Here is a 113077-nt window from a genome sequence, read left to right as displayed (position 1 = left end):
CAAACACATTTTATTTCTTAATAGACATTGTAATCTAAAGTAGGACAAGTAGTTCGGCGTAGTCTTGTTCCTAAGAAGCTTATTTCAATAACTAGCTTTTCACGCAAATCTAAAGGCACACTTAGTTTGTTTTTTGCCAGAGAGACAAAACAGTTCAATAGCTAAAAAGCTGTAGGAAGCTTTTCTGTGAAATAAGGGGGTTAATGTTAGTAAGTAATTACCTACTAATGTCAAAACTTAAATTTGGAATATGAATACTTACCTATAATATTTACGCAGCCAACCATTTCGACAACAATATTTCGATTTACAGTGGCAAATAAAAAAAAAACCGGCCAAGTGCGAGTCGGGCTCGCGCACAAAGGGTTCCGTAGCAGCAAATATAATATTACAGTTAAATCAACCTATCTCAAAAACTATAAGAGATACTTTGATCAAACCAAAAATCGTTGAAAGAGTTAATTAGCATGCATCACCTCTATTTTTTTTAGAATTTTATACCCCGTAGTTATAAAAATAGAGGGGGGGGGACATACTTTTTACGACTTTGAGAGCTGATATCTCAAAAACCGAAAAATGTTTTTTAGAAAACTTTATATCATTTTAAAAGACCTTTCCATTGATACCCCACACGGGTATGTACATCGAAAAAAAAAATTTCATCCCTCAGTTACATGTATGGGGGGCCCCACCCCCAATTCTTTTTTTTACTATTTAGTGTCATATTTTTGTAGCGGTTCATACAACACATATTCCCATCAAATTTCATCACTGTAGTACTTATAGTTTCCGAGTAAATCGGCTGTGACAGACGGACAGACGGACAGACGGACATGACGAAACTATAAGGGTTCCGTTTTTGCCATTTTGGCTACGGAACCCTAAAAAACTGCTGAATCTGACGATTTTTATCCAATCAAATAAATACTTGACATGATATAATTATTATTAATGTAATTAAATGAGATTAACAAACACTAAAAAGCTGATTGTTGCTGGAAATGTCCTAATTATTAGAATGATGTCTAGTGTTATTTAATGTGAGTTTGTCACTTAGGGCAGATTTTTCAACAGCCAGATAAAAGTTATCTGGGGAATAATTCGGGTACTGTCGCGTCTGAATGTTTGTATTAGACAGTGACAGTAACAAAGTTTTAAACGTCAGACAACATTTATCTGACTATTGATAAATATACGCCCCCCAGACTATGGAGCATTTACTCTTCTGTCCTATGTGCCTGCCACCTGCACTCGGGAAGACTTACTCCAGGCCAACCAGAATGCTATCAAAGTTGCTTCTTTTTGGTCTGGACAAATTTAAAAATTCGCATGTTCACTGACACGTAAGAAGAAGAAGTACTTATTATGTTTTGAAGATGCAACTGGTAAAAATAAGAAACGTCGAGGACGCAACAGCATTTTAATACGATCATGTCATACGATATATTTAATCTGTGTGTCATAAGAAATCTTTAAGAAATGCAGTTTTTTAGAAACTTGGCAATGATACAGTCACTTCTACAGTCCAGTCAATGGCTATTTTTGAACAATGAATACATTTTTTGTCATTTGTTTTTCATTCATAGTCATAGGTATAATGTGTGTCAATTTATACTTTTCATTTAGGTACTGCAGAACTATAAAGTTAAAATTTTATTTAAGTACCATCCAAAGTAATATAATTATCTACTACTAGAAATTTTAATGTTTTATCGTATTACTGTATAGTTTTTTTTAATAAATCTCAAAAATCACGCACTTTTAAAAGTTATAAACACATACTAGAGTACTAATAGTCACAACTCACGAGTCTAAAAGTAAACTCATGGGCAATGGACAACATTTCATTTTCTTTACCCTATATTTTTATTAACTATTCGGAAAGGTTATAAAAAATTAGAGGACCCGTATTTTTTTATTTTGTATATACATGAATTTTTGCATGTTATTTTTAACTTTAAAGTTAATTATTTTAAAACCGGAAGTGACATCACATATTAGGCTCAATTTTTATTTTTGTCTATTGCCTTAGTCTCGAAAAAAAACATAAATGACACTGACAAGTGACATTTAAACTTTGTTTACATGCCAACCAACAAATGGGTCATTTTCAAATGACATTGATATTTCTGATGATACAAAGTAGGTACTTATCACGTAAATAAATAAGCAGATGCATTTTTTCAGCTATGTAGGCGGTGGCATGCTCTGGGACATATTAAATAGAGGCCATCTCTTAATAAGTACTAACCATTTTATATGATAAATTAAAAAAAATAGTCAGAAAGTGTCAGAACAGAATTTATGAAAATCACCCAAATAAACAACAACGACTCAATAAAACGTCAACGTCAATCAAAAATGAAAGTGACAGTTATTTTGTTTTTAAATCTATAGGCTTTGATCATCAAAATGGATCGCACCTCATGCATGACGTCATCAGCACTTTTTTACTATTTTATGATTTTCTCGAAAATGATACATCCAAAAAATACAAAAACATTTTTTTTGTGGCCTTGAGAGCTAAATCTCGAAATGGTTTTCGATTTATAGCAGCTTTAGTTTTTTGAAATGTTGTCCATTAAAAGTTTCCACTGAAAAAAGCACCAAATTACTCCTAAACGCAAAACGCTAGCTTAATGACGCTTTCTGTAACATTGAAGTACAGGGCATCAGGATATTAAAAACTAAAAACAATAATATTTTGTTAAAAAAAATATTTCTATATTTGTAAAAATTGGGGCGGTTTGTGAGTGGAACTGTTACTTTGCCCGTGAGTGTAGTAGTTGAGTGGAATCTTTTTTTGAAGATTACAAGTTAGGTCCCGTAGTGAAACTAGATCTGCAGTAAGTTCACTGATATAATTCCACACTATACAGGTGTTACTGGGCCATTGGGTATTTAATTTTGTAATTTTTAATTATACTTATGGATTAAAATAGACGGTCGAATGGCGTAGTGGTTAGTGGGCCTGACTGCTATGCCGAAGGTCCCGGGTTCGATTCCCGGCTGGGGCAGATATTTGTTTAAATACAGATATTTGTATTCAGGTCTTGGGTGTTGATATTTATATTTAATATTTATCTATCTATCTATGTATTTGTGTAGATATATTAGCTGTCCGATACCCATAACACAGGCTCCGCCTAGCTTGGGGTCGGATGGCCGTGTGTGAGATGTCCCCACATATTATTATATTATTATTATTATTATTAAAATGTAAATGAAACGATAAAAAACGATTTTTTTTTTATTTCATAATAGTAAGTACCTACTCACATATTTTTCACTCTTTTAAGGTAATTTCACCATTCGGCATATTATGCAAAGGACGCATCGCATTCAGTAGGTATTCTTTGAATAGAAATTCACACAAGTGCGTCCACTTCATCGACATTGCCGACACCGTTTCTCTAAGTATACATTTAAGAATATCCGTTTGGTCTGATATGTACGATTAGGTGGACGCTTACCTTTACAGGACTGTTTGTTAATGTCAGATTGCCAGTTAATCTTATGTCGTACGGATTTAGCCGGAGGGTTATTCTAGGTTGCGTGTAGCTGGACAAAACGAACGACCGAGAGCTTTACGTTCTATGCAACGAGAGTTGTGGTTAGCACAGCGCCGCTCCAAAAAAATGTTTTTCTTCACCGAGAGTGACCTCTACGCATACATGACGCATTCTTCATGACCGCACAACCTGAAACAACAACATTTACAGTTATTCATTAGGGATGTCGCTTTTACAATCTATCTTCATCCGTTTACGTGAAGTATTTTATTTTTCAAATCTCAACTAATATTATAAATGCGAAAGTAACTGCGTCTGTCTGTCTGTTACTCTTTCACGCCAAAACTACTGAACGGATTTGAATGAAATTTGGTATACATATGGTTTAGACCCTGAAAAAGAACAAAGGCTACTTTTTATCCCGGAATTCCCACGGGAACACTTTTTAAGGCGAAGCGAAGCTCGCGGGAACAGCTAGTAATAAATAATTACTTATTTTCGGCCTTTTAACGAAATGGTAATACACCAGTGTATTTAAAAATGCATACAGCTGGCAGTAGAGGCTGTAAGAAGTAGATATTACAAAATCATAGAAGGTACGGTGGCCTGCGCCTAAAAGTATACAGGCAGAGTTTTTAAAATTGCGATCTCAAGCTCACGTGCTGCTCAAGCACATCCACATAAACACCACTGCTACACACATCACACACAACACGTCCCAGGATTTATAACATGTGTAGGTGGTCCCTTCATCATCAGGGATCGCTATTTTAAAAACTCCGCCTGTATACTTTTAGGCGCAGGCCACCGTACCTATACCTAAGTAACTGCCACTCCAAATCAGAAGCCATTTGGCAACGGCGATCAAGCTCTTACAACTAGATTTATGCTAACAAAATACATTACGTTTGATCACACATACCCATTCAAGTGCCTGCATATTATAAATAGCTAAAGTTAAATTATGCCAAAGGTAGTGTATTTTATTTATACACAATGAGCTCTGGTTCGTAGGTACTTAATAAGTACCTACTCCTAAAAACATGCTGTGATAATAATATGGTAGAAAGATTTTTTTATTATAGGTACTTAATTAAAGTCTACGCAGTTATGGTGGTGCATCTACGAAAGAAAAAAATATTATCGAATTTTAGTTTTCAAAATTTACCGTCCTATTCAACTCTCTTAGCACTAGCACAAGCATGCTTATGTTAAACCGCTTCCTTCATTGGAAGGAGGCCCGAGCCCCAGCAGTGGAGACATGATGGGTTTTGATGATGATAGACCGAAAAAAGCAGGTGTAATCCGTCAAACAAATGAATGTCAAAGATGAAGACAAAAAAAAGTTTTATAAAAAATTTACAAGGTAGGTACCTATCTAGATTGTTTTTACATTATATTTTTATCACAAATTACATTGTGGGTATATTGACCTGGCTTCGGGTCGTTGTCGCCGTCAGCCAGTCGCAATCCACGGACGAACACGTTTCTCTTCAAAGGCTCTTCTTTGGATTATATGAGCAGCTTATGAGCAGTTACCACCACCTAATATTCTTCTTCTTCCTCAAGTGCCGTGTCGTAGCGTAGGTTGGTAATCATCCTGCTGATTTCCGTCTTGGAGGCCGTCCCACACCTAACATTACCAATCAGCAATCCTTAGCTACTTCTATTAATGCCCTTAACCCTTTGAACGTCTTACGATTACGGATATACCTTCAGTCAGTAGTTTTTATTTCAATTTATTTTCCTGAAAGAACAAAAAAAATTCTGTGCCGCTTTTGCGTGTATTTCTGAGCTACACATAAAAGCGAATGCATAATATAATAATGCTAATCAGCATCGTTTATTAATTTGTCGAAACTGTATTTTTTTATAGATCAGACTCATATTTTACTGATAACGTGATAACCGATGCCGCAAAAAGTTGGGAGATTACTATAATAATAAAGGCAGCTTACAATCTAGACCAGTGTCTACATACTACATAGTTGGCGAACGTCCCGTCGTCGGGGTTTTCAGAAAACTCTCGAAAGCGTTTAGCCAGCTTAAGATTTCGTTACACAGCTTAAAATTAAAAACCCGCAAATAATGGGACACAGTCGAGCAAAATGGTTTCGGTACTGTCAGGATCAAGGCCCCTAACGCGAAGTCAAAACGAAATAATATATTTTTAATCCGAAAATTTTAGCATAGCATTTACATCGCATCACCTGTCCCCTGTGCCCTTCCACCTGCACTCGGGAAGACTTACTCCAGGCCAACCAGAATGCTATCAAAGTTGCTTCTTTTTGGTCTGGACAAATATAGAAATTCGCATGTTCACTGACACGAAAGAAGAAGAAGATCCGAAAATCATTGTTAAAACCAGTTTTCGATAGGTACACTGGTGATGGAGGTGGCAATGGCAAGATGGCCATAGAAATTCAGTTATCAAACGTCAAGCAAAACCCCATCGAGTTGGATAGGTTAGATTCGTATTGGCGATTAGGTCTAAAAAAATAACTATAATGAGAATGCATGTTTTTCAGGCTAAGATTTGTTTAGTAAACCTATTATTAAGTTTTCAAGTGCTGACTAAATTCATTAAATACATGTTAAAGTTCAAAAAACGATGCAGCGAACTATTAAAACGATCTTCGGAAAGACGAGAAGAGATAATTTTGAAATATTATTCACTAGATCTATTATATAGATTATAGTGTATCCAGGATCTGGAGATAGCCAGATATATTTGTACAATGTAGGTACCTACACCACAGAATGGCAATATGAGATGGGAGATGGGAGTTTAATATCGCTTCTTTACCACGACTACGACCTACGAGTACAATTGAATCATTATAATTCTTATTAAAATTAAGCCAGACCGAAATTTCATCCAAATGAAATTAGATACATATTTTTTAATAATAATTTGTTTAATTTATGCGTCACACTTATAACTCCTGATTGTCAGTAAGCAAGTATATTTTTATGATCATCTTTATTTTGGTAAGTATACCTAAGTATACTTATAGTAGTTTTCTAAACACCTAAGTTTTATACTTAGCAGGGCAAGTCCCCACTTCAAAAATCGGCTGCTTGCGTTCCATGAGATGTTTACACAACAATATTAAATTTCAGATCCTTTATGTATCTCATATCTTGGTGCAATAAGTAGGTATTATTGTGAGAGTATGAGCGCATGTAAAATTGGCAACGGTATTGGCGGGAGGGAGTGAGCGGGACGGCGCGAGTGCGCTCGTCTCGAAATAACCCGCGTATTTCGGTCGCGGCTGTGCCCCCCCGGCCCCCGCGCCCCGCCAAGGCGCCGGCGCAGCGCACGCCGCGCGGGCTCACCACTATCCGCTAACTATTCGCAATCGACCGACGTCTTGGTTGCTGGACTTGGGTTATAATGACTTGACTTCTGCTAAATGAACCCGTGGACTAGTATAAGAATTTCGAAGTGGCGTTATTATTTAATTTTGGGAGCGCGCCGAAACGACCTCTGTTGAGATAGAGGACTTGCAGCGTCGAGTGAGAGTTTTTTTGTGTTCGTGCTGGAGGAGCAGCGGGCGGCGATGGAGAAGCAGTCGCGCTGGTCGGAGCAGCGCGTGGAGCAGCGCGTGGAGCAGCGCGAGCAGCGCACGCAGCAGCGCACGGAGCAGCACTTCACGCGCCAGCTGGTGACGCAGCAGCGGGGTGAGTACTCCGAGCGAGCTGCGAATGCATACAGGGCCCGGGCCGCCCGCCTCGGCGCGCGCCGCCGCCCGCGACTGTCTTTGGTTTCCTCCTGCGTAACTTTATTTGTGCATAGCGTTCCTTCTCGAGCGGCACAGTGAGGCTATTCCGAGCGATGCGTGGGCGCTCGCCGCCGCCGCCGCCCGCGCCCCCAGGAATGCTCCTCAGACATATTTATTTCACACTTGTTTTCCACATTTATCTTGAAAAACAACACCTCACTGTCTCGCTCCTGAATCTTTATCTTGTTGTTTCATTTTATATAACTGTATAAAACTTAGTGCATTCCCCTCAAAATAGCTTTGAAAGCACAAGGAATGCACTCTGGATTTTATGCAATCGTGAAATCATAAATTATGTCAAGTTGGTCGAGAGTCGCTCGACTCAACTTGGTTCTCCATAAGGCTGCTGCGCGAAATCACGTATCAAAACTTGTTTTCATATAAGGCTTAAATACTTGACCGTACTTGGATACTAAACAAATGTTGGTCCATATGTGGATTCTTCTTGTACTTACAAGAAAAAAAAGTAGGTCAAGATTTATAATTAAAATCGTACGGTGGTAGGAAAAACTTATTTATGTAATACAGTACACATGCTATATAAACATTCGATTTTCCCGTTAGGTTGTCGGACAACATTGATCAATATACTGAAAATTATTTCAGTAGGAAGGTATAAAACGAAGAACGTGCCAAGATGATCGTAGTGGCGGATCCAGCAGATCTATCGTCTCTTTACAACACCAACAATTCAGATTGCTTGTTTACCTGTCATCTGGCAAGAAAAATATGAAATCATGTGACGAAGTACTTAGTAATATTGTAAAAAAAAGTAGCGTGATGCGTGCGTCTCAGCGAGTGAACACGCGCTAAACGACATATCAACAGGAGCCGGGCGGAGAAACGCACACTTAATCAAGTGGAATGCAACGGAGACTCGAGCTTTGATGGACAAGTGGAGGTGCTCGGGAGGGGTTCACCACTGCAATCAGATTTTCTACATAATATGGCTCATAACTCCAATTGGATAACTAACCCTACCCACCTATTGGAAAACCGTGAAAATCTTTTGATTACTACGTAATGCAATGCCCGCTGCAGCTTTTTACATGAATCAAAAGAACATCTAAAATAAATTAAAAAAATAAAGTAAAATTTCCATAGATCTTGACATCGGTGTCCACAAGATAGAAGGTGCCTTGAAAACCTTATGGTCGGTAAACTGTTGAATATACGAATTGATCCAAAATAGAAATCCAATATAAGTATATGAGAATTAAAAGTAAATTACATTATTCGTATTACTGTAGTAGTATCTTAAAGAGAATTAGAAGAAATGCAGATAGCTACGTTTAGAAAATTAAATTTTAAAAAAATACTTTACAGATTATTGGAAAGTTGCAATCACAACATTAAGCAATCACAAAGTTGCAATCGCAGCATTTTCTCTTCGATGTTCAAATACTCTAAGCTTCCTTCCAAGAGTTAAAATTAAAGCAAATAATTACTAAATCATATAAGGCCTATCATAAAAACCTACCATAATAAAGTTTTGACAGTAATAATGTTAAAATTTCAGCAGTAACTTTTAATAAATAAGAAAATTGCAAAAAACTTAAGCAAGTAAAGATACAACATAACATCTAAATACATTCTACCTATATTATACACATACCTATGAATTATAATATAGGTAAATATTGACGTAACATTCACTAACAGTTGTTCAAACGAAACGAAAATGTATGTAGGTACCTATTAAAATAGAAATACAGGCTGAAAGTATAGGTATACAGAATATTTGACTGACGCACTTGTGTGAATCTTGATCGCAATATGTAAATGACATTTTAATAATAATGGATACAGATATGAAATGCCTTGTTTGTTTACCTTACACACATTCAAGATATGCGATAAGGAGTAAGGATAATGATACTGATCGAGTCGGTGGCGCGTCATTTTCTAAATGAGATAAATTGGAATGTAATGTTGCGCGCATCATGGCAGTAATCTGACGAGAGAGACTTGATGCAGCTGCAGATGCAGTCGTCGATGCACGCAAGTGCGGCAAGCGGGGGGGGACATGTTGCCTGTTTTTGCTCCAAGCAGTAATTGACAGTTTTCTATTTCAAACTACGACTGAGAATCATGGAATAATAGCACAATTATGCTCAGCTGCGAAAATTGCTCGATCGATGTTTTCACTTTCCTTGCGAGCGATGACACTCAATAGAAACGGCATTATACAGTCACGTCACGACGACGCTGCGTTTTTGTTGTAATCGAACAAATAACAGTAATCGGCAATCAATGAATAATTATGTAATGAAGAAGAATATCTCCGTATATAATTACTGAGATGTTTATTATGATAAAAATGAAATGATCAGAAATTCTTACCAGCAAATTGAGTTAGACAGTAAAAAATCTGAAGAAAGGCAGTAGCGCGGCGCCGACTTAATTTAAAATATTATCTTATTTAAATGCAGATTAATGGCTGACACGTAACCTGAAGTATACAATACAGTATTGAATACACGACCTATACTGGAATACCTCTACCGGCGCCGTGCTATTCATGCTGATGGTTCGTCTTATACTTGTAAATTGTTGCGTGAGGGCATTATTGGCCGGTATCGTGAGAGCCAGCACGAGTGTGGGCCCTAGCGAGGCGTGCCCGGAGCGCTCGCCTGCGCAGCGTGGCGTGTCGCTAGCTGTGTGTCGCACCGGTTCCGTCTACCGGTCAGCTAGTACATCAGATCTCCTCATTAGACCACCGTAACTGTTCTTCGTTGCGCTCCTTGCCCAACCATTATCTTTGCCAGCAAAAAAAAACATCTTAATCTCGCTATACATTAATAGATTAGCGGTTGTAGCGTGCGGACTTAATTACAGAAAAAAGTTGAGCCTCAAAATCGCATCAGCCTCTTCACTTGTCTGTCTTGATTACTGATGTCAAAGCGAAAGCACGCTGGCCACGTTCCCAAATATTATATCTGCATGAATGGGCAGAACTGATGAATGGGAGTTATTAGAAAGTATCCATGTTGATAATAGTTAGATACACAGTGCAGATAATGGTGGTCGACGGCGCGGCGGCCGAGCGGGCGGAGTCAGCTCTAACGATACATAATTGGAGTTAAACGAGCAGCAGAAACTGTTGCTTTACTTTTCCCTTTGCTATCTACCTCCGAATTTATATTCTGATAACAGTTATACCGTCTGGCAACACTTTCGCTGGGCTTGTTTCGTTTTTGTATGTAGTAGGTAGTTAGTAAAAGTTCGTCCTCTTAGGATAACCACTGTTTAAATAATTATACACTCGCGAGTAATGAAAAAGTTCCACTTGATATTGACGTTCCGTTTGTCAGTGGACCTTTTTACTACTTGGCTAGGTCGTTAGAGAGTACCTTTTTTACACCATTCGTGTATCGGTGGTATGAATGTAGAGTAAGGTTTTTAAGTAAATACGCAACCTTATTTAGTGCCAATTTCTCCATTGTCGGTTATCTAGCCGACCAGAGACCGTTCACCAATTATACGTCATCTCCATATAAAATTCTTGACAGATGTGTCAAAAGTCAACCACTAATACCTGTACCCGTATCACGAAAATTCGAGCTAACGAATAGAATCGAATGCGAGTGCGACTATTGTCAACTTGACAGCACTTTCGAACACTTTTTACCTTTCGAATGAGTTTCGAAAAGAATGACCACAGAGTACATAATATTATTCTGACAATGACCTATGGAATGATAGCTGTCAAACTTTCGCAAATCTATACACCGCCATTTTGTTGTTGACAGGTTGACAGCACTTTCGAATAGACTATCGAATAGAATGTGCTGCGTTTTTTCCGGATCGCTCTACTGGTTATGCTCTAACCGACTAGGGAGAAATCGGCATTAAAGGGCACATTTAACTAATAATACGCCTAAAGTAAAGATACACAGAGTCCGCGTGGGGTGGCGGGGTGGGGGGTGTTATTCGGCATACACATGCGCAAGCGCCGCCGCGGGGGTCGCGGTCGCCACTCGCCATGAGATCGTCCTTCGGTCCTATATTTAGGCTCATTTACCTCCACATCACTTTCAACATTGTACACTGGAATGCAATAAGTAGAACACTTTAAAACTGCAATTTTACAAAAACTTTCAATGTAAAAAATCTAAAAAAAAACACTTAGTAACATTGTTTGCTACTATAACAAATAAAATAATGTTTAACAGAATTATCCATGATGGTATAAAAGTAGTTCGAAAGCATTTGAATTTGGCACACATCGTTAGCAACAGTAACTTTCTTGAAACAACATCTCATGGTAATGCAATAAAGTTTAGTAGTAATTTCATCGTTTTTTTTTAAATGTAGTTTATAGTTTTGGGACACATTTGATTTTACGAATAGTTCTATCACAGTACGTCTAGTACAGGTTTGATAGTTCGTCGAAAATAATAAAAGTTTCAGTTTTCTCACATACAAAGTGGCGCTTCTAGCGAAAACTATCATGAATTTGTTGACAGATGACAGATGTATGCAGGTGGCAGAAGAAATCCAACACTTTTTCGTCGACATCAATTGCATAACTCGTACTAGATGCCCAGTTAGGTGGAATTTCACCAAACATTAAACGTATTTAGTCGCCTGTCAAACGTTTGTCAGTTAGTACAAAATGTATTTAAATACGTTAAGCGTTTGGTAAAAGTGACCCTTCATATATTATATTATGTAGATAAGTCAGTTTGCATAGTTGTGTGATGTCATGTCTTGTGTAGCTATTGCGGCACGTTCGAAAACTACTGGTCGCAGGGTGTGCATTACCAACCAACCGCATAATATTTATCCAAAGTATTAGATATTCATGCCTTACGCGTACTTATAATATAATATATATATTCTGGAAATTATAATAAATTTACAGACTGTATAAAAATGGAGTCCTATTTACAGCCAACGAGCTTTTGTAAATTAAACTGTGTTTTAATACTCTGTTTTCATTCCGAAAACCGTAATTAACTAATGAATGTAAACATTAAGACCCACCATTATAGAAAACTTAATTGAAAAAATAAATATGTCGCGCCTACGCGTGTTTTGAAACTATACAAGGCCAGAACGCACCCATAGTGTACTAGCACTGTATAGTTTCAAGTGAAAAAAAATAATATTTTACTTGAAAATATACACGATTTGTGCGTACTAATCGCGTATACTTTCAAGTTGGGATTTACTGAATCGCACTTGAAAATATACATTGCTATTACGCATATTGCTTGATTGCGTACTTGTCGCATATAATTTATACCTACATGCTGATTCTAATTTACTTAACTATTTCGGTAAATGTAAATGACTACAATTGACTTGTTCTGCCTGTCATACCTATAAAATGATAATAAATGAAGATGAACAAGCTCTAATTTGATTGATAAATTGATATTTATAGCAATCATACTTGCAAGTAAGCATACCTACTAATATCTTATCATTTAAATGAATTAAGAGTAATACCTACTACACTCCTGAACGGATAAGACTAGCTTAATGACGCCGTCGGCAATATTAAAGTGCATTTAACAGCGCATCAAAATATTATTATAACCAACTAAAATAGTAAATTTTGATCAAATTTTAAATTTAATGGTTTAAAAAAATTAGGGTCATTTGGTGTTACTATAGACCTATTATAGACATATTTTCATCAAGTTTTGAATTCACCGTAATTGTCTTTTATGAATTGTTCTACACCCTCTCATGAGATAATTTTTACTATTAACAACTGTTCTACAGTTTAATATCAATTTACTTTTAACTTACGGTGTAAACAAAAAACACGTTACGAAATTAATGCCAAGTGCGGAATGATGATGCAATGTTTTGAAAGCAATAGACTTATTACTATTTCGCATGAAAGAAAGAGAGAGCAACAATTCAAAAGGGCTACCTGGTAACTTATCACGTATAGTTTCAAGTGCTCGCATTGCCGCTTGGCGCTTGAAAATATACACGATTAGTACGCAGTGGTAACTGCTGCAGTATATTTTCAAGCCATAATTTTGGCCCAACTTACTTGAAAATATACGCGATTAGTGCGTAATGGCCTTGTATACTTTCAAGTAAATCATGGCACCATTTTAATTTGAAAATATACGCGAGCAGTCCCAACCTCTGCGTTCTGGCCTTGTATAGTTTCAAAACACGCCGCGCCTACTTATGCATACAGCAATGAATAGATCATAAACAATAGACGAGGAAGATAATTTTTTGCTTAAGCAGTCAATAATGACTTTCATTTATCTCTACAAAGTGATGTTTGTTTGTTTTTGCTTTGGGTATCATCGGTGGCAAATACCTAGGTATAGGTAAACGGTATTAGTAGCGGTGCGCTGCAGCGGTCGTCTTTATATGGCGAGAACCCTGCTCAACGCAATAAGAAATGCAGTGCATTTCGCTTCCAATTTGAACTTTTTATCAGCTACATAAGATTTTAAATGCAATATAAACTTGTATAATATATGTGAGTGTTGAGAGTAATCTTACGAGACTTACTTACCTATGTGGGATATGTAGGTATGTGGTTAATTGTGTCGGATATAAAACTTTTCCGTGATTAAACAAGCGAGCAATGTAAAAGTTCCGGTGGCATAGCACCAAAATACTCCTAAACGGAAAAATTAACTTAATGACAGTTGACACCTACAATATTTAAGTATATATTTAACAGCGTACTTATCAGAATATTACCATTTAACGTTTAACGCGATTTAACCATTGGAGAATAAGGCTAGGAAATAAGAGAATAATATTTTCTTACAGCTGTTGTTCAGAAAGTTAGTAAGTAGACCTTCCAATTTACAACTTAAAAGTTTAAAACATGACTTTATGTTCGTGTCACATACCCAAAATACTTCTACATATCCATACATTTCTGCAATCAGGCATCGGGAGTGTTACGCTAGCATGCCAAAAAACGAACAAACGAGAGCTTCAATGCAATCGGTATGTTGACTCAGTTCAGAGCGTAGTGATTAGCACAGCAGCTTTCCGAAACTTCATTTATCGTTAGCTAGAATGAGCTCCCAGGCATCAGGGTTGAACTTACCGGCGACAAGTCCTCCTTATTGCTGCCATATGGTGGTAGCTGTGAATCATATTAGCGGTTACTCTTGACCTTTTAGCATTGTACGGAGCCCGAGCCCAACTTGTTGCTTAATATTCATACAAACTCTACATTTATACACTTATTTGTACATTTTAATGACCACCTTAAGTCTCGATATGGTTAACTGCTTTCATAAATATGGGTACAAACAACGCGATTCGATAAGTGAGAGATAACCTCTGTACTGTGCGAAATTAAGTAAAAAATTACGGCGGAGAGCTTCACAGTTTGACTGTGGTTCGATCGTAAAAACTATTAACGAATGAAATTCTAAATGCAAGCGTATTTTCAGTATTTTTTTCAGTGCAGATCAAAATATGAAACCAAATACATATATACATAAATAAGACTCAGAGTGTGTACAATTTCAGCACGTTTCATTACTACAGAATGGCTCTACACCGACGCCGACGTGCTTGTACAATAATGTATTTAGAATATTTAGATATTATTTATTAGTGTAAAGCCAGAAATATAATATGAGTAATATAGGGACATGTCACACACTGCCATCTAATCCAAAACAAGGCATAGCATTTGGGTCTCAGATAAACTTACACAGATAGGTACATACTCGTAGATTACATAGAATATACCTACTTAAATAGATGAACAACATGGACAGTCTCATCGCCCAAATATTTGCCCTTAACGGGATTCGAAACAGGGGCCCCGTGCCCAAGGAGCAGACTCACTATCACCTGTGATACAGTATACTCAAAACATAATGGTTAACAAAACCAATGTAGGTTATAGTAAATTGTTATATATATACGGTAATCAATAAAAAAAACCCAAAGCCATAATCACTAACTAACACTTTTAACCTACATACGAAATAACATCCAATGCAGCACTCATGCGATAGAGATATATTCTATTTTTGCGTTTCAGGTCTTGAGTTTGTATTGCATATAACTGAGTATATAAGGGTTGATATACATACATAGCGTGGCCAGAATACATAGTTAATAAATAGTAAAGCAAAAGGGAATGTTTAACTGCTCATGCTCTTACTGAACAATAGTTCCAATTCCAAATTCGGGAGAGAAGCGTTTTATTTTTTCGTTTTACATACACACATTATTGCCCACATCATTTTTTATATACCTACATACTATTATGTAAAAGTACAGTTTTTTCGCTTAAAATATTATTGGATTTGAATTAAAAATGAAAGTCTACCTTGTGTCAAAAAAAATGCTTAACAGTTTGTCTTCATTTAAAGTAAGATTAACATTATTATTATAAAAAAATAATTAAAGTCAAATTTAAGTCTAAAATTCCCACCCTCATAAATATTATTCCGGACGTTCTATACACGTGTACAGCAACTCAGCCTATAGCTTGCGTGCTAGAATTTGTACCTACCTACATATAATATGAAAAGTAGGCATACAGGAATAGCGGCACAGCTCAAGAGTGTTGGGCCACGTTGTTTCATAATTCTTAAATAACATCGCTCGGCCTACTGTCGGGAATGTTGGCAGCGTCCCAACTGACAGCTGGCTGCTAGAGAGATTCCAAAATCGTGCTAACATATTGCCGTTCAGACATTTAAGAGGGCCATTGTCATCATCGTCAAATTCATTAGATATCGATATCTCTCAGGGTTCGGAAGAAAAATGGGCCTTGTATGGTTAAATTGTGTGCGCATGTCAGCACGTGACAAATATATTAATTTTTGTCATTAAATTTTATACATAGTATAGTAGTAAACAGAACGATAATTAAAATAAAATTCCACCTATGTAAACAGGATAACGGGATGTAGAAAAATTCAGTTCAGTCGTTAAAATTTGTTTTGAATGGCCATCAGAGGGTTCCCTTCGGCTTACTAGGTATACCATATTGGCGACTAGAGCCATAACCTGAAAAAAAAAATACGTTTACATCGAACTTTAATTAATGTCCCCTCCAAGTCGAGCAAAATCAGCGGCACAGCCGTACCATCCTTTTCTTGAAGTAGTGCACCTATCGCGAACTTGTTTTGACAATGATTCAAATTGTATTGAATTTGACAATAATTATTAGTTACAACGATTTTTTTATTTAGTTTTGATTTAGATGGCTTGATTATTAACATTGACAATGCAAATGTAAATAACATTATTTAATTTGCTTGTAGATTGTAGGTTTGTAGGTATATCATATCCATCCGTATTATATTTAGAAACGTTAATATATTATAACTACTATTTCTTGGCTATTTTATTTTAATTATACAGCTGTTTATTAGATAAGTATAAGTTTACTTACCTAACAAAGTAGAGCTAGGGAATAACCAAAGTAACAAACCAACTACAAATAGAGACGATATATATTACAAGCTTAAATTTAAAAATGTGCTCATATCAGGAATAAATAAAGTCATATCTGACAAATGTCAGGATATTTTTTGTATACCTACAACTTGACCTTGACCTGAAAACGTAACCTTGAATGACGCAAACAACAACAGTAACTGAACCTCAGAAAAAGGCCGCTATTATTAAGAGACAGTGTATAAATAATACAGTTTCAACTTAGTATTAAATATGCCTCTTTGATCCTTATATTCTCATGAGTACGTGTGAAATTATCTTGCCAATATCATAAGATTATACGGGACCGGAATCAGGCGAGGGCCAACGCTTTCTGGTTCGATGTTGGAACCGGTCCTGGGGCGGCGACCGCAGCCCGACGTGAAATAACGCACCAGACTTCATTACTGATCCACCGACTTGCAACTATCACATCAGTGCATTCTACGTCCACCAATATGTATAACAACATAGTAGATTTTTAATTTTTACTCAATATTGCATAGGTACAATTACAAAGCAAAGCTTGCGCCTGCGCCGCTGAGCGAGACTTTACCAAAATGGCGAGCGTAACCAGATCTGAGTGTTGCGTACGAAAATAGCACGCGCGAATATCGGTCGCGCGTTGCGCTGACTCACCAGCACCCAGCTCACTGGAAACGTTACGCTCCACGTCCAGCGTCAGACATCTTCTTAATAATAAACATACAACCCCAATCTACTTTTAGACGGATGACATACATAATTATCTTAGTCATTGGCAAAGTTTGATTCTGACCTACTCGTTGCAATGTTACAGGTTGCAGGGCTCTGGCCTATGTACGCTGATTGTAAACTGAATTTTAAAATATAATGGATGGTAGTGATGCTTTGTAACATTGCAATATACGTTTAAGTTAAAAGTTAAACTTTCAATGTATTCTAGATTGAATGAAGCGGAATTTAATGTATTTATTTCTCTTTGTTGCAGTTGAGAGATCAGGGGAGCACTTACCGATCACTTCAGGTAGGGCTGGCGACCCTTCACCGCCCATTTTCGAACAGATATTCAAGAATGCAAGATTCGCACAAGGAGGCAATGCTAAATTCGAAGGAAAACTTAGAGGGAACCCCACTCCTGTCGTATCGTGGACGAGGAAGAAGGCCCCCTTAGTAGAATGCAATAAGTATAGTATGAGTTACAATGAGCAGACAGGGGACGTGTCCCTGCTGATCAAGCAGATCGGGCCCGGCGACGAGGGCGAGTACACCTGCACGGCCCGCAACCAGTACGGAGAGGCGATCTGCTCCGTCTACATCCAGCCGGAGGGCGTGGCGCTGCCGGCGCAGCAGTCGCACGCGCAGAGCAGCTACAGCCACCACAGCGAGACTGTCCAACACAAAGCGTATGCCACGCAACAAGGATACTCTTCCGAGCAAAGTCGCCAGTCCCAACAGAAGACTTCCTACACTAATGGAGCAGACTCCATTGAAGATTTTAAGGTGGACACGTTTGAATACAGATTATTAAGGGAAGTATCTTACAGGGAAACAATAACACGAAGGTACATTGGAGAAACTGACGTCCAGATCTCAACAGAAATCGACCGAACATTGGGCCCAGTTGCGCCGCCGAAGGTAGCGCAGAAACCACGCAACTCCAAATTGCAGGAAGGTGCTGATGCCCAATTCCAGGTCCAACTGTCTGGTAATCCCAAGCCTCGTGTCACGTGGTTTAGAAATGGACAAAGAATAGTCAACTCGAACAAACACGAAATTGTAACTACTCATAATCAAACTACACTTAGAGTGAATAATACACAGAAAAGTGATGGTGGCCACTACACATTATTGGCTGAAAATCCTAATGGATGCATTGTTACATCGGCATATCTTGCTGTAGAATCTCCTCAAGAAACATATGTGCAGGATCACAAATCTCAGTATTTAATGGATACTCAACAATTACAGACTGAAGAAAGAGTAGAAGTAAATGAAAAAGCTCTCGCTCCGCAATTCGTAAAGGTCTGCCAAGACCGTGACATCACGGAAGGTAAGATGACGCGATTCGATTGCCGCGTCACAGGCAGACCTTACCCAGAAGTTACGTGGTTCATTAACGATAAACAAATTATAGACGATTATAATCATAAGATCTTAGTCAATGAGTCAGGAAATCACGCTCTTATGATTACAAACGTACAACGAAGTGATAGTGGTATGGTGACTTGTATAGCACGAAACAAGTCAGGCGAAGCATCGTTCCAGTGTCGGTTGAATGTTTTGGAAAAGGAACAAGTGGTTGCTCCAAAATTCATCGAACGCTTCAGCACATTAAGTGTACGCGAAGGAGAACCAGTTTCGCTTAATGCTCGTGCTATTGGCACTCCCATACCAAGGATTACATGGCAGAAGGACGGTGTCCAAGTTATACCCAATCCAGAATTACGAATCAACATCGAGGGTGGAGCCTCGTCGCTGGATATTCCGCGAGCCAAGGCGTCGGATGCGGCATGGTATCAGTGCACAGCCCAGAACGTCGCAGGTTCCACCGCTACTCGGGCGCGGCTCTACGTGGAAGTACCGAAAGAGCCGCCTCCAGAGCAGAAGCGTCTGCATCTACCGCGCCCAACCAGAATTATCGAACCAGAGTAAGTAAATCATTGAATTTAAATATATCTACTAGGATTATTTCACTATTTATAAAGTAACTAGCTGTTCCCGCGAGCTTCGCTTCGCCTTAAAAATTTTCCCGTGGGAATTCCGGGATAAGAAGTAGCCTATGTTCTTTCTCAAGGTATTCTAATTTCTATATGTATTCCAAATTTCATTCAAATCCGTTCAGTAGTTTTGGCGTGAAAGAGTAACAGACAGACAGACAGACACAGTTACTTTCGCATCCTAATCCTAATCCTAACTAATATTATAAATGCGAAAGTAACTGTGTCTGTCTGTCTGTCTGTTACTCTTTCACGCCAAAACTACTAAACGGATTTGAATGAAATTTGGTATACATACGGTCTAAACCCTGGGAAAGAACATAGGCTACTTTTTATGCCGGAATTCCCACGGGAAAACTTTTTAAGGCGAAGCGAAGCGCGCGGGAATAGCTAGTTTATAATATTAGTTAGGATGCCAATAAATAATAGGACTACAAACTGTAAACTCTCATTGAAATTATAAAATTATCATCATTATATTTCTGGCCATGCTCTTTGTACTTTGTCTTACAAAATTTTCTAGGATTAAAAGCCAGTCTACATCCAGGATGTCAGCTTCATACATATAAAATTTACTTAAAATTTGGAGGCCAGCTTAACATGAAAGAGTAACAAATATCCGTATTAACAAACTTTCGCGTTTATAATATTAGTAGGATATTTAACAGATTATGGTCACATTTTTTTTTTTCATTTTAGGCCAGCGCCTGGTCCAGAAGTGATTTACTTAAGGCACGTAGAAAGGGCACGACCTTACATTCCTCAGGGTGAGGAAGACCGGGTTTATCCTCCGCCACAGTTTATTGTGCCCCTTCAGAGCATAACGCAAATGGAAGGTGGTAAAGTACACTTTGAAACCAGGATAGAGCCTGTTGGCGACCCAACTATGAAGGTAGAATGGTTGAGGAACGGAAGAAGCATCGAAGCAAGTAAGTGGCGTTAAAAATACAAATATAACTAAATATTTATAAGGTTTTTTGTATTTATACCAGTGCTTATTTTTTTAATGTTTTCAGGTTCAAGGTTTACATCAATATTCCGATTTGGATACATTTCATTAGATATGCTCAGCATCAACTTGCAAGACAGTGGTGAATACACTTGCAGAGCAATTAGCGCTACCGGTGCCGCTGAGACTAAAGCTGTGCTACAAGTCACACCAAGAGCGGTTATTGAAAGAACTAGCCAACATCCTGAAAGTTTGCAGTACATCCAACAGTTAGAAGACTACTCGAGGTATCAACACCAAGAGTCAGTCGAGGAACTTAGTTTGCAGAGGCCTCAGTTTATAAGGCCACTACATGATCTTGGTGAATTCCAAGAAGGTAGGAATGCGCATTTAGAAGCACAAATCACTCCCGTCAGTGACCCTACAATGAGAGTAGAATGGTACAAGGACGGCAGGCCGATCACAGCGAGCTCGCGAATCACGTCAATCTTCAACTTCGGTTACGTCTCCCTTAACATCATGCACCTACGGGCTGAAGATGCAGGTTCGTACACAGTGAGAGCTGTGAACAAGGCCGGTGAAGCTGTTAGTACTGCCAACATCAAGGTAGCGGCTAGAAGCACAGTTACCGGAGATCTCGGAATACCTGAACAGCGACGATACATTGAAAAGACTGAACAGTTAGAAGCTTATCAGCAACAACAGCACCAAAAGTATTATCAGGAAATGCCTGAGAGCACACAAAGACCTGAATTCAAAACTCCCATCAAGGATCAAATTAACATTAAAGAAGGAGGTTTTGCACACTTTGAAGCCCGTCTTGAACCAGTAGGAGACTCTACTCTGAGGGTCGAATGGTTAAAAGACGGTCGCCCAGTTGAGGCAAGTTCCAGAATCACAACATTCTTCAACTTTGGATATGTAGCATTGACAATTAAGTCTGTAACCATACACGATGCTGGTCATTACACGTGTCGTGCATACAATTCCTTAGGCCAGGCAACAACTAGTGCTCATTTAACTATTGTTACCAAGAAAGACATAATTGCAGAATCACAACATCCAGGTGGTTATGAAAAGATACAACATCTTGAAGATGCTAGTAAGTACTCCAAGAGGACTGATGAAGAAGTAAGAGTAACACAAAAGCCACGATTTTTGGGCCCACTCAAGGGAACAAACAAAATTGTAGAAGGACAAAGCGCACATTTTGAAGCGCGAGTAGAACCACAAAGTGATCTCACAATGACAGTAGAGTGGTACTTCAATGGTAGACAGATTACTACTGCCAATAGAATACAGACATACCATGACTTTGGTTATGTCGCACTAGATATTTCAAGCGTACGCGCCGAAGACGCAGGGACATACACAGTAGTTGCTAGAAACGCAGCCGGAGAAGCACAGTTATCCGCTTCAATGATTGTTGAGAGTAAGTGACTACACTACACATAAAATAAAATAAAAATTATTTTTTACGTTTTTACCCTTAAATCTAAAAAAATAACTCGTGTGTTTATGCAGATTATTTACATAATTAGGTATAAAAAACTGTCAAAATTGTATACAATGATGATTTCAGTTGTTTTACATTCAATTTATTTTTGCAGCTCGTTCCAGCATTGACACTTCCAGTATTCATCGAGGACTTTATGAAAAGACCAGGCAAATGGAGGAGTCTAAATTCGTGGAACCCATGTATCAAATTGAAGAGATATCGAAATCAAAGCCAGTCTTTGTACAGCCTTTATCAGATCCTCAGCCCGTCTCAGAGGGTAAAAATATTCATCTTGAGTGCAGATTAGAGCCAATGGGTGACCCTACAATGAGGGTTGAATGGTTCCATAATGGAAGATCCGTTACCGTAGGATCACGTTTCAGAACATACTACGACTTTGGATTTGTTGCATTAGATATCATTCATGCAACATCCACTGATTCAGGAGAATACACTGTCCGTGCTGTTAACCATTTGGGTTCAGCACACACCTCTGCAATGGTACGAGTAATCGAAAGATCTGATATATTGACAGAAACACAAAACGAACAATCTGTTGAGCAAATACAAATGCTTGAAGATGCTGCAAGACGTAGCAGACAAGTACAGGAAGATATAACCGTCATGCAGGCGCCACAATTTTCAAGAGCCCTGCATAATATTGAAACTGTTGAAGGTACTAATGTACATTTGGAATGCCGTCTTCAGCCAGTTGGGGACCCAACCATGAGAGTCGACTGGTTCTGCAACGGTCGGCCAATTAAAACTGGGCACAGGTTTAGGCCAGCATACGAATTTGACTACGTGGCGCTCGACCTTTTGAGTGTGTATCCAGAAGACTCAGGTGTTTACACATGTCAAGCTACAAACCAGCTTGGTGAAGCAGTAACATCTTGTGCTTTACGAGTTATTGCTAAAAAGGATTTGATATTTGAATCACAGCACCCAACTGGATTAGAAAAGATTCAGTATCTGGAAGATGCATCCCGTTACAAGAAATCAGAAGTGATTGACGAATCAGTTAACATTAAGCCACACTTCGTGACAAAACCAAAGTCGATTGACAATGTAGTGGAAGGCAACCACGTACACTTTGAATGCAAGCTTGAACCAGTCACTGACCCGAACCTGAAGGTTGAATGGTTTAAAAATGGTCAGCCTGTCACTATTGGACATAGATTTAGGCCGATTCATGACTTTGGCTACGTGGCTCTTGACATAATCGACCTAATCGCGGAGGATTCCGGTATTTACACTTGCAGAGCCGTTAATATGATGGGTACAGATGAAGTAAGCTGCCGCCTGTCTTGCCGAGGCACTGCTGATATTGTAAGAGGTACACAAAATGAGGCTGGGTTAGAACAAATCCAGCACCTAGAGGACAGATCCCGGTACCACCGTACTGATGTCATTGATGAGATGACAACGCAAGCACCAATATTTACAACTTCACTAAAGAACATTGAAATTAAGGAAGGGCAACGCGCTCACTTTGAGTGCAGATTGATTCCAGTATCTGATCCCACCATGAAAGTAGAATGGTATCATAATAACAAACCTTTAAAGAGCGGATCGAGATTCACAGAAACAAATAACTTTGGATTTGTTGCTTTAGACATTATGTCATGTTTGCCAGAGGACTCAGGTACCTATACATGCAGAGCAATCAATGCTTTGGGAGAAGCAGTTACGTCCGGAATCGCTATCGTACATTCCAAAAAATCCATTTATATGGAGTCTCAACACGAAGGAGCGTTGCCAAGATTGAACCAACTGGAAGATACTTCAAGATATTCAAGACCTTTGTCTTCAGCTCAAGAACCTGAGTCTATTACACAAGCGCCAGTTTTCACGATGCCTATGAAGGACATCAGAGTAGCCGAGAACCAAGCTGCCCACTTTGAAGCTAGGCTTATTCCTGTAGGAGACCCAAGACTACGAGTCGAGTGGCTACGTAACGGAGTTCCAATTGAAGCTTGTAAGTAATATACCATAATTAATATACCATATCATAATGTTTTTGTTATTGAGCTCTAAACATGTATATAATTAAACTTTACCTTTCTCAGCAAATCGTCTGACAACTATGCACGATTTTGGATACGTAGCATTGAATATGAAGTATGTAAACCCAGAAGATTCTGGTACATACACATGCCGCGCAATTAACGAACTTGGAGAAGCTGTAACATCTTCTACATTATTCGTACAGTGTAAGTATATCTTTTACCTACCTCAAATCAAATCAAATCAAATCAAATCAAATCAAATCGTTTATTTGTGAACATAGGTATTATTACAATAGATGTTTAAAAATATATATTATGTTGCGCTATGTTCTACACGTAGGTATACAATATTTTTTTTTTATTATTAAATTAGTACATGCAAGGAAATATACAATTCAAATTTTAAAAAGGGCATGCATTGTTTACATGGTTTGCTTGATTACCATTAATTCATTAAGAATACAAAATACAGTTTGTCAGTTAGATAAATATACTTAGTTGAAATTAAATACAAATAGGTACGAGTATAATGTCAACAATATTTTTATTTTATTTAATTACAATGACATGTCAGACATAAATTCTAAAACGGAGTAATAACATTTATCGATTAGAAGTTTAAAAAGTTTCTTCCTGAACTGTACAATGTCAAGATCTTTAATTATATTTGGTATTTTATTGAAAATTATTGGGGCCATGCAAGGTACATTATTTCGCATTAAGGTAGTTTTATATTTTGGTATACTTAGCCTATGTCTATGCTGAAAACGTGTTCTGTTTGAATATGTTTGGTGGGCTTTGGAGAAGAGAGAAGGATTGGTTTTTACAAATATAGCTACTTCATATATATATATATATATATAGAAGGCATCGTTAGTAGATTTAATCTTTTAAAATGAGGAGCACAGCTGTCGGTTGTTTTTAGTCCGCACATTGCTCTAACGCATCTCTTTTGGGCCCTAAACACGACGTCCTTATCAGTGCAGTTGCCCCAGAAAATTATCCCGTATCGTATGTTCGAAGATACAAAACCATGGTACGCATTCAAAGCTGTGTCAAGACATACAATTTTACTTAGTTTATGTAGCAGGTATGCATACTTACTAAGTCTTTCGCACACTTCTTTTGCATGTCCTTTCCATGAAAGATTACTGTCCATTATGAGACCTAGAAACTTGGTTTCTTGTACTTCTTCAATCTTAATGCCGTTATATTCAATATTTAAGTCACAGTTGATTTTCCTTTGATGAAATTGTATTATTTTAGTCTTATTTAAATTCGCGATTAAGTTATTATTATTAAGCCATGTCATTATTTCTTCTAAAGTGTAGTTAATTTTGTTTTCATATAAATTTATATCGGTACATTTTATTATGGCAGTGCTGTCATCAGCAAATAGCACCATTGGATGTGATACGTTATTAGGTAAGTCATTGATGTATAAGAAATATTTTATTTCCTCTTTGTTTTCAGGATTGATTCTGGTTATTTGTGTGTACTGACATCTTTCACTTAAATATGATTTTATAAGATTGAGTACGTTGCCTCTGATTCCATAACACTCTAATTTGCGTAATAATATGTTATGGTCCACATAGTCAAACGCTTTAGTCATGTCCATATAGATTGCGCTAACTGGGTTCCTTACATCCACATTACAGAGAACCATAGTGACTAGATCATAGATTGCCATATTTATATTTTTATTCTTTCTAAACCCTTTTTGCTCGTTAATGAGAATGTTGTTTTTGTCAATAAAGTTAAGTTTATAAATGATCTATATATCACTTTTTCGAAAACTTTCGAGAGAATTGGAATAAGTGCTACAGGTCGGTAATATTTCATTTCTTCCTTATCCTCTTTTTTAAAAATGGGTATAATCACGACTGGTTTCAGCGCATCTGGAAATACACCTTTAGCAATACAGTTGTTAAAAATGTGTGCAAGATGTGGTGCAATAAGTTCTGCTGTAATTTTTAGAATTTTTGTATGTATGCCGTCGTAGCCAACACTGTTTTTATTTTTTAAAGATTTTATTACTTTGACAATCTCTTCAGTCCCAGTTGGTGACATAAATATTGACTGTGGGTAATTATTTACATTCTTCGCCGTATTTGTCATGTCAGAGTCAGTCTGTTTCGGAGGATTTATTTGGTCAATGAAAAAATTATTAAATGCATTGGCAATGTCTTCTGGTTTAGTCAGTATAACTTCGTCATTTTTTATTCTATTTATTGAGTCGTGTGGAAAGTTATTTTTATTTTGATTAATGATTGACCAACTGGCTTTTGATTTATTTTCTGACGAGTCTATGAAAAAGTTGTTCTGTGATCTCTTAGTAAGCCTTATAATTTTTTTGAATCTTTGTGAGTATGTTTTTAATCTTGTTTTGTTTTCTGGAGTTGGTTTCTTTCTATATTGCCAAAGAAGTTCTCTCTGTTTTTTGCTACATACTTTGATACCCTTTGAGATCCACTTTTGTTTTTTGTTGATTTGAATTTTGACATATTTGTATGGGAAGCATAAATTGTAGAGAAGTAGGAAAATTTCCAAAAATGCATTGAAAGCCTTATTACAGTCGTCGGTTTCGTATACATCTGAAAATGATATACTTCCTAAATGTCTATTGAATTTGTTTATGTTTTCTATACTGTAGTCCCGCCTTTTTACTTTCCAGAATTTTAATTTACAATGTTTTATTACTGGAATTTTTAACAGTTGTGCCGTATGGTCAGATAAACCAAAGTCTAATACTTGGCTCATTGCACCCCTTTTTATGTTGTGAGCAAAATTGTCCAAGCATGTTTTACTAATTAATCTCGTGGGTTCGTTTATTTGTAAGACAAGATGGTACCCCAATAGAAAGTTTTCAAATTGTTTTGCGGTGTTACTTTTCTTTAGTCTATCGATGTTAAAATCTCCGCACATAACAATTTTTTTATCACAATTTTTGCATAGATTGTTAAGTATTATTTCAAGTCTTTCATAAAATATACTGAGATTTATACTGCGTTGTTGACTTTTCGGAGCTCTATAGATACATAAGACAATTGTATTAAGATTTGTAAGCTCGACAGCGCAACATTCTACAAGACCCAGAACTGACAGTTTTGAAATGGATGATAGCTCTTTGAAAGGTTGGTCGTTCTTTACAAGGATACATGCGCCCCCTCGTTTTGTTTTTCGAGAGAATTGAGCTGCGAGTCTATAATTAGGAACTGCTATCAATCCTTCCTGCCCTGATACAATATTGTGTTCTGTAATGCAAATTACATCTACTGTCGAACCTTGAGACATTAATTCATTTAAATATATTGTGAGTAAATCTGACTTATTACTAAGACCTGCAATATTCTGATGAAGAATTATCATATGTTTACATGCGAAATAACTCAGTGGCCAGTCCAGGTGCGGGTTCGCTGTCCTTAGTTTCTTCAGTATTGCAGTCTAATATCTGAACTATTAAATCATGTAGATTCTTCATTATTACATTTATGCCTTTACTGTTAACTGTCCCTCTTCGGTGGTCAAACATTTTAGCGTTATATGTCAGTTCTAAGTTAGAGTCAAGGATATATGCGTATTCATAGGTTGCCACATCCAGCCATAGAAGGTTGTTGAAGGTTTCTATCCTATAATTAAACATTGTTTTATATTGGGCACATTGGTATGTTGGCAAGCAGATGATAAAGTTCGTGTGTTGAAATTTCTGTAACGTTGACTTTATTAAGTTCACGAGGTGAGCATAGTTGTTAGTCTCTATGAAATCTTGCTCACCGATCATTATCACACAAAAGTCTTCATTTGTGAGATTTTTTACACTGTGCTCTATGCCTGTTAGTAAGTTCTCTACACCACAGTTCGTTTTCAAGTAATGGTAAATCTTTTTATTACTTTGAAATGTTGCTTCAGCTGTTTCTAGTACATGACTGTTTCTATTTGTACTTAAGATACTTATTTTATGTGTAGTATTCGTTGTAGATAACTTGTTGTTTGAGGTTTTTTTTATGTAATTTTCAGAGTCAATTCTAGTCTTTCTATTTTCTTCCGTTTTTTTCGTGTCCTGGTTTGTTGTTTCTATATCAGTTAGATATACTAAAGTCTGAGTAGTTTTAGCTTTGCAGTCATCGACCTTAAGTGCATTTTTGCTAGGCGTCCTAGTATGTGTAGATGACTTTGGTTTTTGGGGTGTAGAATATTTCGACAATTTTTTTAATAGCTCATACTTTTTTCTGAGTGCCTCTAGTTCCGAAGTCAGACTTGCATTTTCTAATGATAGTTCTTTAACCTCGTTGTGGGCTATAGCTAGCTGTAGTTTAAGTTCTTCTACTTGTGTGTTGACTGTTGTGTATCACTTTCATCGTCAGATATATTAGGTAAGCTACATGAGCTGCCATCTATTATTTGGGAAGATGTATCATTGTCTGCTTCGTTTTCCGTTTCTGATTTAGTTCGTGCACCACGACGAAACGTGATATTACCGAAAAATGACATTTTTTCAATTTGATTTAGTGTCTCTTGCGTATATCAGTTTAATTATTTTTTTTTTCTTCAGTTATCGTCATATAACCTGCATATACAGCAATATTTTTCCCATCAATTAATTTTATTCCGTGTAATGGAACGTTTAAGTTGGAATTATTTATTTCATATGGCAACAATGTACTTGTCAGCTTGTCATATTCTGTGATGTCATTCGATCAAATGTCAAAATTGTTGTGCTTTGCGCTTGCGCACGATGTTGGAGTTTTATTGGTCCTTTATTTTGAAAAACGAATATGAATTTCAAAATTTACCCGTTTACATTGATTATCAGCGAAAACTTTATCATAATATAGTCGGCTTCAGTGTTATTAAGTGATATAAAATGTCGGGAACTCACTCGCACAGGTTAGTTGAAAGATTCTCGATAGGTTTCACAACTTGATGATAGAAAAAATTAAATATTTTCTATTTATTTGTGACTGAGGTACACAATAACAATGTTTACGTTTTGGCGTCACAGACCAACCCCTCAGCGTACCTCAGCGTACCGATGCTTACGACTATAATCCCTTTATCTTATTTTTTACTTTTTTTAATAGATTTTCACTATATCTTCATTAAATTGTACTCACGGTATAATAGTACTAGAATTTAAAATGGCTGGTTGTGAACCCACATCCCCATGAATAAGAGCCGAGACCTTATTCGTTATCCCAGCACGAGACAAATTTTTTAAATGATAAATAAGTAGAATAAAAAAAAAAGTAGATTAGAAATATTATTGTGATTAAAATTATCCAATGTTATTCCAGCTAAAGCATCTTTACAATTCGAGTCACAGCACGAGAGTGCATTGGAGAAGATTCAGCAACTGGAGGACACGTCGAGATACACTCGACGGGAGGAGGTAGACATGGACATCATCAACATGCCACCTCGATTCATCACACAACTAAACGGACCTTCCAAGCTGATCGAAGGCCAGAGCGCTCACTACGAGTGCCGCATTGAGCCATACCCAGACCCGAACATGAGGGTAGAGTGGTACTTCAACGGAAAGGTACTGCAAAGTGGGCACCGATACAGAACTGCCTACGACTTCGGATTTGCAGCTCTTGATATCCTCACTGTATACGGCGAGGACTCTGGCGAGTACACCTGCAAAGTAATCAACAACTTGGGGCAGGCCACATCGTCGATCAAGTTGAACGTTCAATGTGAGTATTCTCATTTTTAACCGACTTCGAAAAAAGAAGGAGGTTCTCAATCAGTCTATATTTTTTTTATATATATTTTGTATATGATTGACTCATACTCCTACTATCTTTCCTAGTATCATAAAAATAAGTTGATTACATACATTATATTAATCTGAACGTTGACAGCATTTACTTAAGTATACCACTCTTTTGTTCTTATAGCTAAGGAGTCTATCATACGGGACACGCAGCATGAAAGCGCACTGGAAAAAATTCAATACCTAGAAGATGACAGCAGGAACAGGCGTATTGTTCGCGATGAAAGCTTTATTGCGGAAAAACCACAGTTCGGAAAGCCTCTAAAGAACGCTCAGGTAGCTGAGGGACACTTAGTGCACCTGGAGGCCACGCTGACTCCGGTCAATGACCCTACGATGCGTGTGGAGTGGTACTGCAACGGTACACCTATTCAACAAGGTCATAGATTTAAGACCACATACGACTTTGGATACGTAGCCTTGGACATACTGTACGCGTATTCTGAAGACACCGGCACTTACATGTGCAAAGCCACTAATGCTGTCGGTGAAGCAGTAACTACAAGTTCTGTCAAAGTTGATGGTAAATATTTTTTTCATTTTGTGCTATCTATATTGGTTATTTAAAACTAGGTCGGTACTTATTTAACATTCCTTCAAATTTACAGCGAAATCTGGTCTCTACTTGGATACATTGGATGAACAAAGATTAAAGAAGATTCAAGAGTTGGAAAGCTATGAAAGACCGAAAACAGTAGAAGAAGAGAAGCCTGGTCAGCGACCGGTATTCTTAACTGCCCTGACAAGTCTTGAAAATCTCAAGGAAGGTGACAGGGCTCACTTTGAGTGCAGAGTAGAACCCATTAACGATCCAGACCTAAAGGTTGAATGGTTCCTGAACGGAAAGAAGATCAGGGCCGGTCATAGATATAGAACAACTCATGACTTTGGTTATGTTGCATTAGACATCCTGTACACATATTCTGAAGACTCCGGAACTTACATGTGTAAAGCAACAAACAAACTAGGCGAAGCGGTTAACACATGCACGTTGAAGGTTGCAGGTATGGTTTAACAAAGTTGTATTTTAGATACCTACATACTTACTAAATAGCTTATTACTTCAATTACATCATCATCATCATCATAAGCCCGTAATCGTCCATTGTTGGACATAAACTTATCCCAAGGAACGTAACTATATTCAGTCCTAACCTAACATTACTCCCATTGTCATATTTATAAAATGAATATAGGCTGTGGTTTCTAATATTTTTCTTTGTATTTCAGGGCACAGAAGCATTATTTTAGATACTCAGCATCCTAATGGCCTTGAAAAGATTAGGAAACTTGAAGCTCAAGGACACAGCACAAGGATGGAAATTGAAGAACCAACCATCACTCCACCACTATTTGTAACGGAGCTGAGGGGAACTACCCATGTGTGCGAGGGCCAGACGGCTCACTTCGAATGTCAAGTGGAACCGGTGCATGACCCGAACTTGCGCATTGAATTCTACCACAATGGTAAAGCCCTGCAATCTGCTTCGCGATTCCATATCACTTTTGATTTTGGTTATGTGTCTTTGGATATCCAGCACTGTGTGGCTGAGGATGCAGGCGAATACTCCGTCAAAGCTATTAACGCTCTTGGACAATGCACCTCTGCTATATCCATGACAGTAACCGCAAAAGGCAGTATTATAATGGAATCTCAACGTCCTGAAGGATTGGACAAAATTCGAGAGTTAGAGTCTCACGAACCATTCAAACGACCGGAAATCCCAGAACCGGTTACACGACAGAGGCCAGTCTTTACACAGCCTTTGCAAAATATTGATAACATTAAAGAAGGCCAGACTGCTCATTTCGACTGCCGCCTTATTCCTGTTGGTGATCCCACTCTTAAGGTAGAATGGTTCAGAAACGAAAAGTTGATTGAAGACAGCTCAAGAATAACAAAGACTCACGACTTCGGTTATGTTTCGATGACAATCACTCATGTTCGTGACGAGGACGAGGGTGTCTACATGTGCCGTGCCTCCAACTTGTTAGGAGAAGCAGTCACGACAGCAGCAATGAAAATAAAAAGTAAGCTAACTCATTCTTAAGAAAAACTATTTAAAAAAAAAAACTTAAACTATCTAAGTTATGTATTAATATGGACAGTATCTAACATATATGCTTAATATTTTGCAGCAAATGCGGCCATCCAATTAGATACCCAGCACCCTGAAGGAATGAAACAGATACAGCGGTTGGAGCAACCTCAGCGCGAACATGCTGAACAACCAGAACGTGAATTTGAGAAGCCAATCTTTACCCAAGTACTTACTGGACCCTCTGAACTTTGGGAAGGGCAACATGCTCACTACGAAGCCAGAGTGGTGCCTGTTGGAGACCCCAGCATGCGCTTTGAATGGTACATTAACGGCGTGGAGCTCAAAATGGGTAAGTTTCAGAATAATAGTACAATTACCTATCGATAAATATACATGATAGCAGGGAATCTAAAGTTAATATTTATTTATATTACATATTGACTTCGCAGGTTCAAGATTCCGCACAACGCACGATTTCGGATTTGTAACTTTGGACATAAACTCGGTAGTAGCCCAAGATGCAGGAGTTTACATATGCAAAGCTATAAACAGGGCTGGAAGTACAGTTTCAACTACTGCTCTGAAAGTTAAGACTAAATCTACAATTGTAGATGAAGCCATGAGGCCTGAGTCATGGGAACAAATTCAACTCAAAGAAGCTGCTATGAACAAAGTCCCCGAGATGTTTGTAGACACATCCGTGCAACAAGCACCTATCTTTACTACTCATTTGAAGAGCTTTGACAAGCTTGTTGAAGGACAACATGTCTATTTAGAAGCTCAGGTAGAACCCAGGACCGATCCAAACCTTAGGATTCAGTGGTTCAAGAACGGAATATCACTAACCTCTGGTTCTAGATTAAAGAGTGCCTTTGATTTTGGTTTGGTAACATTATCCATTAATGGTTTGAGGATTGATGACTCAGGTATTTACACATGCAAAGCAACTAATCTTATGGGAGAAGCAGTATCCACAGCTTCAGTCAAGATTGAAGACCGTCATTGGCTGCTTGGTGACTCAATACACCCAGAAGCTTTAGATAGAATCGGGGCTTTGGAACAACCTAAGGGTACAAAACCTGAAACTCCAGAACCCGTATATGAAGTACCAGTATTTATTTCACATCTCAATAACATCGTATGCAAGGAAGGTGACAATGTCCACTTTGAATGCAATGTGGAGCCATCCAGAGATCCAACACTGAAAGTTGAATGGTTCTACAACAACAAGCCTCTTCCTTCTGGTTCAAGATACAAGAGCGTGCACGATTTTAGCTATGTTTCTTTGGATATGGTTCACACTTATGAGAAGGACTCCGGAATATACACATGCAAGGCAACTAATAGTAAGGGATCTGCTACCACATCTGGTTCACTAAGATGCTCAGGTGACAAGAATATTTACTTAGACACACAGCACCCTCAAGGACAAGCTGGCTTAGATGCTGTCGAACAGGCCGAAGAAGCTAGGGCTGCCAAGGGTAGAAAATCATCCCTTCCTGATGCAGACTTCCCGAAACCAGAGTGGGTGGTCGAAATAACTTCAGAACAGCAAATTGTTGAAGGTCAAGCCCTGCACTTTGAAGGTCAAGTAGAACCTAAGAATGATCCTCACTTAACAATTGAATGGTACTTCAATGGAAAAGCTTTGGAACAAGGATCCAGATTCAAACTGACAAGCGATTTTGGTTTTGTAACGCTTGACCTTATTGATGTGTACGAACGGGACAGCGGAATTTACACATGCAAAGCATACAACAAGAAAGGAGAAGCATTCACTTCTTCTTCTGTGGTCTGTATAACAAAGGAAGATCTCATCGAAAGAACACAACATCCTAAGGGTACTGAAGGATTAGAGAAGATTCAGAACCTGGAAGAGTCTCTGAGGCGTGAGCCAGGACAAAAGCCTGATGATGATTCCGGTAGAGCACCCGAATTTGTTACAGTATTCCAAGACATTACAGATATAACTGAAGGTCAAATAGCACATTACGAAGCTTCCTTGATACCTACTGGTGATCAAAGCATGGTCATAGAATGGTTCTACAATGGCAAATGTATTGAAGCAAGCCATCGAATTCGAACAGTTTATGCGTTCGGTATGGTTGTTTTAGAAATACTGGGAACTAAGATTGCTGATTCAGGTATATATTCTTGTCGAGCTACTAACAAGTGGGGACAAGCTGAAATCAGTGTAAAATTAGAATGCGTAGACAAGAGCAAAGGACAGAAACCCAAGTTCACAACACAGATTCAAAATATAGCTGGACTAAAGGACGGGCAATCGGCTCACTTTGAATGCACAGTTGTGCCAGTCGATGACCCAGAATTAAAGATAGAATGGTACCATAATGGCCAACCTCTCCGTCACTCGAATAGAATAAAAACTGTGTCAGACTTCGGTTTCGTAGTTTTAGACATAGCTTACACTCAAAATCACGATGCTGGCGAATATGTCTGCCGTGCATACAACAAGTATGGAGAAGATTTCACAAAAGCTACCATAGCGTGTTACGGCAGAGGAGGTGTATTTTTAGACAGCCTTCAACCAGATTCTTTGGCCAAGATCAGGGAGTTAGAAAGCCTCCATGGAGCACAACAGCAGGCACCTTCGACGCCATCTGCTGAGCCTCCGAAGTTCATTACACAAATTGCTGATGTGACTAAACTGATTGAAGGACAGAGTGCGCATTTCGAAGCTCGTCTTACTCCAGTTGATGATCCTGACCTAACAGTTGAATGGTTCTACAACGGCAAAAAGTTACCTCATGGACACAGATACAGAACATTCCACGATTTTGGTATCGTTATCTTGGACATTCTCTACTGTTACGAAGAAAATTCAGGCGTTTATGAATGCGTGGCTACTAACAAGTTAGGAAGAGACTCTACCAAGGCTACGTTAAAATGTGCATCGAAAGAAAGTTTGATCCTGGACTCGCAACTACCGCGGGTAAGCATTTCATATTTAATTAAATTTTTATAAGTGTAATATAATGATGTCTTGAAATGATTGGTTGGGAGCCCACGTTAAATACACAAACACCGTTTTGCTTTTTTTAACATATCTTTTCTCGTTTTTGAATAAAAAATTGTTTTTGCCCAATATTTATATTTACTGTTATAATTATTACAGGGCATGGAAGGAGGTTTAGAAAAGCTTCAAACTTTAGAAGATTCCATGATTCGAAGGACGGATGTCACGAAAGAAGAAGAGCGTGGAAAAGCTCCGATGTTTACTGTTCCATTATCAAATATTGATAACTTGAGGGAAGGAGAGAATGCTCATTTCGAAGCGCGTCTGATACCAACGGATGACCCCAACTTAAAGGTAAAATTAATCAAATAACTATTTGGTATTTGATATTGTGTATTTTTTAGGTAAATGCAACATTTACAACAAATAGTAACATTTCGGTATAGTTCCTACTATTGTAATTTTTTCCCAAGGTCGTTATTATAATACACTCATTAACCAATTTATTTTAGGTGGAATGGTATTGGAATGGAAAGTCACTCAAAGCTGGATCAAGATTCAGGACCTTCTGCGACTTTGGATTTGTTATTCTTGAAATATCACCAACATACCCCGAGGATTCCGGTGAATACTCTTGCAGAGCTTACAACAACTACGGCGAGGCGGTTACCACCGCATCTATGAAAGTAACCGGTAAACGGAACATTATTTTGGAATCACAATTGCCGAAGGGTATGGAAGGAACGATTGACAAAATTGCTGCTTTGGAAGGATACAATGCGGTCGTGGATCGTACGGGCCCTGAGGAAGAAGGTGGTAGCCCTCCAGAATTCACAACAACGCCTTCTGATTTGATTCTGGCAGAAAACTCTTCAGCTCACTTCGAATGCCGTTTGATTCCAATTAATGACTCTAGTATGAGGGTGGAATGGTTCCATAACGGAAAGCCACTCTTGACTGGATCTAGGGTCAAGACTATTAACGATTTTGGTTTCGTCATTCTTGAGGTGGCTGGAGTCTACCAACGAGATGCTGGTCTTTACACTTGCAAGGCCACCAACCGCCACGGAGAAGCCACTGTTTCCTGTAAATTACAAGTTAAGGGTAGACAGGGCATTGTTCTAGAACCGCAGCTACCATCTCATTTCAAATCTGGAACCGAGAGCATCCAAAAACTCGAGGAAACTTTACATAAGCGAGAGGAGCTGACATTGGAAGATGAAAAACCAAATCCACCAAAATTCATAGTCGAGATAAAGGACAACATTGATATACCAGAAGGAGGACCAATACACTTCGACTGTCGCGTTGAGCCCGTTGGCGATCCATCTATGAGAATTGACTGGTTCCATAACGGCAGGCCGTTTGCGACTGGTTCTCGAGTTCACATGCTCAACGATTTTGGATTTATTGCTTTGGACATCGATTACATTTATGCCCGCGATTCTGGTGAATACACATGCCGAGCCACCAACAAGTGGGGCTCAGCTACTACAACTGCTAAAATAACTTGCAGCGCGAAACGCGATATCGTATTAGAATCTCAACTCCCACAGGGTATGAGTGGAGAGAAAATTAAAGAACTAGAAAGAGGAAAAATCAGTGACGCTCCTGTTGAAGACAAAGTGGTAAACACGCCACCCAAGTTTATTACACAAATTCAATCTCATACGGTAGAAGAATCAGAAGGTGTTCGGTTCGAATGCAGAGTAGAACCGAAAGAAGATGCAAAACTTCGCATTGAATGGTACCGCAATGGAAAATTGCTACCATCTGGTCACCGTTACCGCACAGTGTATGACATGGGTTTTGTTTCCCTTGACATTTTATACGTGTACGCTGAAGATTCTGGCGAGTACATCTGTCGCGCCGTCAATGACTTTGGAGAAGATATGACGCGTGGAACCATATCCTGCAAACGTAAGTTTCAATATACATTTTTATTTTATATAGGTACTTGTCGAAAAGGCAGACATCGCATTATAAATTATCATAATTATTTCTAAAGTACCTAATTAATTATATTTTGTTATTGCAGAACTGCCGGATATTATACTGCAGAACCAGGTACCTCGTGGTATGAAGAAGTCAGAAGCTTTAACACAGATGGAGGCGACGATAAAAAAATACACTTCTGAAATTCATCTCACTGAAGATGATCTTTACGATGTTGACAAAAAACAACCTCCACGCTTTGTTACTCAGATCGTGAGTCAGACTACGTTAGTAGAAATGGAAACCACTAAATTTGAATGTCAACTTTCACCTGTCGGTGATCCAAACATGAAGGTGGAATGGTTCTTTAACGGAAAACCGTTACTGCACAGTAAGTTTTTAATTTTGATAGAATAAGGGTTAGACATAATATATGGGTTTGGGTATAGTTACTCCCAAAACTCACAATGGATGTAAAATATGTACCTATAGGTAGTATTTTAGCACGCATCAATTAATAAATATATTCCTAAGATTATTTTATAGCATATTCCTCTTGGCCATAGTATACTAACTGAAGTTTATTTACAGAGAATCGCTTCACACCGATCTACGACTTTGGATATGTAGCCATGAACTTCGGCTGGGTATATCCCGAGGACAGTGGCGAATATGTTTGCAGAGCCACAAACTTATATGGTATGGATGAAACGAGAGCCATAATTAAGACTGCCGGCAAACCTGGTATCGTATACGACTCTCAACTGCCTAAACACATGAAGAGCATAGAAAAGATTAGAGAGATGGAAGCATCTTGGCAAGTGTAAGTACCGCTAGACCATTTCATATTATTAAATTTGTTGTATAACTAAATACCGAATACCAGGAAATTACTCTTTAAAAAAAAAGATCCCGACGAATTGAGAACCTCCTCTTTTTTTGAAGTCGGTTAAAAATGTTAGAATTCATCTGAAGACACATACGACTCACAAAAATATCCTTCTATTTCATTTCAATATATTTTTTACAGTGTTCCTGAACAACCACCGGATGATATCAAAGCTCGTTGCGCGCCTGTGTTTGTCAGCAGACCTGACCCATGCACTGTGGAAGAAGGCGAATGGGCACGTTTCCAGTGCCGCGTAACAGGACATCCTAAGCCAAGAGTTATGTGGGTCATCAACGGAAACACTATTGTCAATGTAAGACCAATTCCTTAATTCAAGCATTTATAACATAATCATAACTCTAAATATTAATCGAAATGAATTTAAATCTCAGGGATCAAGATACAAACTGACGTATGATGGCATGTACCACTTCGATATACCTAAGACGAGACAATACGATACTGGAAAGATTGAAGTCATCGCCAGGAGCTCTGCAGGTGAAGCCGTAGCAGCTACTGAGCTGAAGGTCATCCCAAGACACGATGATTACCGAGGTGTACTCAAGAATGCGCCACGACGTAAGTTTAATTCCACACACCACTCGACGATCTGTATAACTTTCACTACACAGCTTAATATCCAGTACTCTTTTGTTGCACACTTGCACTGTTATCTGCTTCTCCACACTTTAAGACCCAGATACTGAATGGTTCTGCTGTAGAACAGTATTTGCTGCCTTAACACTGACTATTACTTTCTATCACGCACACACCAAGCTTAAGCACAAACTACCCTGTCGCCAATCCCTTCCTTATTTCTCTGAGTTAGTGTGCAGCTATCTCCTGCTTCTTACGGCTTATCATCGGCACTTCCGGAGGTATGTCTTGGCGCTATTTAAACTAAATATATCACTCGTATAGTATGATATTAACTGTATTTTTTGATCCCGAACAGCTTGGTATGATGAATCTACTCAGTACCAGCGAACTGACACGGAATTAGAAAAGACCTTTGAAGAGAGGCAAACATTGCAACGTCAGGGAGTTATAGATCATAGGCCCGAGTTAAAGGCAAAGGTCATTAAAGAGCCAGAAACTGAATGGCAACAATCTGTAAAGAAGAAGAAGAGGGAAGAGTATTACAACAAGCTACAGGAATTAGAAAACGAACAGGTTATTAAGGAAAGTAGGCACAGGGAATCTACTCACCAATATGCCATACCCGGGGAAAAGGTTGTCAGCAGCTCAGTTGCGAAAGGAATGGCTCAGAAATATCAGAGTAGCTTGTGAGTATTTTTTTTTGTTAATTTAAGTTCCTTTTCGCTTCATGAATTAGTTCAACGTTTTAATTTTCTTAATATGTTTTCGCAGAGAGCAATCTGAAGAAGTCCAAGAAACACAACAAAAAGTGCAAAAGAAGGTTAAGAAGCCAAAGATACCTGATCCTTCAGAATCCACAGTTCATGGAAAAGAGGTTCATGTCGCTAAGCAAAAGCAAATACAAAAGGAAGTCGTTGGTGACACTGAGATAACTCGTAAAATTACGTCCACCGAAACTACGGAAGTGGAACACAAAGCTCAAACTCAGGAACGAGTGGTCGAAGGACCGGTAAAGCCGAGCAAGCCTCCAGTGTTCACAAAGAAGATGCAACCGTGCCGAGTATTTGAACAGGAACAGGCCAAATTTGAAGTTGAATTTGATGGAGATCCACTTCCCACTATTAAGTGGTACAGAGAAAACTTCCCGATCAAAAATTCACCTGACTTCCAAATTCACACATTCAGCACCAAATCTGTGTTGATCATACGTCAAGTTTTCCTGGAAGACTCAGCGGTATTCGCGGCTGTAGCAGAAAACCGAGGTGGTACTGCCAAATGTAGCGCCAACTTAGTAGTTGAAGAACGAAGGCGCCAGGGTAGAGGCGGCGTAATTCCACCAAGCTTCACATTGACAGCTCAAAGTGTTAACGTAACTGCTAGTCAACTAGTAAGATTTGATACTAAAGTGACTGGAACGAAGCCTATTGATGTATATTGGCTAAAGAATGGGAAGAAGATCCAACCTGATATCAGGAATAAAATTTTAGATGAAGATGGCACATACACTCTTTTGATACTCGAAGCATACCCGCAAGACTCAGGAAAATATGAATGTGTAGCCATCAACAGCGCTGGTGAGGCTCGGTGCGACGCTGAGTGCTACGTTAACGCTCCTGCCACAAAAGAGAAGCCAAAATCTCAATCGAAGGCTGCCAACTCACCCCCAGAAATTATTGAGCCACTAAAAGATAAAGTAGTAGCTGAGGGGCAAGGTATTGAGTTTAGCTGCAAAATTGTAGGCAAACCAACTCCTACTGTGCAATGGTATAAGGGTGAAAATCTGATTAAGCCCTCAAAATACTTCCAAATGTCAAGAGCAGCCGATGAATATACTTTACGTATATCGGAAGCGTTCCCAGAAGACGAAGGAGACTACAAGTGTGTCGCTTACAACTCCGCCGGCCGTGTGACTGGGGCAGCCAAGCTGAAGGTATCTCAACCGGACCAGGCCGATATCCTTCCCACCCTGACGCCATTACGCGACGTCGTCGTCAACGAGGGGCAGCCTGCTCAGTTCAAGACCAACATCACCAGCAAAATCAAGCCGACCATCCAGTGGCTTCGCGAAGGTGCACTAATCCCAGAGACACCAGATTTTCAGGTACATATTGTTTATTATCATTGAACTTGTTTCTGTAAGAACTACTAAGAACTTCGTTGCCCATATTTTGTCACTGTTTCCTGATATTCTTTCTACTTGCTTCTATCGAGTTGGTGCATTTTCAACTAAGTATGAATAATCAATAATCATAGATATACAAGACATCATTGGAAGTAACATTGGATACAGAACCCATAGGAAATGCCTTAGGTGAAGAGAATCTAGAGAACATAAAGCAGTATCGGTCAATGTTGTTGCATTTGTTTCCAGATGATCCATGAGGGCAACAACGCGGTGCTGTTGATCGGCAACACGTACGAGGAGGACTCGGGCACGTTCACCTGCCGCGCCACCACCGCCGCCGGCCAGGTCGAGTCCTCGGCTAAACTAGTCGTCAAAAGTAAGACATAGATTCAGGCAGCGAGCACGCGTCGCGCACTTTTAATTTATTAATGTAGTGTTTCTTTGTTTCAAACTATCAACCAAATGAGATCGGGTGAAAACTACTTTTCAAATTTGTATTGACCAGCGCGTAGTATCATGAATTAAGAACTAAAGTATGCACAATCGTAGCGGTTCGCGCAATAACTTGTCACCCGCCTCGTACAAGTCGCAGGGAGTGGGTATAGTGCGCGGACGCGTACTGTCAGAGACGCGTCGCCGGCCGCGCCCGCACCGGCACACTCTAACAATACATTACAAATGAACTCAATTGTTCAACTTAACTCAGTAGCCATATATTTTGAGCGAATTTCCGCATCTAACAATGCTGTACATTGAGCTTTTTGTGTAAATAGCGTAGTGATTGTTGGAGCAGACGAGAACGGAGGACAGCCCCGAGCAGCAGCCGGTCTCCGCGGCGACGTCACGTAACATGTCATTAACATCTACACGAAACATTATACGACTGTTTTGTTTTGCTTTTACCGCTACGATGTCTACTAAACGATGTATTATATCTGGATCGTCAGGTTCATTAGTTTTACTGTAAACAGCCTGCGCAGTACGCAGGACGCGTCTTTTGGCAAATCGTCAAATGTATTTTTCACCCAATACTCTCTTTAAAAATTATAACCTGTGTATAAGAAGTAACGAATAATTATTTTGCCTAATTAACAACTTTGTCAATGATAAAGGTACTTTCCGCTTCTTTTTTATTGAGATCTGACCAGCACATACTTATTGATCTCATCGTGATTTTTAGACATTAATATTTTCACACTAGACACCTATTGATATTGGGAATTTGTTTCGAGTCCTGTTCCTTTGTAAAATAGATGTAAGTAAGTATCAAAATTACTAATTTAACCAAAATATAAATTAATGTTTGTTGTAGCTATAGTTTCGATAAAAGGAAGCACTTGTTACAAGTACCTGTATCTGTATGTTCAGCATGAGTTCTGTTGTATTGTCCAGTTGTTGATTTTGGCTTTATCATAAGGACCTGTATCCTGTAACTCGGCTGCAGGGCGGCTGCGGTGCGGCCCTGCGGCCTCTAACCGCTACGACTAACTTTGATCGTGTCACTTGTCCGTGCGTGGCCGCGTCCGTCGCGGCAAAGTTACTCGTACCGCCCCGCGCCCCGCGCCCCGCGCCCGCGCTCCGCCCCTCTCTGACAAAGAAACAACCCTACTGAGTCGACAGTACCCCATCACTACGACTCGTTACTAAAAGTACGCACGCATTACTTGCCTTGCCAGTTTCTATGTTCTGATCAATGCCGATGTTCATGACCTAATGTTTTTTTCTGCAAGTACAAATCCGAATTGAATGAGATTTTATAGTTTAACGTTAAAATTATCTTTAGCCACATTAAGTGCACGATATTGTAAAAATTTAATTGTGTTGTATGTTTTATCTAATTGTAATTTTGTATTAGGCGCGTCAGTTTTTTATGAAATATTTTTTGTGCCTACACATATTTAATTTAAGGTTTATTTTTTTTGTATGTTACCTTTATGTGAAAAGTATTTAATAAACGCTATAAATTAATAAAGAATCGCATTATTGTACACATGAGACAAAGGTGTGAGTCCCGGACTGTAGGTGTGAGGCATAGACTAGGAGCGAGCGCAAGCGGACCACTGACACTCGCTGTCCACCTACACTTACACAGACAACTCTTCTGACTAACACTTTCAAACTCCAATCGATGGACACTCAGGTTTTACACTTTTTAACTCTGCATCTTCATAGCAAAGTCTTTACGGCGAACTACACTACATAGTTAAATGATAACTTGTACTAATTCAACACAGGAGTGAGCTATTTCGTCTACTGTGGGATCTGGGATCAACCACGAAGCGCCGCAGCACCACTGCAAAGAAAATCCATACATAGCTCACTCTACCTTGTTTGGTAATTGATATTAAATAGTACATACGACACTATTCATTCGGTATCAACTATTCAATAACGTACTTAAATATAGGAAAAAATACCGTATGCAAATTAAAGGGACAATCAATATTTAACAACGACCTGTGGAGGCTGAACATGCAGGAAGCTATCAACAAGAGAATGGAGGCGCATGTGTCTTATCCAAGAAGACCGGAACCACTGCCGTCAAACCTTCTGACCAGGCAGTCATCTTGAAGACATTACGCGGATCTGGAGAAGGCCTGTGGAGTCTGTGAGAATAATATCTGCCCAAGAACCAGCTAGATAGAGATAATTCTCAAAGTGACACCAAGATAGATGCGCGTAGGTATGATAAGTAAAAGTACCAACCTAGAATAATGAGTAATTACATATATATTTTATAATATGACTGTGAGGAGGTTCAATGATGCAAATTCTTATAAAGCGTCTGTCAAAGACATCATATCTTGCAAAGCAAAAAATGAATAAGAATTGGTAGTTATTAAAAATAAATCATAATCCTTTTAAATTATAGAGGACCTACTACGGCCCGACCACCATTAGCAATCTACAATGCCTAGCCTAGTAGCGTAACCCATATTTTAGTTAGTAACGATAACGTTACCCAATCAATGTAAGTTTTTATCTTGCATACTCTGGTGTAACTCTTTTTAGGGTCCGTACCTTTAAATGAAAAAAAACCGGCCAAGTGCGAGTTGGACTCGCGCACTGAGGGTTTCGTACCAAGAAAAATGGGAAAATTCACGGATGCAGTACATGTGACGAAATTAAAAGGAAAACTATCTCAGGTAAGTTGACTTGTACGGAACCCTCAGTGCGCGAGTCCGACTTGCACTTGGCCAATTTTTTTTAATAGTCTGATATGGTTATGATAAAAAAAGCCAAATTTCTACTAGAACCCGTTCACCGCCAAAATCCAGCACAATAATCTTTAAATTTTCACTTATTTATAATTTCCCAGAGGTGCATTTATTACAAAGTCGTCCACCATCATATTTTAGTTCATAAAATTTAAACAATAAAAAAGTTGAAAAAAAAAAACACTATATCACATATAGACGGAATTTTAACAAAAAAAAAAAACAACCAAACGCAATATTTTATAAGAATTAAGAGGTCATAGATTTAATTTTATTTAACTTTGTTGTGCAAGACGCCCTAAGGATGAGAAAACAATATTTACGGAATTTAAACAAAATAATATTCCAATCTTGTGTTCTTGGAGTAATTAAAAAAAATAGCGATTAAATTGTAAATTGAGGGAAATTATGTGAACTAAATCATTGTGGTGGATGACTTTTCAATAAAAAATACCTAAACGAAGTTACAAGTGAAAATGTGAAGAAAATTGTGGCTTTGTCACTGACCCAGAACGCAGATGGGGTGCGGAATTGTGCATTTATTTTTTATTTTAATGCCTACTAACCATCCCAGGTTAAACGAGGTAACACATTAAAAAAATAAAGTTACCCCAGCGTACACCAAACCCAGTCAACACACCTACATTTATTGGATCATCTGTCAAATCTATCATAATATCTTGTATGGATCTGATAGATAAGTGCGATGGTGGTATTGATGAGGTAGTGGCCGTATCTTGTTACGCAATATTTTAGAATCATTTTTAAGAAGATACAAATAAAACTCTTCAAGAAGAGATCTCTGAAGGAAAGGCAATATGCCTGTAAGCATCTGTCTTCATGTAATGGTATCAGCACACTATACCGAAAGAAGCCTGCAAGATTCAAGGACACGCTTTCAATTTTAAGCTTTGACGGCCGAAAGAAACAAAAGATTCATCTCGAAATGCTAAATAATGGTGTTTCTACAAGAACTGATCCCGATACTGTCAGTGATAATGTGCTGGAACATAATTATTGATGAGAACTTATCATTTCGGAAAGGATGGAAGACGTGACTGAAAAAATACATAGACGAATTGAGAACCTCTTCCTTTTTTCGAAGTCGGTTAAAAAAGTGAATTCTAAGAGGATTTATACCGACGCGACGCCCAGCAGTAACAAATAGAGGATTAGAATGCTGTCGTAGCAATGGTAATGATTACTACTGAAGAAAAATAATTGTTATTATACCTACGTTGGGAATGAGGCATCCTGGGTAAAACTTAATACAAAATTAAACAACACCGACGTTGATACGATCGACGACGCTCATAGATATTCTTATTAGAAAAAATATATTAAAAGCTGTGATTTTGGGGGACGTTTCACACACAACTAGCCCCATATGTAGGACATGTAAGGAAGTGGAGGAGACGATTGATCATATTCTGTTGGCTTGTCCATCTACAACAGAGACAAGATTATCTATGCTTGGACCAACAGAGCGCCTACCTCAGCTACTGCAACACCCAGGCTTGCTGCTCCAGTTTACTCGGGAGCTGGCTGAGCTGAATTTAAGAGGAGAGTATACCTTCACGATTCTAGCGAAATAGGTATTTAGGAAAACATTTGCTATCGCTTGTGCTCTAATGCCCCGGGCACGGGTGCGATAGAGATGCACTGCAGCACGCGACCGACAATAGGTATTGTTGAAATTCTGGTTTCGGGAGAAAACGTTTTACACTAACTAAATATCAACCAATCTCTTTGATTTTGATGTCAATCGCTTAATATATTCTAGGTTTATAGCATTCGCTTTTTTTTTAAATTCCATTGTGATTGTTCGACAAATGGCTTGATTTAACACACGAAAATTACGTTATTTGAGGTGCCTATAAGTTTGAATCTATAGAAAATTTAGAAAAAAGAAAAAGCTATAAACCTATTTATACCTTGTGTCAATAACATACAAAAAAATCATGGAGATTGGACAATATTAAGAGGTAGTAAAACGTTTTCTCTTTTTGTATGGAGGAGCAAGTGCTATACTCTCCTCTTAAGGGGATAATATTTGTACAAAGGTTCCACTCGAGAGAGCCACGTACAGGTGCTTTGCCCCCCTCTCTGAATAGAATAGAATAGGGGACGTTTGTTTTACTACATAAACATAAACCGTTCGCCGGAAAGACTTTAGCTGGTTAAGATCCTTAAGTAAAATAATTTTTTTTACACAAATTTGTAATTAACTAACATCTAAACGACTATGAACAATTATAATTTACTTATAGCTAGATCATATAAAAACATGTCGTATTTGGCTTCCCGGACCTTAATTTTTAACTACTTGTACCTAATCCTAATTTTATTTTATTTATGAAGTCCACTATTTATGCTTTGGTGTTATTCATTAACAGTAAGATGATCGTTAACATTTCAATAGCAAATGAAGCCATGTACTTTTATAAAATGGCATAAATATTAAATATATATGCCTTTCTTCAAAATTAAATCAATTTGATTTGAGACCCGAGACTCATGTGTTATATTTTTATTATAGGTATAATTGAATATTTTGAAGATATTTAACCGTTCACTTTGCTCAGAAAAAATCTAAACGACTTACCTATATTTTAAAATCTTTAAAATTTAAGCATAGTTATTACAAACATTATTAGGAAAATGAAGTACAGTAAATAAGAAATGAATTTCAGACACTTCTACACTAGGCACAGCCTACATTAAATGATCGTTGAAATGCAAGAATACCTTAGTGATTTAAAATATTCAAATTAGAATGTAGTAAGAGCTATTCCCTTTATGTGTAACTGAGTAAGTTATAGTACAGCTTAGTGGCACGATTTGTAGGCTCGTGTTACTTGTGTTACCATACAGTGGATCAAGTAGAAGATGAACACATACGTAAGTATACTCGTACAATAGGGTAAGTATTCAGTGAACAATAATATTTTCAAGAAGGCATGGTGATTTCAAGGTGTATTTTTTACAATAACACAAACAGTAGGTTGTAAATACATACATATGCTCACGACTGTAATCCCCATTAGGATTTCAAACGCAAGGCGATTTTCTGAGGGTCTGCTATAAAAGATTTAATAAAACTATTGCGTTCACTAGTTAATGTTCATAATCAACGAACCTTCCTTTAATGTATTAAAATAATTAAAAAAGTATATAGCTTTATGTGTTTATTTTAGCATAATATAAATAATATAACACGAGTCAACGTTTAATTTATTTAGAGCAGCACTGTGGGTTGACGTAACAATATAAAAGTGCAGTTGTAGCTTCATCGTCACAGCTTAGGTACATAAAGATTACCAAAGTATTTTATTTGAATACCCCGTACGGACGAACGAAGCAGACCACTGGGTGATAGCCACCTGGTAGACCAATGTGAACAAGCTTGTCAGGTTTTAGCCAGCATGGCGTCATGAAATCCACTTCAGAAATGACCCTTTTTCCCGCAGTTGTTATACTTTTGTGAATTAAGTAGGTTTTACACTACATTTGCATAAGAAATTCACTATCATTGCACATTCAGGCGCACCATAGCGACAGTTTACAAACAAGTTAATAAGATGTATTGCGATCATACCAACCATACCAAAATATACCAAGCATCATTGGAAAGTCGCGAGATATACCTATTATTTTACTATTTTCAGTTCTGCAGGTATCGCTTTTCCTGCTGCCCTAGCCATGTCATTTTTTTCTCAGTCGTCCTGCGACCTGCACCTGGCTCCCACGACTGGAACCGTTGCACAAATGCACATATCTCCTTATGGTATAAACAGCCTTCCTAAGCTAAAACCGTTTCTCACCACCATTCCGCTGGTCCTTTGCAGGTTAGTAGGATCACACATCTAGATATGCAGGTCTTCTCACGATATTTTCTTTCCCTGTAAGAACAAGCGGTATTAAAATTTAAATTCAGCACCCACTAGCCACTAGCATTAAATAATTGATATTTGTTCCGAAACTCGATAAACCCGATCACCTTGAAATCGAGTACAGTACTGAGTAAATACAGAAAAGAGATTTTCGTGTCGCAATCACAGGATTAATTCCGGTAGGTTCAGGTTTCAAGAACGTTTCAGGAAACACGAAGTTTACGCGATATTTTATAGCGGATTTTTTTGAGCCTCCTCTCAACACGGGTGAACACAGCTTGAAAATGCGTAGGTATAGTCGTAGATTATGTTAGTACTTGTGCTTAGAGGATGAATCTTGTGTGTTTTGCATGAAGTATGCTCGTAAATTAACATAGTACTTATTAACACTTTAGTCTCAATTTTTAATAAACAGTACTCAAAGGATCTCGGTCTGATTAAAGAGCTGAGTTAATAAAACAAGGGATATATGTACCTCGTTGGATATCGTAGGCTCAATGAATGTCCAGACTAGGGCATGCAATACCACAATACCGGTATTCGTAATACCGGTATTAAGGACAAAATTCACGCTTTTTTCAATACCGGTATTGAAAGTTAATACCGGTATTGAAGTAATACCGGAATTGGACTTTTTTAGGCTATAATAAAGCGATTAAGATATAGTATTCCTATGTACTGTGAAAGCGCACTTGTTTCCAACCGTTTGATGCAGTTTTCGGCCGTTTGATATCTACTATTGTCCATGCGTAAACGGACACTGGATATAAAAAAAATAATTTATTGTAAAATTTAAACTAATACTCAATTTTCGTAAAAATCTATTACAAAAAACTGAATTTCATTGCTTTTTCTCGTTTTATTTTAACCTATACGACCTTTAATCACAATATATGCCATTTATTACAAGGAAATCTAATACCGGTATTAATACCGGGATCCCGGTATTGAGTTGCAATACCGGAACTCAATACCGGTATTGAAAATAGTTCCGGTATTGCATGCCCTAGTCCAGACACTAATCTGAAGCACAAGAACTGTTCTGCGACGACAAACAATTTTATCACTTCTCGATAGTTAATTTGATAGGCTGCACAGCGGGATTTTGCATTTTATTAGTTGCTTACGTTACCAGGAACTTATCAATCGGCCTATCAAATAAGCTATCGAGAAAGGTTCCTTATGTTAGTTAGTTGTTAAATTATGCAGGAGCTATCCGGTAACAAAGAAAAACCCATTTATATTAAAAATAACTTGCAATGCTAGTAGTAAAAGTCAAATTGCAAGAGTCAAGATAAGGGCAAATTCCTTTTGACACATTTATAAAAGTTCAGAACATATTTTTGTTTACAACTATCATCTATTAAAAAATGATGATAATAATGGTAAAAATAAATAATAAAAACACTTTAATTTTTCAGAGTCACGAACTGTCATTTCAAAGAAAATTTATCAGAATGGAACCGCCGTTAAAGAGAACGGATCTCAAATGCAACAAACAAAAAGTACGTCATTATATCAAAGCACCGATGAGTCAAATATCTTGAACATACAAAATATTCAAGACGTAGAAACCAAAACCCTACAGAGACAAGTGCCATGGCGCCGTCAGAGTGAATCGCATACTTCTAAAGAAGAAATTCTAGAGGTGAAACACTGGCGTAGGCCTCGCGCTGAGAGCAAATCCTTAGAAAGGAAAACAGATACTGAGGAAAGCAATATTTTAGTAATAGGTCAAGAAGAACAAATCGATATTCATAAAATTAGCAAAAGTGAACATCCACAAGAAAAACCAATCTTAGAAACTAAGCATTGGAGAAAACAACGTCAAGATAAGTCCAAAGTTGTTGATAATAAAATAGATGTAGAAGACAAAAATATTTTAAGCGTCCATCAAGTAGAGGAAGTCTACGATAGTGTTCAAATCAAAGACACTTCTAAAAAAACGGAAGAAACTATTTCTTTGACCAAAAAGTATCCAAAAAGTGTAGTAGAAGATAAAAAAGAACCAGTACCGTGGACGCAAGACAGTGTAAAATTAAGACCAACTAAGATTGAAAAATCACAAATAACAAGGGAAAAGTTAGAGGACGTAACATTGAAACCAGTCCGAAAAGATTCTATAAAGAAAACCGATGCAATGCTTATCGAAGAATCATACACACAAGAAGAAGAAACAGTGATCTTAAAAGTAGAAGAGACAAGTCAAGCCGAAATAACCAAAGCGACCAAAACTGTTGAAGAGACAAAAATAGATTCGAAACAAATTTTAAAAGATGAAGAAGTGCCAAAGTCTTGGCGAACAAGCAAACGCCAACCTATAGAAGAGGCCCCAGTAGAAAAGGTTACCCTGAAGCCGATTCCTAGGCAGAAACCAACCGAAAATATCTCAACACTGGAAGAAGTGCAACTTAAATCTGTACCGTGGCGAAGTGGAAAGAAAGAAGTGAAAGGTCAACAAGAGATTGATGAACTGAAACATATTGAGGATGTTACATCCGTCATACCTTCGTCTGTAGTCGAAGAAAAACGTCTCAAACCTATTCTTAAACAAAAATCTATTGAAGATAGTATATCTGATTCAGAACGTAAGGAGGTTACATTTAAATCCAATAAAATGGAAGATGATGAAAATAAAGTCAAAGAAGTTCAATGGCGCACTGGGAAGCGCCGACCGAAAGAAGAGCAACCGAAAGAAGAGGTAGTTTTGAAACCAATACCTAAAACAATAGCGGCTCAAGAAGAAAAGCCGGAAGAGGCAAAGTTGAAGCCTATAAAGAAAGAAAAGCCAATAGAAAAGGAGCAGCCTCAAGATATCAAATGGCCAACTGGAAAGCGCCGACCGAAAGAAGAAGAACCGAAAGAAGAGGTCGTTTTGAAACCTATACCAAAACCAACAGCACCTGAAGAAGAAAAGCCAGAAGAGGCAAAACTAAAACCTATAAAGAAAGAGAAACCTATCGAAACGGAGCAGCCTCAAGATATCAAATGGCCAACTGGAAAGCGCCGACCAAAAGAAGAACAACCAAAAGAAGAGGTCGTTTTGAAACCTATACCAAAACCGACAGCACCTGAAGAAGAAAAGCCAGAAGAGGCAAAACTAAAACCTATAAAGAAAGAGAAGCCTATCGAAACGGAGCAGCCTGAAGATATCAAATGGCCAACTGGAAAGCGCCGACCGAAAGAAGAACAACCGAAAGAAGAGGTCGTTTTGAAACCTATACCAAAACCGACAGCACCTGAAGAAGAAAAGCCAGAAGAGGCAAAGCTGAAGCCTATGAAGAAAGAAAAGCCAATAGAAACGGAGCAGCCTGAAGATATCAAATGGCCGACTGGAAAGCGCAGACCGAAAGAAGAACAACCGAAAGAAGAGGTCGTTTTGAAACCTATACCAAAACCGATAGCACCTGAAGAAGAAAAGCCAGCAGAGGCAAAGCTGAAGCCTATGAAGAAAGAAAAGCCAATAGAATCGGAGCAGCCAGAAGATATCAAATGGCCGACTGGAAAGCGCCGACCGAAAGAAGAACAACCGAAAGAAGAGGTCGTTTTGAAACCTATACCAAAACCAAAAGCCCCCGAAGAAGAAAAGCCGGAAGAGGCAAAACTAAAACCTATAAAGAAAGAGAAACCTATCGAAACGGAGCAGCCTGAAGATATCAAATGGCCAACTGGAAAGCGCCGACCGAAAGAAGAACAACCGAAAGAAGAGGTCGTTTTGAAACCTATACCAAAACCGACAGCACCTGAAGAAGAAAAGCCAGAAGAGGCAAAGCTGAAGCCTATGAAAAAAGAAAAACCAATAGAAACGGAGCAGCCTGAAGATATCAAATGGCCGACTGGAAAGCGCAGACCGAAAGAAGAACAACCGAAAGAAGAGGTCGTTTTGAAACCTATACCAAAACCGATAGCACCTGAAGAAGAAAAGCCAGCAGAGGCAAAGCTGAAGCCTATGAAGAAAGAAAAGCCAATAGAAACGGAGCAGCCAGAAGATATCAAATGGCCGACTGGAAAGCGCAGACCGAAAGAAGAACAACCGAAAGAAGAGGTCGTTTTGAAACCTATACCAAAACCGACAGAACCTGAAGAAGAAAAGCCAGAAGAGGCAAAGCTGAAGCCTATGAAGAAAGAAAAGCCAATAGAATCGGAGCAGCCAGAAGATATCAAATGGCCGACTGGAAAGCGTCGACCGAAAGAAGAACAACCGAAAGAAGAGGTCGTTTTGAAACCTATACCAAAACCAAAAGCCCCCGAAGAAGAAAAGCCGGAAGAGGCAAAACTAAAACCTATAAAGAAAGAGAAACCTATCGAAACGGAGCAGCCTGAAGATATCAAATGGCCAACTGGAAAGCGCCGACCGAAAGAAGAACAACCGAAAGAAGAGGTCGTTTTGAAACCTATACCAAAACCGACAGCACCTGAAGAAGAAAAGCCAGAAGAGGCAAAGCTGAAGCCTATGAAGAAAGAAAAGCCAATAGAAACGGAGCAGCCTGAAGATATCAAATGGCCGACTGGAAAGCGCAGACCGAAAGAAGAACAACCGAAAGAAGAGGTCGTTTTGAAACCTATACCAAAACCGATAGCACCTGAAGAAGAAAAACCAGCAGAGGCAAAGCTGAAGCCTATGAAGAAAGAAAAGCCAATAGAAACGGAGCAGCCAGAAGATATCAAATGGCCAACTGGAAAGCGCAGACCGAAAGAAGAACAACCGAAAGAAGAGGTCGTTTTGAAACCTATACCAAAACCGACAGAACCTGAAGAAGAAAAGCCAGAAGAGGCAAAGCTGAAGCCTATGAAGAAAGAAAAGCCAATAGAATCGGAGCAGCCAGAAGATATCAAATGGCCGACTGGAAAGCGCCGACTGAAAGAAGAACAACCGAAAGAAGAGGTCGTTTTGAAACCTATACCAAAACCAAAAGCCCCCGAAGAAGAAAAGCCGGAAGAGGCAAAACTAAAACCTATAAAGAAAGAGAAACCCATCGAAACGGAGAAGCCTGAAGATATCAAATGGCCAACTGGAAAGCGCCGACCAAAAGAAGAACAACCGAAAGAAGAGGTTGTATTGAAACCTATACCAAAACAAAAAGCTAAAGTAGAAGAAAAACCGGAAGGGCTCAAGCTAAAACCCGTGGAAAAGGATGAATCTGTTATTGAACATAAATCTGAAGAAGATTTAGTCGTGGAAGAAGAAGAAATTCAAGTCACGCAGCGAAAGAAAATTATTAAGAAAAAGGAGGAAAACAAAAAAGGTAAGTTTCACAATTTATACAATATGGCTATTGAGTTGGTTTACTACTTTATAATTTTACTTACATAATTAAGTAAAAAGGAAAATTTGTGTGTAAGAAATATCCTCTACTGATAAAAAATATAACATTATACAAACTATTTAGGACTTACTAGTCACAAACAGATGCATGGCAATCATATTACATATTATTATGTTTCCCACTTGTAATAACTATCAATAAATACACTTTCATTGTAAATAACTCTATTTACTATACTCAGTCTTCACTCAAAAGCATACTTGAACAGTTACTATAGCAGTATCTTAAAATATTTCTGCAAAATTTACAAAGATACATCCAGGGTAATCAAATACCACCAGGCGACTCTCGGCGACGACCAGTATAAATAAGATTTATTTCCAGATTCAAAATTAACTGAGGCAGGCCCTGTTATAAAAGTTCCAATTAAAGCAGTTAATGTAGAGGAAACTAGTGATTTTGAACTATCCGTCTCATATGAGATGCATAATAACAGTAAAGTACAATGGTATCGTAACAACCAACTACTAGAAGAAAACGAAAACTGTGTCATAGAAACAGACAATGGAAAGTCCACTATCAGGATATCAGATGCAAACAGGAATAAAATAGGAAAATACGAAGTAGTTGTGGAAAGTGATAATAAAATTGTTAAGTCAGCGAGTTCTGTAAAACTCCAAAAATTAATAGAGGAAGAGGAAGTCAAAGCACCTGTCTTCATTAAATTAATCCATCCCATGGAAGTTTGCATTGGAGATATAGTGCTTATTCAAACAGAAGTAGTCTCAAGCCCACCAGCGTCATTCCAATGGTTCATTGGCAACAAAGAAGTAAAGCAGCTAACTAAAGAAAATAAGTTAAATACAATTTATGTTTCTACAAAGTCCAATGTTTCCTGTTTGTGCATTGAAAACATAACGGAAGATATTGTTGGAATGATAACATGTAGAGCAGAAAATTTTGCTGGATCAGTTTCTTGCTCAGCCTCATTGACGATACTGAAAGAACGCAAATCTAGTATAGGCACCAGCCCTTCAGTAGTATCTCCACTAAATTCATTGACTGTAATGGACGGAGAAACCATATCGTTACTATGCGAGATATCTGGACAACCGTGGCCTACCATAAGCTGGTTCCGTGATAACAATCCAATAGTCAGAGATAGAGATGTTGTGTTCTCCCGCCAAGAGTCAGGCCTTTGTGAACTATGTATCAAAGAAGCCTTTCCAGAAATGATGGGAACGTACCGTTGCACAGCAACGAACGAGTTCGGGAGCTGTGCCACTGAATGTTATGTAACTGTCGAAGGTAGAGCAGATAAACGTGTTAAGTGCATGACTCTTTTTCTTTTTTCACCTGGCATGCTTATACCTCTATTTGTGAATGCAAGATTTCATTTCTCACTCGCCATGCATCTGTACTACACTATGACAACTAATACCACTGAATGATTTCTCTTTATGAATTTCGTAGAAGAATATAACTATTCTGATTTCTGGAAACGACAGAGACACAAAATATTGATTAAGTAGTGAAAAGGGAGATATTTGCATCCTAAGGAAATTGAGCAGCGAGATAAATTAAATGCCTTACAATTAATTTGCACAGCATTAAGCCTACACTAGGATAATTATATAACTTTAATACACACAATTTCAGGTGCATTATTATCGATAGGTTTAACAGATTTCATAAGGAAGCACGTACATTTATCTGGTCATGCTGACTAAAGCGACCAAAGATAAACACAACGTAGCGCTCTACCTCAATTTTGATAAAGTAATAATTTTCTATTTAATTATTTATTTTAGAAATTAAAATTGATAAACGAAATGCATAAGAACATTGAATCTAGATTTATAGTCCAAATAATACATAATAATAGCCTCGTTAACAACACAATAACTAACAGGATACTTTTATTCACAGTCATGACATGATTCACCATCACGATGCACGTAATGAATCCAACACGTTTTACACAGACAAACAATAAACGGAAATATTATGGACACAATTATACGTATTAATATAATTTTGTGTGATTTCAGCTTATGAATATATCCCCAGCGCATCCGAAGAAGATGTTTTGAGCGACGAGGTATTTATAAATGGATTTTCACATTTACCAACATATCTACACCAAACGTACTCTGAGTACAGAAGGGTCAAATCAGGATATTTTGGAGCGTTGCTGCGTCTCGTAGCATGATATAATCTCGTATAATAACCAATTGCATGACTACGCTCCGAAACATCCCAATTCGTGAAGCAAGCAAGATTATCCTCCCGTCACAATACTGGAAGCAGAATATATATTGTCGAGCTTTCGTGCAATCGGCACGTTTAATACAAGGAGATAGAGTCATGGCTCGCGCTGCAGATCTCAGTTTTTTGTCATATAAAGTGACCCCCCAGGCCTGGGCTATTGCCAACTATCGGGAATAAGTACCCTACAATAAATACAACCAAAAGGGGTTCACTATAAACAGTGGTTTCATTTTTCCTAAGCTACGGAGCTTTTTCCTAATCACTACTCTATCTCGTTGTATTAAGCGTACCGATTGCAATGACAATTCTCGTTGGTTCGTTTGTTCGATTTCTATAGTGATCCTCGAGGACCTTCATGACAGTTCAGTTCACGTTACTATAGGTTCTTCACTATGACTAAACTAGTCGGTAATGAGATATTTGTTTTTCAGAAATTGAGTGAGGTCGAAGAATTTGCGCCGCGGATAGTAAAAGCTTTACCTACGGTAATAACTACGACTGAGGGAGAACTTACCAGGTAAAATATATGCGTTATTTTTATACACAAAAAATACAGCCTGTAAATAGTCCACTGGAGGGCATGGACGTCTAAAAAGACTGGAAGGTTATTGTCATAATCTCACAAGTTGAATTTATTATTGAAAACCCAAGAACAAATCTCTACCCTGGCCGGGGATCGAACTCGCCTACGCAGCAGTCAGAGTCACTTACTACTGCCTGTACGGTCGTCATTTATATGTTTTTATTTTTGTGCTAGGGTTGCTATAGATATAGACGTCTAATAACTTCTCATTATAGTATTATGTTTTCAACTATTAGCAAGTCTTTATTAATTGTATGCTTACGTTTTTTTTGTATGTAGACTGGAAGCTAAAGCCATTGGAGTCCCAAAACCACAGATAAGATGGGTAAAACAAGGCCAAGAGATAAAACAATCTCACGAATACCAAATAGAAGAAATGGATGATGGCACATCAATATTGATTATACCGGAGGTTTACCAAGATGACACTGGCGAAATAAAGTTCGAGGCTTATAATGCTCTGGGAGTAACGGCTACCATAGCCGCACTTTCTGTCGAGAGTAAGTCACACTTATCAGTCACTAGCATTTCATTTTTACAGATATACGGAACCATCAGTTGTTTATTTTATCGTAAAGTGTTAATTAACTTAGGGAAGCTTTTTTGTTTAACGAACTTGGCCTTTCATCAACATGTTTGCCGAATCTTCAAATCTAGGTTTATTTTGATGCAGTTTAACCGATTTCTATGAGGTTTACTCCAATTTCGCCATAGTCGGTTAGATCGTAACCAGGGATGGGTTCATCAATTATACGTCATCATCTCCATATTAAATTCTTGACAGATGTGTCAAAAGACAACCAATAATCCCTGGTTATGCTCTAACCCACTATAGCGAAATTGACACAAGACAACTGCCGATTTATTATTTAAATTAATAATTTCGTTTTAATTAGATGTAACATCTTTTGTTTTTAGTATATAATATTGTTTTAAGTTGGTAAAAAGGCAACTAGTCTGAACCTGAGATTATAGTTAAAAGAAAGATCAAGAATGTATTTTTTTACACATAAATAATATAATATTAATTATTACTAGTAGGTACTATCGGGGAATCGCTCGGTGGCCTGACCTAAAGCTTAGAAGTCTTAGAACAGCTTGTAGCCTGCGCGTGTGTTTAAAAAACACAGGGTTGAACGACGAGTAACGTACAAGATATTTAGTTTAGTTTTGAAATCGAGCCAACATGGTGTTCCCCGATGGTATCATTAAAATATTAATTAATGCTAATAAACCACTGTTTGTCATTTCAGAGCACTAGGTATATGGAAAGCAATCAACGGTGGATGGTCAATATCGTTATCTATCCTTATCGATCAAATCCCCCAAATCCCCCATCTTTTTCACACTCACTTACTACACACCGTGATTATATCGGCCTCAAAACAAACACAACAAAACCTTCACTAGCTCATGGCAGAGAATAAATAACAGCAGACATCTTTAAACATAAATTGACGGTTTCTAAGAACACGATGTATTTGTGATTATTTAATTTATGCAATACAAGTCTTGATCTGTTTGTCAACAAATAAAAACAAAAAGCAGCACTGCAATTGGTCGGACTTATCCCAATATTTTAATAACATTAAGCGCATTATATGCTAATTATATGATTAAAATTTCAGGTATTGTTGGCACGAAAGAATATCGCAAACCAGAGTGGGTCACGCATATGGAAGAGATGCAAGCTGCTTTAAAAGGTAAGAATTTACTTTAATATCCCTTATTGTACCTATTAGGCCCCCGGGCAGACACTTGTATTATTTATTCTATGGCGGAGAATTAAAATTAAAATTAAAAAATCGCTTCTTAATAAATACTAGTACTAATTTAGTAGTAATACCTCATTTGCCGATCTATGGATTACAGGATGACCCACATATAACTAATATAAAATCTCCTATTATCTTTTTGACAGCATCGCATTCTGTTCCGACCTTCGTGAAAGAAATACTGGGCGAAAGAGTCCACGAAGAGGAAACAGTAGTGTTTGAAGCTTTGTACAGTGGAAATCCTGTTCCAGGTATATTATTTTATTATAAATTAGTCTGAAACAAACAACAAAACCTGCAAAGCGTATTCAAGACTTTTTTGCTTTGCATTTAAATATTACATTAAGGATAGCAGACGCTAAAACACTTTCTAATCTCTTACCATTTTCTAACACGCTGGTCTATTGCGGGTTAGTAGGTTAAGAAATTTAGATGTGCCGGTTCAATCACGATGTTTTTTTCGCCTAAACAAAAAAAAACATAAATTCCAAAGAACTCATTTGTATATGTCACGGCTGGGATTTTAACTAAAAGCTCCGTCGTGAGTAGAGCGGCGCACGGTAACGCGTGGGTTATTAAGTGTTCGTGGTGAGTATCATATGTTAATACACTATTCTCAATGTTTCAGAAATCCTGTGGTATAAAGATGATAAAGTGATAAGGACTGACGAACACCAAACTATTGAGAATAAAGACAATCGCACTTCATGTACGATAGCAAAGGCTACAAAAGAATCTGAAGGAACATATATGTGCAAAGCCGTAAGTGACATAGGCATGGCTATAACTAAAGCAAAGCTGCAAGTTTTTAAAGCAGGTGAAAAAATTAAAAAGCTTAAAGCAAAGGAAGTAAAGGAAAAGGTTAAATCTGAAAAAGTAACTAAGCGTTCACAAGATGCTATAGAAAAGGACGTAGCTACGGAAGTTGTAAGTGAACCACTTAAAACTACATCTGTATCAGAAGTGCAGCCTGTCGACAATGTAACAGAAATAAGGAAAGTTACAAAGCAAAGAGCCAAAGTTATACTTAGTGAAGCTGAGCATGTTGAAACAACTGATGTAGCTTCCTACAAAAAATCTGACAAAAAAGCCGAAGGTATGCCACGATCTGAAAGAGTTCAGCCAATTGTTGCCCCTCATAATTATCTAATATCCTCGCAGCAACAAGATGAAGAGACAACTGAACCACTTGATGAGAATCATTACGAAAAGCAACGAGGTATCATAAAAATGGTCGAAAAAGATTCTAGAATGGTAGCCGAAGTAAATGAATTACTTGAAGTAATTAATGCCAAAGAATTTGGACCTGGTGAATCACCATTAAGAGAACTAGCTAAGATTGGATATATGTTAAGAAGTGGCGTTACAATTGAAAATATTGAAGCATTATATGATTCGGAATATTTTCCTGCACTAAGAGTTCCACAATCGCAGTCAGCTCTCGTTCACTTAGTGGAACGTCAAGGACATGGTGCATTAATAACAGAAGTACTAACAGAAGAAACTACTCAAGACGAAAATATCGTTGCAGCCAAAGTAGGATTCCGTGCCTTTTTAAAGATGGTCGAGATGAAGCATAGTTCTGTGGAGGAAGTTATTGCTCATTTCTATCCTGAAGATTTCAAACCACGATCCTGGGAACAAAAAGCAGCACATGAGGTATTAATAAAATAAATGACTAACATTTTATTAATAGACACCGATACACGAGCTTAAAATAGCATAAGCACTCGTATGATTAGGCGTGTACCAAATACGCGCTTATATGCGTTCAAAAAACGAACTTAGTGCCAATTTCTCCATAGTCTGTTATCTAACCGACAGGGATTGCCTTATAAATTAAACGTAATCTCCATATAAAATTCCCGACAGATGTGTCTAAAGAGAGAGTGAATCTTGTCACTTACAGAGACAAGACGTGGTGCTTCACCAAAGGGCTTATTCACAAACTCAGAGTTGCGTGCTATGGAAAGGGCTATGTTAGGAGTGTCCCTGCGAGATATGATTCGTAATGAAGAAATCCGCAGGAGAACTAAAGTTACCGACATAGCCAAAAGGATTAGCACGCTGAAGTGGCAATGGCCTGGCCACGTAGCCCGCAGAACCGACGACCGCTGGAGTAGAAAGGTTCTGGAGTGGAGACCCCGTGTCGGCAAACGGCGTGTCGGTCGCCCCCCAACCCGTTGGACTGATGATCTGCTGAAGGTAGCGGGAAGCCGCTGGATGCAGATGGCGGGTGACCGTTTGGTGTGGCGATCGTTAGGAGAGGCCTATGTCCAATAGTGGACTATAGAAGACGGTGAGAGATAGAGAGAGAGAGAGGTGTCAAAAGTCAACCACTACTCCCTGGTTATGCTTTATCCGACTATTAAGAAATTGGCACTTAGACTGCTGTGAAAACTAGTGTGAAACCGCTTTATAAGTATGCGTTTGTAACTGGCACGTAATATTTAGTGCAAATTTTCCGAGCTATTAAGTTATCTCTCTTGATACTTTCGTAACAGATTTTTTCGCACAAGCGTTATATAAATATAAAACAATGCGCCCCTGCATAGACAATACATAAAAAGAAAACCCTCTACACTGTATTAAACTATTTCTGAAAGGGATAATTAAAATCTCTATTTATTTTACTGTGATTTTCTGTACAGGTTTTAGTGGAATCATCAGCGGAACTTACAGCACAACAGAGATCAACAAAAGTAATGAAAGGTACTTATTTCATTCATACTTAGTATCATTTCATACGAGTCACGTACCGAGTAAGCGACCGACATGCATAATTGTGAAAATACTAAGCTAAGAGCTACTCAATCTTTGGCTTCTTCGATTTATTTGGTCAACCTAACATTTTATTGGCTTTTCTCTTCAAGTCTAACGTTTATCATACAATTGTTATTAAATGTTACAGATAGTAAAAAAGGTACTGCAAAGCAAAAGGAAGGTAAGAAAGATGATAGGATATTTAGTGATGATGTGAAACAATATTTGTTTGCTGCTTGAATTGCTGTTTATTTCAAATGATGTTAATGTTTAGGTGATACAAGTTTGGTTTTGTAATTTATTGTATTCTCAGTGTACTGATACAATAAATTTGTAAAGAATGTTCTTATGCAATATGGACAAAGGAATTAAACTAAAGCAGACCTAAAAAATATTAAAGCTATTGATTTTATTCTCTAGAATCAAATCAAGAAGAAAACTACTTCTTAATAATGCTATGCAAATTTGTAAAAAACGCTTGCTTAAATAAATGAATCAATTAATGATTTAAATCAGTGCTTTTTCCGTTATAATTTAATTTGGTGTTTGATTTAATAACAACGAAGGTAAGTAAATTAAACTGATATTACATAATCATTATTGTAAAATTTTTGTATTATTAACTCGATTATCTTTTATTTAAATCAATAATTCTCTTAAAATATTTCAGATCGTTTGGAAACACAAATTAAGAAACGTTCGAAGGTCGAAAAAGAAATTCTAAGTGAAATTATAACAACAGAAAATGTTGCAGAAATTTTGAGACCTACAGAAAGTTTGGAGGTACTACAGGAGGATATAGCAGATCAGTTGGAAAAGGAAAACTTTGATTACATTAGTGCAACGGCTACTGATGTATCTGACAATAAAATAGAAATTATTCCCGCAAGCGAAGTCTCACTTTTACAAAACGAACAAAAACATGATGATAAAGCTATTGTTAAAATTGATTCAAATTATGCCCTTATTAATACAGCATCGGTAGCAGGGGAAACCGAACAATCGTTTAAAAAAGTTTGCACGAAATCTATTAGACTAGAACCTTCCATTAAAGGGCATAAATCAATGGAAATATCTGAAGTTCACGCTTCAGATACAATTGATGCATATAATGTACAGTCATCAAATTCCAAAATTAAAGCAAATGAGTCGTTTATACCAAAAGAAAGTATAATAACATCAGAAACTATCATAAATTCGACCTCAACGGATCTAAAATCAGACGAATTAATGTTTCAAAAAGCGAAAACTTCTTTGCTACTAAATGATGCAATTAGAATTGTTCAAGAAATAACATCAGATAAAGAATCGACTCTTGTAGATGTACAAAAAGCAACTTCAAAGGCATCGATTTCTATTTCACCTTTGGAAGAATTAAGCATTTCTGAAATAAATGAAGAACAGAAAGAAGATATTTTCGAAGATAAGCCCGATATTAAAGGCACGAAACCAAAATTTAATTTTAATTTACACGAAAGTATTCAAGTAGGTGAAGTTGTCCCAGAAGATGAATCGGGCAAATACTATCCAGAAGTTATTGTTCCTACCGAGACAGCAAGGAAAGAAGTTTTGGTAGCGAACCAAGTAATTACCGAAATGCATGACGTTCAAGAAAAAGAAGGGCATCTGCAAGCCTTAAAATTACCACCTACACAGGAAGCTTCTGTAGATGTTACATCAAAGGAGAGTTTAATAATAACGTTAGAAAGCACAAATGATAAAGAAGAATATCTGCCTCTCAAAGAAAATACCACTTTTACAGCTTCTTCGGATATGCTTTTATTTTCAGGCTTAAACAATTCAATTACGACGTCTCAGATCAATGAAATCGATCTTGTAACTCAGAAAGCACAAGAAAAACATGCTAGTATTTCTTTGAATGAATATCAGCATAGCGTTAATACCGAAACTAATGTGAATGAATCAGAAAGTGATTTGAAAGAAACAAAACGAGCCAATTACTCTAAAGTTGAAGTTTCTATGGATGCACTGGATAAAAATATAACTGAAGAAGTACAACTTAATGAATCTGAACGAGAGCTAACTATAAAAGATCACAAAGTCATAGCAATGGCTAAACTTGATGTTAAAGGAGTTGAGCCTTTAGTCACTTCAGAAGTTACACACCTGACTTCAGCTTCAGTTTTGCAGCTTCCAGGCAAAGTCACAGAGGAATCAGCAGTAGAAATTATATCTACAGAGAATGCTAAAATAATAACATTACCTATGGTCCATGAACAAGAAAAGGTATCTCTAGACACACCTTGGAAACCAGAAAATGTTACGAAGTCTCTTATACCTAACCTGCCACTATCTGTATCGCAAGTTCAATCATCAGAAAACGAACATGTTTTAAGTATTGAAAAACATACAGAGCCAATGTTTATTACGTCTACTCCAACTCACCAATTGAAAATACCGATGGGAGAGGAAGTAACTACTGCTGATCAAATAGCTTTTCTTAATACACTACCACAAAATTTCGAAATAGCTACTAAACAACAAGAAACCCACAAAGAGTTGACCGTACAACAGACTACAATTCAAGAGCAGCTAGGAAGTTTTCAAGAAAAGGAAACAAATGTCCAAAAAATAACACCGACCTTTATAAACAATGAAAGTTTAAACATTACTGAAATAACTACAAATCTATCAGAAAATGATTTAACCACAAAACTGCCAGAGTCGGCTAAGTTTGCAAAAATCGAATTAAATGTAGATCATAAAATTGCCATTACGTCTGAAGTAAAAACAAGGGATACGGTTGGTGAATTGCTTGCTAATATGCCACAGTCAGAAGAAGCCCAAACTACTACCGAACTTATGAAATCTATACAAATTTCTCATAATGAAATAATGGACAGTCAAAAAGAGTTAGATCAAACATTACAACCTGATACAAAGAACCTTACTTTTGATATCATTTCTACAAGCGAAGCACTTAATGTAACTGAAGTAATCCAAAATGAAAAAGAACAGGAATACGAAAGTAAACCCATTTTAGAAAACTATACAGCAACAGCAGACATCACTAGCAAGCTTGTTGCACTTTCCACAGAGATATTAACACAAGGATGTTTGGGTTATACCAAAGATACGGATTCTGAAACTCTTATGAAGAAAGCCACTGTTGAGAACTTGCTATTTAAGGAAGTAATTGTAACCGATACTAACTTGAGTGAGAAAGAAAGTGACCTTGACTCAAAATTACCGACAACATTGAATGCTAAACTTAAATTTGATCAGCTTCAAGGCATTATTGTAGACGAAAACAGCTCAGAATTAAATGCTGAATCTTTTACTAGACCAGACGATACTATTTACGCCACAGCAAAAGAGTCTTCAATATTGAAGGAAGCCATCAGCCAAGAAGAAACCATCACCCACACTTCAGAAGGTAATTTTAAAACTATAGAACTAAATCATCAAATACATCCAGAAGTCACACTTTCTGCTCTGCAAGCTCCTAAATATAATGAAAATTTCATTATTGAAAGCGAAACTATGATACCTAATCATATAACACCAGTAAAACAGTCAGCTCATTTCACGATAGGAGAACATCATAGTATTGAGATATCTGAAACAACTTCTCAATCTGAAAAATCTAAGGAAATAGAAACGTTTAACTCATCTCACCAAACTGCTAACGTAAAAGTAGATGAAATTTACGGCAAAATAGCCAACACTGAGGAAATTATACTAACTGATTCTTTAAATGCAATTACACCAGAAATTAATAAAAAAGAAACATCGACTATAACTCCAATCGAATTACATACATTAGAACAAACAGAAACAATCCCAGAAGAGAAAGAAAACACGTTTAATAGTAAAATAATTCCAAAGGCGAATATTAAACCCGATATAACAGAAACACAAGCTTTAATAACATCACAGATTGAAACTTTCGACCAAGGGAGAAACTCTGACTTTGAAATACAAATGACATTGAAAGATGCATCTATATCTTTTGTACCACATCACAGCACTATTGACACTGAAATATTGACCACCACCAATGCAGACAAATTACATCAGGAATCTACTAAAATAAAACAGGCATTACAAATTCAAGATCAAATACAAACTCATATTATAGGCACTGAAATTTTATGTAACGAAAAAGAATCAGAACTTATACCATCCCCGAAAAATATTTGTAAAGATGTGAAGCAATTATTTGAGGAAACATCTGCTACGCAAATCAGGGAAGATCAAATATTGGAAAATGAAAAGGATTTCTATCAACAAATCACCAAAGTAGCTACTGCACAAACATCATTTAATGAACAACAGTCAGTAATAAACACAGAAGTTATTTCAAACCAAGTAAGTGAGAACGTTAATGTTATAAGTCAACAAACAAAAAATGTTGTTGTTACTCATGGAGAAGCTTTGGAGGCTTTCCAGAGCCTAGAACCATTTTTGGGTGAAAAAGAAGACACATTCTTAGAAGAGCAAACCACTAAATTTTACACCAAAAGCAATGTACAGCCACAAAAATCGATACATGTTACAGAAATAGTTACATCTGAATGTGAAAACCTTCTCAAACCAACGAAATCGAAACCAACAGACAAACCAATTGAAGTTATTGATGCACATAATTACTACGATACTACTGAAATTATAGTTTCAGAAAGTGAAAAAGAAATAATTATTCCTATAAGCGAAAAAAGTGCTATGTCTACTCTCAACTATCAACCTTACCAACATGTTCACGTGGAAGAATGGCAAGTTACTGAAAAAGAAAACCATTTAGGTAAAACCACTCATCCTCAACAAAACATCAAAGAATTTTCCATAGAAACACAGAATGCTTTGAATATTGAAATAATAAATGCTGAAGATCAACCAGAAAAGCTATTACTAAAAGAAAAAACAAAAATGATTAACTTACCTGTAAATTTAGAAGTTGGAAAACACGTTAATATTGAAGAAACAGTAGTATATGAAGAAGAAACCAATCTCAAAAGTGAACCCCTTCATAAAGTGGAAAATACTCATCCATTTACTGATTCCGCTCATCACATAACTATCACCGAAACTGAAAGTACGGAAAGTGAAACTCCAATTGAACAGATATTAAAAGAAAAGGAAAGGTATTCACAAGTGATCATAGAAGCAAAATCACCAATTCAAGTACAAGAAGTTTTATTAAAAGAATCAGAAGTTGATATTCCCAGTAATATTCAAATGAAACCATCACACATATCAATTTCTGTCGAGCCCCAACAACACTTAACAGTAACTGGTGTCATAACTAAAGAAAAAGTCTCCGATATTCAACTTTACACAGAAATACCAAAATCTTGCAATGAAAATATTTCTGTTCAAACAACGGAACATGTTACTACTAGCGAAATATTTGCAACGGAAAAGGAAATAGCATTTACCGAACCACAAATAACTAACATTGCAAAAGAAAGCCAATCTGTGCTACAAGAAGTAAGAAACATAGAACCAAATGTGTACGAATCAGTAGGAAATATAGTCGATCTAAAAAATGCGCAATCACGTGAAGCAAATATTGACTATGAACTTCTTAAAACATACCAAACTACAGAAAATATTGCGCATGAAGAAACTAAACAAATTGATACTAAATCTAGTGTAACACATACAGCAAATCCTGATTTTATAGAATTAGATTCAGTTGAAAATTATGAGGTTTTATTAGAAGAAATTCCCGAACCTCTATCAAAAGATCTCTTACAAGACCAAAGGGCAATACAGTCTCATTTACTAGAACAGGGAATCCTTAATTCACAACCGCATTTATTCGAAACAAGTGCCGATATTTCAGTAAAATTTGCACCTGATAATAGTACAGCCACGAGTCAAATAGAACTTAGTAAAAATTACACAACCTCTGAGAATATAATCCAAGAGACTACAGACAACTTAGAAGTTAAAGAAGGAATAACAACCAAAGCTGAAGAAAGTTTACAGGAAATGATGTCAATACAAGTTACTAAAATTGTTACTGAGGAGAAAAATAAAGAGTTCAGCATAAATAAGACACCCAAAAATGAAATAGCTGAAGAGAAGCACACGCTCTTAGATGAAATAATTAACATTAAACCAGAAATATTCCAACAAGTCACAGACCTGACGATAAAGTCTAGTCCTAACGTATCAAATGCTGCTGTAGATGTTATATTACACCAAACATACGATGTCACGGAAAACATAACACAAGAAATATTACAAAATATGCCAAGTGAACAAGCTAAAACTCAAAATGCTAATGCGAACATAAAAGAAATGAAACCAATAGAGCAATCTGAAATCGTTTTGGATTATAATATTTCTAGTTTTGAGAATAAGGTAGCGCAAGAAAAAAATGTTACGGAAACAACCATTGAAATTTTACCTCTCAGTCAAACAGACATATTAGTACACGAATCCACCATCGATAGTTGTATTTCAGAACCCACTGACTATAAAAATGCTGATGTCTTAGTGAATTTAAATGAATGTTTAAGTGTACTTGAAGTGACTCATGAACAATCAGAAGAAAACTTAGAAACAGAGAAAGGTAAACACGTCAAAGCATTTACAACAATCAAACCATTTACACACTTACAATGCACGGAAAACATAACAGAAACATACCTTGACTCATTTGGCACAGATTCAACGGTAGAAAAAACATCGAATGTTACATCTACAGAAGCTCAACCACTCATCATTACAGATAATTTGATCTTCCAACGTGAAAGCAATTTGGAAATTGTATCACCACAACAACAAACCATTACTAATGTCATAACTCTAGAAAAAGGAGTGGAAGTCACTGATGATTTTGTAAATGAGCAAACCATACCATACAGTAAGACATTTACACGTTTTGCTCAAAGTAATGTAACATTTACTGATGAAAGAGACATTGCAGTAAAGCTGCAGCAACCTTCATTGTTAGGTAAGTTTAAAGCTAGCATTTAATAACATTTTTTCAACGTAATGTGTATATGTATATATAAATATACACATACACATATATAATATCACGGGCAATGAAAAAGTTTCAGTGAAAAAAACACCTAATTACTCTTTAACGAAAAAAAATACCCTTATGGTGAATATTGCAATATTTTTGTACGTTTAACGGTGCATCAGAATATTACCAGTACCAGTAGCGCAAGAAAAAAATGTTACGGAAACAACCATTGAAATTTTACCAACTAAAAACGTCAATATTTTGTTCAAATATCCTATTGATTCTTAAAAAATTGGGGTCATTTGGTGTCTGAATTTCGACAGTGGAACTGTTTCTTTGCACGTTAGTGTATTTTTATACACTCACCAGCAATGAAATAGTTCCACCAGCCATTGACGATCAGTATGTCACTTAACTATTTCATTGCTCGTGAGTGAATATATACTTATAAACACAAACCAATTATTTTAGAACACTGTGACTGCTACATAAACAAACTATATTTGTTTATTTCGTTGCGATATATTTTCTAAAACACGGTCCATATGTTTTTGAGTGAAAGTATAACAAACATCGATGCATATAAAACTATAACATTATTTATGCGTCCGTAAAATACCCTGTCGATTCTTATTTTGTAGTAATGTACATAAACATTGACCATAATAAACACATTCAAAATTCTTACGATATCAAAATATTATTCTATTCTACAATTACAGAATGCACACAAACCGAAACTACACAACAAGATTTACTTTCGACAAAATCATCAGATGCAGAAGAAACAGAAGAAATAATAACAACATTCAAAAAATCTACTGAAGGAGGCGAACCCATTCAAGTCAAAACGAAAAGGACAATAATAAAGAAAAAAGAAACAAATGAAAGTAATGTTGTAATAGAGGAAAGCTTAGACGACGATAATCGGCGCATAAATGTAGATAAGACTAAAAATCACAACGTGGACATAGAAGAATACGAAAGCGATACAAATCAGATATATGACGACAGTAACAAAGGAACGATTGTCATGCCAGACGATCATTTTACAATACCAAAACAAAGTGTGAACGTTGAAATTGAAGAATTAGTACAAGAAATATCAACAGATGAGAATGAACCCATAAAAATAAAAAATCAGCGTAAAAAAATCAACAAGCGCTTAAAACATAAAGATACTAGAATAGAAATCAGTACAGAAAAAGAAAATGAACAAACACCTATAGTCACTGAGCAAGAAACTCTATTTGAACAAGACACAACGGACTTTGTGCATACGATAAAACCTCAAAAAGCTATAACAATAGAAGAAATCCCAGAAACCGTAACAGTAACACAAGTCACAACTGAAACAGGAGACATTAAAAAAATAAAAACTACAAAGCGAGTTATCAAGAAGAAACAAAGTGGAAAAGAAGAAGTAACAGAAATAACTACAGAAGAAAAAGATGAAACACCGATTATTGTAACCGAGGAAGAAACCCCTGAAGAAATAATGCCAGTCGAAATAGTAGAGCTCCCAGAAGAATCGACGGTGGAAGACATTCAATCTCCTGACGGTAAGACTAAACACAAAGTCACTACAAAACGCACTATCAAAAAGAAGGTAGGGCCGAAGGTAGAAACCACAGTACTCACCACAGAAACGCACGATGACCAACAACCAATCGTCACAGTACAAATCACTGAAAATGTATCTGATGAAGACATAACAGAAATTATACAAAAGACCGAACCTCAGAAGGCTACAACAATCGAAGAAGCTCCAGAATCGGTCACGGTCACGCAAGTCAAAACTGAAACAGGCGAGGTAAAAAAAGTCAAAACAACAAAGCGGCTCATCAAGAAGAAACGAGGACAGAAAGAGGAAGTAACAGAAATTACAATAGTAGAAAAGGACGGAGAAGCCCCGATTACAACATTCAATGTAACGGAAGAAGAAGCCCCTGAAGAAATCAAGCCGGTCGAAATAGTCGAGCTGCCAGAAGAATCGACGGTGGAAGACATCCAATCTCCTGACGGTAAGACTAAACGCAAAGTCACTACAAAACGCACTATCAAAAAGAAGGTAGGTCCGAAGGTAGAAACCACAGTACTCACCACAGAAACGCAAGATGACCAACAACCAATCCTCACAGTACAAACTACTGAAACTGTATCTGATGAAGACACAACTGACTTTACACAAAAAACTGAATCTCAAAAGGCTACAACAATCGAGGAAGCTCCAGAATCTTTCACGGTCACGCAAGTCAAAACTGAAACAGGCGAAGTAAAAAAAGTCAAAACAACAAAGCGGGTCATTAAAAAGAAACAAGGACAGAAAGAAGAAGTAACAGAAATTACAACAGTAGAAAAAGACGGAGAATCCCCGATTACAACATTTAATGTAACGGAAGAAGAAGCCCCTGAAGAGATCAAGCCGGTTGAAATAGTCGAGCTCCCAGAAGAATCGACGGTGGAAGACATCCAATCTCCTGACGGTAAGACTAAACGCAAAGTCACTACAAAACGCACTATCAAAAAGAAGGTAGGGCCGAAGGTAGAAACTACAGTACTCACCACAGAAACGCACGATGACCAACAACCAATCGTCACAGTACAAACTACTGAAACTGTATCTGATGAAGACACAACAGACTTTACACAAAACATCGAACCGCAAAAGGCTACAACAATGGAAGAAGCTCCAGAAACTGTCACGGTCACGCAAGTCAAAACTGAAACAGGTGAGGTAAAAAAAGTCAAAACAACGAAGCGGATCATCAAGAAAACACGAGGACCAAAAGAGGAAGTAACAGAAATAACGACAGTAGAAAAGGACGGTGAAGCCCCAGTTACTACATTCAATGTAACGGAAGAAGACGCCCATGAAGAGATCAAGCCGGTCGAAATAGTCGAGCTACCAGAAGAATCGACGGTGGAAGATATCCAATCTCCTGACGGTAAGAGAAAACGAAAAGTAACTACAAAACGCACTATCAAAAAGAAGGTAGGGCCGAAGGTAGAAACCACAGTACTCACCACAGAAACGCTCGATGACCAACAACCAATCGTCACAGTACAAATCACTGAAAATGTATCTGAGGAAGACATAGCAGACATTATACAAAAGACCGAACCTCAGAAGGCTACAACAATCGAAGAAGCTCCAGAATCGGTCACGGTCACGCAAGTCAAAACTGAAACAGGCGAGGTAAAAAAAGTCAAAACAACCAAGCGGGTCATCAAGAAGAAACAAGGACCAAAAGAGGAAGTAACAGAGATTACAACAGTAGAAAAGGACGGAGAAGCCCCGATTACAACATTCAATGTAACAGAAGACGAAGCCCCTGAAGAGATAAAGCCGGTCGAAATAGTCGAGCTCCCAGAAGAATCGACGGTGGAAGACATCCAATCTCCTGACGGTAAGACTAAACGCAAAGTCACTACAAAGCGCACTATCAAAAAGAAGGTAGGTCCGAAGGTAGAAACCACAGTACTCACCACAGAATCACACGATGACCAACAACCAATCGTCACAGTACATACTACTGAAACTGTTTCTGATGAAGACAAAACTGACTTTATACAAACAATCCAACCGCAAAAGGCTACGACAATCGAAGAAGCTCCAGAGACTATAACAGTCACGCAAGTAAAGACTGAAACAGGCGATATTAAAAAGGTCAAAACTACGAAACGGGTAATCAAGAAGAAAAAAGGACCGAAAGAAGAAGTAACAGAAATAACGACAGTAGAAAAGGACGGGGAAGCCCCGATTACAACATTCACTGTAACTGAGGAAGAAATCCCTGAAGAGATCAAGCCAGTCGAAATAGTCGAGCTCCCGGAAGAATCGACGGTGGAAGACATCCAATCCCCTGACGGTAAGACTAAACGCAAAGTCACTACAAAACGAACTATCAAAAAGAAGGTAGGTCCAAAAGTAGAAACCGCAGTACTCACCACAGAAACGCACGATGACCAACAACCAATCGTCACAGTACAAACTACTGAAACTGTCTCTGATGAAGACACAACAGACTTTACACCAAACATCGAACCTCAAAACGCTACAACAATGGAAGAAGCTCCAGAGACTATAACAGTCACGCAGGTTAAAACTGAAACAGGCGATATTAAAAAAGTCAAAACAACGAAACGGGTAATCAAGAAGAAAAAAGAAACGAAAGAAGAAGTTACAGAAATAAGTACAGTAGAGAAGGACGGAGAAGCCCCAATTACAACTTTCACTGTAACAGAGGAAGAAATCCCTGAAGATATCAAGCCGGTCGAAATAGTCGAGCTACCGGAAGAATCGACGGTTGAAGACATCAAATCTCCAGACGGTGAGACAAAACGCAAAATCACTACTAAGCACACTATCAAAAAGAAGGTAGGTCCGAAGGTAGAAACCACAGTTCTCACCACAAAAACGCACGACAACCAACAACCAAACGTCACAGTACAGACTAGTGAAACTATATCTGATGAAGACACAACAGACTTCACACGAAACATAGAACCTCAAAAGGCTACAAAAATCGAAGAAACTCCAGAGTCAGTCACGGTCACGCAAGTTAAAACTGAAACAGGCGATGTTAAAAAGGTCAAAACAACGAAACGAGTAATCAAAAAGAAGCAAGGACCGAAGGAAGAAGTAACAGAAATAACGACAGTAGAAAAAGACGGCGAAGCCCCGATTACTACATTCACTGTAACTGAGGAAGAAATCCCTGAAGAGATCAAGCCGGTCGACATAGTCGAGCTGCCGGAAGAATCAACGGTTGAAGATATCCAATCTCCTGATGGTAAGACAAAACGCAAAATCACTACTAAGCGCACTATCAAAAAAAAGGTAGGTCCGAAGGTAGAAACCACAGTACTCACCACAGAAACGCACGATGACCAACAACCAATCGTCACAGTACACACTACTGAAACTATATCTGATGAAGACACAACTGACTTTAAACACACAATCGAACCTCAAAAGGCTACAACAATCGAAGAAACTCCTGAAACTGTAACCGTCACGCAAGTTAAAACTGAAACAGGCGATGTCAAAAAGGTCAAAACAACGAAACGGGTAATCAAGAAGAAGCAAGGACCGAAGGAAGAAGTAACAGAAATAACGACAGTAGAAAAAGACGGCGAAGCCCCGATTACTACATTCACTGTAACTGAGGAAGAAATCCCTGAAAAGATCAAGCCGGTCGAAATAGTCGAGCTGCCAGAAGAATCGACGGTTGAAGATATCCAATCTCCTGACGGTAAGACTAAACGCAAAGTCACTACAAAACGCACTATCAAAAAGAAGGTAGGGCCGAAGGTAGAAACCACAGTACTCACCACAGAAATGCATGATGACCAACAACCAATCGTCACAGTACACACAACTGAAACTGTATCTGATGAAGACACAACTGACTTTAAACACACAATCGAACCTCAAAAGGCTACAACAATCGAAGAAGCTCCTGAAACTGTAACCGTCACGCAAGTTAAAACTGAAACAGGCGATATTAAAAAGGTCAAAACAACGAAACGGGTAATCAAGAAGAAGCAAGGACCGAAGGAAGAAGTAACAGAAATAACGACAGTAGAAAAAGACGGCGAAGCCCCGATCACTACATTCACTGTAACTGAGGAAGAAATATCTGATGAGATCAAGCCGGTCCAAATAGTCGAGCTACCGGAAGAATCAACGGTTGAAGATATCCAATCTCCTGATGGTAAGACAAAACGCAAAATCACTACCAAGCGCACTATCAAAAAGAAGGTAGGGCCGAAGGTAGAAACCACAGTACTCACCACAGAAACGCACGATGACCAGCAACCAATCGTCACAGTACACACAACTGAAACTGTATCTGATGAAGACACAACTGACTTTAAACACACAATCGAACCTCAAAAGGCTTCAACAATCGAAGAAGCTCCTGAAACTGTAACCGTCACGCAAGTTAAAACTGAAACAGGCGATGTCAAAAAGGTCAAAACAACGAAACGGGTTATCAAGAAGAAGCAAGGACCGAAAGCGGAAATTACAGAAATAACAACAGTAGAAAAGGACGGCGAAGCCCCGATGAAAACTTTCTCTGTAACTGAGGAAGATATCCCTGAAGAGATCAAGCCGGTCGAAATAGTCGAATTGCCAGAAGAATCGACGGTTGAAGATATCCAATCTCCTGACGGTAAGACTAAACGCAAAGTCACTACAAAACGCACTATCAAAAGGAAGGTAGGGCCGAAGGTAGAAACCACAGTACTCACCACAGAAACGCACGATGACCAACAACCAATCATCACAGTACATACCACTGAAACAGAATATGATGAAAACACAACAGACTTCACACAAAACATCGAACCTCAAAAGGCTACAACAATCGAAGAAGCTCCAGAATCTGTCACGGTCACGCAAGTAAAAACTGAAACAGGCGATGTTAAAAAGGTCAAAACAACAAAACGGGTAATCAAGAAGAAACAAGGACCGAAAGCAGAAGTTACAGAAATAACAACAGTAGAAAAGGACGGGGAAGCCCCTATTACGACATTCACTGTATCTGAGGAAGAAATCCCTGAAGACATCAAGCCGGTCGAAATAGTCGAGCTGCCGGAAGAAACGACGGTTGAAGTCATCAAATCTCCAGACGGTAAGACGAAACGCAAAATCACTACTAAGCGCACTATCAAAAAGAAGGTAGGTCCGAAGGTAGAAACCACAGTACTCACCACAGAAACACACGATGACCAACAACCAATAGTCACAGTACACACAACTGAAACTGTATCTGATGAAGACACAACTGACTTTAAACACACAATCGAACCTCAAAAGGCTACAATAATCGAAGAAGCTCCTGAAACTGTAACCGTCACGCAAGTTAAAACTGAAACAGGCGATGTTAAAAAGGTGAAAACAACAAAACGGGTAATCAAGAAGAAGCAAGGATCGAAGGAAGAAGTAACAGAAATAACCACAGTAAAAAAAGACGGCGAAGCCCCGATAACTACATTCACTGTAACTGAGGAAGAAATCCCTGAAGAGATCAAGCCGGTCGAAATAGTCGAGCTGCCGGAAGAATCGACGGTTGAAGACATCAAATCTCCAGACGGTAAGACGAAACGCAGAAACACTACTAAGCGCGCTATCATAAAGAAGGTAGGTCCGAAGGTAGAAACCACAGTACTCACCACAGAAACACACGATGACCAACAACCAATCGTCACAGTACACACAACTGAAACTGTATCTGATGAAGACACAACTGACTTTAAACACACAATCGAACCTCAAAAGGGTAAAACAATCGAAGAAGCTCCTGAAACTGTAACCGTCACGCAAGTTAAAACTGAAACAGGCGATATTAAAAAGGTCAAAACTACGAAACGGGTAATCAAGAAGAAGCAAGGACCGAAGGAAGAAGTAACAGAAATAACGACAGTAGAAAAGGACGGCGAAGCCCCGATAACTACATTCACTGTAACCGAGGAAGAAACACCTGAAGATATCAAGCCGATCGAAATAGTCGAGCTCCCAGAAGAATCGACGGTTGAAGACATAAAATCTCCAGACGGTAAGACGAAACGCAAAATCACTACTAAGCGCACTATCAAAAAGAAGGTAGGTCCAAAGGTAGAAACCACAGTACTCACCACAGAAACACACGATGACCAACAACCAATCGTCACAGTACACACAACTGAAACTGTATCTGATGAAGACACAACTGACTTTAAACACACAATCGAACCTCAAAAGGCTACAACAATCGAAGAAGCTCCTGAAACTGTAACCGTCACGCAAGTTAAAACTGAAACAGGCGATGTTAAAAAGGTCAAAACAACGAAACGGGTAATCAAGAAGAAACAAGGACCGAAAGAGGAAGTAACAGAAATAACAACAGTAGAAAAGGACGGGGAAGCACCAATTACTACATTCACTGTAACTGAGGAAGATATCCCCGAAGAGATCAAGCCGGTTGAAATTGTCGAGCTGCCGGAAGAAAAGACGGTTGAAGACATCAAATCTCCAGACGGTAAGACGAAACGCAAAATCACTACTAAGCGCACTATCAAAAAGAAGGTAGGTCCGAAGGTAGAAACCACAGTACTCACCACAGAAACACACGATGACCAACAACCAATCGTCACAGTACACACAACTGAAACTGTATCTGATGAAGACACAACTGACTTTAAACACACAATCGAACCTCAAAAGGCTACAATAATCGAAGAAGCTCCTGAAACTGTCACCGTCACGCAAGTTAAAACTGAAACAGGCGATGTTAAAAAGGTCAAAACAACGAAACGGTTAATCAGGAAGAAGCAAGGACCGAAGGAAGAAGTAACAGAAATAACCACAGTAGAAAAAGACGGCGAAGCCCCAATTACTACATTCACTGTAACTGAGGAGGAAATCCCTGAAGAGGTCACGCCGGTCGAAATAGTCGAGCTGCCGGAAGAATCGACGGTTGAAGACATTAAATCTCCAGACGGTAAGACGAAACGAAAAATCACTACTAAGCGCACTATCAAAAAGAAGGTAGGTCCAAAGGTAGAAACCACAGTACTCACCACAGAAACACGCGATGACCAACAACCAATCGTCACAGTACACACCACTGAAACAGAATATGATGAAAACACAACAGACTTCACACAAAACATCGAACCTCGAAAGGCTACAATCGAAGAAGCTCCAGAATCTGTCACGGTCACGCAAGTTAAAACTGAAACAGGCGATGTTAAAAAAGTCAAAACAACGAAACGGGTAATCAAGAAGAAACAAGGACCGAAAGAGGAAGTAACAGAAATAACGACAGTAGAAAAGGACGGCGAAGCCCCGATAACTACATTCACTGTAACCGAGGAAGAAACACCTGAAGATATCAAGCCGGTCGAAATAGTCGAGCTCCCAGAAGAATCGACGGTTGAAGACATAAAATCTCCAGACGGTAAGACGAAACGCAAAATCACTACTAAGCGCACTATCAAAAAGAAGGTAGGTCCAAAGGTAGAAACCACAGTACTCACCACAGAAACACACGATGACCAACAACCAATCGTCACAGTACACACAACTGAAACTGTATCTGATGAAGACACAACTGACTTTAAACACACAATCGAACCTCAAAAGGCTACAACAATCGAAGAAGCTCCTGAAACTGTAACCGTCACGCAAGTTAAAACTGAAACAGGCGATGTTAAAAAGGTCAAAACAACGAAACGGGTAATCAAGAAGAAACAAGGACCGAAAGAGGAAGTAACAGAAATAACAACAGTAGAAAAGGACGGGGAAGCCCCAATTACTACATTCACTGTAACTGAGGAAGATATCCCCGAAGAGATCAAGCCGGTTGAAATTGTCGAGCTGCCGGAAGAAAAGACGGTTGAAGACATCAAATCTCCAGACGGTAAGACGAAACGCAAAATCACTACTAAGCGCACTATCAAAAAGAAGGTAGGTCCGAAGGTAGAAACCACAGTACTCACCACAGAAACACACGATGACCAACAACCAATCGTCACAGTACACACAACTGAAACTGTATCTGATGAAGACACAACTGACTTTAAACACACAATCGAACCTCAAAAGGCTACAATAATCGAAGAAGCTCCTGAAACTGTCACCGTCACGCAAGTTAAAACTGAAACAGGCGATGTTAAAAAGGTCAAAACAACGAAACGGTTAATCAGGAAGAAGCAAGGACCGAAGGAAGAAGTAACAGAAATAACCACAGTAGAAAAAGACGGCGAAGCCCCAATTACTACATTCACTGTAACTGAGGAGGAAATCCCTGAAGAGGTCACGCCGGTCAAAATAGTCGAGCTGCCGGAAGAATCGACGGTTGAAGACATTAAATCTCCAGACGGTAAGACGAAACGAAAAATCACTACTAAGCGCACTATCAAAAAGAAGGTAGGTCCAAAGGTAGAAACCACAGTACTCACCACAGAAACACGCGATGACCAACAACCAATCGTCACAGTACACACCACTGAAACAGAATATGATGAAAACACAACAGACTTCACACAAAACATCGAACCTCAAAAGGCTACAATCGAAGAAGCTCCAGAATCTGTCACGGTCACGCAAGTTAAAACTGAAACAGGCGATGTAAAAAAAGTCAAAACAACGAAACGGGTAATCAAGAAGAAACAAGGACCGAAAGAGGAAGTAACAGAAATAACGACAGTAGAAAAGGACGGCGAAGCCCCGATAACTACATTCACTGTAACCGAGGAAGAAACACCTGAAGATATCAAGCCGGTCGAAATAGTCGAGCTCCCAGAAGAATCGACGGTTGAAGACATTAAATCTCCAGACGGTAAGACGAAACGCAAAATCACTACTAAGCGCACTATCAAAAAGAAGGTAGGTCCAAAGGTAGAAACCACAGTACTCACCACAGAAACACACGATGACCAACAACCAATCGTCACAGTACACACAACTGAAACTGTATCTGATGAAGACACAACTGACTTTAAACACACAATCGAACCTCAAAAGGCTACAACAATCGAAGAAGCTCCTGAAACTGTAACCGTCACGCAAGTTAAAACTGAAACAGGCGATGTTAAAAAGGTCAAAACAACGAAACGGGTAATCAAGAAGAAACAAGGACCGAAAGAGGAAGTAACAGAAATAACAACAGTAGAAAAGGACGGGGAAGCCCCAATTACTACATTCACTGTAACTGAGAAAGAAATCCCTGAAGAGATCAAGTCGGTCGAAATAGTCGAGCTGCCGGAAGAATCAACGGTTGAAGATATCCAATCTCCTAATGGTAAGACTAAACACAAAATCACTACTAAGCGCACTATCAAAAAGAAAGTAGGTCCGAAGGTAGAAACCACAGTACTCACCACAGAAACATACGATGACCAACAACCAATCGTCACAATACACACCACTGAAACAGAATATGATGAAAACACAACAGACTTCACACAAAACATCGAACCTCAAAAGGCTACAACAATCGAAGAAGCTCCAGAATCTGTCACGGTCACGCAAGTTAAAACTGAAACAGGCGATGTTAAAAAGGTCAAAACAACGAAACGGGTAATCAAGAAGAAACAAGGACCGAAAGAGGAAGTAACAGAAATAACGACAGTAGAAAAGGACGGCGAAGCCCCGATAACTACATTCACTGTAACCGAGGAAGAAACACCTGAAGATAGCAAGCCGGTCGAAATAGTCGAGCTTCCAGAAGAATCGACGATTGAAGACATCAAATCTCCAGACGGTAAGACTAAACACAAAATCACTACTAAGCGCACTATCAAAAAGAAAGTAGGTCCAAAGGTAGAAACCACAGTACTCACCACAGAAACACACGATGACCAACAACCAATCGTCACAGTACACACCACTGAAACAGAATATGATGAAAACACAACAGACTTCACACAAAACATCGAACCTCAAAAGGCTACAACAATCGAAGAATCTCCAGAATCTGTCACGGTCACGCAAGTAAAAACTGAAACAGGCGATGTTAAAAAGGTCAAAACTACGAAACGGGTAATCAAGAAGAAGCAAGGACCGAAGGAAGAAGTAACAGAAATAACGACAGTAGAAAAGGACGGCGAAGCCCCGATAACTACATTCACTGTAACCGAGGAAGAAACACCTGAAGATATCAAGCCGGTCGAAATAGTCGAGCTCCCAGAAGAATCGACGGTTGAAGACATTAAATCTCCAGACGGTAAGACGAAACGCAAAATCACTACTAAGCGCACTATCAAAAAGAAGGTAGGTCCAAAGGTAGAAACCACAGTACTCACCACAGAAACACACGATGACCAACAACCAATCATCACAGTACACACCACTGAAACAGAATATGATGAAAACACCACTGACTTTACACAAACAATCGAACCTCAAAAGGCTACAACAATCGAAGAAGCTCCAAAATCTGTCACGGTCACGCAAGTTAAAACTGAAACAGGCGATGTTAAAAAGGTCAAAACAACGAAACGGGTAATCAAGAAGAAACAAGGACCGAAAAAGGAAGTTACAGAAATAACAACAGTAGAAAAGGACGGGGAAGCCCCGATTACTACATTCACTGTAACTGAGGAAGAAATCCCTGAAAAGATCAAGCCGGTCGAAATAGTCGAGCTGCCGGAAGAATCTACGGTTGAAGATATCAAATCTCCAGACGGTAAGACTAAACACAAAATCACTACTAAGCGCACTATCAAAAAGAAAGTAGGTCCGAAGGTAGAAACCACAGTACTCACCACAGAAACACACGATGACCAACAACCAATCGTCACAGTACACACCACTGAAACAGAATATGATGAAAACACAACAGACTTCACACAAAACATCGAACCTCAAAAGGCTACAACAATTGAAGAAGCTCCAGAATCTGTCACGGTCACGCAAGTTAAAACTGAAACAGGCGATGTTAAAAAGGTCAAAACAACGAAACGGGTAATCAAGAAGAAACAAGGACCGAAAGAGGAAGTAACAGAAATAACGACAGTAGAAAAGGACGGCGAAGCCCCGATAACTACATTCAATGTAACCGAGGAAGAAACACCTGAAGATATCAAGCCGGTCGAAATAGTCGAGCTCCCAGAAGAATCGACGGTTGAAGACATAAAATCTCCAGACGGTAAGACGAAACGCAAAATCACTACTAAGCGCACTATCAAAAAGAAGGTAGGTCCAAAGGTAGAAACCACAGTACTCACCACAGAAACACACGATGACCAACAACCAATCGTCACAGTACACACAACTGAAACTGTATCTGATGAAGACACAACTGACTTTAAACACACAATCGAACCTCAAAAGGCTACAACAATTGAAGAAGCTCCAGAATCTGTCACGGTCACGCAAGTTAAAACTGAAACAGGCGATGTTAAAAAGGTCAAAACAACGAAACGGGTAATCAAGAAGAAACAAGGACCGAAAGAGGAAGTAACAGAAATAACAACAGTAGAAAAGGACGGGGAAGCCCCGATAACTACATTCACTGTAACCGAGGAAGAAACACCTGAAGATACCAAGCCGGTCGAAATAGTCGAGCTCCCAGAAGAATCGACGGTTGAAGACATTAAATCTCCAGACGGTAAGACGAAACGCAAAATCACTACTAAGCGCACTATCAAAAAGAAGGTAGGTCCAAAGGTAGAAACCACAGTACTCACCACAGAAACACACGATGACCAACAACCAATCGTCACAGTACACACAACTGAAACTGTATCTGATGAAGACACAACTGACTTTAAACACACAATCGAACCTCAAAAGGCTACAACAATCGAAGAAGCTCATGAAACTGTAACCGTCACGCAAGTTAAAACTGAAACAGGCGATGTTAAAAAGGTCAAAACAACGAAACGGGTAATCAAGAAGAAACAAGGACCGAAAGAGGAAGTAACAGAAATAACGACAGTAGAAAAGGACGGCGAAGCCCCGATAACTACATTCACTGTAACCGAGGAAGAAACACCTGAAGATATCAAGCCGGTCGAAATAGTCGAGCTCCCAGAAGAATCGACGCTTGAAGACATCAAATCTCCAGACGGTAAGCCTAAACACAAAATCACTACCAAGCGCACTATCAAAAAGAAGGTAGGTCCGAAGGTAGAAACCACAGTACTCACCACAGAAACACACGATGACCAACAACCAATCATCACTGTACACACAACTGAAACTTTATCTGATGAAGACACAACTGACTTTAAACACACAATCGAACCTCAAAAGGCTACAATAATCGAAGAAGCTCCAGAATCTGTCACGGTCACGCAAGTTAAAACTGAAACAGGCGATGTTAAAAAGGTCAAAACAACGAAACGAGTAATCAAGAAGAAACAAGGACCGAAAAAGGAAGTTACAGAAATAACAACAGTAGAAAAGGACGGGGAAGCCCCCATTACTACATTCACTGTAACTGAGGAAGAAATCCCTGAAAAGATCAAACCGGTCGAAATAGTCGAGCTGCCGGAAGAATCTACGGTTGAAGATATCAAATCTCCAGACGGTAAGACTAAACACAAAATCACTACTAAGCGCACTATCAAAAAGAAAGTAGGTCCGAAGGTAGAAACCACAGTACTCACCACAGAAACACACGATGACCAACAACCAATCGTCACAGTACACACCACTGAAACAGAATATGATGAAAACACAACATACTTCACACAAAACATCGAACCTCAAAAGGCTACAACAATTGAAGAAGCTCCAGAATCTGTCACGGTCACGCAAGTTAAAACTGAAACAGGCGATGTTAAAAAGGTCAAAACAACGAAACGGGTAATCAAGAAGAAACAAGGACCAAAAGAGGAAGTAACAGAAATAACGACAGTAGAAAAGGACGGCGAAGCCCCGATAACTACATTCACTGTAACCGAGGAAGAAACACCTGAAGATATCAAGCCGGTCGAAATAGTCGAGCTCCCAGAAGAATCGACGATTGAAGACATCAAATCTCCAGACGGTAAGACTAAACACAAAATCACTACTAAGCGCACTATCAAAAAGAAGGTAGGTCCGAAGGTAGAAACCACAGTACTCACCACAGAAACACACGATGACCAACAACCAATCATCACTGTACACACCACTGAAACAGAATATGATGAAAACACCACTGACTTTACACAAACAATCGAACCTCAAAAAGCTACAACAATCGAAGAAGCTCCTGAAACTGTAACCGTCACGCAAGTTAAAACTGAAACAGGCGATGTTAAAAAGGTCAAAACAACGAAAAGGGTAATCAAGAAGAAACAAGGACCGAAAGAGGAAGTAACAGAAATAACGACAGTAGAAAAGGACGGCGAAGCCCCGATAACTACATTCACTGTAACCGAGGAAGAAACACCTGAAGATATCAAGCCGGTCGAAATAGTCGAGCTCCCAGAAGAATCGACGGTTGAAGACATTAAATCTCCAGACGGTAAGACGAAACGCAAAATCACTACTAAGCGCACTATCAAAAAGAAGGTAGGTCCAAAGGTAGAAACCACAGTACTCACCACAGAAACACACGATGACCAACAACCAATCGTCACAGTACACACAACTGAAACTTTATCTGATGAAGACACAACTGACTTTAAACACACAATCGAACCTCAAAAGGCTACAATAATCGAAGAAGCTCCAGAAACTGTCACGGTCACGCAAGTCAAAACTAAAACAGGCGATGTCAAAAAGGTCAAAACAACGAAACGGGTAATCAAGAAGAAGCAAGGACCGAAGGAAGAAGTAACAGAAATAACCAAAGTAGAAAAGGACGGCGAAGCCCCGATTACTACATTCACTGTAACTAAGAAAGAAATCCCTGAAGAGATCAAGCCGGATGAAATAGTCGAGCTCCCGGAAGAATCGACGGTTGAAGACATCAAATCTCCAGACGGTAAGACAAAACGCAAAATCACTACTAAGCGCACTATCAAAAAGAAGGTAGGTCCGAAGGTAGAAACCACAGTACTCACCACAGAAACACACGATGACCAACAACCAATCATCACAGTACATACCACTGAAACAGAATATGATGAAAACACAACAGACTTCACACAAAACATCGAACCTCAAAAGGCTACAATAATCGAAGAAGCTCCAGAAACTGTCACGGTCACGCAAGTCAAAACTGAAAAAGGAGATGTTAAAAAAGTCAAAACTACGAAGCGGGTTATCAAGAAGAAAAAGGGACCTAAAGAAGAAGTTACAGAAATTACAACAGTAGAAAAGGACGGGGAAGCCCCGATTATTACATTCACCGTAACTGAGGAAGAAACCCCTGAAAATATCAAGCTCGTCGAAATAGTTGAGCTACCGGAAGAATCTTTGGTTGAAGACACCCAATCTCCTGACGGTAAGACTAAACGTAAAATTACTACCAAACGCACAATCAAAAAGAAAGTAGGTCCAAAGGTACAAACCACAGTACTCACCACAGAATCACACGATGACGAACAACCTATTCACACAGTACACACCACTGAAACACCATACACTGACGATTCGTCTGACTTTACACAAACAATCGAACCTCAAAAGGCTACAACAATCGAAGAAGCTCCAGAAACTGTCACGGTCACGCAAGTCAAAACTGAAACAGGCGATGTTAAAAAAGTCAAAACTACGAAGCGGGTTATCAAGAAGAAACAAGGACCGAAAGAAGAAGTAACAGAAATAACGACAGTAGAAAAGGACGGGCAAGCCCCGATTACTACATTCACCGTAACCGAGAAAGAAACTCCTGAAGATATCAAGCCGGTTGAAATAGTCGAGCTCCCGGAAGAATCGATGGTTGAAGAGATGCAATCTCCTGACGGTAAAACCAAACGTAAAATTACTACCAAACGCACAATCAAAAAGAAAGTAGGTCCAAAGGTACAAACCACAGTACTCACCACAGAAACACACGATGACGAAACACCTATTCACACAGTACACACCACTGAAACACTACACACTGACGATTCGTCTGAATTTACACAAACAATCGAACCTCAAAAGGCTACAACAATCGAAGAAGCTCCAGAAACAGTCACGGTCACGCAAGTCGAAACTGAAAAAGGTGATGTAAAAAAGGTCAAAACTACGAAGCGGGTTATCAAGAAAAAAAAGGGACCTAAAGAAGAAGTAACAGAAATTACAACAGTAGAAAAGGACGGGGAAGCCCCGATTACTACATTCACTGTAACCGAGGAAGAAACCCCTGAAGATATCAAGCCGGTCGAAATAGTTGAGCTCCCGGAAGAATCGATTGTTGAAGACATGCAATCTCCTGACGGTAAGACCAAACGTAAAATTACTACCAAACGCACAATCAAAAAGAAAGTAGGCCCAAAGGTACAAACCACAGTACTCACCACAGAAACACACGATGACGAAACACCTATTCACACAGTACACACCACTGAAACACTACACACTGACGATTCGTCTGAATTTACACAAACAATCGAACCTCAAAAGGCTACAACAATCGAAGAAGCTCCAGAAACAGTCACGGTCACGCAAGTCGAAACTGAAAAAGGTGATGTAAAAAAGGTCAAAACTACGAAGCGGGTTATCAAGAAGAAAAAGGGACCTAAAGAAGAAGTAACAGAAATTACAACAGTAGAAAAGGACGGGGAAGCCCCGATTACTACATTCACTGTAACCGAGGAAGAAACCCCTGAAGATATCAAGCCGGTCGAAATAGTTGAGCTCCCGGAAGAATCGATTGTTGAAGACATGCAATCTCCTGACGGTAAGACCAAACGTAAAATTACTACCAAACGCACAATCAAAAAGAAAGTAGGCCCAAAGGTACAAACCACAGTACTCACTACAGAAACACACGATGACGAAACACCTATTCACACAGTACACACCACTGAAACACTACACACTGACGATTCGTCTGAATTTACACAAACAATCGAACCTCAAAAGGCTACAACAATCAAAGAAGCTCCAGAAACAGTCACGGTCACGCAAGTCGAAACTGAAAAAGGTGATGTAAAAAAGGTCAAAACTACGAAGCGGGTTATCAAGAAGAAAAAGGGACCTAAAGAAGAAGTAACAGAAATTACAACAGTAGAAAAGGACGGGGAAGCCCCGATTACTACATTCACTGTAACCGAGGAAGAAACCCCTGAAGATATCAAGCCGGTCGAAATAGTTGAGCTCCCAGAAGAATCGATTGTTGAAGACATGCAATCTCCTGACGGTAAGACCAAACGTAAAATTACTACCAAACGCACAATCAAAAAGAAAGTAGGCCCAAAGGTACAAACCACAGTACTCACCACAGAAACACACGATGACGAAACACCTATTCACACAGTACACACCACTGAAACACTACACACTGACGATTCGTCTGAATTTACACAAACAATCGAACCTCAAAAGGCTACAACAATCGAAGAAGCTCCAGAAACAGTCACGGTCACGCAAGTCGAAACTGAAAAAGGTGATGTAAAAAAGGTCAAAACTACGAAGCGGGTTATCAAGAAGAAAAAGGGACCTAAAGAAGAAGTAACAGAAATTACAACAGTAGAAAAGGACGGGGAAGCCCCGATTACTACATTCACTGTAACCGAGGAAGAAACCCCTGAAGATATCAAGCCGGTCGAAATAGTTGAGCTCCCGGAAGAATCGATTGTTGAAGACATGCAATCTCCTGACGGTAAGACCAAACGTAAAATTACTACCAAACGCACAATCAAAAAGAAAGTAGGCCCAAAGGTACAAACCACAGTACTCACCACAGAAACACACGATGACGAACAACCTATTCACACAGTACACACCACTGAAACACTATACACTGACGATTCGTCTGACTTTACACAAACAATCGAACCTCAAAAGGCTACAACAATCGAAGAAGCTCCAGAATCTGTCACGGTCACGCAAGTTAAAACTGAAACAGGCGATGTTAAAAAAGTCAAAACTACGAAGCGGGTTATCAAGAAGAAAAGGGGACCTAAAGAAGAAGTTACAGAAATTACAACAGTAGAAAAGGACGGGGAAGCCCCGATTACTACATTCACTGTAACCGAGGAAAAAACCCCTGAAGATATCAAGCCGGTCGAAATAGTTGAGCTCCCGGAAGAATCTTTGGTTGAAGACACCCAATCTCCTGACGGTAAGACTAAACGTAAAATTACTACCAAACACACAATCAAAAAGAAAGTAGGTCCTAAGGTACAAACCACAGTACTCACCACAGAATCACACGATGACGAACAACCTATTCACACAGTACACACTACTGAAACACCATACACTGACGATTCGTCTGACTTTACACAAACAATCGAACCTCAAAAGGCTACAACAATCGAAGTTGCTCCAGAAACTGTCACGGTCACGCAGGTCAAAACTGAAACAGGCGATGTTAAAAAAGTCAAAACTACAAAGCGGGTTATTAAGAAGAAACAAGGACCAAAAGAGGAAATTACAACCGTAGAAAAGGACGGAGAACCCCCGATTCGTACATTCAATGTAACCGAGAAAGAAACCCCTGAACATATCAAGCCCGTCAAAATAGTGGAGCTCCCGGAAGAATCGACAGTTGAAGACATGCAATCTCCTGACGGTAAGACTAAACGCAAAATCGGTACTAATCACAGAATCAAAAATAAGGTAGGTTTTAAGGTACCATGGCGCCTTCTACAAACACACGATTATCACAACCATATCCTAACATTCACAGCACGGACCAAACATAAAACAGGACACAAAAATGCTATAATCAAAATAACTTAAATCAGCAAAAGTTCGGAAATTGTAAACGTTTAACTTCTTTAAACTGATACTGACGAGATAAAGTACCACACCACTAACAACTGCCTGAAATCATTATATTAGAAATGGACGTCGTAGCTTCGATGCCAACAATTATTACAGGTTCAGTGAAAATAAAATACGGAAGGTACCTATTTAACATATGCGTCGTCTCAAGATCATCCACGGTTGAAAAAATTTTTGCTGTCGATTTTTATACAAAGAAGTAAGCTCATTTATCAAACATTAATTTTGCGGAGGTAGATAAAAGCGTTAATTTTCCTTACGGTTTGACCGTTACCATATTTGCGATTATCTTTGATGATTACACTTCCATTGAAGCTCTGCGGAACTATTTTTCGGATAAAGAATGATACATAATGGTTACTTAACCGTTTTCCACACACATACACATTCACATTAATAAGACAAGAAACCTTTTATTTATTGCAGGGCTTTAACGTATGTATTATTTTATCATGTTTTCAGGTTATGTATAGCTGTAGTTGTCATGTCATCGATTAATATATTTACAGTATCTTATTTTTTACAGATAAAATTGTAGCCTTGAGAGAAAAACAGAAGCCCAGAAAAGAAGATTCGACAGAACCATCACCTGTGCTTCCGGAAAAACCAGCAAAAGCAAAACTTGTTCCTATGAAAATAGAACAACAAAAAATGGTTATTACCAAAGCACAACATGCAGAACAAGTAGAAGGGCCACAGTTTATTAAATTGAAACTTAAGAAACCAAGCCTAAAACCCAAACAAGAGTCAGTATCGGTTACACTCCCTAAGTTTCAGCTCAAAAGCCGTATTAAATATATTTCCGACTGGCCACCAAACGTCAACACGCCAATTGTGTCATTTTTGGGTAGCGTAAGGCAAAGTGGTATTTTGTCTCGAAATGTGAAAGAAGCTGCAAAAATAGTTAAAAAGCCTATAAAGCTTAATCTTCCAGATCACGAAGCACCTGTATTAGAGAAGCCTGAGGTATTTGAATTTGATAATAAAAAGGATGTCCCAATAATATCGGATGAGCAAGAACTTTTAACTTCTGAAATGCCCATCAAAACCACTGATTTGGATCATGAAACTGACACCAAAGATAGGTCTTTATCTCCAGCAGATGCTGATAAGAATATTCCAAAAAGACCAAAAACGGAAGAAGATATAGTAGATAATTTGCAAACTAAAACAAAATCTATTAAATCAGACTTAAAACCTAAAAAGAAAAACATTTTGAAATCTCCGAAAAGCGCACAAGACAAAATTGAATTAGATAAAACTATGTCAGATGACGAAAAGCCAGCTAAAGAGAACGATGATCAATTAGAAGTTACTGACAAAATTCCTAAAATAATTGACGAATCCAAACCAAATAAAATGAAAAAACTTAAACTTACACCCATTAAAATTGAAAGAAAAACTGTAGAATTAAGTACCGCTCAGCATGCTGAAAGTTTCGAAGGTCCACAGTTCACCAAACTAAAATTAAAGAAAACTGTAACAAAACAAAAAGAGGATTTAACACAAGTAGCTTTACCTAAATTCCAATTAAAAAGTCGCATTCGGTTTATTACAGACTGGCCTCCACTTATATCAAAACCAGCAGTGAGCTTTTTAGGTAGCGTAAGACAAAATGGCATTTTGTCTCGAAATGTTAAAGAAGCAGCAAAAATTAAAAAGAAACAGTATAAAGAACCAATACTTAGCGAAATTGAAAAGGTTGAACTTGAAACACCTTTGTTTGGACATGATGATATTGTACTTTCATTAAAAGAAAGCTCCGAGGTAGGAAAACAAAATCAAGAATCGATAGTGCAAAATGAAGATGAAGACTTACCTGGACAGTTTACCGTAAAACCCAGACGCCCCAGTGTAAAAGTAACTGAAGAAATTGTTGACGAAGTAACACTTAAAAAGAAACTTAAGCCGGTGCGAAAGTCGTCAGTTACTTTACCTGAAATTACTGAACCCGAAAACGTAACCTTTAGACCAAAAAGTACTAAAACTAAGGAAGATGTAGAGCAAGAGTTTAACATACAATTAGATTCATATGCTGAGGAAGAAATTTCAATGTCAAGCAAAGTTAAATTGAAACCACATAGGCAACCGACATTCAACGAAGAAGCAGACGAAACTTCTATTAAATTTTATGAAGAAACAGAAGGCCCAGATGTTGTGGAAGTAATCGAAAGTGATATCGAAGAGGGTGAAGAAACAGAAAATGTTATGTTATCTTTAAATAAAAAACCTAAAAAAATATCTAAAACTAAACAGAAAGAAATAACATCGAATGTTACAGTTTCAAAACCCAAAAGTATTCAAGCTCCTTCAGAAATCTCTGAGGATGTAAGTTTTAAATTACAGCCTAAGTCAGAATATCATATAGATGATCAAGAAGAAGTAAGTTTTGATGTAAAATCACAAATTGATCAATTCACAACGGAAGAATTGTCACTTTCAAGCAAGATTAAATTAAAAGCTAAACGCAAAGTATTATTTGGTGAAGCTGCTGATGAAACATCTATACAAATAAGACAAGAAATAGAAGACGACAGTCAAGCAGAAGAAATATTTTTGAGTGAAGATGAGTCTGAAGATAAAGTAGAAATGGTAATTAAAAGAAAACCTAAAAAACCAACCTATGAAGTAAGTGAAATCGAAGAATTAAGTGTCGAGCTTAAACCAAAGAGAATAAACGAAAACGCTTATGAAGAAGAACATATCACAATTTTATCTAAACGTAAACCAAAGAAACCTTCTCTACAAGGTAACTTACAATACCATAATTATTAGCTGTGCTACTGCTTTGAAGCTTAAATAAACCAGGATCAGAAGCTTGCTTGGACTAACCAAAACTTGCCAGATAAATGTAATGATGGCGGTAAAAGGTAGTATATTATTTTCATAATATAAACCATCGCATTGTTGGATGTTCCAGCCAGAAAATCCAGCAATATTCGTACATTATTATAATTATTCGTTTAAATCAGTAAATAGACAATTAAAAAGTAAAAAATATAATATTTAACAATAAAATAAAAAAATATAATATTTATTAGATGAGACAGTGTGTTTTTCTTTTTTACTAATATTGCTTTCCTCACTGATTATGATTAGCTATAACCATTTTGCTTATACAAAACTGCTTACTTTTCTATTATTCATTTTTACAGAGTAAACAAACATATCTTGTGGCGTCTTCCTGCTTTAAATAAATTTTAGTATTTTGTTTATACATAGACTTTAATTTATATTTCAGAAGCTGACGTTACAATGAGCATATCGCGGGAACAAGACTTTCCAGGTATATCCTACTACATTTTGTTACCAAAATTATCATTCAAACAAACTTTGATAAAGTGAAATTACGAGTACCTACATGAGCTTCTTCTTATTCTTCCTTCATCGATCTAGTTTATAATCCAATTATTTTTGTTATATTGTTTATTTTACTTTTAGTAATAGAAAATTTCCTATACAACACAGATTTCAGACCTCATATTAATAAATAATAATAATAATAAATAATGTTTATTTGACCAAAAAAAACACACAAAAAGTAACTTAATATTAATATGGCCTAAAATTAACTTAACTTTAGACTTTTACAAAAAAAAAATCTGTGTTGAGTTTTTGGTGGTAACAAATAATGCAGTAGTTTATTATGTATGTTTATAACTTCTAAACTAGGTGAAAACCTGTATTTTAGAAGTTAAATATATACTTAAATTAGGCATTATTTGTGGCCAGTTGCTTTATGCATTAAAACGTTGATTTTGAATTGTTAAGTACATGATAATTAAGAAAGTATTTTAGATTATATTTATGAAATAAATTTAAAGTTTAACAAATTATGCCATGGGAAAGTTATTTAGAAAGAAAAAAAGTTGCTTTTATGTTGTATACAGTCTAAAGCTAACGATGTACGTTGTAATTGGCTGTCTATTTCTCATTTTGCTGTTATTACTGTTATCTCTAGCTACAAAAGTTTCGTCACATTTGATAAGCGAGAAGCTGTTTAAGGATTGTTAAGTTACAATGTACGGTGGTGGTAACCCCACTGTCCTACCTAGATCTCACACTAAGTTTTACTGTACAATAAATTGTATTTAATACTTATTGAACTCTTCCAGACACACCTCTGGACGTCAGAAGCGGTGACACGGTGTTTGCCGTCTATTCCTACGTCGCGGAGACGGATGAGGCCATCAATCTTGTAGAGGGTGAACGACTCTACATACTCGGTAGTTATTTGTTTTCTTTAATAAATACGACATACTTTCATTCCTTCTAACTGTACAAGCAATATGAATGCAATAAATATTTTTTTGTATCACAGAAACTACGAACCAGGACTGGTGGTTTGTGCGTAAACATTTGACGGAGGAGAAGGGTTGGGTGCCTGCGCAATATTTAATGGATGAAGCAAATTACACACTTTACGTACAGAAGAAACTAAATGAAAAAATCGATAAACTTCCTGTATTTGAAAGTAAGTAACTTTTAAAATGACTTTTCCAGAACAAAGGAGAACTATGGTAGGTATATATCCGGGGCCACGGATAACAATGGTTAGGTTTTGTGTTTGCTTTAAGTTAGCATCAAAATAAAATTATAAATATCGCTTTGATGCGTTACTGTGACTTGTGTGTCGTTCCCTTGTAAGTGCTGCTTTCGTGGTACGGGGTGGGGTCAGCGATCAGATTGGTGATCTCTGTGGCCTGTGGTAGCACAAAGGTCAATGACCGATTTTATCGCTGGCTCCGATAAAGACTATACTTAAGTCGCAGTGGCTGATTCTTTTCCATCAATCTATTATGGTCTAGCCAACAATCGTCCACTAGGTACACCTATTATGAGGTCAAATCAGAAGACTAGGAAAACCTATTATGAGGTTACATTTCCAAAGTAATTTTATTTATGTAACTTTCAGAGCCAACATCTGAGGAACAGGCAGTGGCGCCAATATTCACAGAGAAACTTCGTCCAAAACATACCCCTGATGGTGCAACCGTCCAATTTGAGTGTCAAGTGGAAGGCCACCCGAGACCGCAGATTACTTGGTTCAGGCAAACAGCAATAATCAAGCCTTCTCAAGACTTCCAAATGTACTATGATGATGACAATGTAGCAACATTGGTCATTCGGGAAGTATTCCCTGAAGACGCTGGTACTTTCACATGCGTTGCTAAGAATGCTGCTGGGTTTGCTTCTAGCACCACTGAACTTATTGTAGAAGCTCCATTGTCAGACCATGGTTCTGAAATGACAGTCCTATCAAGAAAAAGCCTTTCAAGGGAATCGTCGCTGGCTGATATATTGGAGGGCATTCCACCCACCTTCTCTAAAAAACCGAAAGCACAATATGTAGATGAAGGTTCCCAAATATTTTTGGAATGCAGACTGGTTGCTATTCCAGAGCCTGACATTGTTTGGTTCTTCAAGGGAGAGGAAATAACACCGGATGAAAACATTTCTGTTTGCACAGAATCTGACATGCACATGTATTGTAGTGTACTCAAGATATCAAATGTTAAGAAGTTGCAGGAAGGCACCTATACTGTAATGGCTGTAAACCGTGAGGGTGAAGCTAGTTTACCTATTGTGTTGAAGATAAGAACAGGTCAAAAAGAAAAACCTCAAGTAATAGAACCTTTGAAGAGCATGAGCATAAGAGAAGGGGAGAGTATTGTGCTTTCAGCGCAAGTTGTAGGAAATCCAGAACCAACTGTCTCGTGGTACAAAAATAATAAACCCACAAAACTTGTGACTAAATCAGTTGGTGACATGCACACAGTTACCATTATAAATCCAAAGAAAGGAAAAGATGACGGTGTTTACACTCTTAAAGCTGTCAATTCTGAAGGTTCTGCTGAAACCAGTGCAGTTATTACAATAGAAGGTGAGTAGACTACATTTAAGTAATACTTTTACTTAAGTATATATATTTTAAACGGTTACTGAACAGTACAAGTATTTGTTTTACATACAAGTAAATGTAAGATAGACTGTGTGCCAAATTATTAAGTTCTAAAATTTATGTTAATACTTTTCAGAATCGACGGAGGAGAACGCGGAACCGCCTCTATTTGTCAACCGATTCCAAGAAATCACCGTAAAAGAAAATGAGACTATAAAGCTATTGGCTAAAGTTAATGGTAATCCTATACCAATTATTACCTGGTATAGAAACAATCAAATCATTACACCTTCAGATACAATTACACAAAACTTTGATGGAGAAAACATCGAATTAATTATAACAAATGTAGACTCAGAAATTGATTCCGGTACTTATAAATGTGTAGCATCAAACAGCGCTGGAAAGTCTTCTCATGGCGCCAAAGTAACTATAGATGTAGATAAAGTAACTTTCATTAAAAATCTAAGTAAGTCTTATGAGACTGAGGAAGGCCAAACCATAGTTCTCGAGTGTCATACATCACATACCGTGTCTACAAAATGGTACCTTAATAATAACGAGTTGAGTGGCATGGACCACCGAGAAATTATTCAAGAAGGTCGGGTGCACAAACTTAGGATAAAGAAAACTAAAATAACTGATTCAGGCACTATCAAATGTGTCGTTAAAGATCAAGAAACAAAATCTAAACTGACGGTACATGAAACAGTGCCAGAGTTTACTCGCCGCCTACAAGACTTTGAAGTAAAAGAGAAAGATATTGCCATACTAGAAGTGGAAATCAATTCAGAAACAGCTGATGTTTCTTGGAAAAAAGACGGTGAGGAAATTAAAACAAAGAAAAATAAATATGAATTAGAAAAGAGAGGTAACTTGAGAAAACTTCTTATCAGAAACACGTCCGTTCATGATGAAGGTGAATATACCTGCATTCTTCGAGATGATTCATGCACAGCTGAAGTTACTGTAGTTGAACTACCCCCTGAAATAATATCCCGTTTACAAGATCAAAAAGTATGCAAAGGTAACAAAGCTACTTTCGAAATTGAGCTTACTAAAGGGGATGCTTTGGTGATTTGGTTTAAAGATGGAAAAGAAATTCAATTCTCCAATCACATGCAACTAACAATTGATGGGAAGAAACAAAAATTAAAGATTTACGATGCTGACGTTTCCGACGCTGGGGAATACACATGTGAGGTGGGTAGCGACAAGTGTAAAGCAAGACTAACTGTTGAAGAACCATCTATTTCCTTCACAATGCGGCTGCCGGAAGTAACAGTAGTCCCAGCAAACACAGATGCTTACTTGACCGTGGAAATACCAGATGAGACACTTGACGTCACTTGGTACAAGAAAAAAACAGTTATCAGCGATACAGAAAAGTTTACGCTCATATCAGACGTTACAAAACGAACACTCATAATAAGGAAATGCACAGAAGATGATCAAAGCGAGTATTCGTGTACACTTCTGGATGCAAAGTGCTCAACTAAACTAAAAGTAGAAGGTGTGTATATTGATAAAGTTTATGTTAATTATATTATTTTGTTTTACACTATTGATGACCATCATGACATTTTTTCGTATTTAAATATTAATTTATTTGCAGTTGTGGAATCACCGCCTAAGATCTTAACGTACGAAAAGGAATATCGTGTTAAACGAGGTGGTGACGTTAGCATTAATGTTTTATACGACGCTATTCCTCAACCTTCCGACGAATGGATTGTAAACTCTAAAATTATTAAGAAGTCAAAACATATGAAACCATCCATTGACTCTGAATCAGCCAGTCTTACGATAAAGAAAGCGGAACCATCTGATGCCGGAACGTATAAATTAAAACTAGTCAATAACTGTGGTGAAGCTGAAATCGAAATAAATGTTATAATAACAGGTACGTTACACGAACTGTTGATATGTAAATCAAAATGGATGTTAATTTTTAAATCTTTGCACTTAATAGGTAACATTTTTTTTTTTCAGATGTACCATCTCCACCTGGAAAACCAAATGTCCTCGAGACTGATGACACATCAATCAATATTTATTGGTCAGAGCCAGAAAACAACAACTATTCCGAAATAATATACTACATTGTTGAATACCAAGAAATTAATACAACAGAGTAAGTAAAACGCAAACATTTGATTTTTGTTAATATTTTCTCGTTATTAGATGTGTACTTAGGTACACATTAACTTCATTAATGTATTCCTGTACCAATTTTTTTTCCTATTCTAAATCATTACAAAGCTAGGTTGACTAAAGCCTAAGGTATTTTCCATATTGCCTCTGCGGCAGGTGTATGAGTGGCAGGGTTAATACTATTATGACTGGCCCTAACTTTAAATAATAAATAATTTTTAATTACAGATGGACATCAATAGAGAACGTTGTAAAAACACAACATTGTGTAGAGAACCTTAAAACTAAATCATCATATAGATTTAGGATATTTGCCGTCAATGATGTTGGGGTTAGTGAATCTTCGGAAGTCACCGAGTACATTATTGTGCAGAAAACCACGGCAGCGATACCACCATCGGTAGAGAAGCCACTTAAAGACGTAGTTTGTGGTCCTAAAGAAGACGTCGAATTGACGTGCATATTTGGAGGCATTCCACAGCCTAGTGTTACTTGGATGAAAGATAATAAGAAATTAAAAACTGCAAAGGCCACTTATGAGAACCGAGTAGCAACACTAATGGTAACGTCTGCATCGACCACAAGCTCTGAAGGCGAATACAAATGCATAGCCACTAACGAACATGGCGAAGTGGAAACGTCCTGCCAATTGGAAATACAGCAGAAACCTGTGATAAGCATAGCTGAAAATGAGTTGAACCAAAAACACAGAGTAGGAGAAGAATGGACTGTCACTGCTACAGTAATAGGAATACCTGATCCTGACATCACTTGGTACAAGAATGGATCTAAGATAGACAAATCCAAGGACATTGAAATAATAACAAAGGGCAATATCGGTATAATCAAGATATTGAAATTGGAACGTTCTCACACTGGAAAGTACACCATCGAGACGAAGAACAAAGCTGGAGTTTCTTCCATGGACGTGTCTCTTCGCGTGTTCGGTACGTACACCCTCATATTGGTTTTTACTTTAATTTATTTGGACAGTTTCTCCAAATCAAAGCCAAAACGTTTATTCGACATTCTAATATAGCAATGTTGCAAACTAAAAGTTAATAATTATATGATGTTCTTATTCATATTAAGACGTCATCATCTAGCCCTGTTGCCCAATAATAATTACTTTAACTTTGCAGGGACATATCAAGTACATTTAATTTTTTTTTAAAGTAAACTGTTACTGTATGTTGGTATCTATTAAGTTTTTCATGAGTAAACTTATGTTCGTGCTAAATTATTTTTATGTGTCGGTGTATCATTTAATGTAATGTGAAATCACTATCAATGTTTAATGTGAATTCTCAATCAATGTTTCATTTGGTTGTATGTATTTTATGTTAAATGTTATTCAATGTCATATAACTTTTTGTCAAATCGTCATATAATTTTAGATGACAGCGAACGACGTAGCAAATCTAAAACACCTGAGGAACAGTATTTGGGTAAAATATTACAGCGTTCCTACCCGATACATGATACTCTAATACCTGCGTGGTTATTACGTAGTATCCTTAGGCACTGTAACTAAATTGTTTAAACAAAGACCATTTTTCCATAAGAGACCAAAAAGCAAAAAATCTAGAAGTCTTAGTTTTTTTTTGACTTAGTACCTTTGTTTAAGGGGTTAAGGGTGAGAACTTTTGATATTATGCATTTATCTTCTAACTTCTAAGTAACCTAAACAAACTTACGAATTCAAAAATTGTGTGTTCCTAACTACTCGTTCTAGAACTTTTTGATCATTTGAATAAAACTTAAGTGGAAACTTGGTCGAAACGTCAAAATATTAAATAACTTTTTGTTGCCATGATGTACTGTATGTTTGTAGATACCATTTTAGAAATGTATTATTTGTACCTATGCTAAGGATTATTGTTTTAACTGGCTCAAATATCCCCTACTAATGATTACGCGTTATGTGCTAACGAAAATTCAGATACCTAGATACGATTCCAATTAGTAAGAAAGTTAATAATAAAACCCACTAAATCCCCTTTTCTGATACAAGAAACAGGGGTCAATGTGTAACATTTGATTATGATTGTAGACAAGCCAAGTCGGCCGGAGGGTCCCGTGGTGATGCGTGAGATGAGCCGGGAGTCAGTGACGATCGAGTGGAAGCCACCGATAGATGACGGCGGTCTGGAACTCACTAAGTACGCCATCGAGAAACACGAGCCCGCATCAGACGAATGGGTCAAAGTAGCTGACGTGGACAAGGACGTCGACTCGTACTGTATACAGCGGCTAAACGAAAACTCCGAGTACATGTTCCGAGTGATGGCCCAAAACCCCATCGGCTATTCTGACGCGCTCGAGAGTGATCCGATCGTTATCAAAGTATCTTTAGGTAAGCACCCACTTATCTTGTTACAGATTATAATTTGATTGAGATAAAATGTTTATACAATTAGCGCCGCCGCCGTGAAACGTCGACATGTATCGACGCTTTTTGATGATGTTGGAACCTTATGTTCCACAGATTTACGGTACAAACTTAACGCGTTTAAAATTTATTTCCAGACGTTCCATCACCACCTTTGGGTCCACTGGGTATTTACGGAATCAACAAGACCTCTCTAACCATCAGTTGGCACACTCCGGAGCGCAACGGTGGCTCCCCGATTCTGGACTATAGTGTAGAGATCCAGGTCGAAGGGGACCAGTGGAAGCATGTCGCTACTGTCACGGAGACTGTGGCCAAGATAGAGAAACTGGTCACAGGCGCTAAGTACATGTTCAGGATATACGCCAGAAATGAAATCGGTACGAGTAAACCATACGAATCTGACGAGAAAATCACTATGGGCAAAACATTGTGTAAGTATTTATACCTCTGTAATTATGAGCTTTCAAATTTATTTGACCTTACACTCTTCAGTGCATATTAAAATATGCACTGAAGAATGCCAACTTGTCCTTTCCAAAGGAGGGCTTATTATAAAGGTATATTGGCCATAATTAAAATACGTGTTTTAATTCCAGCTCCTCCGTCGCAGCCACGGCAGCTGACCGTCCGAGGCATGACCTCCAGGTCCGTCACTCTGCAGTGGCAAGCGCCAGACAGCGATGGAGGCAGTCCCATTACAAGTAAGTGTTAAAAGCGCCCGAACCGGATAATATCCTGTTAACGCGTCCTGCGCCTTTGTTTTTTAGGGTTTGATAGTGTAAAATGTGCATGTTTGTATATATAGTTATGTTTTTTGTATTTGTCGTTAGATCTGGGAATACTCAGGTGATCTAGTACATGCGCGTAAGAGATGTTTCGTTTGTCTAGCGTCTGGCATTACGGCAATAAATATTATGCGGTTTGATTAAATTATTATTACGTTAATTAACACTCATTTTTAGACTACTTACAATAAAATTTCAATTTTTTTTTTCTATTACGTAAGTTTATCATCTGATGTTGTCTGACACAGCCCAACTCACGACATTTCATCCCAGTTGCACCCACTAAAGACGCATCATCTAAAACCATTACAGACTACATCATCGAGTACAAAACAGTGAAAGCCAAGTCTTGGACGAAGATCATCACGGTGAGCGGCAGCGTGCTCGAGCACTGCGCGGAGAACATCAAGGAGAAGGAGGAGCTGGTGTTCAGGGTGTCTGCGGAGAACGCCGTGGGCGTCGGCCCGCCGGCGCAGTCCGAGGTGCTGCGGCTGCAGAAACATGCCAGTGAGTGGAAACTTCCATTTGTAATAACTCCAACTTGAAGTGTTTCGATGTTGTTGCGTATGTCACTCCAGTGATACAGAGGCCTTCTCAATTGTCCTGGTTTCATTGAAGTCATTGTTTCGATAGATCTGAATACCCACTGTAATTTTCTCTGAGATGTAGGTATGTACCTATGTACCTACCTAATGCCTACATGCAAGCGTTGGGTACAATTAGCCACAACACAAAAAAAAAACTTGTCAAAATTGCATATTCGGACACTTTGTGGTAAATAGCTGAAAGTTGCTCTATCTTTGTCATATTTGGAGTTTTGCGCTACTTGAAGCTGCTCGGGCATATGACCCATATTATGAACAGTATGAGTGTATTACAAGGCTCCGTCCTTATTTTCAGCGGTACCATCGGCGCCGACCGGCCCTCTAGAGGTGCGCGGCGGCGGCGGCAGCGTGGCCCCGACGGCCTGGGGCATCCCCGAGTGGGACGGCGGCGCGCCTCTGCTCGGCTACCACGTAGCCATCCGTGACGTCACCAAGACCATGTGGATGGAGGTCGGGAAAGTCGACGCTTCCACGCTCAAGTTCAACATCCGCGACCTGAGCGAGGGCCACACGTATATGATACGCGTGTACGCGCGCAACGAGATCGGCATGAGCGAGCCGCTGGAGTCGGCGGAGCCCTTCCAAGTGCTGCCTGGAGAAGGTTTGTGCATCATTCCGCTTGTTATACATATTCGTGGTTTAATAGGAATTCAAAAATAGTAAATTCCAATGATGAAAGGGTTTTTAGGCCTAGTCCAACACGGCGGCCTAATGCGGATTCATTGAATGGAGACCCGTGCGGTGTAAGTGTAGTAAGGACGTGATGGGTTGTGACGATGAAACTGAGAATTTGTAGTTTATCGCTACAAGGAACCCTGGTTTCAACCCGCATATTTATTACGCGTTCTGTTGCTTTGACTAGCGGATCCTCTCACTGATTATGTCTCCCGTCAGATGGCGCGTTGCGGGCGGCAGACGAGGACGTGGGCGAGGTGACGGAGGGCACGGAGCCCTCGTTCAGCACGCAGACCAGCACGTCCTGGCTGCGCGACCACCACATGGACGCCGACATCCGCTCCTACGCCCGAGGATCCCTACTGCGCCGCGACGAGTACTTCTTCCGCATCTGGCACTACGCCAAACAGCTGTTCAAGTGAACCCACTGTGATAATCATGATTGTTAGCTACATAGCGACCACTAACCGGTTGGCGGATATGTTAGCTCCCTAGTTTGGGATTATTTATTTTTTCTTAATTTTTTTGAATCTATTTATTTATAAATATGAGATTTTTACATCTGACATGTACAGTTTTAAATACTTATTTAAATACCTATTTATTGTAATTAGAGAAGATTAATTTATGAACTTATTTATTTGCATATAAATTATAATATTTTGTAATTATTTTGATAGTATCTGGTGAGTACCTGAAACTTTGGGTTTCATCCAATAGGAGAAAGGGAGACGATCAAATATAGGTGCAAACGATAAATTGGATGAAGCTTAAAGTTAAGTTCTCTTGTATCAAAATAAATGTTTCAGTTAACTGCTACAAGTATTTTTTATTACTCAATGAAGAAGAAACTGTAGTTAAATATTTTTTTAGGTAAGTATATTGAAAGCAGTTACTTAAGTTTTAATACCATAGTGCTTTCCAGATGAATCTAATGATATTATACTTGATAGCCAAAACTTTTTATGATTAGGTAAAAACCATTATCCAAAATAATAATCATCCTTTGCATGGAAGATGAAAAAACATGGGTTCCCATTAATAATCATTGGTATTTCATATTATACTTACACACTTAAGTTGCAGCTTTCAGGATATGATATAAATTATTATAATTAATTATTAACTCAATGATATGCATCATGCTTTGCATTCGGAAGGGAACATTTGGGGCCGCTGTCAATGGTTGTTATATGAAGCTCCATTAGACCATCTTTTTTCCATCCTCTTTCCTTTCTCATTTTTTTATCACATTGTTTTAAGAAGAGTTTTTGCATTAAGTCAGGTGCAGAGAAACCTGACCCCCCTCTCATACTAGCAATGCTTCTGAGGAGGGTCAGGTTTATCTGCACCTTACTGTACCTACTAAGTTTATAGCATCATTCTAGCTGAAATGACACAAATTCAATGGTGAAACTCTGTAAAAGTTTCAATAAATTATTATTAGGGCCACATGAAGTATGAGTATGATGCCATTCATCCTTAAGTGTGTATGTCATGTGTAAATCAAATGGTTCAATTAGGTAATTTCATTTTACTGTTGGTTAGTCTTTAAACAAAGTTAGTTGGTCACATTAGATTTTATAAGTAGAGATAAAAGTGATAGTTTATTTTAAAGACCGGTCCATAAAACAAATTTTGTAGATAACTCCCCTATAATATTCTGTATATATGCTGTTTACCTTAATATGACGAACCAATCCTATTAGACTATTAATATAAAATCTCTTCACCCATATACTTCTTCACAGTTAAATAATACCAGCCATATTATACTATATACACCACCCATATTATGAAGTTAGAAGACGACATGCGGCAGCCTTTGAAGGTAATCGAGTTTCAAAGACATCTAGATCGTTATCTTATAAATTTTGCGGTCTAAATTGCCTTTACTTAACATTTATATTTATATGTATTAAGTTTTCGGGTTAGTATATCACTAATGGAACACCCTGTAAACCTTTTGGTTTTATTGCTATGCTTGATTGAACAATAAGAGGATTAGATTGGTACTTAATACATGTTTCTTAATCTTCAAATTTTCGGCTTCAGTAAAGTTCAGCAAAATCAATTTTTTCAAAAGTTTCCCGCTTTACAGGAAAAAAAACTTCACAGTTGTTGATCAGCACGTTTTATGTTCGATAACTACCACAGTTTTGGACGGCTGTTTTGTCTCATAAAAACATTAATTCCAAGTTTTTATTTATATTTACAATTAATTCGTATCTTCGCGCTACGCGGGAACTTTTTGTCCGTCATGATGACAAATTGTCAATCAAAAAAGTTACACAGACTACATTTACATTGCACTGTTGGTCACTGTAGACTGGTAGGGGAGAGTGTGGTAAAATGGACCAAATGTAACGATTGATATTGGTAGTATTGGTACCATTATTATATTGTGGTATACCTATATGGTATCATGATACTAATTAATAGGATTCATTCTTTCGAGCCCTGAAAAATAATAAAAATACTTAAGTATTCTTTGTATTTCTTTAATATCAAATTAATCTAAACTTACTAAGTAATAATTTTCATAAAATGAATAGATTATTATTTAACGTTTACGACAATAGGCAGGTAGTTACATTATTATTATTAATAATATAATTATTAGTATGTATAGATATCATATTAGTGAAATTATACCTAGATACATCGCAGCTAAGGGCTTACAATAATTTTATTATTATTAAGAAGGTATGAAAAGTAACACAAAAGAAACAACAATTACTTAATTCTATTTTGGCACTATTACTAAATGAGAACAGACAAACTTATGACCGGAACGTTAGATCTAACAAACAGTGATGAGTTGGTATGAACGTCGAACACCCGTCGCCGTAGATATTCATACCACTTACTGACGATTTCTGCGACCTGCAATAAATTGATAATTTAAAGTTTTTAACCATGTTCCAAAATAAAATACACTTATATCTCAGAAGTAAGAACGAAGCCATAACCGGAAAGTAAAGAAAACGTAATATACCTACGATTAACTTCCAATAAACTATTGCATTTTTTTACATTATGCTAATTTTATTTGATGCAATAGCTTATAATACCTATTAATATGATTAGGGACTAAAGCGATAACATTACCTTTGTCTTTAGAGGCCTTGACTTGTTTGTTTTTGTTGCACTTCTTGGTGAGGCGGCGGCTCTGGTCGCAGGCGGGGTCACTGTTGGCCTTCAACTCATCAGTGCGTACCATCTCGCCCGTGGCGCTGCATTCACTCCATGATGACTTCTCATAGCGGCACGCTATAACAGGGTATCAGAATTAATCACAACGTCTTACCTTTCAGGCGTAATATTTATAAGGATTATTTATCGTTAAAGATCAAAATGTAAGTTCAATGTTAACAATAATTTATGCAGGCACAAAAACGGCTTCTAACTTGTCTTCACCAATTTCTACAAAGCATCAACAAGTTGAGTTATCTGTTAATTAAAAGAGAATGCAACCAATACTAACCTTTTTTGCACTTTTTCTGAATGATCTTGAAGCGCTCACAGGAGCCGGTATCGCCCTTCTTGAGGGTGAGGGTGCGCGAGCGCACGTTGGTCTTAGCGTCGCACTCAGACCACGCGCCCTTCACGTAGCGGCATGTCTCTATATTTATAACAGAAAATAATTACTACAAATTAACTACTCATCTACTCATGTACTGCCTCTTATAATTGACTATAATATGTAAAGTATCAAACACAACGAGAAACAAAGAAACATTGATCGAGATTTAAAAACTGCACCCTTAAAAATATCCTCTAAACTAAAAAGACCTATTTAAGTATAAAAAACTCATAATTACATAGTACAATCCCTTCATCATTGTTATAATATTATTAAATTACTAAATATTTATGGGATCGAGGTAATAAATTAACTACTTTTGGAAAAAATAACATTCTGCAAAAACAAAACATAAAATCCTCAGTTCCACAGCTGCAGGCCCATATTTTAACGGGATATGCACCAGACTGACAGGCTTATTTTCAGACATCCGTTAATGGATTGCTGGAATAACGCAATCCATTAACGGATGACACTACGAATGGTCGGGGATCCAGTTACACTTAAGTTCTTCAAAATTTTACGCATATGCGTAAAAATTTGTTTTTTGCTTGTTCTGTCTGGAATAAAATAATATTTAGCTATACAAATCACGGATGTGATGTGGTAACATAGAGGGACATAGGTAAACTACCCTGTTATTGACACCCTTACATGTATTGACACAGTGCGGAATCATTAAAGAAAACAAGACAACGCCTCGTTCTTTTCAGTAATACCTATATAAAAAGTTTATATGTAAGTAGGTAACCATTTGAGAAAAAAACAAACAAACCTCTATTTTTAGCTCCCCTTTCGTTCCGAATGAGCACTTCATGGTCGCTCTCCTCCCACACCTCCCCCTCGGCGGCGCACATCGCGACGCCGAGCACCGCGGCGCCCACCAGAACCCACCACCACTTCCCGGTCTGACACAAAAAAAAAACGTAATGATGTCTCATTCTTATTTACATCGATATAAACTACAGCGTTGGTTTATGGCTAAAAATATAAAAAACTACATACCTAATATGGGTAGGCTAAGCCCATAGTATACTGTGGGACAGCTGATATAGGTTCTTATAACACCTAAATAAATGATTCGTAATTTATTTATTTTCCGATAAAGTAACACTGTCAAATTCAATAATTAGGTAATTATATAAAAAGTACAAATTAATCATTGCTATCGTATTATTGCATCTGTCTTTAAATAATTACATGTTAAAATAGCCATTAAATTTGTATTAACTATGTCAAAATGCATCAGAATACAAACATTGAAACCATTAACACAAACATGATAATCAATCACAAGTGCCCATCGTAATTACAAATGTTTGCCCACGGCGGGATTCGAACCCGCCGCCCCATAAAGCGGAAGTAGGTTCCTTACTGCAAATTTAAAACTGGCATTTCAAAAGATTTCGCTAGGGCTGCCAGCTAGGTAAATATTTCGCTTCGCTAAGCTCTAATAACAAACAAAAGAGTACCTGTTTTCTAGGAATAATAAAATAGGAATCCTTTAACTCAACCACTCCCCGGTGAATACCAACTCACAATGGTATGTACTTAGTTATGTTTTAGCAGTTTATTTTTGTATTGTGGTGATAAAGAAAGTGTACTTATCAACATTTAGGTACATTATAATCAATATATATTTTTTTAATATTTTTGATTTCTAGGGAGGTAAGTACAATAAGAGTGTACGACCGAGAGACGCATGCACTCCTCACAACTAGTGTTCGTTTTGTTTTGGACAAACAGACGACGTCGTTGTGCTAAAATTAAGTGCACATTACATGACATCGGCCGATGTCGCACTCAATGATAACCCGTTAAGTAGCAGCGGGGTGCGTTCATTGAAACGTTTTATTTCAACTACTAGGCACCCGTTTGAAGAGAAAAAGAAATCTTATAATTAATGTATATTTTTATCAAAATCATCTCCACCACCACCGAGTATCGTTTTCATAAACAGATTAATTTTTTCAACCTATTTCAACAATATAATATACAAACTTCTAGTTAGGACAATAAATGATAGAAAGGTTCCTAAACCTACCTGACTCTTCGAGTCCGTCGCTTATTCCATTAACTATTACAATGAAATAGATTTTTTATTTGTAGTGAGTGGTTTTTAATAGCTACCATTCATAAAAAATATACAATTGTGCGTAGTTACATACTTGCTAAGATATTATAGCTAATACTAACTTAAACTTGCTTTGAAATATATTTTTTAAACAATGGTTCTAATATAGTATCTATATACCTAATTACCTACAATTAAATGAGTGATTTATAGGTTCATTATAGTACTGGACTACGTTTAAGATATTTATACATAGATATAATTAATCTAGGTACTTAAATAATCATAATTAGAGAAGGGAATAAGGACCTACAACTGTAAAATCCTCAATATTTTTGTAACTGTAAACATTAACATCCTGGAAATTAATAATTATGTAAAATATCTAAAGTAAATTCATATTTTTCGGTACATACCTCCATCTTAGCAATGAGTTGGTTAATGCGGATGCAATGTAGTTAGTAGAGATGTGAGCGCGCGCGGGTAGTATCGAGCGCGGATGTTGAGCGAGTGAGCGCGCCGCTAAGAGTATGGAGAGTGGACGCGAGACGCCACGCCACGCTATTGATCTGCCTTGCTTGCACCCGGGAGTTGGGAGAGCGCCTATATCTCTCTCTACACCAATCCCGGTGGACCCCTGCCCCCGCCCGCAACCCAACTACCGCGCGATCTTCGCCGGGGATAACTACGAAGCTTCGTGGACCATCCTCGTTTGGCTGTTTGGTACGCATATTCTGTCACCCCCTCCCAGTCACCCTGTATCTGTGGCTACAGGAAAGATTTATGGCCTTTTCCTAGAATGACCGGATTTCCTCTCTGTTTGACCGCCGACCATCAGCGACCGTCAGTTTTTTTATCCCACTATTTATCATCGCCAAGAGGGCAATTAACTTCTTACAGTGTGCACTTAAGATAAAAGGAAGACGCTGACCGCTTTATCGCTCCCTCAAAACAATGAGAGGTGAATAATGTTTTTCAGTATGTTGGGAAAATAAAGGACTTTGGCTCATTAGCGAATTAACTATTACTTACACGTAAAAAAAACATTAAGTAGGTACTCTCAGGGTAAAGATCGTCTAGTTTTCTAGTAGAGCCCAAAGTCCATCGATGGACTATACATGTAAGTACATTTTGCTGAGAGAGTTTTGATTAATATAGGCGTGTCGTCGCCCCGTCGCCAATAGTACTCTTTGGCCGTCGCTCTGCTAGGCCTAGTTATGCTATAAGCGTTATACAGAGTTTTCCTTATTGTTCTACATAACTTATAAATTTCTTCTTTGTTTTTCTCTCCTTAGCTGTAAGTAAGTGACAATATTTTCCATTTTTTTATAAAAAAAACCGTTCTGAATAATTATAGGTAAAGATAAGAAATTTTCATCACTAGACCACACCCTAAAAAACATTTAAATACTTAATTAACGTTTATACTAATTAGGTAAGTACCTATACCTGATAAAATTAAAATATTTTTTAGATGTGAGTACTTACCTAATATTTTATTTGTGTGTTCTTACAGTAAAGGTAAACGTTTCATTGTAACTTTACTGCACGGTATACTGTACATTTTATGACGCTAGCTATAATGAAAAAAAAATATCCCTTGTGTTTATTGAAATTTAAGTAGGTACTTAACTACATTTGCTTTATTGATCATACACTCGATGGCAATAATTTTGTTGTTTTGATTTGACCTTTAGGTACATAATTATTTATATTGCTGACTGCGGGGGTGGATATTACCTAATAACCCCGTTTTCCCCTATTTAAAGAGGAAGGATTCCTTCCGATGAAAAGTAGGTATATAGGTAGAAAGGAGGCCACAACGCATGGTGCAAGGGCAAGTTTGTTATTATCCCAAGTCACCTCATAATATCACGTTCGTTATCCTACGTGATTTTTGAGATATCCCACCCCGTGCTTCTTTATCTTTTTTTTGGGTACCAGCGTCTTCGTGAATCGTGACTTCTATCTAAAAGTTGTAAAGACCAGAAAGAAGTAGGTAACTCATTAATAGCATTTCGGTTAGCCTGGAGCTGGAGTAAATCTTCCCGTCATCGTCAAAATGGAAGGGAAAGGCAAGGGACCTAGAGAAAAATGCTCTCGTGCTTCTAAAAAGGTAAACAAGTCACCTCAGAATAATAAATGCCAGATTTATGGCTTTTTCATTATTTATAACTTAACTTTACTTTCATTACATGCTTCTATATTTTAATGTGGAAATGTTTGTATTTATTCTGTATGTTCATTTATTTTTTCATTATTATAATTTTTTTCTAAGCAGTTGTTATTATTCTCAATCTAGAGACAGATTATGTTAACATTTCACAGATCCAAAAAAGTTATGCCTATTATCTGTGAATATGCTAACTTAACTGTCAATCAGTCAACGACACATCGAGTCGACGCAAGTCAACGACTTTCTCATTTATTTTGGGAAGTTATTGAATTTTCGTTGCTTTACAGTAAAATAAAACCTCTGTGGTAAAATCGTCAGTAATCACTCAAAGTGCACTATTCTCCCTGTCTTCCTACTAGGTAAGTAATGTTCATTAGCTATTTTAGCGTACAACATTCCGGACACGCCCTGCTACAGCGACGCTATGGCGTGCACCGGACATTATTAGTTACTATTTCTTCACTGTTTTGTGTATTTGTTCGTTTACCGAGTGTCGGCAAGCGTATCCTGACCCTTTTCTTTTCTTCAACAGGGCCACTTTAGAGAATGTCGGCATCTGAACCCCCTACCTTGTTTGCAGGGAACAATACTTACAAACCAATTAATCCACTCGTGAGCCGAGAAGTTGGAGACTTCACGCCGTTCTACATAACTATAGCCATCTGCTCCGTGATCCTTGGCTCTATTCTGATACTAAACTTCATCTGCTGTTGCTCACGCTACTCGGAGTACTGGCTAGACAGACACACAGGTCAGTTTTTCTTTATTCTTATTTAGCTTACCTAATTTTCAATGTGATTCCTGTTTGATTTTATACTTTGTATTCCTTTTTATCAGCCTCTACCCTATAACTCCATCATTTAGTCAAAAATTTAGTTAAAAACATGTACTTAATTTACTTGCAGGTAATCGTTGGATTGTGTCCATTTGGTCGAGTACTCCTCACAAGCAGCCCCCTCTGGACTTCACAGAGCTGGAGAGCCAGTACGGGAACGTACAGCTAGTGCACCCTCCACACACGGAGTACCTCGCATCGCGGCACCGTGAGGACGACGTGCCTCCGTCCCTCTCTCAACAACCTCTCACTTCCTCACAGGAATACCTCGAGTTGCACAAGCGTGAGAGTGACATATAAAGATGGCATTCCTCATCATGTACCCGGCTGTGGCCGTTCTCACTCTGTTTGTTCTTATAGTTATCATATTAATGCTAAGATTTGGGTCACGCTGGTGTAAACTCCGTCACACTGCATTTGCAGACCAGGAGTATTGGACTGAAGAGGAAGCCTATGAGCAAAAGGTGTCTTATGCATAGTTGTATTAATGCACCATTCATGTAAAGTTAGTATTCTTCTTCTTCTTGGCGTCCTATGACCCCCCCGTGGGGCAAAAGGCAGACACAAAGTTAGTATAAACTGGGGCAATTTCTTCCACATTTCTAACAAATGTTTTTTTTATTAAATGTTCTGCAAAATAGCAGTACCAATAATGAATGCTCCAGTCTATTCTAACCTGCTCACTTTGACACTGTTTTACTTTGAATCGCACAACTAAAGATCTGTCTTATTATCTAATTAATATTTCTGTTTAAGTGTGATGTGACTAACCTAATTACTTAATGAAATTTCTTAAAATTCATTTTAAAATGAATAATATACAGGTTATATTATTTACTAAACTACTTCAGTTTGAGTGGGTATGTTTTACCTTATATTTTGTTTGAAAGTGTATGTAGAAACATAAGAATCATGTAGTCTCATGACAAGTGCCTTGAAGTTACAAATTTTAGGATATGTATACTTTATTTGTGTAATAATAAATTAAGAACTGTTTAAAAATTAAGAATTGGGCTAAGGAAATAGCAGTATACTTTACTATATACACACAATGTGGCTTATTAAAATCTGTTTGGAGTTTTGGTCTCGTATATGTATTCCACACATGATAACTCATATTAAATAATGATATAGGTACTGATAATAATTTATATGCATTGTATGCCACAGAATACCATGGAGCTTGATCAGTTGCCTCTTGTTATATAAAAATATATTCTAATATAATATCAAATAACGATATTGAAACAAATTCCGTCCAATACCACCGTAATATGTGTAGCCTATTGCATTTAGATATTTAAGTTAATATTTTTTTTATACTTAATGGATTTTACAGCCAATAAAATCATTTCTTAATACATTTGTAGTTTAATTTTACAATCTCTATTATCTGTGACATCTGTAAACATCTGCACCTGGCTCTATCGAATGCAATCTTTGTGCATATCTCTGCTAAATTGAAGCTTGACCACTTCCCATTACGCTGGTCCGGGTTAACGCATCTATACTCTAATTTTTAATTCCGCGGAATTCTGACATTTCATTAGTGATACCACTAAAAAAGTTCTTCACCAAAAAAAGGAAAAAATTGGATCCATTTCAGTGCAATTTTTTTTAATGTTTTCATACATCTAAATATTTACTTGCTCAAGTGAAGTAGGTAATACAAAAATAACAAATATTTCAATACTAGCTGTTGCCACGAGCTTCGCTTCACCTTAATTAGTTATCCTGTGGGAATTCCGCGATAAAAAAGTAGCCTATGTGTTAATCCAGGGTGTCAGCTAACTCCATTCCAAATTTCATTTAAATCGGTTCGACGGTTCGGTAGGTGAGGTATCGGTTTTGACGTGAAGAAGTAACAAAGATACACACATACATACATACACATATACTCACAAACTTTCGCATTTATAATATATAGTAAAATAACGACTCACGACCATTGTATCGAATTAATTTTAATTACTTTATTTTATTCTTTAGCATGGCATCACTTGCTACTAAATTCAGGGATAATAAACCTTTTTAATCGATTTCAAATAAAAGATTCTCAATTCGGTAAGTACATAATAATATGTTCGGTATGTAGGTATGTAAGATTATTGGAACTGCACCATATTCACATATGACAATATATTAAGCCCCTGTTCCACAATGTCTGGTTAGTGGCTACCTGTGAGATAAAATACATGCTGTCACTTTCTGTTATTATTTTTTTGACAGTGACAGCATGTATTTTATCTCACAGCAGCCTTACTCCCAGCGATGAGTGGCTGAATCGATTTCAACAAGATCGCTGATAGCCACTAACCAGACATTGTGGAACAAGGCCTAAGCCTAATAAACAAATATGATTTTTTTAATTGTATAAGTATGTTTATATGTTTGTTGGTATGTATGTTTGTCCACGAATGTCTCGGAAACGATTGATCCGATTGTTACAATTCTTTTTTAGGGTTCCGTACCTCAAAAGGAAAAAAGGAACCCTTATTGTTGTCCGTCTGTCTGTCACCACCCTTTTTCTCAGAAACGGTTAAAGATATCAAGCTAATATTCCGTATAGATGTACATAATGGTGAAATTAAAAGGAAAAATATCTCAGGTAAGTAGACTTGTACGGAACCCTCAGTAAGCGAGTCCAACTGGCACTTGGCTTGTTTCTTATTGTTGACCTTTCGCGTTGTGATCGTTTGTTGATTTTTATAAACTTTATGGAGCCACAACCTGGCCCTTCCCCGGAAGCAGCCCCATCTGACAGAACACAAGAGTCAGACTTTCTCTCTCCCAGAAAGAAGCGTCCCCGTGGTTCTTTTGCGCCTAGCGTAAAGACCCTCATTCTAAATATTTAAAAATATAATATAGAAAATTGTCAAAAAGATTAGAGATTAATCTCTAATCATTTATCCCACGGAATTCTGACAATTAGCAATTTTTGACATGTCAGAGATCACAAACCTTTTTTGGCTGGGTACTTTTTTCAGTACGAGTCTGAATATCAGTTGTATCCGGACAATTTTCTATATTATATTTTTAAATATTTAGAATGATGGTCTTTACGTTAGGCGCTAAAGAACCACGAGGACGCTTCTTACTGGGAGACAGAAAGTCTGACTCTTGTGCTCTGTCAGATGGTGCCGCTTCCTGGGAAGGGCCAGGTTGTGGCTCCATAACGTTTATAAAAATCAACAAACTATCACAACGCGAAAGGTCAACGATAAGAAACCGGCCAAGTGCCAGTTGGACTCGCGCACTGAGGGTTCCATACAAGTCTACTTACCTGAGATATTTTTCCTTTTAATTTCATCATTATGTACTGTGTGTACACTATGTGTATCTATATGAAATATTAGCTTGATATCTTTAACCGTTTCTGAGAAAAAGGGTGGTGACAGACAGACGGACAACAATAAGGGTTCCCTTTTTCTTTTTCAGGTACGGAACTCTAAAAAAGAATAGTAACAATCGGATCAATCGTTTCCGAGATATTCGTGGACAAACATACATACCAACAAACATATAAACATACTTATACAATAAAAAAACATATTTGTTTATTAGGCTTAATGGATTGTCATATGTTAATATGGTGCAGTTCCAATAATCTTACATAGATACCTATATACCGAACATATTATGTACTTACCGAATTGAGAATCTTTTATTTGAAATCGATTAAAAAGGTTTGTTATCCCTGAATTTAGTAGCAAGTGATGCCATGCTAAAGAATAAAATAAAGTAAATAAAATTAATTCGATACAATGTTCGTGAGTCGTGATTTTACTTAATATTATAAATGCGAAAGTTTGTGAGTATGTGTGTATGTATGTATGTGTGTACCTTTGTTACTTCTTCACGTCAAAACAACTGAACCGATTTTAATGAAATTTGGAATGGAGTTAGCTGACACTCTGGATTAACACATAATAGCTTATGGGTTAATCAAGGGAATTCCGCGATAAAAAGTAGCCTTTTTATCGCGGAATTCCCACGGGAAAACTAATTAAGGTGAAGCGAAGCTCGTGGCAACAGCTAGTATTGAAATATTTGTTATTTTTGTATTACCTACTTCACTTGAGCAAGTAAATATTTAGATTTATGTTTTTCAATGAAAACATTTAAAAAAATATTGCCTTTAAATGGATCCAAATTTTACCTTTTTTCGGTAAAGAGCTTTTTTTGTGGTATCACTAATGAAATGTCAGAATTCCGCGGAATTAAAAATTAGAGTGTAGATGTGCAGGCCTCTCGCGATGTTGTCTTTCACCGTAAGTACTTAAAATCCTTACAGAAGTAGCTTCCCATTTCACCTTTACCCATAATGTATTTAATTGTATTATATTAACTGTATATGTAGGTCATGTCTTACATAGTTAAGTACCACAGATAGGTAGGTACCTACGTAAACAGGGTGTCCACTCAGAATGCTCCAAAAAATTCCCTGACTTTTCCCTGACTTTCCCTGACCGTTTTTGAAAATTTCCCTGACCAAATATCAACATATAAACCAAATTTAAGTAATTTGAAGACACAATCTTGATTTCAAAGTTTTACATTCATTTGTTTGACACTTATTATAAGTTGACTGCGTAAAATATGTATACAGGGTCGGCAAAAATGGTATATTAATAGGGAAGTAAAGCACTTAACACACACTAACGTTGTTCTACTTCTAAATATTATCCAATGTCTCAATTTTTAGGATATTAACGACACAATAAATTACTAGGTTTATAGTTATTTCTGTTCTCTAAATTTGCTATAGATTCAAAGTTATAGGCACCTCAAGCAACGCAATTTTTGTGATCAAAGCTGCGCCGAATCATGCCGTTGTTAAACAAAAACGATGTATTTTTTAAAGGCGAATAATAAACCTTTTAGAATATATTATGCTGAAACGATTTCCCCTGAAATTTTATCAAGGAAGGTTCCCTTGTTTTCACGAGCTACATTTATCTCTATAGCACCCGAGCCCCGGGGCATGAGTGCACAAATGATAGCAACCGTTTTCCTAAATACCTATTTCTCGAGGTTCCCTCTTGAGCCTTAGGAGGTCATACTAAACAATTTTTGTTGTACGTGGGTGGTCTGAAAAGTTTCCGACCTAACATAGATACAAGATTTTTTTTCTTAAAATTTATTTTTATTATTCTACATAGCCTGTAAAACAGTAATTAGGCGGCGCCAAAACACGGATTTAGTGCGCCTAAACTGCGCCAACAGAGCATTGGAAATGTTCATTCGAACACGTCGTTGGTCTGAAGTTAGCAAACGCGGCAGCCAACGCGCGGACAGCCTTCTCATGCCTAAATCTTGATTTAATATGTGATAAACACGTTTTCTGGACATTTTCATTGCCTCTGCTATCTCTCTCACTTTAATTCGGCGGTCGTCTAACACCGTTTGGTGAACTTTAGCGATGTTATCGTCAGTAGTTACAGTTTTTGGACGTCGCGAACGTTCATCATCTCCGAAGCTCTTACAGCCACGTTTAAATTTGGCTGCCCAAAATTTTACAGTGGTAAATGAAGGTGAAGAGTCCCCGTACACAGAATCTAACTCATCTTTGATTTGCGTAGGGGTATTCCCTTTCAAAAACCAATATTTTTAGACAGCTCGATACTCGATTTTTTCAATTTT

General features: G+C 37.9%; 4 protein-coding genes and 1 long non-coding RNA gene across 19 annotated transcripts; 3 read left to right on the top strand and 2 right to left on the bottom strand.

The window, feature by feature from the left end:
- Window positions 1-3249: 3249 nt before the first annotated feature.
- LOC119694786 lies at window positions 3250-101054 on the bottom strand. The gene is made up of 3 exons (XR_007268158.1): window positions 100787-101054; window positions 47256-47333; window positions 3250-3701 (listed from the first exon to the last, which is right to left on the bottom strand). It is a non-coding gene; the product is annotated as an uncharacterized LOC119694786 (long non-coding RNA).
- On the top strand, window positions 6840-99582 carry LOC105384109 (titin). 15 transcript variants are annotated; one of them, XM_048632404.1, is made up of 52 exons: window positions 6840-7196; window positions 17679-19338; window positions 20107-20336; window positions 20424-21788; window positions 21967-23832; window positions 23924-24067; window positions 29161-29565; window positions 29770-30168; window positions 30254-30649; window positions 30876-31676; window positions 31785-32036; window positions 32137-34640; window positions 34824-35018; window positions 35177-36584; window positions 36703-36990; window positions 37191-37422; window positions 37630-37801; window positions 37881-38067; window positions 38444-38774; window positions 38860-40189; window positions 40460-40589; window positions 48746-52570; window positions 52976-53899; window positions 54643-54692; window positions 55294-55379; window positions 55725-55945; window positions 57074-57148; window positions 57367-57471; window positions 57849-58879; window positions 59872-59932; window positions 60132-60164; window positions 60654-66911; window positions 67652-77667; window positions 78247-81883; window positions 82727-82758; window positions 82852-82858; window positions 86786-87094; window positions 87848-88996; window positions 89489-89533; window positions 90363-90473; window positions 90569-90721; window positions 91163-92131; window positions 92286-93662; window positions 93765-94052; window positions 94142-94283; window positions 94532-95250; window positions 96357-96659; window positions 96833-97129; window positions 97295-97399; window positions 97796-97990; window positions 98384-98689; window positions 98983-99582. In XM_048632404.1, the coding sequence occupies exons 1-52, from the start codon at window positions 7076-7078 to the stop codon at window positions 99183-99185; spliced, it is 47448 nt and encodes a 15815-aa protein (XP_048488361.1). In that variant the 5' UTR covers window positions 6840-7075; the 3' UTR covers window positions 99186-99582. The 15 variants fall into 15 exon arrangements, with proteins under 15 accessions (XP_048488361.1, XP_048488350.1, XP_048488348.1 ...); XM_048632393.1 differs by lacking the exons at window positions 78247-81883; window positions 82727-82758; window positions 82852-82858 and adding an exon at window positions 85303-86032 and having other exon boundaries at window positions 60654-63380; window positions 67652-76989; window positions 86774-88996; XM_048632391.1 differs by lacking the exons at window positions 78247-81883; window positions 82727-82758; window positions 82852-82858 and adding an exon at window positions 85303-85579 and having other exon boundaries at window positions 67652-76989; window positions 86774-88996.
- Window positions 101055-101248: 194 nt separating the features above from the next.
- LOC105384111 lies at window positions 101249-105011 on the bottom strand. Its single transcript, XM_011554297.3, has 5 exons — window positions 104840-105011; window positions 103125-103257; window positions 102251-102388; window positions 101875-102036; window positions 101249-101649 (listed from the first exon to the last, which is right to left on the bottom strand). Exons 1-5 carry the CDS (start codon window positions 104843-104845, stop codon window positions 101630-101632), a joined length of 459 nt encoding a protein of 152 aa, XP_011552599.2. The 5' UTR covers window positions 104846-105011; the 3' UTR covers window positions 101249-101629.
- A 1778-nt stretch (window positions 105012-106789) lies between these two features.
- On the top strand, window positions 106790-107883 carry LOC105384112. The gene is made up of 3 exons (XM_011554298.3): window positions 106790-106958; window positions 107132-107350; window positions 107505-107883. The coding sequence occupies exons 2-3, from the start codon at window positions 107146-107148 to the stop codon at window positions 107732-107734; spliced, it is 435 nt and encodes a 144-aa protein (XP_011552600.2). The 5' UTR covers window positions 106790-106958; window positions 107132-107145; the 3' UTR covers window positions 107735-107883.
- Window positions 107737-108795, top strand: LOC125491154. Its single transcript, XM_048632405.1, has 2 exons — window positions 107737-107940; window positions 108004-108795. Exon 1 carries the CDS (start codon window positions 107737-107739, stop codon window positions 107911-107913), a length of 177 nt encoding a protein of 58 aa, XP_048488362.1. The 3' UTR covers window positions 107914-107940; window positions 108004-108795.
- The last annotated feature ends 4282 nt before the right edge of the window (window positions 108796-113077 follow it).

Source organism: Plutella xylostella, chromosome Z (genome assembly GCF_932276165.1).
Source record: "Plutella xylostella chromosome Z, ilPluXylo3.1, whole genome shotgun sequence".
NCBI lineage: Eukaryota > Metazoa > Arthropoda > Insecta > Lepidoptera > Plutellidae > Plutella > Plutella xylostella.
The sequence above is the reverse complement of the archived record's forward strand: the minus strand, read 5'-3'. Positions and strand labels throughout refer to the sequence as shown.

Coding starts and splice junctions, on each gene's coding strand:
- LOC105384109 (XM_048632404.1), top strand. CDS start 7,076: ATGGAGAAGCAGTCGCGCTGGTCGGAGCAGCGCGTGGAGCAGCGCGTG. Junction 38,068..38,443: donor ACTCAAGAATGCGCCACGAC/GTAAGTTTAATT, acceptor GATCCCGAACAG/CTTGGTATGATGAATCTACT. Junction 97,400..97,795: donor TGGAGGCAGTCCCATTACAA/GTAAGTGTTAAA, acceptor AAACCATTACAG/ACTACATCATCGAGTACAAA.
- LOC105384111 (XM_011554297.3), bottom strand. Junction 102,389..103,124: donor AAGGGGAGCTAAAAATAGAG/GTTTGTTTGTTT, acceptor TTATAAATATAG/AGACATGCCGCTACGTGAAG. Junction 102,037..102,250: donor TCAGAAAAAGTGCAAAAAAG/GTTAGTATTGGT, acceptor ACCCTGTTATAG/CGTGCCGCTATGAGAAGTCA.
- LOC105384112 (XM_011554298.3), top strand. CDS start 107,146: ATGTCGGCATCTGAACCCCCTACCTTGTTTGCAGGGAACAATACTTAC. Junction 107,351..107,504: donor CTGGCTAGACAGACACACAG/GTCAGTTTTTCT, acceptor ATTTACTTGCAG/GTAATCGTTGGATTGTGTCC.
- LOC125491154 (XM_048632405.1), top strand. CDS start 107,737: ATGGCATTCCTCATCATGTACCCGGCTGTGGCCGTTCTCACTCTGTTT.